Source organism: Pinus tabuliformis, chromosome X (genome assembly GCF_031772625.1).
Source record: "Pinus tabuliformis cultivar Carrire ecotype Pingquan chromosome X, CPIR1, whole genome shotgun sequence".
Taxonomy (NCBI): Eukaryota; Viridiplantae; Streptophyta; class Pinopsida; order Pinales; family Pinaceae; genus Pinus; species Pinus tabuliformis.
This window is the reverse complement of record NC_142308.1, coordinates 331081138-331225316: the sequence shown is the minus strand read 5'-3', so window position 1 is coordinate 331225316 and position 144179 is coordinate 331081138. Positions and strand designations below refer to the sequence as shown.

The following is a 144179-nucleotide window of genomic DNA, read 5'->3' as shown; positions in this document are numbered from 1 at the left end:
GCCATGTATTCAGTCTCTGCTGAGCTGAGTGCAACTGACTTCTCTTTCCTGTTGTACCAAGAAACTGCAGCTGACCCAAGGTTGAAAATTCCTCCTGATGTGCTCTTCCGATCTTATGGACTCCCTACCCAATCTACATCTTTGAAGCCCTGTAGCTTCACTCCCTCCATCCGTCTATACCATAATTCATATTGAGATGTGCCTCTGAGGTATCTCAAAACATGCTTAGTTGTCTTCCAAAACATCTTGGTAGGTTGAACCATAGCTTGACTCAGCTGGTTCATCGCAAAGCACAAATATGGTCGTGTGTTCACTAAGTACATTAGTGAACCCACAAGTTTCCGATACACAGTAGCTTCTACTACTTCTCCTGAAGTAGCATCCTCCTTCCTCAAGTTATCTGCTAGAGGAGCCTACATGGGCTTGCACTTCTCCATGTGGAATCTCCTGAGTATCTCATTGGCATACTTGCCCTGAGATACAAACAAATCCCCATCCTTCTGCCACACTTCCATGCCAAGGAAGTAGTGCATGAGACCCATGTCTTTCATCTCGAATTCTCTTGCAAGGTCCTCCTTGCAAGACATGATCAACTGATCATCACCTGTTAATATCAGATCATCAATATAAATAACAATGATCAATTGCTTACATTCTACCATGATGTGGTATAGGTTCGCATCTACTTCACTCTTTGTGAAGCCCAACCCGGTGAAATAGTTGTCGATCCTGGTGTACCAAGCACAAGGTGCTTGCTTTAGCCCATACAAAGCTCTCTTGAGTCGGCACACATGCGACTCACGATCGAAGGTCTCAAAACCTTCTGGCTACTCTATGTACACCTCTTCTTCAATCTTGCCATTGAGGAATACAATCTTCACATCCATCTGATGGATCTTCCAACCCATTTTTGCTAATAGTGCCAACATCGATCTGATAGATGAGTACCATGCTATAGGAGCAAAAGTCTCATCATAGTCGATCCCCTCGACCTGTGAGAAACCACAGGAAACAAATATTGCCTTATGTTTCTCCACACTACCATCAGCAGCTTGCTTTACCTTGTAAAGCCAATGGGAACTCACAACTGACTTGTTCTCCAGTTTTGGAACCACATCCCAAACACTATTCTGAACTATGGAGTCATACTCCTCCACCATAGCATCAACCCAAATCGGTTGTTGCACTACTTCCTCAAAGGAAGATGGCTCGGTCTCAACACATTCCCCAACAAGGGCCATGTATCCAGTGTACCTATCAGGTGACCTCCTCTATCTGCGCTGAGAAGATGGTTCTCCCACATTCTCTCTCGCATCCAACAACAATCTATCAGCTTCTCTTGTGAGCTTCCGTCCCTCTCTAGAAGACTCTGCTTGAGTGGATGTCTCCACTCCCAGAACATTTGCATGCGGCTACCCCGCATCAATCTGAGGCTCCTCCTCCTTAGGAACCAAAAGTTCCTCCACAACTTGTAGTTGGATCTCCCTCTCAAGGGAAACTCACATGGCCTTCTACTCATCAAACTTGAGATCTCTGCGAACCACTATCATCTGATTGGTAGGCAAGTACACCTAACAGTTTTGGGGTGTATCAATGTACCCCACAAGTATCCCAACTCAGTGGTCGGCTGAAGTTTCTTCTGGGCATACTTGGTCACACGTCAATATACCAATGAGCCAAAGATCCTGAAGTGACCCACATCTGGTCTCTTCCTGGAGAAAGTTTCCTTTGGTGTCTTCATCCCAAGAATGCGATGCGGGCTTCTATTCTGTAAATAGACTGTTGTGTTGCATGCCTCCACCCACAAATGAAGTGGTAGGCCTTGGTCATGCAGCATCGCCCGAGCTGCCCCCATAATTGATCTGTTCTTCCTCTCGGCCACGCCATTATGTTGTGGGTTATGAGGTGTCGTCAATTCCTGTTTAATTCCTTCCGCTGCACAGAAGTCCTTAAATTCTTGAGAGATGTACTCTCCACCATTGTCGCTTCAAGGCCTTGATCTTCTTCCCTGATTCTTTCTCAACCAAGGCTTTGAACTCACAAAACTTTGAGAAGGTTTGATCCTTCTTCTGCATGAAATAGATCCAGCATTTACGAGAAAAAGCATCAATTAAAATCACATAATACCTTTATTTCGTGATGGAGGCTATCAAGAATGGTCCACACACATCAGTATGAACTCGCTCCATGATTGCTTCAGCTCGACTGTCTTGATCATGAAAGGAAGACTTGGTGTACTTTCCCAAGGTGCAACATTTGCATGTGTCCACTTGCTCAAGTTTACCTTTGGGAAGTCCGATAGAAATCTGTTGCATTATCTTCAAATCCCCATGATGCAAGTGGCCCAACCGTCTATGCCATAACTCGCCAATGTCTTGGCTTTGCAACAACTATGCTTTCGAACCCAATGCAACACAGTCATCTACCTCCAGCTTGTAGAGATTCCTAACTCAAATCCCAATCCTTTTGGTCTGACCTGTGGCTATGTGTCTCATGAACGCCTTCCCTTTACTAAAGACAACATCGCAGCCTTTATCTGTCAACATCGCGACCGATACCAAGTTCTTCTTTAGTCCAAGCACATACTTTACATCAGTCAGGGTGAGAGGATCTCCATGCTCCCTCTGAAAAACAACCGTGCCTTCACCTGAAACACGGTACTTTCCATCATCGCCCATTTCTATGCGCATCTTGAGGTCTTTCTCCTCCAAGGTAGTGAATAAACTCTTATCTCCGATCATGTGGAATGAGGCTCCATTTTCCAGATACCAAACACAACCCACCATTGATGAAACCATACATGCAATGAGGGTAAAATCCAATTCGAACTGAGAGGCCAGTGCCTCACCTTCAGATCCTTTCGAGGATCCCTTCTTGGATTTTTCAATGGACAATTAGTTGCATAATGGCCCACCTCATGACAATTAAAACATCTCACTTTAGATTTGTCAATATTCTTCCCTCCATGAGAAGAACTCGATTTGGAATGGGAATTGTTCCCTTTCCTTGCCTTACTTGCTAAGGTTATATTTTCTTCATCATCATGCTTAGATGAAGAACCATCTCTGGTGCTCCGCCTGATCTCCTCTTGCATCAGATCTGACCACAGTCGTTCTCAATCCGGCAGTTTATCTCTTCCATTCACAGAGTCCTGGTAGCTATGCCAGCTCTTTGGAAGTCCAAGGAGAGCAAGGCTCACCATATCATCATCGGTTGTCGTTATTTGCACACTACCAAGCTCATCTCTTCAGGTGGTGAGCTTGTTCAGATATGTAGAAATAGTGTCTCCCTTTTCACACTTGATTTTCTGAAGCTTATCCTTGAGCGCCAGTTTCCTCTGGTCGCTACTGTTCTAATATAGGTCCTTCAATGTCTTCCACATTGAAAACAGAGTCTCCTTCCCATGGAAACTCGAGACAATATGGTCTCGAACTCCTTCTAGAGGAATCTACCTCACCTTCGCCACACACTTCTTCCATTCATCCAATTCTTGTGCATTAGCTGGAGCTGGATTGGGGATTTCTTGATCAATGAAATCTTTCAAACCATTTTCTTCTAATACCGCTTCCATTCGATCCTTCCATGTTGTGTAATTCGAGTTTCCATCCAGTGCATACTCGAGTCTTAATCCATTGAATGCCATTGATGAACTTTGAGGTGTGATAAGAAATCAATTTTGTACCTACAATCAAGAACTTCAAACTTCGAATCTTCTCCCTTCTAAGTATGTTGTTCACAGCTCTGATCACCTTTCCTCTGATACCATGTAGAAATTCTCACTCTAGATTAACCTAATTATGCAATAGGCTAAAGCACAATACTTAATCTACTTCTACAATCAAACTTGCGAAAGCTTAATCGATTTTGAGTAAGATAAAACAGAACACATATAACAGAGAAGAATAATCAATACACATGAAACACAAAAGAATACTCTGGGGAAAGCCTCAGCTAAAAGCCCCGCTATATATATTATCATACAAGTGGAAATATCTCAAGATTACACAAAGCTTTATCTCTCACAACTATCCAGCTCTCAGTACAATCCCTCTCACTGCTCATAGACAGACTAGACAACTCATATGCCTTTCCCTTTGCCCTCCAAGCCTCCTATTTCTTTGCGCTATTTTCCCTGGGTGCCCTAGCTATAACCTTGTGTGACACTGATCTCACACACTGCTCCAACACACTGTAAAACTGCGCAAATCTCAAGGAATGAATTCCTTCTGCATGCAAGAGATTTTATTATAGGAAAATTCTTGCAACTGATAGTACACGGTCCCTGCCTTTAATCTCAATTGGGCCTTTGTCTGAACTGACATGCATAAGTTATTTATGAGAGAATATTCAGTTATCTGGAGTACACTAGTTTCATGCATGCATGCATTAACTAACTGAAATCACAATTAGTTCCTCAAACTGTTTGGAACTAATTTAACTGGACTTAACTCAGTTAACTGAGGTAGCTAATTACAACTCATCCTTATCTCCTTAATTAAGGGATAAATTCCTCAAACAAAGGGATAACTATTGCATGACTTCACAAAGAGTTCATGTTTGAATTTCTCCAACTAAATAACTCAAGATGAATTAATTAATTATTTTTCAAACAGCTGATGAGACTAAATTTGAATTTTAATTCACGAACAAATTAAAATTGGAATATTCTTGTTGCCACATTTCAACACAATTAATTGCATAATGGCCCGCCTCATGAAAACGAAAGCATCTCACTTTAGATTTGTCAGTCTTCTTCCCTCCATGAGATGAACTCAAGTTGGAATGGGAAGCCTTCCCTTTCCCTTTCCTCGCCTTACTTTCTAAGGCTATATTTTCTTCATCATCATGCTTAGATGAAGAACCATCTCTTGTGCTCCTCCTGATCTCCTCCTGCATTAGATCTGATCACAGTCATTCCCAATCCAGCAACTTGTCTCTTCCATTCACAGAGTCCTGGTAACTATGCTAGCCCTTTGGAAGACCGAGGAGAGCAAGACTCCCATATCATCATCAGTTGTCGTTATTCCCACACTACCAAGCTCATCTCTGCAGGTGGTGAGCTTGTGCAAATATGTAGAAATAGTGTCACCCTTTTCACACTTGATTTTTCGAAGCTTATCCTTGAGCGCTAGTTTCCTCTAGTCACTACTATTTTGATATAGGTCCTTCAATGTCTTCCACATTGAAAATGGAGTCTCCTTCCCATGGAGACTTGAGACAATATGGTCTTGAACTCCCTCCAGAAGAATCCTTCTCGCCTTCGCCATACACTTCTTCCATTTAGCCAATTCTTGTGCATTAGCTGCAGTTGGCTTGGGGATTTCTTGATCAATGAAATCCTTCAAACCATTTTCTTCTAATACCGCTTCCATGCGATCCTTCCATGCTATGTAATTCGAGCTGCCATCCAGTGCATACTCGAGTCTCAAGCCATTGAACGCGATTGCTGAACTTTGAGGCGTGATAAGAATGTGATTTTGTACCTAAACTCAAGAACTTCAAACTTCAGATTTCCCTTATTCAATATGTTGTTCACAACTCTGATCACCTTTTCTCTGATACCATGTAGAAATTCTCACTGTAGATTAACCTGATTATGCAATATAACTAAAGCAAAATACTTAATCTACTTCTACAATCAAAATTGTGGAAGCTGAATCAATTTGAGCAAGATCAAGCAGAACACATATAGCAGAGAAGAAGAATCAATACACATGAAACATAGAAGAATACTCTGGGGAAAGCCTCAACTAAAAACCCTGCTATCTGTATTATCATACAAGTGGAAATATCTCAGGATTACACAAAGCTTTAGCTCTCACAGCTATCCAACTCTCAATACAATCCCTCTCACTGCTTATAGACAGAATAGACAACTCATATGCCTTTCTGCCCTCCAAGCCTCCTATTTCCTTGCGCTATTTTCCCTGGGTGTTCCAACTGTAACCTTGTGTGACATTGATCTCACACATTGCTCCAACACACTGTAAAAATGTACAAATATCAAGGAATGAATTCCTTCTGCATGCAAGAGAATTTCTTATAGGAAAATTCTTGCAACTGATAGTACATTGTCCTTGCCTTTAATCTCAACTGGGTCTTTGTCTGAACTGACATGCATGAGTTATTTATGAGAGAATATTTAGTTATCTGGAGTACACTAGTTGCATGCATGCATGCATTAACTGACTAAACTCACAATTAGTTCCTCAAACTGTTTGGAACTAATTTAACTGGACTTAACTTAGTTAACTGAGCTAACTAATTACAACTCAAATACAACGCATCCTTATCTCCTTAATTAAGGGATAATCTCCTCAATCAAAGGGATAATTGTTGCATGACTTCACAAAAACTTCTAGCTTGAATTTCTCCAACTAGTTAACTCAAGATGAATTAATTAATTATTTTTCAAGCAAGTGGTGAGACTAAATTCGAATTTTAATTCAAGGACAAATTAAAATTGAAATATTCTTGTTGCCACATTTCAACAGTATCTTTGTGGTCTCGTGGACTTTGGATTGAGATATGTTAGAGTTGGTATATTACAGTTGTAGGGCTATACAAATTCAAACTGGTTCGCAAGTGCAATGAATAGGAAGAGTACATCTAGATGGTGTTTTAGCTTGGGGTCAATAGTGATCTCATAGTTTAGCAGGAAACAACAATCAACAGCACTTAGCTCAGTAGAGGCCAAATACATGGCGGCGAGCCTGGAGAGATGTGAGGCCATATGGATTCACAAGATGCTCTCGGGGTGGTTTGGTCTTGATATGGGACCTATGGTAATCCACTATGATAACCAACGTTGCATTAATATTTATCTGGTGTTTCATGATAGGTCCAAACACATTGAGATCAGATACCACTTCATTGGATACAAGGTCTAGAGAGGAGCTATGAAATTGTAGTACATTTCCACAGGGAGCGAGTAGCAAATATTCTCACCAAGCAACTAGTGAAAGGGAAGTTCATTTTCTATAAAGACAAACTTGAGGTGGTGGAGAACCCCTTCCGGATAGGAAGAAGTGTTGATTTTGTAGCTTCATAAGGTTTTCTACATAGGCTAGTGTCTTGCATGCAAAATAAGAAGTCCTCTCTAGGTGGTTATTTGAGAGGAGAAACTAATATGATTTCATTCTTAATTATTAACTTAGGAAAAAGTACATTGATTAATTATTTAATTAATATTGACTTTGGGCTAATGTTTTTCTAATGATAAATAATTAATTATTTAAGTGAATTAGATCTAATCTTCATCGTTGATCAAAGAATGTTAGGATTTAATCATAGCCCTCAATCACTTTGGAGATTAGTGATTTTTCCTATGGAGAATTATAATAATGGCCTAAGGGAGAAGATGAAGACACAACATGAGAAAGAGAAATTTCAAAAATATATATTTTAAATCATTTGCAAGAGTAAATTGCATATTTTTTACGGGAGATTCATAAGGGTCCGAGCAGAAGGAAAAAGGCAGTAAGAGAATTTTCTATAGTTGAATAAATTAGCAGGAACCCACACAAGTGAGACAGCCAACAATTTTTTGTGGATACGCATGGGTTTGAGGAGGTCGAGTGGGTTACTAATTTTGTTGGAAGAATTTATCTCGAGTTTTGTTGTAATTTCCTTGCAAATTATGAGGGCCATTTTCCCTGGTTAAGGAGCCCATGGTTTGTGAGAAATTAAATGATGAGAAGTTGGAGAATTAATTTATGTTGTTCTCTTGTCTCATTTTTGGAGGTTATTTAAAAAATATTTTTCGCTACTATTTGCTAAAAATGCCAGAGAATTTTCAGTTTGTAGTTTTCGGATTCTATTTACTGCAAAAAAAAATGATTTATTGGGTATGTTATAACCTAAATCTATCTTAGGCTGAGAAAGGCAGGTCTAGGGTAACATCAAACCACGCTTAACCTGGTAGCTAGCCCTACTAGGTTGGGAGAGGGCTCTCTCCTTGTCAATCTCAATGAAAATATATCAAGGAAGGCTTGAGATGACTGATATGAATACTAATTTTAGGCTAGGTATGTTTGCTCAAAGGAATTTGATTGATTTTAATGATTGGTTGATGGATCAGATGGGGAAGGCAGCTTTAGGTCCGGGAAATCAACACAGATTTGCAGAGGTTTATGTGGGGCGAGGTAGGCAAGTGTTTAGCACTTTGAAATGAGTGTAATGGTGAGTTTAAATAATAGTGAGGAGCTAGAGAGGACATGCAAGTGTCATGAGTCCTCTTCAAATAGTAGAAAACATTTAAAACTAAATAAACCCCAAGGTAGAGCACTGAAACACCAATGAATTCCACCTTTTACACTTGATTCATTTAGTTATGCAAAATAAGAGAGATGATGGCACATATAAACATAAGATCAACTGAAATAACAGAGGAAAACAATGCTAATTCACATTACCACAAGAATCCCACAAAATGCTGCAAAACCCTGGTTTATTTCCTTGCCAAACTGCAAAAGTGATGTACAAAGTAGCTCAATGCATCCACAAGAGTTCCAACCTTGACAAATGACTAAGAAAGTACAAGATATAGGCATCAAACCACCTATGCTAGCCATCATGGGTCGAATCTATGATTCAAGGAGCTATTTCAACAAGATCTAAACTAGGAACTGAAAAATAGGCAGTGGAACAGCTTGCCTCTAAAACTATGGAAACTGATTCATTCAGTTCAAAACCACCTAAAACTGATATATCTACCTCCTTAAGTCATTTTTCATCATTTTTACATCATAGTACATCAATTTACATCATATTACATCATGAATTTGACCATGAGAGAAGAAAAATTCAAACTGGTAGAAAAATAGGCGAAAATCTGAGTTTTTGAGCAAAATGCGCAAAATTTTGCCTGATGCGCAGTGCCATGAGCCTGATGCACAGCGCCACTTCAAGGCTGAGTTTGAAGGCCTTCCCCTTCACCAAATTAACTCCAAGATGGCTTGTTGGAAATCTCTGTATGTCTACCTTCTAAGACAACTAGAATTTTTTGATTTGGAGTCCATTTGCCCCTTCAAAAATCACTTCTCCTAAGACTGCTTCCTATGGGTCCAAAAGTGGTAGAGAGGGCATTTTTTGGGTGTTTTTTTCCCTCTAGGTGACCCAGATCTCCTCCAAATCTTATGAAACTTTCTGAGTTTCATTGCTTTTCCATGAGGAATCCAAAAATTCAATCCATTTTGCAAAATACTGAGCCAACTCAATCAGCTGAAAATCCCTGTGTTTTTAATTACAAAATTGTAAAATGACAAAGTTTCCCAAAATTTCTCCAAATTTGGCACATGGGTCCCTCATTGATTTCTTTGTTGGGCTAGTGAAGCCTCAGCCGAGATCTTTAGCTTATCATGCTCCTTTTTTCTCCTTAAGTCTCTCCGTGGAACTGTCACTAAGTGTTTCTTCTTCATAACTTGTTTCACTGCTTCTTGTCATGGTGCTTGGTGCTTGTCTTAGGGAAGTGATGTGATGATAATATGGTGGAAAATGATAATGAGAGAGGACAAGGGAGATGAGTATGAGGAGATTTTACTAATGGGAAAAGGAGTTGGGGAATGAAGGGATAGGTTTTGGGAAACTAGTGTTTTGTGAGGGATTTATGGTTTGATGAAGGGAATGAGTTGTCTTACGGGAGTGGGATATGGAAAATGGGATTAATGGATTGATTTAGGGCAATATAAGATAGAAAAGGGGAAAATCGTGTTGGTTTTGGGTTATGGAGTGAAAGTTGTACAATGAAATGGAAAATGATGAAGACAAGCTAGGGTTTGATTTTCAAAATGCAAAACTCATGAAGAACACAAGTAGAAGATCAAATTCAGCTCAAATGCAATAAGAACTTACTTGTAGAAGAGAAATGCAATGTTTTTGAAGGTTATTGAGTGATTTGGAACGTTTGGGCAACTTCTAGACTGATGCGCAGCGCACTAGGCCCAATGCGCAGCACCCTCCTAATGCGCAGCGCCTGTGTAATTTAATACTAGCAAAAACTGTCTGATGCACAACGCCAACCCTCTGATGCGCAGTGCCTCTCTGATGCGCAACACCTTTTTACAGATGACTTTTGAAAGCCTTCCTAGTGTCCAAATTGGGCGTGTGATAGCTCGTTGGAAAGCTTATTGAGTCTAATTTCCAACAAAACTTGAATTTTTCAATTTGGATTTCATTTGCACTATCAAAAGTCAAATCTCCCAAGAATGGTCAAAATGTGCAAAATGAGGCTGCCTAAATGTAGAGCGTTGTTGCAGTCAACTTTTGAAGGTCTTCCTCAACTCCAAATTGAGCTCATGGTAGCTCATTGGAAAGATCTCTTTGTCTAGATATCATTTGACTCATCAGGAAAGTCATTTGAACATCCCAGCTAGGTGAAATCGTTATTTTCCCAAGCTCACTCTAGAAGTGCATCAATCCTCCTGAGGCTAATGATGTTTTCGACATTTTTCCCAATCCATGAAACCTATATAAAAACTGAAAGATTTTTTTCTTCTTGAGTCAATGATGGACAAAAACCTCTCTCACTTTTGTCATATTCATCTTTTCTTGCTCAGAAACATAGTTTTAAGAAAACCTATCCTGATGTGTGGAACAGGGGATTTGTCGAAATGAAGTGAAATAAAAGGGATAAGGGGCTTCTAAATTCTTGAGGAAATTTCGGGAAGTAGGGAGGAATGTTAGGAAATAGGGGAAAGTGGAATTTCAAAGAATGAGTGAGGGGAAGGGGTCCAAAAGGGCTAAACACAGGCCTAGCCTAGAAAATTGTCAAATTGTAGCAAGAAGCTAGGGTTTGTGGGAAAATGATGAATTTGAGGGATATTAGTGATGGGAAGTGTTTAATAAGATACATTAAGGATAGGGGAAGGTGTATGAACATCAGGATACAAGTTTTGTTGATGATTTGACCATCCAAGAGAAATTACCTTCAAAACCCTAGGAGAGGGAAATGAGCCTTACCTAAGTACAACTGAAGCACAAACAAAGTGTAAAATGACCCATGGGAACCTGAAATGATGATGACAACTCTTTTAATGATGGTACACTCAGTCGAATGGTGACATGGACCGAAATTTGGAAAACTTTGGAAGGAGTGAAAACAAACCTTATACCCAACACCTAGTGACCAAATTTTACTTGAAGACTCACTGAGAGGACAAAATTTTCCTTTGACATCCTAAAACCACTTTGTAAGAGCATATTTGATCACTAGTGGAAGTGTGAAGACACTAACACTAATAGGGTAAAATCATTTCTAAGAGAAAAATAACTGCATGAGGCATTAAATTTGAAACATACACTTGGAAAATTAACAAAATATTCCAGTGTAGTGATGTATCACTTAACAATTTTTATTTGAGCGTGGGATGGATTTCACTAGGCGCATTTTGAGGTCTAAAATGGGCCTCCTAAGGAAAATAATAAAATAAGATTTGTGAATTTTTAAATAAAAAGAAAGGAAATTACTCTGTTTATTGTATTTTCAGTTTATCTCCTTATATATTTACTCAGATGTCAAGTGTAAACACCCGTTGGATGCGGAATTCAATTCCACATCTAACGAGTATCCACTTTGCATACTTCTGAGTAGACCCACATCGAAAAAATTGAAAATACATGAAAAAAGCATTTTCATACACTTTTTTTCATGTATTTTCAATTTTTTCGATGTGGGTCTACTCAGAAGTATGCAAAATGGGTATTCATTGGATGTTGAATTGAAGTTTGCATCCAATGGGAATCTGCACTTGACATGTGAGTAAACGTACAATGAGATAAGCTAAAAATACAATTAAAAAGGCAGTTTTCTTCTTTCCCTCCAAAATATTTTCCCCTAGGGAAAATATCATCATCTTGAATCCTATTGGTTCTTTTTAAAGTTAATTTTATTAGTGCATTTTCTGTTTTGAGGCCCATTTTTTACCTCAAAATTCCCCTAATGGGACTAGCACCGTATCGCTTAACAATTGTGACTTGGGGATGATGTTGTGTCTTGGACATAAATGTGTACAACCCAATGATACAAGTTTTGGTAATCTTATCTTGGATGCAAATTTCGCTAATATAAGCAATATATCACTTTCTAGTTGTGATTTATTTGCAATAACATACCTAACCCTCTAAATCGTCTTTCAAGAAGTGGGGTTATAAAATAATTCCTTCTTTCACTCATAAAAAAACCCCAATTCACTTTTGCTCATTGAGAGCTTTCCAACGATATAAATTTCATTTAAATATGAGTTTTGGATTCAAATTTGTGGCCTCTTAAGTTTTTTTCCTTCCAAGCACCATGTCATCATTCATACATTATCACATCAATGTTACATGGCGAACAAATGGAATTCCTCTTTGCACCTGTCACCACTATGCAGAACTAGGTCATCGCTAGACACGTTAGTGCCCCCCTTACATGTAGATCCATGATTTCCCTAAATCCTTGTTATAATATTTTTATAATATTTTAGTCTTTCGGATCTCTATAGATATAAAATAGCCATTCTTGTCACTCGATAGATCCTGAATACCTATCAACTCACATGTCTACTAATCTAGCCACTAGGAAGCCTCGGAAATATTCCTTACACCTTTGTCCAGATAGGTTGACAAGCATCAATCAATAGACACATTTTTGTCAAATGATGGAGATATGTATCCATTCCAATCGGGATAAACCCACAAAAATCATATTGACAAATCTTTGGATTTCCATATTTTCACTTCGCTTGCCACAACACATGGCACGTTGGCCGCCACATCAAGTTTTCCATACCAAATTTGTTAGTGACATGTTAGCATGCCATGTCATCCAAAAATGGATTAAGTGCCATGTAGTCCATGCTTACCCATAGGTATTGATAGTGCTCACATGGACTACATGTAGTATCGACGTGGCTTGTTGCACTAGCATATGGATCCAAGTTTTTCATTAAAGTTTGTTTATAAGAAAATAGATATATATATATATATATATATATATATATATCTCGAAGACACCAGATCTTTGGTCTCGATCAATTGTCACTAGCACTCCTCTACGACTCTTACTAGAACTTGGTTCTAGTCCCTCTCCTTGGTTCGGTTATCAAACCACCAGAGATCCTTCACCACGCTTTCCTTTACATAGACTAGTGTGGTTGTTGAACCATCAAATAATAGAGATTCATCTCTCTGATAGTTCACATCTCTATTCACTGGGCCACCAAAATTTCTCCATTTCATCCTTCTTGATTTGGGTTGGTTTGGTTAATGGGTTGTCAAGATCTGGCTCCCTGCTAGTTGACATATTTTTCAACTGGGCCATTGGAAAAACTAAAAGAAATCAACTACATCTCTCACACAGTCCAATTGATAGACATAAATTGACAAACATATCTTTGTTATAGATTCGCTAATAAAGCTCTAGGCCACCAAGAAATCTAAAGAATGTCCCGAAGAACAAACATCAATCCAGTGCCATCCATCTTTGATCCCTCTTGCAATTAGCTCTTTCTCACAACCTCCCACCGACATGTGTGACCAGGGGTTGGGGCTAAAAACTCCAATCCTCAAATTTTGAGTACAATCCCCATATTTTTTCAAGGAAAAGTAGGCTTATAGAGAAAATTTATTAGCCTGTCCTAAGGACTGTAAGGAAATTAGATATGGAATTGAATTATCCAAGGGACTTCAAGTGCTACAAAGATCTTCACTAACCTATAGAGGCATCTAAAATCCTTCATTCCACAGCTATTTTCCAAGCCTTTCTTCAAGGAGTCAAAGATTTACAGTTTTCCCCCATTTGAGGCCTTCAAATCTTCTCATCTCAAATAGGGAAACCTTATAATTCGTTAGCAGTCAAGTAGGGATACAACATGGCTATTCAATCCCTAAGCTACCATAGTAAAGGCACACATTGATTTAAAGGCCAAACAAGTGCACATCAAGCCCTTCAATAAGGTTCTAACTAGTTCAAGATTTCTTCAATGAACTGTTTAACACTTTACATCAAATGTTCTATGATGAATATTTTCTTTGACTCCTCCCTTTTCAATAAAGTCTTTGACTCTTACATATTGGTCCATGACCTCAATAGGACCCTTTGATGATAAACAAAAAATTCAAAGTTTCCCCATTTTATGTAAAGCAAATTAATCCCCCTAGGTTGAGATACACTAAGAGCCTTAATCAAAAATCAAGGCTATCGAAGAGGTTGAAGGGTTGAAATCCCTCACCTTCTCAATCATAACATCTTTCTTGCTAAAGGCATGTATAATCATAAACATTAACAACCACTGTGACAAAAAATCCATCAATCTCATGTTTTGACTATGAATAACACATTGTAAGAGCACATTAAGATCTAGAGGCAAACATCATCACAACTAGATTTACCACTTCATGACATGATTAGTTATCACAGAGACCATAATTTGTATTAAACGGGAAAATCCATAGATATACACATTTGATCAACATCATTTCTATATCATTTAATATGATTTGCATCACGTATTCAAAGTCCACAAAGGAACCTATTTGATCAAAATAAAATGATGCCTGCAATTGATAAAAGGTGAGTTGTGTTCAACAGAACCATAGGCTCAATATCTGCTTTATCCTTTGTAGTTGGCCACCCCCTAGCTAGACGAAGGAGCCATGAGGAAAGTTCTCACTCAGCATTACAAGGTGGAATCATGAAGACCATTATCCATATTCAAATCAAACTCATCAACTTCTTTTGAAATCCCTCTAAGCCTAGAGTTTATCCAACTATGGGTTTCTCAATTGTTCAACACAACAAGCACTCGATGGGGAATCCTCTGTTAGGCTATCAATGGTGTGAGTATGAAGGCCATTCTCCTTTATCTACACATAAAACAATATGAGGCATTTCAACCTATTGAGCTAGGGCCTATTCAGTGTGCCATTTTGGGCTTGCATAACATAAAGAGTGTCCTTCATTGATCTCGATAATCCCTTGATATGTCCCCCTTGTGAGTGCTTTCATGTCTATATTAGACAAGTTCATCAGCAATTCCTTGCCCTCTAGCTTGGGTTAAATTTTAACACTAATCTCTCTCACCATATCAAGCGAACTAAAATCACACCCAAGTTACTACGTCCCAAAACCCTCGTGCGTTTTGTTTTCTATACTCATGAGAGCTTCCACTACTCACACTCAAGGATGCACACGCTCTTCTCTGTCTCTTTCCCAAACAATGCATCTTTCTCTCCCCTTCCTTTAAGGATTTCTCCTTTGACATGTATTTGTGTCATATTAGAAGATCTAGTTAGAGCCCAAAAGTCTATGAATAGGTACTCTACCCATACCTTGGATGAGACAATTGGTATATAGCCCAACTACTTCCATAAATATGAAAGGTACTACAACACCTTCCTATTATATATATTTCTTGGGGAAATTTGGCAATCTTAAACTTTATGAATATTTTGCTCAGCCATACAATTTATTGGCAAGGGTTAATTCCATAAAATTTCCTTTTGTTGGTTTCCCTCCCCACTCGTAACTTCGCATGGTCCATATTAAGGGCTCCATCTTTTCATCAGTTGTCATTAGAATATAATTACAATTATTTTGAGTCTTTCAACCCATTTACATTTACAGTCCCATATAGACATCATTAACATACTTAACTACAATTACAATATCTGTGGCATAATAAAGGTTGGGGGTGTTACAATTCTTCCCCCTTCCCCCCCCTAAAGGAACACCATCCTTGGTGTTCACACTGTTTCAGGTGTCATTCTCAACAACATTACACAACCCCAGGGATATTTCCAACACACCATTTTAAGTGTCTTTTTGTCATGTTAGTAGTATGCAAATTGTTTCCTTTCAATTGCACCAACATCATAGCTCTTGCATATCAACATCATTTTTCATGTCCTTTTTCTTTCCCATGACTTCAACAGTAGCATTTGTCCTCACAATATGGCCACTTCCAGACATGGTATTTTTTCTAAAACCTACATTTGAAAACCAACAAAACATGTGTTATGACCATTTTCATATACAACTTTCTTTTTTTCCTTATTTTTTCATAGGAGATCTTAATTTCCACAAAGCAATGTGCAATTTAACAAACATAATTTTCAACTCAATACTTATCTATATGGTTGTCCTTTACTTCACAAGGCTCCCACAAGAAACAAATTCAACTCATTGTTTGCATCAGATGCACCCATCCATGCACACTCATGATCCCAATGAGTGTGACATAAAAAACTTGTAGTAATTCCATTCAAACCTCCTTACAATCACTCATCACTTTTGTTGAAAAGTGTGTAACTAAAGTTACATATGCATGGAAGAAGTCAAACAATTTCAAGTAAAGGTTTCCACGTGTTTTTATGTTGACTTAAACCTCTGTATTAAGGTTGTAAACAATGAACTTGTAATCATTCTTTTATATGTAGATGATCTTCTCTTAACACGTGTAGAAGGTCGAATTGAAGAATGTAAGAAGCAATTGGTAGCAGAATTTGACATGAAGGATCTGGGGTTGATGCATTACTATCTAGGACTAGAAGTACGGCAGAAACCTAATGAAGTCTATTTAGGTCAAAGAAAGTACGTGATCGAGATTCTGAAGAAGTTCAACATGATGGATTGTAAAGAGATGACCACTACAATGATCGCAAACTTGAAAAGACTAAGGAGTTCTGAATCAAGCCCTGTGGATCCTTCTAGATATACACAATTGATTGGCTCATTAATGTACTTGGTAAATACTCGTTCGGACATATGTTTTGCAGTAAATATACTTAGTCAATTCCAAGTGGAGCCGAAGCATGATTATTGGAGAGCAACAAAACATATCCTAAGATATTTGCGGGGAACCATCAATTACTATCTGAAATATGATACAAGGAATAATGTTCAATTTATTGGTTATACAGATTCAAACTGGAGAGGCAGTGAACAAGATGGAAGAATCACTATAGGAGGATGTTTTAGTTTGGGATCATCTGTGGTCTCATGGATGAGCAGAAAACAAAATATCTTTGTCTTATGCAGTATTGACGCAGAATATGTTGCAGCATGTGAAGTCAGTCGGGAAGAAGTTGGGTTAAGGAAGTTGTTTTCTGACTTATTTGAAGGATCGATGGACCCTACAGTGATACGTTGTGATAACACAAGTTGTATCCGTTTGTCTAAGGACCCAATGTTTCATGGGAAGAAAAAGCATAGCAATAACAAGTATCACTATATACGAGAACTAGTGCAAAATGGTGTGGTGCAGCTGCAGTACATCGCCACTGATGAGCAAGTTGATGAAATGTTGAAAAAATCACTTCCAAACAAGAAGCTTGTACACTTAAGGGACAAGCTAGGTTTGGTGGATTTGTCCTCTTAGATTGAGAGAGAGGGATAGACACAAGAATTATTTTCTTCATTTAGGAAGAAAGAATGCAGAATTAGGTAGCCATCTGGGATTCGATACTCCTTGAGAATGTGGTAGGGAATTCAAGGCAAGAGTAGTCATGGACCGATATTCTTTGAGGATTAACTACCCAAGATAAGAATAGTCCAACGAGCGGTCATACTCTAGGAACACCTAGGTGGGGTATGTACCTTGGAGAGACAATGATGTTGGTGTCTACACATCATTGGTCTCCCAGTGTTGTGTTCTGATCTTGTGGAGAGATAGAGTTGTTAGTCAAGGCCTTGCTATATAACAATGTTGGTCATTATGATTCTAGACAGATGGGTTACCAATCTGACTCTTCTTATGAGATCTCTTCAGATTGAGAATGACCATGTAACTTCTATGAATACCTCCCTAGTTAAGAGGGAGTGATGAAAAATGTGTAACTAGGTTCGGTCTTCATTAGTATGAAATGCATTCTTGTATATATAAAATGAAAAAAAGAATTATTATTATTGGAGCATGGGTTTCATGCTCAAGTTCTTTTATTTTATAGGTTAAGCACCCATTGAGTGCTTCTAGGGTTTAAGAGTCATTGTCATATATGGAAGACCCTATGGGCACATTGTAAATTGTAAAAGAAAATTTATTTTGTCTTGAAAATGCCAAAATACCTCCAAGATCAAGTCAGCCTATGTGAGTTGTCAAGTCGGCCTAAGTGAAGAAACATGTCCACCCTTGAAGGAAGCTTATATATAAGAGGAACTCATCCTCCATTTGGATCATTCACTCACTCATCTCCCATATGAAGAATGAAGCAGCAGAAGGACGAAGAAGGAAGTACGAAAAGAAGTCGAAGTGTTTTTGGGTCCCTCTACTTTCTTCTGGGAATGTGAAGTTAGGGTTTCTCCATCGGGAAGTCTAGAAGTTCGATTTTGGAAGCAAGAAGAGCAAGAAGGCAAGTGAAGGTCTCTTGGGGTTTCCTATTAGCCCTAAGACTCAAATCAAGGCAAGTGAGGTCAAGGTAAGAGCAGCAAGAGGAAGATTGAAGTCACCTAGTGAAGAAGCAGCAGTTGCAGCAGTGGTTGGGGTAGAATTTCGGATTTACTGGGGAGGTCGAGGAAGATTTGATCTTGGAGGGTTCTTGTCTAAGTCTAGGTCATGGTATTTGTCAATTGAAAGATCTAAGAGATAAGAAGAGATTTTATTGGTTTTCCCCTCAAGAGGAGGGGTTTTGGCCCTGGCTTGGAGCCTACATGTTGTGTCATTATTCTTAACATTTTGGTAGTTGTTTGATGTATTGGATATTGAACTCACAAAGATCAAAGCTAATAAGTAAAAAGCTAACACAAGCAGTTATCAAGTCAAAAAGAATTAACATATGCATTTTGCCACTGAATTCTCAACACCTTTGAGGTTGAGTTCACTACTCAACAATCCCTTGGGTGATCCAACTGATCAAGGTTTTCTTGCATAGGAAGACCACAGAGACTCGTAGATTCTTATAGCGAAAGCATCCCCCGACTTGCTCTAACATAGTTTACATGTCATTACTTATGATGACCAAGGCATGTCATAGGACTCCAGTGTCACTACAATGGCCTTGTTCCTTGGATTTTTTTCTCAATCTCCTTTATTTGTCGTTCCTGGATAGATTCATCATCTACTCTATATCACAACATACAATTCTCATGAGATGTATCCTAAAATTTTCAATATGATTTTTTTTTGTTTTTATGAACTTGCTTCATACAAAAGACCAGTGTCACAAACATGAAACTCTTCCCATAAGGTTGAGTTCCCTGTAATGGTAGAAATTTCATTCTTCAACAAGATTTTACATTACATGCCACACCCAAGGCATTCTACCTACAATTATGCATTTTTACTAAACAACATTAGTTTCTTATGCATATAATCCTTTCAACATAACATTACAACAAGCACTGAATTGATTTCAAAACCATTCAGTAGTCAATTGTTCAATCATTTTAGTTGCGTACCATACAACTGAAAGGAACCATTGTTGCATTACAAATTGATGCAATATCATCACAATCATTCAAAGAATTTATATGGCAAGCAGATTTGTCATGCCAACGAATCAAATTAATGTCGAGAGTTTCATTTTCACTTTCTCCACTAAGATATCCATCTCAAAATATATTATCAAATTCAATTATTTTTTCACTTTACTTCTATGGGAGTGAGTGATTCACGCCACTCCTTCAACAATCAACTAACTTTCAAAAATACTAAAAATCATTGTTTTCCATGATATATTGTCTCATTATCATTTGTTCTGCTCACACATGAATTCATTCAATGCATCAATCATATGCATTACCAAAAAAAATTAACCTCTCACATTGAGGGCTTCACACCTCTATCATACTCTACTGAGCATTTTATGTCAAACATGCATTCACACATCAACCATTCCATGGCCATTCATACCCCCTAAGAATAGTCACAATTCATATTCATGTGCCTTACTATCATCATTCATCTTGTTTATTCACATCAGCCAAAAAAACCCATACATTTAGGTATATGGTACCATATTTAACACTCATCACTACATGATGAAACCATTGGCTTCAAACCTAGAAGCTCTTGGGTCAATTACTTATGGCCTCAAGCCTACAATACAAATCTTACATTCACTTCATGTCTCATACATACCCATGCATTACCAAACAGAAAAAATTCTTTGATATGTGAAGCATTACTCACTCATCCAACTATTGTCCATCGTGACAAAGCACACCTGCATAGATTTCAATTTACCAAATTTTATGTGCTGGCAACTTCTTTCCTTGACCATACCCTTCAAGTGGGGTATCCATGTAATATGTGCACTCGTGAAAATATATCAGAAAATACAAAATCATCCTGAAGGAGTCCTTACCCAGTTCTTTCAATTTACCAATTGTTGTAGCAAGGTCGATTTCATACTTACAAGGTTAACATTGTCCTTTATTACCAATTCATGGTTTCTAAAAGAGTCCACTTGGCTTCTTCCTTGGCCTTCCTTGACATGTATTCTCGTCATTTTCCTCAAGGTTCTTTTGGTGAGTGAAGGCATTTTATTTTCTCAATCCTATTTCGAATAAGAGATCTTTTCATATGAAATTCCTGAGAACAATTTGCGTGTTTTCCCATACACAACTTCATCACACGTCAGTGGTTAGTCAATCAATTAAAACATGTACTACAACATTCTAAATCAACAACCCAAACTCATTTTACCTATTTACTCATTTTCAATATCTTTTAGGCATCAACAATCAATTAAGCATCATAAAGCTCAAGCTATTTCATAATTTATTTATAGTATAATCAAGTCCACCTTGACTGATTCTTAAATATCCAAATCCGTCCTCTTACATAACTTTTCATTTACTCAAGAAGGGCACTTGGCTATTTCATTTAGAACTTAGCACATCAAGCGTATGCGACATCATTTAATTAAGGTTTCCTTAAAGTCTCTAACAGGCTTAGAACCCAAATATTTCTGAATAGTCCAGGGGAACCCTCCCCCTAGCACTCGTGCATACAAGTTGTCTCAATGTACAATATATCAATACCATTAAATTATAAATAAATTCCAAATCCCTACCACGGGCTTTCCTTAAAAATTTAATCATCTTAAATAGCTTTGCCATTGCTCCCTCATCTTTCTATGCCTCACCAGTAAAGGTATGTGACTTTAACTTTTTGAATCCCTTGAATTATTTGAAGGTCTTTTCTTCCTTTCCTTAAGCAAGCCCAACTTGGTTGAATCACTAGACAATCTGTCTCAACTATCTATCTCCTCGCCAGAGGTATTTTCTGAGGTATCATCATTAGATGTGTCATTCTTGACACTCTCGCACCTCTTCCTTGAAGAGCTTCATTTATGTACCTCGTAGCTAGCCCATATTATTGAATTTTCATTGGCTTAGCATCCTCTTTGATTGATGCTTATCTACATTGCTAGCAGTCAGTCCATTTTGTCTCAGCCTTTGTAAATCTGATGTGGTTTGTAGTAACACTGCATTTATCTCATTCAGCTCCTCTTGAGCTATAAGGATCCTCTTATGATTAGCCTTGTAACTCTCAAGTTCAACTTTCAAGCTTCTCAACTCCACCAAATCTAGAGGGATTTCAATAGCTTTTCTCCAATCGGATTTTACCACTCATGATGTGTGAAGTTCCCTCCATGTCGTAGTGTTCCATTCCGCTAGAATAACCTTCCTTCTCTTACTATTGTAGGAGTCTGTTTTTGTGTCGAAAACAACCCACCATCATTAGTTTTTTTGAAAGAATTAATTCCAATATAATTGGTTTCCTTGGCAATATATGCATCAACCTATAATGGCTTGAAGTTGAAGTTCTGTTCCAACTGCAAGTCACATTTTTGTTAGTATTCCAATTAGTAAAAATAAGTTCTCAAAACTAGATTAATCTAATTGAATAAATTGTTAAAACAACCACACAAACACATTCACCATTAACTTCTCCTCTTCCAGGAGGAAAACTGATACACACATCAACCTCAGTCACTCTACAAGCAAGTACTTACAATAATTAATTGAAGGAGATCAACATCTTCCTTAGGCATAAAGTCTTCAACAAGACCAATATTCGACAACTTGACCATACTAGTAGCAGGCTGACCTCCTGTCACTTGCATCAACATTCATATTATTGCAAGGCATCTATGCCCTCCATCATACAAGTTACTTAAGATACCTTCAGGTATGCCTTGCATACACTTCCATGCACATACAAACCCATGTGCATCATCTTATACCGGATCTGTGACTTAAAACTTCAACATCTTATACATGATCTGTGACTTAAAACTTCAAGAAAAATCTGATTTGTGGGGATCCACCTTCCTACTTATTCAACAATCCTCGAGGATATATTTCCAACATTATGACTCTCTCTACCACTAGAGCTTTCCCTTGCACACTTTCTCTTATGAGCACTATGTGCCACATGGCTTCCCCCTGAAGCAATCCAGGTAGTACCACCTCTACCCAAAGCATAACAACACCTCATGCTTGCTCCTCAGTTCGATCGATCCATGATTCTATCCTCGTATAATTCAGTCAACATGAACAAGAACATTTCTTTCTAGGCATAAACTTCCTCGTCAGCTTATTTCAAGGCAAAATGCCTTGCCATCCCAACCAGGTGTCCAACATACACATATCTACATATATACAATTTCATTCACTGCATTTTTCCTATTTACCTATACCTTGCTGGTTACCAGAACAGCTTTCACAGAGGTCCATACTTCTTAAAACAACCCTCCTCAAAGCACAATTTTTCCATGCATGACTCTCTTTTCTCAAGAGAGCATTTTTTCATTTACACAACAGGTCCAATCCAAGCAACATGACACTTGGACCCAAGCTGAATCCAGGCAATGCTACTGCTACGAAACATAACCAGTAAGCTCTCTATCTCACTCCAAATGCATCTCTGTGGTGTATCTTTGGGGCTCCAAGCCTAGTGTTTGAACCACAACTCTGATATCACTTTGTAACATACCCAATCCCCTAAGTCATATTTAAGAAGGTGCGTGTTGGATATGTGTTATATCTTTACACAATTATCCCCACGCATTGCATAATGAACGATGTGAAAGAGGGGAGTCACATGGGGAGGGCAGTAGCCCTTCCTGTTCAAGGGATTCAGGGGCAGCGTCCCCAAAAAAAATTAGGGTGGTTTTTCTAGTGTTTGTTGATGCAAACTGTGCTGGAGACATGGATCGCAAAAGATTTACAAGTGATTATGTATTTAACATATTTGGAGGAAGAATCAATAGGATGAGCAAAAGACAATCCCTAGTGGTACTCTCAACTACAAAAGTTGAATACATGGCAATAATTCGTGCAAACAAGGAAGCAGTATGTTTATAGAGATTGTGTTTAGGTATTGGGTTGGTACAAGAAGCTGTAAGGATAAATTGTGATAGTCAGAGTGCAATCTTTCTGGGAAAGAACCCAACTTATCATTTGAAGCCAAAGCATATTGATGTTCAATATCACTTCGTGAGAAATATGATTGAAATCAAAAAGGTATTGAAGGAAATTGGAAATCAGTTCTGATCATTGGAAATCACCTAGCATGGAATGTCAATGCTATAATAGGATGTCATAATACAATTTTTCTTCCTCATGATCTGATACAGCACTTACAGAGACAGGGGCTTTTCACTTCCAATCAACCCGCTGATTAAGAGCATAAAGACATCTGGCAGCAGGATTGGTTGACTGCAGAAAAACTAGATTTAGATGATGAACCTGTTTTAGTATGGACTAATATCACCTCAGAACTAAGGAACGGGCACATCAGATTGAAAGAGGAACAGGATGAGATCATATGGAGTAGGAACCAGAGCAGGCACCTTATCAGCTAAATTATGCTATGAAGCATTACTATCTAATGAAGAGCAGGAGAAAATCTGGAGGTGGTCCAAGATTTGGAAGGTACAGTCCCCAAAGAAGACACAAGTGTTTATGTGGTTTTAACTAACGAATAGACTCTCTAGTTGGGAAATGCTTCACAAAAAGAACAAGCCTTGCCCTCATATATGTATTTTATGCAGGAAAGAGGAGGAAATTGTATCTCATTTCTGTGTCCTTTTGCTCTACAAGTTTTGAAAGATGTAAGTCGGTGGATTGGGGCAAATGATGTTTGGCAATGAAGAACAGTTGAGGAAGGTCTTAAGTTATGGTTTCGAAGGCAGGACTTGAATAATTTCAGAGTTATCCCTTGTGTTACTGTGCGGGGCATCTAGTTGGTGTGCAATGGATGCATGTCTGAAGATAGGAGTATTCAAACGTTCCAGGTTTTGCCAGAGATATGTGCCATCTCTCAGTTTTTCAGATCAAAGTAAAAGGCTTCAAGTCTAGAGTGGTTGGGGAACTAGTAGTTCACCAGATCCTCCCTTGGGCCTTCTTCAGTGGAGCCTGTCAGGAGGCTGACAATGACTCAGTATTGGAGGAGTTTTATTCTTGCAGGACCAAAATTATATTCAGTTCAAAGCAACCATGGGCAGAGTCACAAACAATAATACTGAGCTTTTGGCTCTTCATGTGCTCATGAAACTAGCATTATCAAAGGGCATTTCAAAATTACAGCTCTATGGGGAATGGAGATTCTACATTGGCCATTAAATGGATGTTAAGTGAGCAGTCTATGACTCTATTCTGTGCAGATCACTTTCAGACACTAGCAAATCAACTCAAGCAAGTCTCCTCTCAACAATTTACTAAAACCTCCATCATTCACATTTTCAGGGAATTGAACACTGGTGAATTCACTTTGTAAGGAGGGATTTTCCAATGGCTCCATGTTTAATACCTCTAAAAGACCCCATGGATCCCCGTGGATTGACCACAAGACATATAATGTAATGTCCCTGTCCCCATAGGAAGCTTATGACGGAGTCCGCTAGCCTAAAATGGTTCCCATAGGCTAAAGCGGTGAAATAATTAATAAGGGGACTTAAATTTGCCTAAGGAGACTTTATTAAAGAAGGAGAAAGGATGATATTTCCTAGGCAAGTTGGATGTCACTTTAACTTTATAAAGTGGAGTATCATAAAGTAACTTTATAAAAGTGAATTTAATAAGAAGAAGAAGAAAAAATAATGAAGAGAGAAAAGGGAAGGTGAAGATGAAAAGACAAAAGGGAAGGCGAAGATGAAAAGACAATCCTAAACTCATTAAAGAAGGGAATTGAGGAGACTCTAATTCATTCGTGCATTGTGTGAGTTTGAAGAGAGAGCTCTTGGAGAGAGTGGGAAGAGGAAGTTGAGGGCTTTGGAGCCCTAACTTCCATAGCAGACTTCGGTGTTGCAATGAGACCCCCTAATCTGGATATGAGAATGAAGTCATTCAGATTTCACCATTGAGCTTCAATGGAGAATGAGATTTATGAAAAATGTTGAGATATTCATGTGTTATCAGTTGATATTTAAAGAAACTATTGCATATTCTCTATATCACTGCAGGTTGAGGAGTCATTAAAGTCTGAGGGAACAAGCAATGTCTGAGCCCTGGAAATCAAACTTCAGAAACAAACACAAGCTGAATCTAAATCTGGAGAGCACTATTCTCATTGTGGTAATTGAACTGTGAAAGGAAATTGTTCGATTTTCCTCTTGGAAAGAGCAGCTCGAGCACCTGGTGACAGCTATGGGTTATTCCAACTGCTGAACGGTTTCTGTGTTATCTGTGGACTGCGTGTGAGAGAATGAGTTGAACGTACATCTGTGGGGCCTATCTTCTATTGTTCCCAGGCTGTATATTTTCTGCTGGACGTGGGGCCTACTCTTGTGCGTGGAAGCTAGATAACCAAACTTGGTGCAGCCCGTGAGTATCAATTGGAACGTGGGTCAAATGCACCACCTCTGCTGGACGTAGCTGTGATACCCTTCTGCATGGAGTTTATTCTGACATTGTGGGGGCCACGAAACACTGTACTGTTGACTAATATAAGCCAGAGGACCAGCACTGTACAGTTTGCTAAGTATTTGGACATGTAAGGAGGTCTATCACTGTTGTTTCAGCGTGCTGGAGACTCATTCCAATGCCTGTGACCTGAGCAAGTGTTGGAGTAGCATTCTGGGTCTGAAAGTCCTTGCTGGAGACTCATTCCGATGCCTGTGACCTGAGCAAGTGTTGGAGTAGCATTCTGGGTCTGAAAGTCCTTGCTGGAATTTACTCTCATTGCTAATCTTCATTGCCAGGTTTAATTTCTCAAGTCTGCCCTCTGTACATTCAAACTGTTGAATGAAAAAAATGCCTTTCCTGTAGCTACTATTGTCTATTCCCAGCTGGATTGTACTTCTGAATATATAATTAAATTTACAAATTTATTTGGAAACAAGTTAAGGAAAAAAGAACAATGTACAGCGAGGCCAATTTATGAAAACATTACCTACAGCAAAGTGTAACCGGACTGTTAGAAGAATATCTCATTGAAACTCCAACTAAAAACTCAGAAATTTCTAAAGAAAATCAGAAGTTTGTCAAAGTGGAATTTTACATATAAGTAATTTAAGGTGCAATAGTTAAAGTTTACATCAACTCATTTAACTACTAGAGGTTCCCAGAAGCTGTGTTTTGATGTAGTGGCTAACAAACCACATCTGGAAACCATCAGTCAAAATTTCAATCTGTAAAGAATATGTAAAACTGAATCCCAATAAGTTGAAACTAGAATTCACAAAAAATAGGCTTCAATCACCTGCAGAGATAAGCTCAACATGTTTGTTGATCCACAACATATATCAAGATTCAAGAATTAAACATCACTGTCACACTGTTAATTTATCTCAAAAAATCATCAACAGGTTTACAGCATTTTCAAATTCTTATGTAATTTGAAATATGGTCTTTATTCAATTTCATATGACAACTCATTTCTTCATACTTGTCAAAAGTCTGTTTTAGAACTATGAAATCAATCATATTTCCTAGCAGAATTGTGAAACCATCCCATGAAAACTTCTTGTGGATGCTGTCCAATTTTTAAGTAGGAAAATTACATATCCAAATGAAAAATAAATCTATGATAACTGATTCCAGAAAAAATATCCACCACACTAAATGTGGACAGGCTTGTCATATGTTGCCATGGCAGCTTCTTTAACAGCTTCACTGAGTGTTGGGTGTCCATGACAGGTTCTAGCAATATCTTCACTAGATGCTCCATATTGTAAAGCAATAACAGCTTCATGAATCATCTCGCCAGCGTTTGGACCCATAATGTGCACACCAAGGATCTTGTCAGTTTCTTTCTCTGCAATTATTTTCACTAAACCATCTGCATCATCAATAGTTCTAGCCCTACTGTTTGCCATAAAGGGGAACTTTCCAACTTTGTATGGAATATTCAGAGCCTTGACCTGCTCCTCTGTCTTTCCTACTGAAGCTACCTCTGGATGTGTATAAACAATTCCAGGTACAGTGTCATAGTCCACGTGCCCAGGTTTTCCTGCAATAAGCTCTGCACAGGCAAAGCCATCTTCTTCAGCCTTGTGTGCAAGCATGGGACCAGGAATCACATCACCAATAGCATAAATTCCAGGAATATTTGTCCTGAAATGATCATCAACTTCCACACGTCCCATTCTATCCAGTTTTACTCCAAGCTCTTCCAGTCCAAGACCTTTGGTATAAGGTGATCTGCCAGCAGAAACAAGAACTACATCAGCCTCAAGAGTGGTCTGTTCACCTCCTGCAGCCGGTTCCAATGTCAGTTTTACCCCTGTTCCTGATGCATCAACGCCAATCACCTTAGTTTTCAACATGAACTTCATTTTCTGTTTTTCTAATGTTCTTTGGAAAGTTTTCCGTACCTCTGCATCCATGGTAGGAACTATCTCAGGAGCAAATTCAACAACAGTGACTTCTGAACCCAGCCTTCCCCATACTGAACCCATTTCTAAGCCAATGTAACCTGCACCAATAACTATAAGCTTCTTCGGAACCTCAGTCAATGATAGTGCTCCTGTGGATGAAACAATCTTCTTTTCATCAATAGTGATTCCAGGAAGGGGCTTCACATTTGAACCAGTTGCTATGATGATATGTTTTCCTTTAACTATACTGCTACTACCATCTGGAAGATCCACTGACACCTCATTTCCAGAAATAATCTTACCAGCACCTTTAACATAAGTGACTTTATTCTTCTTAAAAAGTCCTTCAATTCCTTTTGTCAGACCAGTAACAGACTTTTCTTTCTGAGCCATCATTGCAGGGATATCAATTTCCACTTGTCCCACTTTCACACCATGGCCAGCAAATGCATGCTTAGCTTCATGAAACATGTGCGAGGAATGAAGCAATGCCTGCAAAAGCAAGAAATTAGATACCTCTTATTAAAATTTATGATGTGACATGGTTGTTGTTAATCAGGTCAAATGATTACAGTAGATCACAAAGGCTCTGTATGGATACAGAAACAAGAAAAATGGCTATAGCAGTGTTTCAGTTATTCATATTAACAGTTTCTCTACCCCTCTTGTAGCCTACTATATGGCCTACTGTAACAATAAGAATGGTATCAAACTCTGAAAATCCAATATTTCATGACCACTCCATGACAACAAATACTGTTTTATCAGGGATAAGGTCCAAATGAGAGCAGTGGCTCTAGAGTATATTCTGATAGATCAAGGTTCAACAGGTTGCAGATAGTTTGGGGAAGTCCCTGGAAAAGGGGAAGTTCAATATGTTCAGGGAGAGACTTGAATTGGTGGAGAATACTTTCCTCGGTAAGAGGGAGTGTTAGGGTATACCTCGGATAGTCTTCTACAGCACTATGCACACGTGGCTGATCTAGGTGCTCTTCTGTTACAGAAGCATCAAACAGTCAACGGATCTATACAGCATTGACTTCTGTTCTGTATGGTGGTTTTGTAGATAAGTATGCAGCATTAAATAAGGTTAGAGGGTACATCACTATATCTAGGCTTCAATCAATGAAGGTGCGTGCATGCACAGTAATCGATAGGATAGTAATAATAAGGTTAACCTTAGATTCCAATTCTAGGAAATTGCAGGTTGTTTCTCAGTTACGCATGTAGTTGCATGTGGTAGTTTCAGTTTATTGAGCTGCTTTCTAATTATAGCTAAAGCATAAGTTCAATTAGGCATACGCATGCAGATAAGGGCGCAGATCTCCAGGGTGATGCATGCTTGCCTGCCTCTGATCATCTCCAGTTGAGGAACTATTATGCATCTCTTCAGATTCTCTATACCTATTCTTCTTTGTAGTCTATAAATAGGAAAGGGGAGTATAGGTTTATTGATTCAGTTCAGCAGCAAGCAGTGAATTAGCTTGCTGTATGTTTCCTTTAGCAGATTTCAGTTCAGAATTAATGAGAAAGCAGTAACAGGTTTTGATAGTCCATCTACTGCATTTCTATTTTGCTTTTAACAGTGATTTAGCAAGTACGCTGTAATTCTGTTTCCTGCTTAATAATAGTGATGTGATTTTAGGACAGACTTGTGAATTTTAGTTATATGTTTTCTACTGTATGCCTTAGCAGATTTTGGCATAAATAGAAGTTAGAACAGAAGTTTTGTGTGGCTTTTAACGTTCAACTATTTAGTAGGTTAGGGTATCTAAGTGCAAAGCCTACTTACCATGGTCTAAGAAAATCTAACATGGTAATTGACTTCAAAATAAAAACTCTCATTCCATGCATTACGCATAGAAACAACTTTGGTGTAGATTATCAAATCAATACTTTCAGGAAAGAATGGTCTGAAGTTCAAATCTTTCCCTCTCCCGCAGTAATGACTGTATCCTCGAGTAAAACCTTAGTTTCTTTTGAGATTGTACCCTAGAAATCATTTGGAGACCAAAAGATAGGTTTCACTATCAAATTTTGGCACATTGATGTTTTTTTCAAGTTGGGTGACATGCTTCCACACTGTTTGAGCTATATACTTTATGTTCTAAACATATCCTGTGGCACAAATACATCTTTTCAATCATTTCACATATGCATCTTTTCAAACGCGGGGAACTATTGTTTTTTCCTTTCAGCTTTGCGAAGAAAGTTTTCTAAGGGAGAGAACATGTTTCAGACTTAACCACAACATCTTTATTATAGAATTAGACTCAATGTACACAAGTTATTTTGTACATAAGACCATAATTTTGTAACACTGTTTGGGTCTTTAAAGTCTTCACATGGCATCATATTTCAACTGTAAAATGGCATTTTGATGTAATAGGAGCGTAATGACTATTATTAGTAACTTAGGCTAAGTTATGGTTTCCCTATTATCTTATAAATAGGGGTTTCCCCACTCTTTTTAACTTTTCATACCTCAGAAATATAATCAACAAAGTTTTGGTGGAGAGAACTTCCTCCACAGCACATACAATTCGAATTTGAAGATGCAATCCATCATATTTCCTAATGTTTTTTTCTAATTATTTTTGTGGTTTCAGTGGTAGTGCCATTTTAGGTAAGGATCCTGTTTACAAAGTATTGAAGGCAACCTTCTCCCAATTTACTGAATCAACATCTACTGCATCTGTGTAAGTCTATTATAGTACTTTTGTAAATAGCCGAGCATCATTTTATGTAACAGCACTTGTAATTTTCATTTCTGGTCATATAAGTATCGGTTACAATTATTTGATTGATTGTGCTTTGAAAAGTAGTTTTCAGACAATGGTGCACAACAGATTTGCTTAACTTGTGCACCCTATTAGAAAATAGGATTAAAAAAGCATGCCCATCAGAGTACAAGTTTGGTCCACTGGCTCACTAAGAGGTGATGTCTATGTTGAGACAAAAGAGGCATCATGAAATCCACATGCTAAACAAGATAACAAATTAGTTCAAAAAGTTCATTTGCGTATACATAGCCAAAATACCATGAAACCTGGTTGAGTAAGTCAATGTCAAGGAATCATTATCCTTGTAATTTTCAAATAGTGGCAACTACATAACCATGGTTGTTATTTGGGTGACAAAGAACTTGGGAATACATAGGTAATACCAGTGTTATCAAAACTGGTCAGTTCTGTTTAAGACAGGTAGATTCAGATCATTTTGGCGGTAAAAGGGGCTGGTTCAGACTGTTTTGGGGAAGAATGGTTTGAATCTGCAAAAGAACAGACCAGGAGTCCAGGACCAGTTCCTGTCCAAACCTGCAGCCCCACCAAACCAAAAAAAACACAAAAAAGAGGAAAATACACAAAAGGGTGGCCTCCAAACCTTTAATCCTGGCTTATTAGGAGTCATGACACCCCACCTATTTCTCTCAAACTCTTCTCATTGATCATTTGTGAACATTGGGAAATTTCAGAGTTGTTACAAAAAGAGTTGATTCAGAGCAAGATTTGGAGCAATTTATGGGCAGTTAGTGAGATGACTGCATTGATAAACATGCGAAGTCGGGGAGTGTCGATGAGGATCCTGATCTAGGGGATGATTTTGAAAACATGTTGTAGTATGATTTTTGGACTCTGGAGGCTGTTTAAAGCCTCACCGTTTATGTATTTACCTTCAGATGTTTTTGATCTGCATGATAAATTTCCCAGGGAAACCAACTTGGTAATTCCCCTCATTCTGAGAATGATACCTATGGTAAACCAGAATCTTCAGGACTCAAGGCCAAGTAAACAGTCAACAATTGGATCATGAAGAGAGGAAGCATGTCACAAAGTGGGATTTCAACCCAGGGAGGGCAGGAGAACAACTTTTCTCTAAACCAATGCCCTATTTGCCCCCTTCGCCCTCAGCCATCAAAATTAGGAGATCCAATCTCTCTCTCATGAGTCATGACAGGCTCTTGAGTTGTTCAAACTCACTTAGTGTTTTGTATTACCATACCTTTGTCATGGTTTTATACATGGTTCTGATGTTATACTTATGTAGGTCTCTTTCCTTATTGTAATATCCTAATGCAATATTTTTTGCCCTTAGGGTTTCTCACGTAACCAGGGTTTCTAACAAAACTCTTTTGTGCATTCAACAGTGGCCATTCCTTATTCAAAATAAACAATTCATCTAACAGCAACAATGATCATACATGAACCATCAATATGCAATAATTGGAAATGCTCATCAAAGTAAGAAACACAATATCTACAGTGTATAGCACGATAACCAATCAATCTTGATTTGATAAACAATTTTAGTATTCACCGAGTTCTGACTGAGTTTTAAACTATGCAATTTACCCTAACTTCTAACAAAGACCTGGTTATTTTGTGCTAAGTTGTTCAGCTGTATCCTGAGATGCCTGCGGCCAGAGTTATCCGGAGAAAAATCAACTCGCAGTGAACCAGATATCTCCCGTGGAAGTTCGGAGGGTTTTGTAACCAACTTTAATACTGCAGTAATAGATCGATCCAATTGTCCTCTACTTTTGTTCTTCCCTGACACTAATGGTGAGGTCTGTGAGCTATTTGTTGTACTTGCTGATCTGCCACGCCTTCTTCAACTGTCAATCCAGGTTCCCCGAGGTATTCCTGTAAGGCCTGTCGTACAAAAAGGATGCCTGTGATTCAATACTTAGAGCTTGATCCTTAGCTGCTATAAGGCACCCTTTTTTTACCAACAGAAACAATGCTTAGACCCTATGACTCTCAACCTTATGGCTGTGATTGCGGGTCTCACCGCCCAAAATCCTCAAATCAGATCCATATTTATAAGTTGCAAACAGAACAACCGTTGCTGGCCAAAACGATGTCAAATCCATCCTCAATAAACTGCCAGACTACTCCAAGAAATATGTTGTGTCAGAACAAGGTCAAATCTTCAGTTCTTAACTACTTCAATGACCTGTGCCAAAACAAGGAAAAGGGTGATTAGGTAGGGTGGGATCACCTTCACCAAAACTAGTCAAGGAAGATAAAGGGGTCTTAAAACCCTCAGAGCCTCAAGCTCAAAGAAAAATAGAGACAAATTGATCCAATCCAACATTGCTCAAAATGACTCTACTCTCTTGTATTTATAGATTTTCTTGTGGGAGTTTTCCCTACCTAATTAAATGATAGGGGTTCATGGCAACCCCAACTTTGGGCCTTTTTGCTCCAGCTGCCCCAAAACTTACCGCATGCTGTCCAAACATCGGGTAATTGGGGTTTTCCCCTTTATCAAAGACTATAGCTTACGGGGATTGATAGGCTAATTTGTCCCTTGGGCAATTAATTTGTAGGGGACATTACAATCCCCCCTTCCCAACATTGCTTGTCCTCAAGCAATTGTATGTCTGGGTACCGCATAATTTTCTCCTCAACCTTCAAGAATGAAAAAATTGCCTTCAAACATCACAACTACCATTCCAACAATGAGATGCTGTTTCTTCCATTAGAGGTTGCATTCTACTGCCTTTGCCCATACCTTCATTAGTTACACGAAGACAGTGACCTTCAAGAACTTCAAAAATATCATATGTTTCAAATTCTGCACTTCCATGAGGCACAATCTTCTCAGATTCCAATCTATGGACTTTATGTTGCCAATAAGTTTCACTTAGAACTTGAATCTATGGACTTTACATTGCCAATAAGTTTCACTTAGAACTTGAATCTATGGACTTTATGTTGCCAATAAGTTTCACTTAGAACTTGAACCGGCGAACAGACTTCATTATCACTATCGTGCAGCACTTCAATGTAGTGAATCTTCCTCTTTCCCAAACATTGGTGATCAGGTTCCCATGGCTCTTTGCAAGTGAAACAAAGCTTCTTTCTTCTAAGCTCGTTTCAAGTTTCTTCATCCAACCAATCCTTCTTAGTTTTGTTGTCCACGGATATCTTCTTGCCCTCATATTTCGGATGGACTTCCCATATCTTGAGTCTTGGTGATGGCCTCCTATAATGTGGTAGGATTGAAGGCTTTGACCTATCCATGTAATGGTTCAGGTAGACCCATAGTTTTAAAATTCGGTCGGCGTGAGCCGGAAATCAGTCAAATCTACCGGCTGATTAGGCAATTGGGTTGAACTGGTCAAAAAACTCGTTTGAAGGGCCGGCTTCTCCAAAAAACCACATAACTTGGACCAAACTAGCCAATTCATTACCAAGGCCACGACAGACCCACACATCGTCTTTTTGGAAGCTTCCTGGGCATTTTGGAGGGAAAGTAGGGGTTGTTTCCCTCCAAATCCACCCGTCCAAGCTTTTAAAGGAGCTCACCCCCCTCATTTGCCTCACACATCTCATTTGGAGTTTTTGTGAGTTTGATTGGGAGCTTGGAGAGTGTTGAGTTTTTGTTGGAGTAGTCATCTTGGAGGCTTGGAGCTGGAGTTGGAGCTATTTTGGAGATAGTTTGGAGTTGTTAGTAGAGTTTGCATCTTCAAGAGGAGGCTAAGGAAGCTAGTTTGCATTTTCAGATAAGGATTTTCACTTGAAAAATTCCTCATTTCACTATTATCCATGTATTTAATTTTTTATGTGTTCTATGTTATTAAATCTCTAGTTCTATGCTATCAAATTTGGTAGGCTACATATGCGTTTTTTTCCTAAATTTATCTTAGCTTTTCCATTTTTCTTAGCTGCAATATTTTTTTAAATGGCAGATTTCATTGCAAATTTTAATTATTTCAAGCCAACATGGCTCCCAAAGCCAAGAACGCTGCATGGGCTCATTGTGATGTGATTGATGGAAAAATGATATGCAAATTTTGCAATAAATCTATTGTATGTGGGGGTATTCTCAAATGGAAAAAACACTTGGCTGGGATAAGAGGCCACGTAAAGCCATGTGAAGCACCAAAGGAAGTGTTAGGTCCTATTAGGGCAGAATACCTTGGCAAGTTTGAAAAGTATGAGGAGAATAAGGCAAGGGTTCCCATCCAAGAAGAAATTGCAAGGAAGAGGGAATTATTACAAGCCATGAAAGAGAGTGGGTATGATGATTATGAGATTCAAGACTCCTCTTCTATCCCTTCCACCAATGACCCCTTTCACTATGTTCCTCCTGCTTTTGGCCAACAATCTAAAGGAACAAAGCGAACAAACATCCAAAGTTATTTCTCATCCTTTGCCACCACTGCCTTTGGTAATCCCACTTCCTCCCAGCCAGGTTGTCAACCCACTTTGGATGAACATTGGAAAAAACAATGCAAAGAAACTTCTTATCAACACATTGTTAGATGGTGGTATGATGTAGATATCCCATTTAATGTTGCTCACTCACCTTATTACCAAGCTATGTGGGACTCTGTTATAGCTACAAGAAAGGGCTTCAAAGGCCCTACTATGCATGACTTGAGGGGAGCACTTTTGCAAAAAGAGATTTCTTCCATTTATGAGTATTTGGCTGAGTATAGAGAGTCATGGCTCAAAACAGATTGTTTCATCATGTCAGATGGATGGACCAATGGAAAGAACCGCACTATCATTAATTTCCTTATTTCTTGCCCTCAAGGAACCATGTTTTTAAGATCAGTCGATGCATTTAATAAGGTGAAGGATGCAACCCTTCTATTTGAGCTTTTGGATGAGATTATTCAAGAAGTGGGGGAGCAGAATGTTGTGCAGGTCATCACAGATAATGCCACAAACTATATTCTTGTTGGAAAGATGCTTGAGTCCAAATATAAGACCATAGTTTGGACTACATGTCCTGCACATTGCATAGACCTCATGCTTGAGGACATAGGCAAAGTGGAGTGGGTAAAAAACATTGTAGAGCATGCCAAGTGCATTACAAAATACATCTACAACTATGTTGCAGGAAACGTGGGAGGGGGGCCCGTTTCCGGCTGGAAACTGGGACGAAACGCGGAAACGCGTTTGGTACGGCCAGGAAACGCGTCCGGCGGTACTACCACGTTTCCCGAAACGGAAACGTGGCAGTACGGCCGAAAACGCCTTTCCCGGCCGTACAGCCCGCGTTTCCCAATTGAATTGTGTTTTTTTTTATTTTATTATTTTTTCAAATTTGTTTTTTAATTTTCTAGATGTGTGTCTAAAGTTATAAAAGTGAATTTGTGCCCTAGTGTATTCTCCTTTATTTTTCATTTTCATCCTTTTACTTAAATTTTTAACATTACCATGAAATGACTCAGGATGTTTGAGAGTGGTTTCGCCCTCATTGGATTTCATATGGAGAAAGTAGAATTTTAGATCTCACTCAAAATCCAGCAAACTTATTTGTTTTTCAAGATTTCAGGTTTGGGGGGATTGCAATGTTTCCATTGGATTTTATCATGTACTAGGGTATGGAACTTGTATTTAATCAAGAGAACCAAGCCCTCTATGTAGGGGAAACTCCCAATAATCAAGATCATGTAGGGTACTAGGGTATGAAACATGTATTTAATCAAGAGCACTAAGGTCATTCGACTATGTAGGAGGAGACTCCCAATACAACAGTGGTCCTTCTAAAGAATGGGATGTGGATGCAAAAAATCCTGATTTGGATCTCTCTCTTGCAGCCTTATAGTCTTTATTGTACTTGCAGCCTCATATGTTAATATAAATAAAGGCTGATTTTGAGATTTGGATATCTAATAAAGGTTGCTTTTGGATATTCCGATATTTTTATTTTCATTATGTGATCATTCATGAGTAAATGTGATGTAAATTAAATCTTAATGTTTAAGTGTAATAAATTATAATGTATCATTTATGCTTTATAATTGCACACGCACACACACACACACACATATATATATATATATATTCGCGTTTCCCCGTTTCCAAAATTTGGGAGGGTCGCGTTTCGTATCGCTTCCCGTTTCGGAAACTCGTACTCGTTTCCCCGTTTCGTGCAACTTAGATCTACAACCACTCAAGGGTATTGAACCTAGTGAGGAAAAACATTGGGGGTAAAGAACTTGTTAGGCCTACAATTACGAGATTTGCAACTAACTTCCTCATGTTGCAATGTCTCAATTCTCAACAAAAAAACCTGCAGAAAATGTTGTCTTTTGATCTATGGACTGAATCTCGGTGGACTCATAGACAATGTTGTCTTTTGATCTATGGACTGAATCTCGGTGGACTTGTAGACAAGATGGCAAAGACACCAAAAAGAAAGTTTTTGACAATTATTTTTGGAAAAGTTCTGCAGAGCTTGTGAAAATTACTGAGCCCCTTGTTAAGGTGCTAAAGATGGTGGATGCGGAAAAATTGGCCATGGGCTACATTTATGAGGCTATGGATCAGGCAAAGGAGCAGATACGGGTAGCTTACAAGGATAGGTTAGCTAAATATGGTCGTATATGGGAGATAATTGATAACAGATGGAACAATCAACTCCATTGTCCTATACATGCAACTGGGTATTTTTTGAACCCAAAGTATCATTATAAAGCTTAGTTAGGAGCTCTGCAGGTTGGGGAGGTCAGAGATGGATTGATTGATTGCTTGGAGTGCATGGTCCCTAACCATGCAAACCAGTTGCAAATACATAAACAACTTACTCTTTTCAGTATGGCAACTGGTACATTTGGCAAAAACAAGGCAAAGATGGCAAGAGATGTGGATCAACCATAAGCAATTCCGATTTGTTTTTCTTTTCAAGTTATAAATTGTTTAAAAATTTATAATTCAAATTATCTATCAATACTTGTAATTTGTAAATAAGTAATGAAATGAACTCAGTTAATAATTAATGTCTTTTTCTTTGCAGCACAATGGTGGGAGTCATTTGGCGGCCAATGTCCTCAATTGCAAAAGCTTGCAATTAGAGTCCTGTGCCAAACTTGCAGTGCTTCAGGTTGGGAGCGCAATTGGTCTATTTTTGAGCGCATACACACAAAGAAAAGAAATCGTTTGGAACAAAAACGGTTAAAAGATCTTGTCATCATGCAATACAACCTTTGACTAAGGCGCAACCAAATGATGAATAGAAAACCTGATCTAGATCCCATTGTGTTGGAGGCTATTGATCCAACATCAGAATGGGTGGAGGAGACTAGAGATCCTGAGTTTGATATTGACATGGTGTTAGGGGGGGCTGAAGCAGATTTGGTAGTGCCATCAAAACCAGGATTAGTAGTCGCATCAAGCAAAGGCAAACAACCAATGGAAGGCACTAGTCGTGTAGCTCGACCAACTCGTGCTTCCATTAGGTCCGCTTTTATTATTATTGGTGGCAGTGTTACTACTGAGGTTGCAAATGAGGTTGAGGCATCCTCAAACTCTGATCCAGATTATGTCTCTGTAGCTCCTGTTGATGATCCTATGTCTAGTAGTGGTGATGAATTTAATGATTGATCATGTGTAGACATGTAGTCTTGTAGTAGGCCAATGTCCTCATAGCTTGTAGCATTGTTTTTGGACTTTATAGGCCATTTAGAGCCTCATTGCTTATGTATTTTGTCGATGATATGTACTGTACTCAGTGCCATTTTGGTATATTCACCTTTACATGGTATATAGATGAGCAAACTTTGCATATTTTGTCTCTATTGGCTTGGAATCATGGTTTTAAATCTTAAAAATTCTTCATTAAAAATTAATTATTTAATGTATTTTTTTTAAAATCGGTTCATTGAGATCTAACTAGTCCCGGTTTGACCGGTTCCGATTTGAAACCTGGTTTATTAGATGGATCGGTCCGGTCACCGGTTTCGGTTTTTAAAACTAATGGCTAGACCTTCTATGAAGAGCATGACTCGCCCCTACTCCGAGAGGTTTTTTACCATGATTGTTGTTCGTTCGAATTCTGCAATGTACTCATCTGGTGTCCCTATCTATTTGATTTCTGCCACTTCTCTGCAATGTATGTCAAGGTCCCTTCGATCAAGATGCTCTATCAATTGTTGGGTGAAGTCCATATAAGATGTTATGTTGGAGTGTCCCAAGGTGATTAGTCCATGGTACCACCATTCGTGCACTTCCCCTTCCAAATGCAAAGTGGCAAATTGGATAGAGACTACTTCCTACATGGGATTAAGTCAAAAATTATTAGAATATATTAGAATATCCCTATTTAGCATTTAATGCTCATTCCTTTTAGTTGTTGCTATTTGTATTCTTTTAGCAGTTTCTTAGATGAAACTGAGTGTTTCTATATTCTACATAGAAACCTGATGTTTCTATTATTGTAAATATCTCTGTATTATGATTGAGCTGTTTGCTCATTTGAAATTAATTTCATTCAACATTCTTTTATGGTATCAGAGCAAGGTTAAGAGATTTCTTGAACAGTAATTCTCTCTGCATCGTAATCTCTTGAGTCCTTTCTAAGGTCGAGCCCTCTGTAAGCCAGGCAGCCTTCACTGAGTCTTAGCCTCGGCTTTGCTCGCTGTGATAAAAGCTTACAGTCGTCCATCTCGATACAGAAATGGATTCTTCCCTTGCATGATCATTTTTTTAAGGAAATAACTTTGTGGCGGTGACTGTTTTCGTGGGAGCGGAATTTTTTTGGCTGGCCAGTTTGCTTGGAATCGTGAATCCGGCTATCTTATTCTTCGCCTGGCGGCTACTCGAACTCAACGTGGAATTCTTCTATTGTGAATTGAATCCAGCTATTTTCTTCGACCACAACGTGGAACTCCTCAGCAAACGTGATCCAGGTGTTTTCTCTCGTTCAAAACTCATTTGTTTTTTTTTTTGAAAATCGGAGTCGTGGTCTGAAATTTCGATCTGCGGGCAACTGTCTATTTTTTATTTTCAAACGCTGTCTGTGGATATCTGTGGATACGCGTGTGATTTCAAACCCGTGGATATATATTTGAAACCCGTGGATATATATTTCAAACCCGTGGATATATATTTGAAACCCTGTTAAACCAAACCCGTGGATATCTGTGGATACGCGTGTGTTGGTTCATTATATTTCAAACGTGTATATATATAAAGCAAGCGTATACACCTGTGGAACTATACCACGTAGCTGAGACGTGACGTGAAGCTTTGACAGCTCACGTGGGCCAGTTTTTAGATCTTCGTATTTGCTTTATCAGCGTTCCCAATCAGCGGTGTTTGCCGGCAGTGTGTTCCCAATCAGCAGTGTTTGCCGGCAGTGTGTTCCCAATCAGCGTTTTTTATCTGTTGCCGCTCAGTGTGTTCCCAATCAGCGTTTTTTTATCTGTTCCAAATCAGCAGTGTGTTCCCATTACAAACTCAGACCTGAAATTATCTGTTACCGCTCGGATTATGGTGCTAGCTGTGGGGTCGGATTATGGTGGAGCTCCACGGACCTGAAGCAAACCTGTGGGAAACTGTATTCTCAGACCTGTGCTTATCTTAGGACAAAACTCAGATCTGGACAGAGAAAGGAACCTCAAACTTTATTTTATGATTTGGACCTGTCACATTTATTAAAGAAGGGGACTTTTGCAGCAGGATTAAAGGGGACAGTTTCAGCAGTATTACTATTGTTTTTAGACTGGAGAGATATTTTTGCTGACTTCTGTATTTTCTTTGGGAAAATGGCCACGCTCACCAATCTGATGTTAGAAGAAAATCAACGTTTTAATGGCAGCAACTATAACATTTGGAAACAAAGAATGTTGACCATTTTTGAGTACAGGCGTCTTGGTCAACTCATTTTGGGCAAAGAGCTTCGTCCCGGTACAGCTGGGACCGATCAAGATAAATTTGATGATCGAAATCGAGAGGCTGTTATGCTTCTCAAGCTCTCTGTCGCTGATGATCAGTTACCACAAATCCCTTCTGGCAAGACAGCTGCTGAAATCTGGCAACAGTTGAAAGAACTGCATGAGACATCTGACAAAAGCAGAGCTTTTTTTCTCAAAAATCAGTTGTTCTCCATCATGATGGACGAACATATGTCTTTACAGGAACATCTCAACAAAATTAAAGACATTCGAGATCAGCTCGAAGCCATTGGTCGGACCATGGAGGAGGAAGATATGGTAGTTATTACTTTGAAAAGTCTACCGAAATCCTATGAACACTTCATAGAAACTCTCAACATTACCACCACAAATGTTGATCTGAAGTTTCCAGATTTATGTACCAAACTTCTGCAGTAGGATCGGTGGAAACAACAGTTTGGTAGTAGTGCTTCATCAGTGTCCTCGCAAAATGCATTTTCTGCAAAATATCAGTCCTCTCAGTCCTTTCAGCAGAAAGGCTCCTCTCAGCTTTTTGATCCTGCTCGGAAGAAAAGTGTGCAGTGTAATTACTGTCACAGGTTCGGTCACATGAAGAAAGATTGTCGACAGAGGATTGCTTCTGAACAGAGGAAACAGGGAGGGCCACATCAGACAGCAAATGTTGCAGAACATTCCGAGCAGACAGAGTCTGCCTTTTACGCCTTTATGGCTAAAAGAGCTTCAGATCCTGTTCCTTCCTCTGCATGGTACATTGATTCTGGCGCATCACGTCATTTTTCTCACAGGCGTGACTGGTTTATTGACTTCTCACCTTTCAGTGATTCCGTGGTATTTGGCGGAGGTGAAAAGTACACAGTAGTTGGCAGAGGGACAATGCAAATTCAGTCTGGTGGGCGCACACTTATATTTCTAAATGTATACTTTGTTCCTGGTATCGAAATTAATCTGCTATCTGTCAGCCAGATTATGAGGAATTCTCCTCAACTTGATGTAGTGTTCAGTACCCACAAGTGCTCCATTATTGACAGGGAGACTAGTTTAACAGTTGCTGTTGGCCTAGAGGATCATGGTCTATACAGGTTACTTGACACCAGTGACTCTCCAGAAGTGGCTCTAGCAGCACGTATCTCTCCTATCAGCACTCTATGGCATCAGCGATATGGGCATCTCAATATGCAGTATCTCTCTCAGCTCTCTCGGGAGGGACTTGTGTCTGGATTACCTGATATTCAGACTCAGCAGTTGGGGGTATGCAGCGCCTGTCAAGCGGGAAAGCAACATCGGTCTTCATTCAAAAATGGAGAATCTTGGCGCGCATCTAAGGTACTTCAGTTACTTCATGCTGATATTTGCGGTCCTATGAATACAACTTCTATCACTGCTTGCAAATATTTTTTACTTATTGTAGATGATTTCAGTAGAAAGATGTGGGTATATTTTTTAAAAAATAAATCTGATGCTCTTAGTACCTTTCAGAAGTTTAAAACCTTAGTGGAAAAAGAATCTGGTTGTAACATCATGACCCTTAGGACCAACAATGGGGGGGAATTTTGTTCTTCAGCGTTTGCCAACTTCTGTGATATTCATGGCATCAAACGTCAATTAACCACTCCTTACACTCCTTAGCAAAATAGTGTTGTCGAGCGTCGCAATCGCACGGTTGTTGAAATGGCTCGTTCCATGCTACAACACAGGAGTGTTCCAAACAAATTCTGGGCTGAAGCAGTATTTACTGCTGTTTATCTTCTTAACAGATCACCCACTCAGGCTGTTACAGGGAAGACTCCTGAAGAGGTTTGGTCTGGCCGTAAGCCTAAGATCAGTCATCTCAAAGTATTTGGCTCAGTTGCATATGTTTGGATTCCAGCTGCTAAGCGATCTAAGTTGGATTCCAAAAGCCAGAAACTCATGATGACAGGATACAGTGATCATCACAAGGCCTATAGGCTGATAGATATAGCCACTGGTCGTCTTAGCTTCAGTCGGGATGTAGTATTTGATGAAGACAGAGGATTCTTTCAGTCTTCTTCTTCTAAGCAGTGTTCTGAGGATCAGCCTCACAGTGTTCTTCTTCCGGTCGGTCCACCTGTTGGGAGGGATGATGTCGCATCAGTATTTGATAATACTCTATCTGAGCTTCCTCCAGAAAATAACCCTCCTCTTGCGGCCCCTATTGCTCTCAAGTCTTCTCCACCTCCTCCTGATATTGGTTCCTCTACTCCTGCTATTGCTTCTTCTACTCTTCGGCCAAAATGGTGGGCTAAAACCATTGGTGATCTCCGGGATGATGAGCTCCTTGAAGGCAGAACTTCTAGACATAAGAACAGACAACAGTCTACAGTCAATTTTGCTCTTATGGCTAACCTGCACAGTATTTTTGAGCCTCAAACCTATTCAGAGGCTAAGGGTACATCTGAGTGGGAACAGGCTATGGAAGCCGAATTCCAGAGTCTTCAGAAGAATCACACATGGACACTTTCTGATCTTCTTGCAGACAAAAAGCCCATAGGCTGCAAATGGGTGTATAAAGTGAAATACAAAGCTGATGGAACCATAGACAAGTATAAAGCTCGGCTTGTGGCTCGAGGATTCTCACAGAAGGAAGGCATCGACTATGAGGAGACTTTTGCTCCTACAGCCAAGATGAGTACCATAAGGCTTGTTCTTGCCCTAGCAGCTCAGTTCAATTGGAAAGTTCATCAGATGGATGTAAAAAGTGCTTTCCTAAATGGTGATCTCCAAGAAGAAGTCTACATGACACAGCCTCCAGGATTCAAGGTTGCTGGTCAAGAACAGAAAGTGTGTCGGTTAGCTAAAGCAATCTATGGATTGAAACAAGCTCCTCGGGCTTGGTACATGAAAATTGATCAGTACCTGACAGATCAGGGTTTTCAGCGGAGCCCTTCTGATGCAAACCTGTACATCAAGCATACTGGTGATGATATCTTGTTTGTGGTTGTCTATGTGGATGATCTTATCATTACTGGCAGCTCTGCACATTTGATCCATGGGATCAAACAAGATTTATGCAGAACTTTTGAGATGACAGACTTGGGGCTTCTTCATTATTGTCTGGGGGTTGAAGTTTGGCAGACTGAAAATCAGATCTTTCTCTCTCAGTCCAAGTATGCCAAAAATCTTGTGGACAGATTCAGAATGCAGGATTGCAAACCGGCCACGACTCCTATGGAACCAGGGCTCAAACTTTCAGCTCAGTCATCCTCTCCACTTGTGGATGAAACTTTATTCAGGCAATTAGTGGACAGTCTCATCTATCTTACTGCTACCAGACCTGACATCAGTTTTGCAGTAAGCTACATTTCTCGCTTCATGTCCGCTCCTAAAGCTGATCATTGGCAAGCAGCAAAGCGGGTGCTACGATATGTGCGTGGCACTTCTGATTATGGCCTCCTATACACTCGAAGTTCCAATCCTATTCTCAGTGGTTACACTGATTCTGACTGGGCCGGTTCGGTTGATGACCGTAAATCTACAGTTGGGTATGTGTTTAATCTAGGATCCGGTGCTGTTACTTGGACTAGTAAGAAGCAACAGGCAGTGGCTCTCTCCTCAACAGAAGCCGAGTATCGGGGAGCAGTTAAGGCATCCTGTGAGGCAGTTTGGCTTCGACGTATGCTGGCAGATATGCATGTTTCCCAGACAGGGCCTACTTCTTTGTTTTGTGATAATCAGGGAGTGCTCAAACTTGCCAAGAATCCTGTCTTTCATGAACGAACAAAGCATGTGGAAACTCATTGCCACTACATTCGCCAGCTTGTTGAAGACGACTCAGTTCAGTTGCAATATGTTCCCACAACAGAGCAGCCCGCCGACATCTTCACCAAGTCTCTTGGTCCTGATAAATTTGTAAAATTCAGAGGGTCTATTGGTGTTGTAAATAGATTGAGCATTAAGGGAGGGTATTAGAATATATTAGAATATCCCTATTTAGCATTTAATGCTCATTCCTTTTAGCTGTTGCTATTTGTATTCTTTTAGCAGTTTCTTAGATGAAACTGAGTGTTTCTATATTCTACATAGAAACCTGATGTTTCTATTATTGTAAATATCTCTGTATTATGATTGAGCTGTTTGCTCATTTGAAATTAATTTCATTCAACATTCTTTTAAAAATAAGTGTCCAACTTTTGTAACCAAGCCCTTGTTGAGCATTTTTATGACCCATCAAAAGAGGGGATGGGCAACTTTCCTACCCTGCGCATCAAATCTGGATTTCGTTGTTCCCTGGGTCTATTCTAGTATTTAATATTGCTATATCCTCAATCAAATAGGGTTGCTCGTGTATTTTCTTCTAGTGTTGCATACTACTGAAAGTACTCATTAAAGAGTCCATCTTGTTCTTCTGCTCCTTGGGTTGCAGCCAGTTGATTGTCCAAAACCTAGAAGTAAGGGACTATGGTTACTTCCATTGGTTTCCGTAGCGTTAGGCTGTGCAAAAGCATCGATGGGGCCCAATATTCAATCTGTTAACATTGTTACCAGCAACGTTTAAATTTCCTGTAAGTTGGGTAATTAGTTGTGTTAATTGTTGTTGTCCTTGAGCTAACACCTGGGCTATTTATTGTTGCCCCTGAATTAACTATTGTCCCTGTTGTTGCCCTTGTAATAACAAGTTTGTCATTTATGTTTGCCCATGAATTAGTACATGTAAAAGGTCCTTGGAATGAGGAACTTCCTGCTCTTCCCTATCCCCCATTGTTGTATTGTGATTACTCCTTTTCTTCCTGACTGTAGCTTTACTTGTATCCCCCGGAAGCATACAAGGTTCATACACTCACAAGCTGGCAGGATGCCCATTTCTGATACCACTGTAATATCCTAATGCAATTTTTTTTGCCCATAGGATTTCTCAGGTAACTGGGGTTTCTAACAAAACTCTTTTTCTCATTCAACAGTGGACATTCCTTCTTCAAAATAAACAATTCATCTAAAAGTAACAGTGATCATACATGAACCATCAATATGCATTAATTGGAAATGCTCATCAACATAGGAAACATAACATCCACAAAAAGTAGCACAATAACCAATCAATGTTGATTCGAAAAACAAATCCAAAATTCACTGAATTCTGACTTAGTTTTAAACTCTGCAATTTACCCTAACTTCTAACAAAGACCTGGTTATTCTATGCTAAGTCATTCAGCTATATCCTAAGATGCCTATGGATGGAGTTATCCTGAGAAGAATCAACTCACAGTGGACCAGATATCTCTTGTGGAAGTTCGGGGGTTCTGTAACCAACTTTAATACTATTGTAATAGACAAATCCAGCTATCCTCCACTTTTGTTCCGACCTAACACTAATGGTGAGGTCTGTGAGTTGTTCGTTGGACTTGCTAGTTTGCCACACCTTCTTCAGTTGTCAATCCAAGTTCCCCAAGGTATTCCTGTTAGTTCTGTTGTACAACAAGGATGCCTGTGATTCTATACTTCAGAGCTCCATCCTCAGCCGATCTAAGGTTCCCCTTTTTTTTGCTGACAGAAACGATGCTTTGGCCCTCGGTTCTTGGCCCTATGGCCCTCATCCGTGTGGCTGTGACCCTGCGGTTGTGGGTCTCGCTGCCTAGAATCAAAACAAATCTGTCTTTATAAGCTGCAGACATAACTACCTCTGCTAGCCAAAACGATGCCAAATTCGTCCTCAATAAATTGCCAAACTATTCCAAGAAATATATTGTGCCAGAACAGAGTAAAATCTTCAATTCATAACTACTTTAGTGACCTGTGCCAAAACAAGGAAAAGGGTGACTAGGTAGGGTAGGATCACCTCCACCGAAACTAGTCAAAGAAGAGAAAGAGGTCTCAAAAACCTCAGAGCCATGGGCTCAAAGAAAAAGAGAGACAGATTGATCCAACCCAATCATGCTCAAAATTATTCTACTCTCTTGTATTTATAGATTTTCTTGTGGGGGTTTTCCCTCCTTGATTAAATGAGAAGGGTCCATGGGAACCCCAACTTTGGGCTATTTTGCCACAATTGCCCCAAAACTTACCCCATGTTGCGGCTTGCCCAGACATTGGGTAATTGGGGTTTTCCCCTTTATCAGAGACTATAGCCTACGTGGATTGATAGGCTACTTTGTCCCTTGGGCAATTAATTCATAGGGGACATTACAGACCCCCTTTCCAACATTGCTGTCCTCAAGCAATTGTATGTCTGGGTGCTGCATAATTTTCTCCTCAACCTTCAAGAATGAAAAAATTGCCTTCAAACTTCACAACTACCATTCCAAACAAACGAACACTGTGAGATACCATTTCGTCAATTAGAGGTTGCATTCTACTGCCTTCGCCCATATCTTCATTAGTTAGTTGAAGATGACCTTCAGGAACTTCAAAAATATCATATGTTTCAAATTCTACACTTCCATGAGGCACAATCTTCTCAGATTCCAATCTATGGACTTTATGCTGCCAATATATAATTCTTGAGCAATTCCAGTCAATTTTTTTGTTAAAGATCTTAGCAATGTGCAAGTTGCACCTTTCACACTGTTGTTCATAATGAAAATTTACTTCTCTCTGTTTTGTAGCATTCAGAGAACCCACTACGTTTTCAGATAAAACAGTTAGACTTCCATCTTGCTCCACAATCTTCCAAGAAAATCCTCCAATTGCTACTTGTATTTCAGAGCTTTTGCAACAAAAGCTCCATGAAACTTCTACCTAGCCATCTCCCAAATTGGTTCAAGAGCTGGATGCAAAAAATAAGGAAAAGTGTTCCAGAATATAAATAGCAGCTATTATCTTAAGCCTCATGCATTTGGACAATACAAGATATGAGATCATATTTGTTCCTTATAACATCAAGAAGTGATCCATCTGGAGTCTGATGCAAAGACCCTTTTGCAGGTGAGGTTACTTTGCGCTTTTCATTGTACATTATATTAGAATGACACCTATGAAGGAAACTTGTCAATAGTGAATCAACCACATTTTGCATTGTATACTCAAGTTTGCTAGCATATAAACTATGCTTCACACCAAGATAGGAGGCCTCATAGATAATAGGCTTCCTCAGGTTCGTAATCATGCCTGGTAAAGATGCCACAGTCTTTTTTGACCCAACCAGTTCAACAGCAGGCCATTCAACATAAAGAATATTTCAATATTGTTGTTGGTTGGACATTGTGCATACATGCTTTTGTTATGCTTTTTATGGTGCTTCTTACAAACAATATGTCTTGTGTTCCTTCCTTCTTTTGTTACTGCAATTAAGTTTCAATTGTCTATGCAATCCCTATCTAGAGAGCGAGACTTCATTGTGACTTCAGTTGGCCTACTGGGTGTGGTCCTAAGGAGCTTTTCCCTAAGCATAGATTTGGGGACAAAATATATCTCATCCTCATAGAAGATGATCTTGTCTTCCACCTTGTACCTGTCATCATGAATGAGTCCGTCCAATGATTCACAAGCAAACATATTCTTTGAGTACTTTATTAAGATGTGAACTCTCCAATCTCTCAAGAGTGTGTCATGCTCAGCATTCTCTTCATATCCCAATTCATTAGATTGTCAGTTGTTATTTGAATTTTGTACTTCTACAAGCTGCCTTGCAAAGTACTTCACCTTGTTTGGGAGTGACCTCCATTTGTTTGGTTGTTACAACTTGGGGACACACATTGGTCATGCCTCCTAGTACTACCTTGTTGCCATTTGGATCTCGGAATTCCATTTCCATCGCTTGGTAGTTCATTACGAACCTTCCTATCGTGTAGAACCATTGTACTCCCAACCCCACATTAGTATCTACCAATTCTATGACAAAAAATCATCAATAAGTGTATGCTTACCTAATGTGACGCTCAAACGTGGAACTACCTATGTACATGTCATATGATACCCATCGGTTGCCCTTACTTCGAATCCCTCAAATACTTGGGCAGGGATGCCTCTCCTTACCGCCACTATTGCATCAATAAAGTTGTATGTTGCTCCACCATCTATCAATGTTATGATGCATTGCCCTTGTATAGCACCCTTGATTTTGAATGTGTGATACTTAGGGGCTCCTGAGAGTGGCGATAGTACCTCCTTTAATTCTTGGAAGTGGCCTCGTAGCTACTTTCAGGGATGGTGTTTCTTCAAAAATGCTAGGCTCCTTGCTTGGTGGCTGTGTTGTCTCACCCTCATTGTCGCTATCGGGTAGCACTTCAATGTAGTCTATCCTACCCTTTCCCAAACATCGGTGACTGGGTCCCCATGGCTCTTTGCAAGTGAAACAAAGCAACTTTCTTCTAAAGCTCATTTCGAGTTTCTTCATCCAATCAATCCTTCTTAGTTTCGTTGTCCAGATATATCTTCTTGTCCTTGTCTTTTAGAGGAACTTGTGGCATGGGTGGAGTCTTCACATTTAGTGTTGCACCTCCCCATATCTCGAGTCGTGATGATGGCCTCCTGTAATGTGGTAGGATTGAAGGCTTTGACCCATCCGTGTAGTGGTTCAGCTAGACCTTCTATGAAGAGCATGACTCGCCTCTACTCCAAGAGGTCTGTTACCATGACTGTTGTCCGTTTGAATTTTACAATGTACTCATTTGGTGTGTTTGTCTGTTTGATTTGTGCCAATTCTCTGAAATGTATGTCAGGATCCCTTCGATCAAAATGCTCTATCAATCATTGGGTGAAGTCCATATAAGATGTTATGCTAGAGTGTCCCAAGGTGACCAGTCCATGGTACCACCATTCATGCACTTCCCCTTCCAAATGCAAAGTGGCAAATTTGATAGCGTCTGCTTCCTGCATGGGATTAAGTCAGAAATAGGTGTCCAACTTTTGTACTCATGCCCTTGCTGATCATTTTTATGACCCTTCAAAAGAGGGGATGGGCAGCTTTCCTACATTGCACATCAAATCTAGATTCCGTTGTTCCCTGCGTCTATTATGGTTTTTGATGTTGCTATATTCTCAGAAATATAGGGTTGCTCATGTATTTTCTTCTAGTGTTGCATACTCCCAAATGTACTCGTTAAAGAGTCCATCTTGTTCTGCTGCTCCTTGGGTTGCAGCTAGTTGATTGTCCAAAAACCTCGGAAGTAAAGGTCCATGGTTACTTCCATTGGTTGCCCTGCCGTTAGGTTGTGCAAAAGTATTGATGGGGCCCAGATTACAGTTGTTGCTTCCTTTAGCACTAGCCATGTTACCAAAATTCAATATGTTAAAATCATTACCAGCAACGTTTGAATTTCCAGTGAGCTGGGCAATTAGTTGTGTTAATTGTTGTTATCCTTGAGCTAATACCCAAGCTATTTCCCGTTGTCCCTGAATTAACTATTGTCCCTGTTGTTGCCCTTGTAATAACAAGTTTGTCATTTCTGTTTGCCCATGAATTAGTACACTTAAAAGGTCCATGGAATCCGATCCTCCCTACTCTTCCCTATCCCCCATGGTTGTAGTGCGCTTACTCCTTTTCTTCCTGACTGTAACATTACTTGTATCCCCCGGAAGCATACAAGGCTCATATACTCACAAGCTGGCAGGATGCACATCTCTGATACCACTGTAATATCCAAAGGCAATTTTTTTCCTCATAGGGTTTCTAACAAAACTCTTTTGCTCATTCAACAATGGCCATTCCTTCTTCAAAATAAACAATTCATCTAACAGTAACAGTGATCATACATGAACCATCAATATGCAATAATTGGAAACGTTCATCAACATAGGGAACACAATATCTGTCATGATAACCAATCAATCTTGACTCGAAAATCAATTCCAATATTCACCGAGTTCTGACTAAGTTTTAAACTTTGCAATTTACCCTAACTTCTAACAAAGACCTGGTTATTCTGTGCTAAATCGCTCAGCTGTATCCTAAGATGCCTGTGGAAGTTCGAGGGGTTCTGTAACCAACTTTAATACGGTTGTAATAGACAAATCCAGCTATCCCCTACTTCTGTTATGAGTCATGACCTGACACTGATGGTGAGGTCTATGAGCTGTTTGTTGGACATGTTGGTCTGCCACACCTTCAGTTGTCAATCCAGGTTCCCCAAGGTATTCCTGTTAGTTCTGTTGTACAACAAGGATGCCTGTGATTCCATACTTCAGAGCTCCATCCTTAGCCGGTCTAAGGCTCCCTTTTTTTTGCTGTCAGAAACGATGCTTCGGCCCTGAGACTGTGGGTCTCGCTACCTACAATCCTCAAATCAAATCCATCTTTATAAGCTGCAGACATAACTCCCTCTGCTAGCCAAAACGATGCCAAATCTATCCTCGATAAACTGCCAAACTACTCCAAGAAATATATTGTGCCAGAACAGAGTAAAATCTTCAATTCTTAACTGCTTCAATGACCTGTGCCAAAACAAGGAAAAGGGTGCCTAGGTAGGGTGGGAGCACCTCCACCGAAACTAGTCAAAGAAGAGAAAGGGGTCTTAAAACCCTCAGGCTGAAAGAAAAATAGAGACAAATTGATCCAATCCAATCATGCTCAAAATGATTCTAATCTCTTGTATTTATAGATTTTCTTGTGGGAGTTAGGTGTTCATGGCAACGGCAACTTTGGGCTTTTTGCCCCAACTGCCCCAAAACATTGGGTAATTGGGGTTTTCCCCTTTATCAAAGACTATGGCCTACGGGGATTGATAGGCAACTTTGTCCCTTGGGCAATTAGTTCATAGGGGACCTTACACTTATATGGTTTTCAGCATTTCTAGGAGTTGTGCTTGTACTCTTACATTGTATTCATATTGGTTGTACTCTTCAGTCCCATTGACCTACTTTTGTAGTCATTTGTTGGGTGTTAATATAAGTATCTTATCTTATCTAAGCAACTCAAGCTACACCCAATGGACTATTTGGTTTCAGATATGCATCACACTTTCTTTCAATTTAAAATATTCACCTTCACTTGTCATATACATCACAAGCCCTTGTATATTTGGCACCTAATGGTTTGGAATCTGGATATAATGTACATGAATATATAATTTTTTAATTAAAATCTGAATATTTATCATACAGACCAATATTTCAGTTTTTTCCTAGTTCCTGTTCATATCTATATTTTGACAAATACGATTTTGATCTGGTTCTGCTTCTAATAACATTGGATAGTACTAAGAATATGTGACTTACAGTGCAGTAGTGTGTACTTCAATATCTCATGAAAGAATAAACTGATATTTTTGTTATACTGTGCCCTTTAGTTGATATATGGATGAGCCCACAAGTCTCACTTATGTGATCAAATTAAAGGAACCCTGATTCTAACTCAGATTGGGACTCAGAAGATCTGATTCAAATATGGCCAATTTTTCATTACACTGACCTAGTTTGATTCAGTTGATTGTGTCTAACTTGCAAGTTTGAATCAGTTTGGCAAGTAAAAATCACAAGTTAAACCTTTGTGGACCTAATTTGTGTATAAAGGTGATTTTATGGGTTATTGTCATTTTCTGCTGTCTATTTGAACTAGTTTCTCCTCTGCCAAATGAGGAACAGTGGCTAACAATGTTACATGAGGACAAACTGTTAAAATTGGCAACTAGGGCCAAACTCCATGTGGGTCATCTTATTAATGGCAGCTAATATTTTTCTTGGAGAGGTGTAGGATTGATCTAAAGATCATCCGATTCCGAGAGGTATTCATGGAGTTATGAATTTATTTGTGTTATAAGACAATTCATCAAAGTCGACCAGCAACCAAATAAACCCCACTTGTGCTCAACGTTTTAGTATAAAAAGAGGTGGCTTGCAAGTCATTTGTACACACACTTCTTGTGATCTCTTCCTCTCCACTTGTCTTTGGGTTTTGGTGGGAGGAGAGATCCTAAGAGACAACGCTGCCCTAATGGAGAAAGCCCTAACGCTGCCCTATGGAGAAGCCCTAACGTTGCCCTATGGAGAAGCCCTAACATTACCTATGAAAAGGTATACACAGTAAAGAAGGGCAGCGATGTAAGCCCTCAACACACCCTAGAAAAGGGTCTCTACCCTACAAGGATGCCCTAGAACCTTAACGCAGTCTATGGATTGCCCTAACCGCAGCAAGAGAGGGAGGCTCTAAGACAGCATGGATGAAGCCTGAGTTCCTCAATGGAGGTCGAGTTAATTGCTGGAGCAGTAGCTTGTTTGTGGGACAACAATGATATAGTGCTGCAATATTCAAGGGACAGTTGTAAGATGATGGGACAGCAATGATATAATGCTGCAATATTCAACAGACAGCTGTAAGATGATGGGACAGCAATGATATAATGCTGCAATGATCAAATGGACAGCTGTAAGATGTTGGGACAGCAATGATATAGTGCTGCAATATTCAAGGTACAGCTGTAAGATGATTGGACAGCAATGATATAGCGCCGCAATATTCAAGGGACAGCTACAAGATGATGGAGCAGCAATGATATAATGCTGCAATGATCAAAATGACAACTGTAAGATGTTGGGACAACCATATGATGAGACAAAACAATAATGGGACAGCAGTATGGTACTTGGTGCAGCAAGTACACGAAGCAAGCAATAGTACAGCAAGCATGCAAGGGACAGCAAGCATGCAAGGTACAACAAGCATGCACATAGGACAGTATGGCAACATGGTGCAGCAATGGCACATGATGTAGTACAGTGATGGGTACAATCATGAGCCATTGATATAGTACAGTGATGGGTACAATCATGATTGATAAAGTATGATGAGATGCAGCATAGTGATGATGGGTGCAACATGGTGCAGCACAGTGAGGTGCAGCATGATGATGAGATGCAGCACAATGATAGGTGAAGGAGTCATCTTGGAGAATCAGTTGAAACAACATGTCTTCAACTGATCTAATGTATCATCTTCTTAGAGATGATCTATGCTCTTATCTAGATAAGTCAAAGTGTTGACTTCTGTTGTAAATGTACTATCTATCTATCTATCTCTCTCTCTCTGCTGAACTATTGAAGATCATATAAGAAGAATTGACGAAGGGTGTCCCCACATTGGGGTTTGTCCCTGGCTAGCGCCACATCTTGTGTCCTCTTGTCTTGGCTTGTCTTCTGCGATTTATATTTATGTTCTATCTGCAGTTTACTTTAATGCTGATGTGATTTCTAATCTGGAAAATATATTGAGCTAACTGTGAAAATTGAAATAAATTGCTCTAGCATAGAACATACCTAAAAATAACACAAACTCATCCATCTAACCCTAAGGCTATCTACCCATGCTGCTAGACAACTTGGGCATCAAAAGCAGTAGTGTTTTACTCAGTGAGTGAATTTACAGCCCTATTTTGGTGTCCTTTTCACCTTTGGAGGTAACCCATACAGGCTGTTTCCATAATTTCTTGACTGTTGGTTATTATTAGGAATTTTTAAGGGGTATCTTGGATATTTTTAATTATTTAGGTTTTGTTCTGTTTTGTTATTTTATTTTTCGCAGGGGTTTGAAGTTTATAAACAGGCTGTGGCCTAGCTTTCATTGAAAGCCTTCATTCACATTGCAGCCTAAGCCCTAAACAGCAACCTAAATGCCACCTTTAAAACCCCAGGGCCTAAATAGCAGCCCCTAGGCCCTAGCACCAAACAGTGAAAATGCCAAGGGAGGACTTTGCTTGGGCTTACTGTAAAAAGATTCTGGGTCCAGTTAAGCTTTTATCACTTGTGTAAATTTTGCAAAGATCCCTGTACTGGTGGCATTTTCAGATTCAAATACCACCCTGCCCAGATTCCTGGCCGTGGCATTGGCCCTCGCAAAAGCATTCCCCAAATTTCCAAAATGTTAAACACCAAGCCAGCTTTGGCATTGATTGCATGAATGAGCTTAAAACTAAGAAAGCATGAACAAATGCAGAAATGGCACATATTGTAGGTGGCCAAACTTCTAAATTTCTAATACCCCTTGTCAACTTGCTCTATTGAATCCTCAATGTCTGGCCCAATTTTTCAAAGTGAAAGCCAAAAGCCACAACGACCTCCTCTTCCTACAAATTTGAACACTGGAGGTGGAAATGTACACACAACTTTTTTTGGCTACCAGCACACAAACCAGTGCCCAACCTAGCATGGATGGCACAGGTTGGAAAAAGAATGTCCATACATCAAGCAAAGAAGGCTATTGCTAATTTCTGGTACTATTTTAACATCCCTTTCAACTCTGCCAGAAGCACTTATTGCCAATCTATGATTGATGCAATTGCTATTGCAGGTCTGGGTTCAAAGCCCTTACATCTGAGAGAGCCTTGGGACAGATTTGTTGTTTGAAAGCATGGATGATATCAACGCCATACTTGCTGAGTTTTGTTCCTCATGTGCATAAATATGGTGCACCATCATGAGTAATGGAACAATAGATTAGAGGAAGAGAACTTTGATGAATTTCTTCATATCGTTTCCAAAGGGAACAATGTTTCTCAAATCATAAGAAGCTTTGTGTTGAAAAGTAGTGAGTGAAGGTCTTCTTGACTTGTGCCATAGTCAAGATGACCACAAACAGTCTTCCTTTAGCATGCACTGTGCACGAGTTCGTAGGAATTAGGACAAGCCATGAAGCAGTTTAACTCATGCAGTTAGTGGAACGCTCAGTTTGTTGTCTCCTAGTACGAGTTAGTTTTGGAAACTGACATTCGAAGAGACTCAGCAGTTCTAAATTGAGACTAGAGGAGTTACAAGAGTCAGTTTGACTCAGTTAACTCATCAATCACTAGTTCAACTTCCAAAAATAAAACTTGTAAGATTTAGACTATTTGAAAAGCTTACGAGGACAAAGTCACATAATTGATTCGTTCAAGACAATCGAGAGCACGAGTTTTGTGTGTGAGGCTTGAGCTAGCAGAGCTTGGAAGGGCGTGCAAGAGAGGAAGTGTTTGGCAAAGAAAATCCTTGCTAGTACGTGCTAGGAAATGGGAGGAATTTCCAGGGCCAGCGCAAGGATTTAGGAGCTAAGGACAGGATTGTCGCAAGCAGGATTCAGCTAAGTGTCCACAGAGAGAACAGACTTGTTCTCTAGGTGAAACAATTTGCCTTGTAATTAATTCTATTTGTTAAACTTTGTCAATAAAATATCTACAGCTAGCAGAGGGTTTTCCCAGTTGGGTTCCCTAGAAATTTTGTGTGTTTTTGCTATCATGTGACTGTTTATTTCTGTTCTGATTTGGTTGCAAATTAAGTAGAGAAAATCCGTGTCTTCCTATTGTAGAGAACTCTCCAACACCTGCCCACTAACAGCCTTGTAGGAAAACCTGCCCACTTGTGTGTTCTATTATTATTCTCAGCAAAAGTCTCAGAAATTGATTACATATACTGGGTAAATTTCCCCTTCAATTCGCTGATCCACAACACAGTCATCTGTGCTCCTCTAACCAACTCGGCCTCCTTGCATGCGCAGTTGTTACAGGCTAGTGCATAACTGTTACAAGTTGAATCAGCCCCTCCACGCAACCTAACTCAGCCCTGAAAGAGAAACACACTAGCTGTATAAAATCTGAGGCACTTTGACCTCTCTTCTCTGCCCTAATGCGCTTGAACTGGAAAATCTCCTTTGGTGAGCTGAACACACAAATCTCTAATGCATAATCTGATTAGCTAAGTCTGTGCCCTTCCCTTTTCATAAAATCGAACTGACCCATTAACTCAAGTTGACCTGGCCCATCAACTCAATCAAACTGGCCCATCAACTCCACAAATAGCTGAGATCAATTTACTTTATTTTTAACTACAGGAAAATTAGAATTTTCCTAAGTCAAAATTAAGTGAAAGTATAACTGCGCCTTAGCTTCATTTGTGGGTCCATCTACCAAATTTAGCGCACTTCTAAATTTAGCAAAAACCTTCCAACTCTAACTTCAATTAAAACTACCTCTTAAAGAGGAAGGTGTTTTGTACTACAACCAGTTTATCTCTAAGTAGACAAATCTACCTCTTGCCAATGCCTTGGTCAAGATATAAGTTGTCTGCTCCTTTGTAGGTACGTACTGAAGTCTTACTTTACCCCTCTGAACACAATCTCTGATATGGTAGTACCTGATCTTGATGTGCTTGGAGCGTCATGAAACACTGGATTTTCATAGAGCTTGATGCAGCTCTGATTACCATAGTTTATGATCGTGGACTTCAACCTCTGATTGAACAACCTGACATGTAGCTTCCTCAACCAAATAGCCTCGCAAGCTACCAAGCTAGCAACCTGGAACCATTGTAAGATTCCTTCTTCAAAAATTTCTGATTTTCCACTTAAAAAATTTCTGAGTTTAGTTCGAGTTTCAGTGGACTGTCTCTTCAAATAGATTGTTTATAAATATCACCTTCCAGAGGTTCAGACAGTTTCATTCTACACTCAGAAATTTAGTTGCAGCTAATACATGGAATAGAAACAATTGGAACAGCTTTCTTCCTTTATTTATTTTTATGCTCAGAATACAATACACACAAAGGAGGGAACAGTTGAACCTGGGAGTGAGTCCACCTCAGAATACCAGTCAAAGAGGAAAGTCCGAATCTGCTGCTTGGTTCAGAATTATCAGCTCCAATAAATGTCACAATATGACTGCTAACAGAGAGAAAATAACACCATGCTGACTTGAGATAATGTGTGTGACTCAGCCACTCGTTCCAGCACAAATATTTCATTCAGTCAGAATTGAGTCCACGGCCAGCTCCCAAGCTAGTGGTTCCTCTAACAGGGACAAGAGTTACCATGCAGATGTATATTTGCTCCAGAAACCGACTGTGGTATTAGACCAGCTCCCACACAGTGAGTAGAGTGATGTTTGTTGTCAATACAGAGGGAACTCGACCTTGAGTCTCCCATAACCACAACGCACAACCTAGAAGTGTAATACGCAGCCCAGAAAATGGTATTCAGCATGGTCATGTCACCGAGTATGCCATACAGCCCTCATCCTCTGCTCTGTTACCAATACGCAAGCCCAAGTAACCAATAAGTTCGGCCAGCATGGAGGTAAAGAGTGGCTCTAACTGTGTACTCGAGCTGCTTAAACAAACTGAATTGAACCACTGTTTCTTTCAAGCAGCCACCACATTAAGAACAACTAGAAGCTCAACCTCTATACTGACTGTATACTTCAGCCTCCAAGAGGCAGTTTCTCCATCTGCAAAGTGAGATAGAAAATACTCAATAAGTTTCTAAAATCAACTGATAACACAAGAATACCTCAATATTTGTCTGTAATTTTGTTCTCCATTGAACGCAGTGGTGAAATTTGAGTGATTTCACTCTCTAATCCCAAAATAGGGTGCCTAGTTTCAACACCAAACCCTAAACTTTCTCCTTCAACTCTCTCTACAAGTTCTTTCTCCAAACACACAAATGCACGAATGAATGAGAGTCTCCTCATTTTCCTTCTTTTATGAGTTTAGGGTTGCCTTTTCACCTTCCCCTTTTTTTATTTATTAAATCACTTACCTTTTCCTTCCAATTAAATATTTAAAAACACTTTTTCTTTCTCTATTTAATAAAGTGACTTTTATAAACTAATTAAAGTCACGTTTAGTGCCGAAAATGCTTAAGTCGCCTCTATGGTCACACTGCCCACCCAAAGCCCCTTTTTATCATTCTACCCTGTAGATTTTTTCACCCCGATTCCAACGAGCTATTACACTAAGGTGTTTCTCCAAGTAATCAGCCCGAAACAACACCTTACACATAATTAATCAAAATACGCCTATTAATAACGCGATTTTACAGAAATCGTCAAAATGCAACGGAACTAAGAGCAAACCGTGCGGAATTGTTCCGGATGATGAAATATGGTAAGTGATCCCAGTGAAACCCATAAAACTCCTCTAAAACCCTCCGGACCCACCAATGGAGTAATCCTGCTCCTATGACCAGGCTAACACAAGCTCTGGAAAACCCTCCTAACCACCTTGCCAGGTAATCCAAAATTTGGGGACATTACAGTCTCCCCTCCCCAAAATTGTTTGCCCTCAAGCAATGCCATCGCATGTTGTCGCTCCACAAGTTGATCCAAGTGAATACCAGGGTCCCAAACCATCCTAATCATCGTGAAGCATCTCTCGCTCCACTCACTCCCCAACAAGGAATAGACACTAGAGGCCCTTTGCATACTGCCAATAAGTAGAGCGTCTCGAAAATGTGAAATTTTGACCAACTCCTCAAGAAGTTGCTCTACTAGAAAACCAATCCCATGCACCTCACGAGTGAACTCCTAAAAGTACGATCCAACTCCTGCTGAGAAGGGTCCTCGTCCACATGAACTAACCCCTGTCTCCTCCTCTAATACCATCAACGAATCGTTGAGAAGTGAAACACTCTCGCCAAACTAAAGTCCAATGGATATCTGAGTGGTCTTCCATTGTAAAGACCATCTCACCCATAATGGTGGTTGAGATGTCAAGCCATGTAATGCCAGGGTCCCATGCTAATCCTAAAAGGAAACCGCCATGTTGCCGCTACACCACTCTAATCATAACTAATTGTTGCAGCGACGTACTACTAACTATTGGTGCCCATCCATGCCTCATCACTAATCCCTGTATGCAACCAATGAACAAACACCATGTATCATGAATCAATCTAGTGTATGCTAAACTACCCTGCTCCTGCCTAATCACACAACAGACTATGCTATCCCATATCCTGGTGATGTACCTAATTACTGCCTTAAGCCCACACACCTTAATGTAAAAGAGGCCTACCATCCATTGTGTCCCATGCTCGTGCAATGCCTCGAAATGTCCTACCGAAGGTGTCCCATGCAACTCTCTCTTGATCATCTCCCCAAGTGTGTACTCAGGGGTGAAACATACGTTGCCTCTGCAGTGGGTCATGCCATCCCTAATCCTATATCTGTCAATTCGCGCTCCGACCATCTGCCTCAACTGTGAAGTCAATCTCCTATCCACAATGGATTGTGTCTCACCCAATTGTCCCAGGTGACCCCCATGTGTGTTGCTATATGTGCTGAGCATCAAAGGACAACAACAAAAGCCTCTACAACAGTATGCATAACTGGAAAGTGACAAATGGATGGGTCAATCCCAAAGGCATGTTCAAGAACACATATGGATACCCAAGGGTAGTCCTGCAAGTATCTTGCTCTCTGACTCTGATCAAGTGATGTTCCAATCAAAGATCAGACTTCGAGGAATGCAATGCTCCCTGACACTCATCCATTCCCTCATCGATCCTAGGGAAGCCAGACCCACTAGTATGCCCAATGTCCCACTCAATCGACCTCCCCAAAGGCAATGCTCCAAGATCCCGTTGTGCAGCCCCATACACCATTGCATAAAACCATGCATGATCGTACTCCTCCGCATACCTCTGCACACCATAGCATTGTTGGACACAAATTTTCATTGATGTCAATATGGCAATATTTGAGGAGCAAAAGGAGCCAAGAGGAGCAGAACTTAGATATATATATATGTGTGTGTGTGTGTGTGTGTGTGCATGCATCTAATAGCGTTCGGGGACCATATATGCCAGAATAGAGCTATCAGAGCTACAAAGGAGCCATATCTATACCATACATATATGCCAAAGTACAGGAGCAAACAGAGCTAACAGAGGACGCAGACAACCATCACAGCGACAGAGGAACAAGCAGAGCTATAAGGAAGCAGACAGAGCCATCACAGGAGCAATGGGTGCATTTATATTATCGGGAGGTATCGGGCCACAAAAGAATTATATGCATGAAGATACAGGCAGAAGACTTGGCTCTAGCGCAAATACACTATCGAAGGCAGATTGCGGACTTGAAACTCTATACATTGGAGTGTTGAGTTGTATCGGGTCCAGCGCATCGCATCGCTATGAGTGGTCTACGTTAACATCGAGCCCTGACCCTGTGCGACTTTCGATCACCGATAGCGAGTATCGCATCGGCACTTTGTAAGTGGGAGCTACAATATGTCAAGTGTCCATTGCGATCGCCGATAGCGATATCGCATCGGACCTCTGCCAAGGGTAACTCCCTACTGCGATGCATATCCACGCGGACCCACCACACATTACAAATATGACTTAATCTATGGTCGCATCCGTCGCATATTGCAAGCCGTAAAGCCTTGCCACAATGGAAGCGGCGATTGCAATAGGTTGTGGACCTGACAAGCATATTAACTATGGTTTAATACCATATCGCATCCGGTCCATCGAAGCAGTGGAGGATCGGTCGTCGGCCATCGACAAAGTGATGGATCCGGGATATAAAGGACCCCTGAGAGTCACGAATCGTCAATTGCGATTTAAGCGCAGACCCGATACAGGAATAGGTGCAATTGTAATATTTCTTGAAGTCTGCCTTTTAGTTTGTTTCACTGTTTTTTCTCATATTCTCTGTGTAATGGAATTTCTGGCTTGCGCGGGGTGTTTTAAGCCGAAAGGCTTACGATGGCTGTTCCGACGGTTCAGAAGGCTGAACTTCAGTGAAAAGGGGTAAATCATGGCAATTATGATTGCGATCGGGACAAATCATCTTTGTTTAATTGAAAGAACTTTGTGGATGCCTGCAATCATTGCCAAAAGGAGCACTGTTACGATAAACTGGGAAGATGTGTTCTCCATGGATTGTTTGGACCTGTCAAATGAATCTACGTGTCCCTAGAGAGTCAGTGAACTCGCACAGCGCAGAGGAAGTCGCATCAACGAGGAGGAAGCCTAAGAAGCGGTGTAAGCAGAAACAAATGGACAGAGGCACCAGGAATGAATAAAACAGGAAAACAAAAAGTTGTGGTAGTGAATAACCAGAGTGAGAAACAGCAAAAGCAGCAGAGGCAGCAAAGGCGGGAGAATAGGAGTGAAGGAGAACCTCAGCAGAACAGAGATCAGGAGCATACCTATTTATACCAGGTTGGGGTTGGAGCCCAAGAGGTTGGAGCCTCAAAACTGAACAGGACTGACATCCTTAGGGGTTGGTGCTCCTAAGTGCAGAACCATTGCAAAACAGAGTTGGTGCTCTGGAGGTTGGAGCCTCACTAAAGTCCAAGTTGGAGCTTGGCAACTAATCACAACCAGATATATACTTATATTGTATTTACTTCATTGCACTATTTTGTGTTAATAAAAGCATTAATTCCAGCTGTCGATTTCTGTGTTCTATATATATATATACATATATATATGTTTTTGGTACTAACTAGAACAATTAAAAAGAAACATTGATTCACCCCCCCAGTATTTCCAACAATTAGTATCAGAGCAGGCTTCTTCATACTAGCCTACCACAGCTTGAAGAAGGATCCGTAGCCATGATGAGAAATCACGAAGCATCAAGAAGACCTCCTCTGTTCGATGGCACTAACTTTAGTTTCTGGAAAAAGAGAATGACCTACTACTTAATGTCCCTTGGACCTGAAGTCTGGCATTTTGTTCAAAATGAGTATCATATGCCTACCACTCTTCCAAAGGATCAAAACGAGAGGAAAGCCTACATTGCAAATGCAAAGGCCTTAAACTCCATCACTAGTGGAATCACTGATTCCGAGTTCACAAAAGTCATGAACTGTGACTCTGCCAAAGAAATGTGGGACAAGCTAGTTGGCTTATACGATGGAGACTCAAAAGTCAAGAAGGCAAAGCTTCAAACTCACAGAAGACAATTTGAAAGCTTGAGGATGGAAGATGAAGAAGATATTGCACCATACCTCCTCCGAGTAGCTGAAGTGGTCAACTCCCTTAAAGGATTGGACGAAAAAATTGAAGAAAGTACCATTGTTCAAAAAGTATTAAGATCTCTTCTAGACAGATTTGACTCCAAAATAAGCGCCATAGAAGAAGCAAAGGATCTAGATACCCTCAAGATGGATGAACTCCATGGAATCCTCACTGCCTATGAGATGAGGAAAGGTGGCCCAAGCCCCAAAGATGCAGCATTCAAGGCTTCAAAGTTAAAGAAGGGGAAAGAAAGGAATGACTGTAGTGATGAGTCCGATGTGGAATCTGAATTGGCTCAATTTGTATGAAAGCTGAAGAAAGGATCTAAGCTTAAAGGCAAGTACCCTCTTATCTGTTTTAAGTGTGGAAAAATAGGTCATTATGCAGCAAAATGTCCTCATAAACATGATAGTGATGATGAAGGAAATTCTAAAAGAATGGCACACAAAAAGAAAGGGTTCAATAAGAAGAACTTCTCTAAGCAAGATGAGTCTGATAAGGATGAGCTTATGGTCATCAAAAAGAAATCAGATGAGGAAAGTGACCATGATGAAAGCCAAGAAACATTATTCATGGCATTCACAAATGATGATGACTCAGGGCTGGAAGGAAATGTAGATGAACTGTTAATTAGTGCCATTGAAGAAAATGAAAAACTACGGAATAAAATCATCTCTCTCAAGGTGGAAAATGAGGAAACAAGAAGGAGAGAAGATCTCCTGGAAGCAAAGCTAAAAGAAAAAGAAGAGACTTGTGAAGAACATGAGGCCGAAATAGTGTCTTGAGGAAGGAGTTGGAGCAAATTAAAAAGGGCTGTAAAAGCTCTCAAATACTTGAGACTAATCTAAAAAGTCAAAAACCCCAACATGACAAATCTGGAATAGGTTTCAAAGGAGAATCCTCGAGCACTAAGAATAGTGCAAAAAGCTATGCCGATGCATTTTCCTGCAATCCAAAAGAAGAAAAAGTATGTTATCAAAATCCCATCCTAGATCCGAAGAATGAAGAGAGAATTACTCCAAAGAAGAATGTGGAGTCGAATCATGGATACTACAGCAAATACAAACCTGTACTCCACCAAGGGCCCATCTCAAATCCAGAGAATGAGGCAAGAGTAATTCCTAGGAAGAAAATCGACTCAAACCGTGGCTACTTCAACAGGTACAAAACCATCTTTCTTGGACACTGTTTTCACTGTAAAAACTTTGGCCATCAAGCCAGACATTGCATGGCCCGCAAAAGTGAAACGCCTAAGCTAAAGGACCGAATAATGAATTCATATGCCCCCAAAAGGCAGGGACAAATCAAAACCTTCAATTCATTTGATCCCTTTACCAAATTCGATCTGATTTGCTCATTCTGCTACAATAATGGACACTATGAACAAAACTGCCCACTCAAAGGAAGAAAGACGAGTAATAAGAATTCCAACATGGATAAATGCGGCCTGGCTCTATATGCTCAAAATAATGGAAATCATTGATTTGTGGACAGTGGGTGTTCCAGAAACATGACAGGAGCCAGAATTGCGGGAAAATGAATTGTTACTCTGATCAACGAAAAAGGAAAAGCTCAAGATGCTCTGCTAGTAGATGGGCTCAAACACAATCTCCTAAGTGTCAACCAAATCTGTGATCAAGGACATAAGGTTGTCCTCAGCACCAAAGACTGTGAAATAAGGAACTCTTCCTCAAGGGAACTTGTGGCGAAAGGGGTTAGAACACAAGACAACATTTACATTCTGAACAAGATTCAAGAAAATAAATGCTACCTGAGTCAAATAGATGAAAGTTGGCTATGGCACAAGCGACTTGGACATACAAGCTTCGAAGATCTAGTCAATATCAGCGAGATTAGAGTTGTACAAGACATCCCAAGGCTATTCAAACCAAATCAAGGAGTATGTGGTCCATGTCAACATGGAAAGCAAACCAGAACCAATCACAAGACAAAGGAGCTCTCTACATCAAAGCCCTTGGAGATCATCCATGTTGATCTGTGTGGACCAACTAGAAATCAGGCACTCCAAGGAGAAAAGTACTTTGTGTTATTTGTTGATGACTATACTAGAATGATGCAGATATATTTTATAAAGTATAAATCTGAAACTTTTGAATGTTTTAAGAATTTAAAAGCCCTTGTAGAAAATGAAAAAGATTAAAAAATTAAGTGCCTCAGAACAAACAGGAGGAGAATTAACATCAAACGAGTTTAGTAAGTTCTGTAATATTCATGGAATTAAAAGGGAATTCTCTACTGCCAGAACATCTCAGCAAAATGGGGTAGTTAAAAGAAGAAACCGAACAGTCCAAGAAATGGCAAGAACAATGTTACTAGCAGCAGACTTGCAGCCAAAATTCTGGAGAGAAGCAGTAGGGACAGCTGTCTATACATTAAATCGAACTCAATTGAGACCAAACTGTGAAAAAACACCTTATGAGTTATGGAAAGGAAGACCAACTTCAGTAAAGTACTTCAAGATCTTTGGAAGCAAGTGCTTCATAAAAATCAATGATGGCTCACCAGGAAAGTTTGATTCTCGGGTTGATGAAGGGATATTTCTTGGATACTCTACACGGAGCAAGGCTTACAAGTGCTACAATTTTCGACTGAAGAAAATAGTGGAAAGCATTGATGTAAAGGTTGATGAACGACTTCCAAAAAAAGAAATTGAAGAATGTGAAGATATATTTTCATTGAAGAAGGACCTAAAGAAGAAGAAATCGATGAGGAAATAGAAGAGGAGAAAGAACCACCTCATACCCCTTCAAAGATGAAGTTTATCCAGAAATATCATCCAGAAGAGCAGATTATTGGCAATAGAGATGAAGGGATGCAAACCCGAAGAAGGGTGACCATTACACCAAAGAGAAATGTTATTGCTCTTCTATCTATGACAGAACCAGAAACATTTGCAGAAGCAAGGATCCTCATTGGGTAAAAGCCATGGAAGAAGAAATGTCCCAAATTGAGAAGAACAAGACATGGGAGCTGGTACCTCGTCCAAAGGACAAAAACATAATAGGAACCAAATGGGTGTTCAAAAATAAAATGAATGAGGAAGGACAGGTTATCAGAAACAAGGCAAGGCTTGTCTGCAAAGGCTATTCACAAATTGAAGGAATTGACTTTGAAGAGACATTTGCACCAATAGCCCGTATGGAAGCTATCAGGATGTTCTTGGCTTTTGCTTGCTCAAAAGGATTCAAAATCTATCAAATGGACGTGAAATCAGCATTTCTAAATGGGGAACTCAAAGAAGAAGTCTACATGGAGCAGCTAGAAGGTTTTGATCTATAACAGCAAGAAAGGACTTAGTCTGTAAATTGAAAAAGGCTTTATAAGGGTTGAAACAAGCTCCTAGAACTTGGTAGGCAAGATTGGATCACTACCTACAACAACAAGGCTTCAAAAAGGGAGTGGCTAGAAGTAATCTATACATAAAGACAAATGAAAGTAAGTTACTAGTTGCTCTTGTTTATGTCGATGATCTGATTTTTGCTAGTAATAATGATGAAATGAGCCAAAAATTTTCTCAAAGCATCTCAAATGTCAAAAGAGTTTGAGATGTCAATGATAGGAGAGTTGTCCCACTTCCTTGGACTTCAAGTATCTCAAACCAGAGCAAGATTGTGTATATCTCAAACCAAATATCTAAAAGACATGCTCAAAAAATATAGAATGTAGGACTGTGCACCCATGAGCACACCTATGACCACAAATTGCAAACTGAGCAAAGATGATGACTCCCCTCTAGTAGATGCAACTCATTACAGGTCAATGATTGGAGTCCTTCTATATTTAAAAACTACAAGACCAGACATAATGCAGGCAGTAGGAATGGTGGGAAGATTTCAATCCGCTCCCAAACAATCCCACTTATTAGCTGTAAAAAGAATTCTCAGATACCTGAAAGGAACTTTTGATTTCGGTCTTTGGTACCCAAAGAGCTCAACACTGACTGCAACTGCATACACTGATGTTGATTGGGCCGGAAGTATAGATGATCGGAAAAGTACTAGTGGAAATGCGTTCTTCCTAGGAGATTGTTTAGTATCCTGGTTCAGCAAAAAACAGTTATCCATATCATTATCCACAGTCGAAGCCAAGTATATTGCTGCAGCAGACTGTTGTACTCAGATACTATGGATGAAGGAAGCTCTAAAAGATGTCGACATATGTACAGATCAACCGATTACCATCTATTGTGACAACATAAGTGCTATTAGTCTCAGCAAAAATCCAGTGATGCACTCAAGAACCAAACACATACCAATCAAGTATCATTTCCTCCGTGAGCAAGTAGCTGACCAAAACATTGTCCTGGAATATATCAATACTAAGGAGCAGATAGCTGATCTTTTCACAAAACCTCTTCCTCGAGAAGCATTCGAACATCTGCGTCAAAAGATGGGGGTTATTTCTTTATCATCACTCAAGTTCATTCATAAAGATGTAGCAGGACAAGGGGAGCAGTTTGACAGGGGGGTCCATACGCATTCCTTTGCCATTTATGTCAAAGGGGGAGAGCAGAAGAATATTGCCATCAATAACAAAGGGGGAGATTGTTGGACACAGATTGTCATTGATGTCAATATGGCAATATTTGAGGAGCAAAAGGAGCCAAGAGGAGCAGAACTCAGATATATATATATGTGTGTGTGTGTGTGTGTGTGCATGCATCTAAATAACGTTCGGGGACCATATATGCCAGAATAGAGCTATCAGAGCTACAGAGGAGCCATATATATCTACCATACATATATGCCAAAGTACAGGAGCAAACAGAGCTAATAGAGGACGCAGACAACCATCGCAGCAACAGAGGAACAAGCAGAGCTATAAGGAAGCAGACAGAGCCATCAGAGGAGCAATGGGTGCATTTATATTATTAGGAGCTATCGGGCCACAAAAGAATTATATGCATGAAGATACAGGCGAAAGACTTGGGCTCTAGGGCAAATACACTATCGGAGGCGGATTGTGGACTTGAAACTCTATACATGGGAGTGTTGAGTTGTATTGGGTCCAGCACATCGCATCGCTATGAGGGGTCTACGTTAACGTCGAACCCTGACCCTATGCGACTTTTAATCACCGATGGCGAGTATTGCATCGGCACTTCGGAAGTGGGAGCTATAATATGTCAAGCGTCCATTGCGATCGTCGATAGAGATATCGCATCGGACCTCCGTCAAGGGTAACTCCCGACTGCGATGCATATCCACGTGGACCCGCCACACATTACAAATATGACTTAATCTATGATCACATTCGTCGCATATCACAAGCCATAAAGCCTTGCCACATTGGCAGCGCCGATTGCGATAGGCTGTGGACCCGACGGGCATATTAACTATGGTTTAATACCACATTGCATCCGATCCATCGGAGCAGTGGAGGATCGGTCGTCGACCATTGGCGGAGTGATGGGTCCAATATATAAAGGACCCCCGAGAGTCACGAATTGCCGATTGCAATTTAAGCGCGGACCCAATACAGGAATAGGTGTGATTGTAATATTTCGTGAAGTCTGCCTTTTAGTCTGTTTGACTGTTTTTTTCTCATATTCTCTGTGTAATGGAATTTCTAGCTTGCGCGGGGTGTTTTAAGCCGAAAGGCTTGCAATGGCTGTTCCGACAGTTCAGAAGGTTGAACGTCAGCGAAAAGGGGTGAATCATGGCAATTATGATTGCGATCGAGACAAAACATCTTCGTTTAATTGAAAGAACTCTGTGGATGCTTGCAATCATTGCCAAAAGGAGCACTTTTACGGTAAACTAGGAAGATGTGTTCTTCATGGATTGTTTGGACCTGTCAAATGAATGGTGGATCTTCCACCCCCTTTGTGCTGCAATTGCAAAATAGTCCTAATGGACGAATATTGGGCCACTGGTGTGAACGTCTCATCATAGTCTATCCCTTCGACCTAAGAGAAACCTTTGGCCACAAATATAGCTTTACACTTCTCCACACTCCCATCAATTGCATGCTTAATCTTGTAAACCCAACGTGAACCAACCACTGACTTGCCAACTGGTCTTGGCACAATCTCCCATACCTCATTCTGCATGATAAAGGAATATTCCTCCACCATGGCATCTCACCATAGCATAGTTTTAAAAACCGTTTGGCTTTAACCAAAAACCGGTCAAACCGAACAGTTCATTGGGCGATCGGGTCAAAACGGCCAAAAAACCCGGTTGAAAGGTCCATTTCATCCAAATTTCACAAAAATCGGACCAAACCGACCGGTTTATGATCAAACCAACCTGTTCCATCATAAACCAGTCGGTTTATTGCCATGGCAACTATATACCGCACAAAATGCAGTTTTGTGAGTTTTGAGGTTGTTTGAGGGAAATTTGGGGTTGTTTTCCTCCAAAAATAATCTCTCCAAGAAAAGCATGCCTACCCTCTCATTTTCCTAACACATCTCAACCCTAGAAATGTTGGCAATTAATGGTAATGTTAAATTCTTAAATTAAAAGTGACATTTCCTTTATTTTTCATTTTCATCCTTTGACTTAAATTTTTAACATTACCATGAAATGACTCGGGATGTTTGAGAGTAGTTTCAACCTCATTGGATTTCATATGGAGAAACTAGAATTTTAGATTTCACTCAAAATTCAGCGGATTTAATGGTTTTAAGGATTTCATGGTTTGGGGATTTGCAATGTTTCCATTTGATTCTATCATGGATGAGGGTATGAGATTGCCATTTGATCAAGAGCATGAAGCCCTCTAAGAACCTTGATGTTGGTGGCATTGATTGTTGAACTTTGTTAATGTTGGTGGTATTGATTGTTGAACTCCTCTACCATGGCCTTAACAAGAATGTACCCTTCACTCAAAGGAAAACAACTGGTTAGGCATGCTAATTTTTTCTACCACATTACAAGGTTGAGGAGATGAAACCTTCACTCAAACCAAAATCATTGGTTAGGCATGTTAAACCTTTTCAATTTCTATCATGTTACAAGGTTGAGCAATCCAAGTCTGAGGACTTTGAGCTAGATGATGTTTATGTATCTCTTGTTGATGATCCCATTTCTAGTAGTGCTGAATCAATGATGAGTTTCATGAGTGACCATGTTGATCAATGATTTGTAGTTTTGATGTCTATATTTGCTACTACTACTATTACTACTAAAGTTGTAGAGGAGTTTTAGGAGTCCTCAAACTCTGAGCCATATTATTTATGTAGCTCATGTTGATGATCTCTTGTTTTGATCATGATGAGGAGTAATCATGTTGTTGATCACTCTGATATGTAGACTTGTAGTAGGTCAGTGGCCCCATAGCTTAGAGCATTGTTTTTAGACTCTAGAGGCCATTTAGAGCCTCATTGATTATGTATTTTGTTGTTGATATGTATTGCACTCGGTGCCATTTTGATATATTCACCTTTACATGCTATATAGATGAGCAAACCATGCATATTTTGTCTCTATTGGTTTGGAATCATGGTTTTAAATCTTAAAAATAGTTTTTTTTATTAAAAACTACTTATTTCATGTATTTTTTTAAAGACCGGTTCATTGAGATTTGACCAGTCCTGGTTTGACCGGTTCTGATTTGAAACCCGCTTTATTAGGTGGATCGGTCCGATCACCAGTTCCTGTTTTTAAAACTATGCACCATACCTACTGAGAAGTTGCCTCCTTATAGCAAGAAGGTTCTAATTCTATCACCTCAGTCATAAGTGCCATGTACCCGGTATATCTTTATGGTTGTTTACTCTGTCTAAATGTGGAACTGGGAGCTCTAACTCTCTCCTGAGCCTCCCTAATCAACTAATCTGCCCACCCGACTCAACATCTCCCTGCATTAGGAGTCACTAGATGAGTGAGCCCCTTTAACTCTACTCTCTCCTCCTGTTCTTATGGTCTCTCCTCAACTGCGTGTTGGTCGGCCTACCCAACAACTGGTTGTGATGAAGCTTGAAAAACTGGTTGAGCCTATTGCTCCTCCTCTTGTGTTGCACCATGCTCACACTCTAAGGACTTCCTGAGAGCCCTCTCTTCCTTGAACTTCATATCATGTCTGATCATTATCTTCTTAAGTGCTAGAATATATACCTTGTATGCCTTAGATGTCTCGTTGTAGCCCACGAAAATGTCTCGTTGTGGGCTCCAGCTTCTTCCGACTATCTAAAGACACATTGCAGTAAACAAGACTACCAAAAATCCGGAAGTGAAACACTTTAGGGTTCTTGCCTATGAAAGCCTCCTTTGGTGTGACTCTGCCTAGTACCGTGTGTGGACTCTTGTTCTGCAAAAAGACTACAGTGTTGCATTCCTCTACCCAAAGAGACATAGGTAGCCCTCGGTCATGCAACATAGCCCTGGCCGCTCCAACAATGCTTTGGTTCTTGCGCTCAGCCACCCGATTCTGCTCAGGATTATGAGGTGCAATGAGCTCTCTCCTGATGCCCCTCCTTGGCACACAACTCCCTGAAGGCATTAGAGATGTACTCCCCACCATTGTCTAACCTCAACACCTTGATCCTTCCACCAGTCTGGTTCTCCACCAAGGCTTTGAATTACACGAACTTCGAGAAGACTTGATATTTCTTCTTCATGAAGAACATCCAGGTCTTTCTCGAGTGGTCATCAACGAAGGTGACATAATATCTGTATTTCATCAAGGATGGAGAGGAAAATGGTTGGCATACATCTGAATGTACCCACTCTACTGGAAAAGGATGTCTTGGCATACTTCCCAAGTGTGTAGAATTTGCACACGTCATGCTGATCTACACCATATTATGGTAATCTTGTAGCAATCTCCCTCAAAATCTTTAGCGCTCCATGGTGTAAGTGACCCATACACCAATTCCAAAGCTCCCCAAGGTCACCTCTATGTGCACTGATCCCTCTGCTGCTCAAGGTCGCTTTTGTCTCAAACTGTAACCTGTAGAGGTTCTTCACCCTATCTCCAATCTGCTTCATGGCTCCAAAATTTAAGGGCTTAAGGAAAGTCTTTCCTCTGCTGAAGATAAACACATAGCCTTTGTTTTCCAAGTTTGAGACTGAAACAAGGTTTTTCTTCAACCTTGGGACATAGATGACATCTCCAAGGTGGAGGAGGATTCCTAGACTCCCCCTCAAACTTGACAGTACCCATGCCCTTGTTGAAAATTGGGGCAGCTATAGGACGAATTTCCCCATAGGAAACCCAACTACCCAAAGGAAAATTCAATTGGATAAAAGAAATTATTATTAATAAGTTTGGCTCTTGGGCAAGCAATCTTCAAATTATGTGAAAATATATTTAAATGATAAATTTGAATTTATATTTCACTCTAAAAATACAAGTTGGCCATCCAAAAGTGACAAGTCGACTAGCCCCAAAAGATGTGACCCTTCACACATGGAAACAACTATAAATGTGTCTATCTTCCTTCATTTTGGCTCATGGAATTCGATCTTGTTTTGGCATCCTTCTGTAGCTCATATAAGGTATTCTTTGTGGCCTACTAACCCTCTGTTCTGCGGTGGCTCTTATCTACGGTGAAATTGGAGCAATTTCTGCGACCTATCTTGGCACCTTTTGCAACCTAGTCTTGACACTTTTGCGGCCTAACCTGAGCACTCTCTACGGCCTTCTTTATGCGGCCTGGTCACACTTCTCTATGGCCCTAATTGTGGCAAGTTTGCGACCTGATGGAGGCTTCTATTGCAACCTAACAGTGGTAATGTATGTGCCTTCTTCCTTTGTAACGTTTGCTCTCTATCCCTATGATTATATGCGGCTTTGTCTCAGGAACTCCTATAATGATTGGGCAATGAACCTTATGATGTTTGGGCAGTGTTTTGATAGTAATAACTCTGATATATGAAGAGTGAATTGTGATGGATGACCATGATACTTGGCAGTAGTATTTATTCTCTTGACAATATTATATGGCTATCTTGTATGCCTATGACATTTGCACTTAGTATGACAGTGATGAAGGACAAGTTCTATAGCAGTGATCCTCATCCTTATGACAATAACATATGCTAACAGTGTGGGTGTTATAATAATATATGACAGAGTGACTTTGATATGGCAGTGACCTTGTATAGCAATGATCCTTGATATGGTAGTAACATTGACATGACACTAACCTTATTCTATAATATTGTGACCTAATGATGTATGACTATGATCTATATGACAATATCCCTATGCCAATGATATGTGGAAAGAGATATTGTGATAGTGATGTTTGGGCAGAGATCCTTGTACTTGTGAGAATGATGATTGGGATAGTGTTAGACAAGCTTATGACTTTGATGTATGACATGGCAGTGACCCTATGACAGTTAATGTATGACAATAATTGTAATGTATGGAAATGATCTTTGTATGACAGTGTCCTTGACATGGTAGTGATGTGATAGTTGTAACAATGCCTCCATGACAAATGTGACAGTGACGTGATGCCTATGACCATGATGTATATGACAGTGATATTTACGACAGTGTTGAGGGTGATGTCTGTTGTTGATCCGGGATTGGCCCTAGGTGGCCTATTGTGATTATTATTGTAAGAACTATGTCTCATTGTACTTTGTATCTCAGTTGAACATTTAATGAATATCTAATAGAAGAATAATATGGTTGGGTTTTCCCTGTTGTGGGGTTTTGCCCTGGTCTCTGAGCTAAATCCTGGTGTCTCTATTGTGAGTGCGTTTCTTCTACTGTTTTTTTACTGTTTCGCTACATTGTTGATGTTATTGTTCTCTCTACATAATTGCTAATGATGAAATGTTGTTATGGGGTGAATGTAATATGAAAATGTTGAAAAAGTTTGAAAATGCAATTATCTACAACAGAGAAAAATCTAGCCCTAAAAATTAACAACCATGTGCTAGGTACTTGCCATCATCTCCCATGGGCCATCTCTATATAAAATTGCATATCCTTCTCTATCAACTGGCTGAAATATCTCTTGTTCCAGGTAAAATGTCAGGATGCTCCGCTATCAATATACCAAACGTTGTTGGCCACTAAGCTTGCCATGCAAGCTGTGAGAGAAAACTCCTCAAACTGAGAAGTGAACTCCTCCACCTTTGTTGATATTGCCACGTGATCATTTCTTCCTATTTGGACCCTTGGTGGAATAGTACCCAAACTGATGACAAGAGAAGCACTTCACTTTGCTGAGATCTTTCTTCTTCTTGCCTCTTGAACTGGACTCGGCCCCTCCTGGATTTTTCTTGCCCTTGGCCTTGCCCCCTTTGCCAGTTAGGGCAAAGTTTTCTTCTTCCTCAGTCTTCGCATGAGACCCAGATTTAGCCTACTTCTGAATCTCCTCTTACACACAATCACTCCACAATTGCTCACAATCTGCATGCTTTTCTCTGCCACTCATTGCATCAGTGAAGTTTTCCCATGACCTGGGAAAGACCAATAGTGAAAAACTGACAAGGTCTTTGTCTGAGAGTATCTCCTCAACCCCGGCTAACTCATCCTTCACTTGGGTGAATTTGGTAAGATAAGAAATCACAAACTCAGACTTAGTCATCTTGATATTTTATAGTTTATCTCTCAGAACCAGCTTCCTGGCCTCACTCATGCCCTGGTACAACCCTAACATAACTATCCACATGGCCTGAGTTGTCTTCTTTCAAAAAAGGTGAGGTATTATATGATCATTAACTCCTTCAAGGAATATTCTTCTGGCCTTTGTGTCCTCCTTATTATGTTGGGCTAGTTGCTGAGGGGATTTGCTAGTGCAGCTGATGGACTCTCCACAAATTCCCAAACTCCCTGCTCTTCTAATACTATACTAATCCTCTCCTTCCAAAAACAGAAATCTGAGGTCCCATCAAGGCGGTCCTCAAATCTCAGCCCCAAATACACCATCCTACTTGTTCGATCTACTCAGAAATCATTGCACAAAGCCAACTAGGAGAAAACCCTAGGGCAGCTTGCATCCAAAAACCTGGTGCAACGTTGCAATGAACTATGTCCCCTTTCTTGTGTTTTCACCTGCTCCTGAGGAAAATAACATGCCTTTTGGTCTTCAATCAAAGACTCGCTCTGATACCATGTTAGATTTCTAATACCCAGTAGCTAATTTAATAAAAAGTATGTGATGAAAAAACTGAAAAAGAACTCCAAACACTTTTACTAAATATGTTGAGTATTCTAACAATAATAGCAGCGAAAAATAAATTCACAAAGACACAAGCACACAATAAACAATACGCCGTAATTTTCCCTAGAGACCCCAACTGGAGAAAACCAGCCAGCTTTTGTGTTCTATTATTATTCTCAACAAAAGTCTTAGAAATTGATTACATATATTGGGAAAAAATTCCCTTCAACTCGTTAATCCACAACACAGTGATATGTTCTCCTCTAACTAACTCGGCCCCCTTACATGCGTTGTTGTTACACACTAGTGTGTGGCTGTTACAAGTTGGACCGGCCCCTCTGCACAACCTAACTCAACCCTAAAAGAGAAACATATTGGCTATATAAAATTTGAAGCAATTCGACCTCTCTTCTTTGCCCTAATGCGCTAATCTAGAAAATCTCCTTTGCTGAGCTGAACACACAAATCTCTAATGCATAATCTGATTAGCCAAGTTTACGCCCTTCCCTTTTTATAAAATCGAATTGACCCATCAGCTCAAGTCGAACCAAGCCATCAACTCAAGTCAAAATGGCCCATCAACTCCACGAATTGCTGAGATCAATTTACTTTATTTTTGACAAAACATATATTATATAAAATTCACTCTCGATTCCCTGCTATTGCTTCCAAGCAGCCTTGAGTTATACTTTCACTTATTTCAACTATCGGAAAATTAGAATTTTCCTAAGTCAAAATTAAGTGAAAGTATAACTCAAGGTTGCTTGGAAGCAAAAGCAGGAGCGAGCGCAACGATTTTCTTAAAATTATGGATTTAGAGAGAATCAGGAGCAAATTTTATATAATATATGTTTTTATATTTTGATGCATATGTGTCAACAAAAGCATGTAGAATGATGAATTAGTTATAAAAAAGCATAAAAACCTGGATTAAACCATACAACATCAATCATCTAGTCGACATGGGATCATAAACATGAGCTACATAAACATCATCTGCCTCGGACTCTAAGGACTCCTCAGACTCCTTTGCAACCTCAGTAGTAGTAGTAGTAGCAACAAAACTAGACATCAAAACTACAAACATGATCACTCATGAAACTCATCACTAATTCAGCAATACTAGAAATGGGATCATCAACAAGATCTACATAAACATCATCTAACTCCAAGTCTTCAGACTTGGATTGCCTAACCTTATAATATGGTAGAAATTGAAAAATTTTAACATGCCTAACCAATAATTTTGGTTTGAGTGAAGGGTTCATCTCCTCAACCTTATAATATGGTAGAAAAAGATTAGCATGCCTAACCAATTCTTTTCCTTTGAGTGAAGGGTACATTTTAGTTAAGGCCATGGTAGAGAAGTTCAACAAGCAATACCACCAACATCAACGAACTTCAACAATCAATGATACCAACATCAAGGCACTTAAAGGCCTTCATGCTCTTGATCAAATGCCAATCCCATACCCTCAAGCATGACAAAATCAATTGGAAACATTGTAATCCCCTAAATCATGAAACCATTAAGTCTGTTGGATTTTGAGTGATATCTAAAAATCTAGTTTCTCCATATGAAATCCAATGAGGTCAAAACCACTCTCAAAAATCCTGAGTCATTTCATGGTAATGTTAAAAATTTAAGTAAAAGGATGAAAATGAAAGATAAAGGAAATGTCACTTTTAGTTTAAGAATTTAACATTACCATTGACTGCCAACATTACTAGGGTTGAGAATCTTAACCACTTGTGAAAGCACTAGGGGGAGAGCAATTTTTTTTTGGCAAGAACAACTAAGGAGCGAATTTTTTTTGTCAGAGCGAGCTCACAAAAATCGCTCCCAAACTGGAGCGATTTGGGACCGTGCTCCCCGGGTCGCTCCCTAAGAGCTTTTGTTTGGAGCGCACTTCGAGAGCAGGTGCAGGGGGGCTCCCCCACAACCTTCGTATAATTGTGCCTTAGCTTCACTTGTGGATCCCTCTGCCAAATTTAGCACACTTCTAAATTTAGCAGAACCCTTCCATCTCTAACTTCAATTAACAACCATTACAATCTTAAATCAGATTAGTGGTGCTTCAAGTTGTGAGTGTTGAATTTTCCTTAAGCCCTAGATATGGTCTATGGCTTACCAAGCACACAAACACACTAAGAACCCCCAACTTACAATAACTTTGCACAACGGAAATCTACAGCAGTGAAATCAATAAAGTACACGGATATCTTGAGCCCAAAGCTCAATTTTTTATTAGTCCACCAATTAAAGAATCATGAGGTTCTCGTACCAAGGATCATGGCCCTTCATATCTCTAGTACAGCTAGTATACATAGTATACATGGCTTGAGATAAGATCCCTTTTGACCTTCAAAATACCCAAAACAACAAGAACAAAATACATGACTTACTTGTTGAAGTAACCAGCCCTTTCAGTCCTTATTGCCCTCGATGTAACTAGTTGTCCTTTGCCTCCTTTACATAGTGATTTGGCTCCTTTCAGATCGTTGTCATACACAACTGCTCACAATGAATTTGTCCCTCAAAGTCATTGCATAATCAACTCCAACACCAATAGCTGCTAACAAAGGTCAAGTCCTTCAAACCATTTGCATTCCAGCCTTTAAACATTGTTGTCCATGCCTCCTTTGATGGACAGACTTCAAGAAACATGCTCAATAACCTTTTCCTTCTTAGAACAACATTACCATTATGCCTTGTTGGCCTCTACACAAACCTGAGGCAACTCAATGTACTCTTGCAAGCCACCTAAGCCCTTCGGCCCCCCTTCCATTGTTTAAGGCCTCCTTAAACAAGCCTCAACCTAGCTTGCCAAAGATCCTAAGGCCTTTCAGCCCTTCTCCTAGACACCATTAGCTTTTCAACCCCGCAACTAGGACTTCAACCTACCTTGGACAGTGAACAGAGCTCGGCCTTCTTCACTTTTCTCTAGCAATAACCTTACGTCAGCCCTCCCTTTGGTCAACCAGCAGGCAAATACTAACTCGACAGCCTTCTTTCTATCCTCTAGCACATAGACAAGAAATTCGACCTCTTTTCTCTAGCTCGAAAATCTCAAACCAGATTTAACTAGTCCCTAATTGAAGGTATACAACTCTCCTTTCTTGGCTTGATGTTCTTCTAAGGATGGTTGTTATGATTAGGCTCTATTCTTACTTATGGAAACCCTTCTATCTTGCCCTCGGCCCTCCTTCAGAACTTTTTTTCACACTGGTTGAGGCACTCGGCCTCCTTCAAAGGCTTCAACAGCATGGACAGATCTTCTTCATTAGCCTTGATCAAGCCCTAAACCAAGCTTAGCTTGATCTCCAACCCTCCAAAACCTCGGATCTCTTGCTCCTCAATTGATCTTTGACTTGGCCTTATACAACAAATGATAACCTTGTTGTGGCCTTCTTACAAGAACAAATCTCGACCTACACTCGGCCCTCCACTCGGGCACTCCTTGCACAAGAGAAGTCACATCTCTCTTGTGTACAATGAGTCTCTCCTTTGGCTCCTTTTCTATTTTTCTCTTGGGTTATTTAGGAAACCTCTAGATCTTTAGGGTTTTAGGCTTTTAGCATATCAACCCATTATAATAAACAATTCATTTCTTTTATGGCCCAAACCCACTACTTTGGGTCGAAAACCCCCATTTTGGGTAAATTGCATAACCAACTTCTTTTGGTGGGTTTCCTTCTCCCGGAAATACCTTCCGAGCTATCTAAAATTCTAATAGTGAACGCAACTCAAGCTTGTTTGAAAATATGCATTCCAAAAGAAGCAACCAATTAACACAAAAGTGCTTAAATGACCTTGTGTTTTTTTCCATTACAATCTTCGGCTTTGCAACATGCAATTACTTGGTGACACACTATGAAGTACAAGACTTAGCTCAGTTTAACTACTAAGGTTTAACGAATTGAATTTGAAGAATCAATTTAAAGTCTAAATTCACATTTCAATGCATCACCATGATGACATGTTTGGATCATTCAACTATTGCCCTGAACATCTATGATGAAGGCAAAGCTAAAAGTACAACGGGATTCAATTGGCAGAAGCTCTTCTTTTTAGCCTTCAGGACTTGAAGAATCTTAAGGATCAAGCATTAATTTTTTTTACCATTTAGTATCAAGCTTCAGTGTTTCACATCTAGTTAACTTTTATAAGCAGACATTTCCAGCACTCAGTTTGGAGTTTAGTCTCATATTATGGATGATATACCTATTCATCAGTGAAATTTTCGATATCTATTGATATTTTGCATTGTATGAACATGGCTTTATTGAATATCAATGAGATTTTTTTTTAATTCAAAATATGTGTATGTTTTTGCTTTTTTGTATTTGCTGACTTTTTTCCAACCTGATCCAAACACTTCACTCTTTTGCCTCGCCGATTTTTTGCTGATTTCAATGTTAGTGTCTTTGGATCAAATACATTTGAATCCTATGCATTAATCGATGTTTGTAACTGATGAAAGTGTTTGGGGAGTATTCTCAACTATTGAATATGGATTCATGTCCACTGTGTGTAAGAATCTAGCTGAATAGATCAGTTCCACTTCCTAAGACAAGTAAACTTAAGGGTCAGATAGAAAGAACATCTTAAGTCACCCGGTTCATGTTTACTTCGAACTCAACAAAAACTTTGCCAAAAAATAGTTTGCATGACAGCATATAATAAAATTCACCATTGAATTCGAATTGTGTATATACTGTTATAAATATGAAAATTCAGATTAGAAATAAGCTTATAGAATTTAATATTAATATTATCCAATATAATAAAGTTACTATATATGATACAAAATATGATTTATAACTTTATATATAACTCAATTATAATATGGATTAATGTATGCACAACTTTATGTTAATAATAAATATAGAAAAGAAAGCCATGTGAAATTTGTTTCATGAAGCTGTTGAATACATATTACTTCATGTTTAATATAGAAATGCGAGCTATATGACATTCATTTCATGGAGCCATCAAACACTTGGAGCACAGCAAAGACATAGAATGACTGTCAGTGTCAAGCAAGGCCACAGGGATTTCCGCAAACAGTATGGCATCTATTTCCACAGATGGAGATATTTCTTATCCAATATATCTCTTTCTCCAGCAAAAGCATACACACATTCAGTTATCTGTTTAGGGCACTCCTGAAGTTGACAGTGTTCCAATGAAAATGGTGCTCAAGTCTCTCACATGCCAAGCATAAGTAATAGAATTATTTCCTTCCATATTCATGAACCTGGCTAAACCTGGCTTCAGTTTGATATTCAACGAAAATTGAATTTAATGCTTAAAATCTGCCAAATTTGGTGACTTGGGGGACAAAGGCATGTTAATGAAGAAAGGCAACAGCATGCTAGCAACAAGTAAAAACAATGTTTGGAAAGATAAGTACTAAAATACAGAGAGGAAGAAGATAGAACCAAAACAAAAATTCACGCATATGTTGGCCAAAAATAACTTTACCTCAGATAGTGAATCAATAGGGCGCATATGTTGTGAGTTTGCTCTACTGGAAGAATTTATTTAAAGTTTAAACCCAGAATTTTTCAGGCATTTTATCTTCTTTTTTAAATTTCATTTGGGAGTTTTCAAGTTTTTGAATAATTTTTTGGGCCATCCCCTACCGCCCTTTCCCCAGAAATTTGGGAGTACCTTCCAGCTGTCCCTGGAACCCATGCCCTCATTCCACGGTAACCCCATTGGACATGGCTTTTAAGCGAGACATAAATATAATCTATCACTGAGCCCCATCAGTAATGTAATAATGCAAAGAATGATAAAGCCATAACTTCCATTGAAGCAGTGAAATATTATAGCCTGAAGTCATTTCTTCCTAAACTTTATGGCATATTTGATATTCTTTTAGTTTAGAAGCGATTCCTTCCAATTAGAAAGAGCTCCACTCCACCTGTTATGTATTGATATTTTAATGGCATGTGTGAGAAAGGATCGGATATGATTATCTAAAATAGTATTTTATCTTTTGGTTGCTTGGGGCCAACTGTCGCATAGTCTATTATGTGATACTGCTCATCAGTTTTAAGTGTTAACAAAAGTTAGCAATTTTAAGTGTTAACAGAAGTTAAGAATGGCCTTAGTGTCGTACTGTGTTATCTATTTTTGCATGGTGCACTATGAATGAGATTTCATTACTGCCTTACTGTACTGAAATATTACTAGAATAGAGAATATGTACCACGAACAGGAACAGAAAATCAAAACATGCTGAACCTGTCATCCTCAGACAGGAAAATCTAGAACACAGGCTGTTGGGAAAAACTGATATATGTCTATGGAGAAAGGTTCAATGGCAGTATTAACAGAAATTGGCTGAGAAACTCCATCACATACTTTAATCTCCAAAAGGATTCCTTCCTTTATTGAGTAATGATGTGAACTGTCACGTTCAAATTTGTGTTCTGAGTTTCATCATAGAATTTGCCATACACATTCTTGTTAAATTGCACGGCTTGCTCAGAAGACCTAGAGCATCTGCTAGAAAACATGCCATTTTTGTTTCTTGATGGTATACGTCTCTGTTGATATGATTTGTTCTCTAGTTTCCTTGCATGGTTACCATGCTTCGAGTAAAACTCCCAGGTACCTGCAAGTATGTGGAGAGTGGCATCTAGCCAAATGCTTGGCTCTAGATTTTTCATGCTTATGATGACTGAATTACGAGTATTACCATGGTGGGTGTGCCAGATAGCAGGAGTCACCTGACATGGCAAGAAAGAGTCGAGTATAACTATGTTAACTATTATTCCTTGGACTATATTTGCAGTGTACATGAATTCAATCTTTCATTTTTAGGGTTGGGAAATAAGAGGTCAAACTCAAAGCAATCGCAGGATAACTTGAAAATATTTGAGGAGCTGTAGAAACGACTGATTCTAGGGCAAACAATACCAAGCAAAAGAAAGTAAAATTAGCTCAAAACCCCTTCCACTATACCTCATATAATATTCGGGCCTCAGACCATCATAGAAGCAAATATTGGATTAAAACCCTGGAAGTCATTAACTTAAATTATGCAAAGATGAGATCTCTCAAATACAACAGCAGACTTGTCTGCCTTTACAGAGGAATATCTGCCTGTGTGCCAGGTAGCAGGAGTCAACTGTCATGGCAAGAAAGAGTCAAGTATAACTATGTTAACTATTATTCCTTGGAATATATTTGCGGTGTACATGAATTCAATCTTTCACTTTTAGGGTTTGGAAATAAGAGGTCAAAGCAATTGCAGGATTACTTGAAAATTTGAGAAGATGTAGAAACCACAGCTTCTAGTGGCAAAGAATATCAAGCAAAAGAAAGTAAAATCAGTTCAAGAAAAATAGCTCAAAACCCCTCCCACTCTACCTCATATAATGTTCGGGCCTCAGACCATCATAGAAGCAAATATTGAATTAAAACCCTGGAGGTCATTAACTTAAATTATGCAAAGATGAGATCTAGCAAATACGACAGCAGACCTGTCTGCCTATACGGTGCAATTCCATGGCCCTAAACCCTCCTGTAAAAAAAAATTACACAGGGCCGATGAGGATCTTGTAAAAAGTTTTTGATGACGCTTCCAATCTACAATGCATGTTACCTATTATGGAAATATTGCAAATAACTCTAGTCAGATTACACCAGGAATGTCCAACATTCCCGACGCTCGAAAGCATTTCAGCTAAGACATAGCAGTTGGAATATTCCGCCAGATTACAACTGACCTCATCCGCAAGGAACAGCCTGCTTACGCAAGCGAGACAACACGCTTGAAGCGAGCGATGCATCCCACGAGAAGAGAACATGCGTATGGGAAGTTTGAAACTTGGCGAGTAGTATGTAACACTCCACTTTACCATTGAACAAAGACCCGTTGAGAAATAGAGTGAACCCAAAAAAGAAAAAAATCATTATATGCATTTTTTATCCGATCGGATCCTCCACCATAAGAGTATTTCAAGGGGCAGCGATCAACGGATCTATGTATGTTTAACATTTAATTAGGAGGTTTTAATTTCGAGTCCCGCCTTGGCTAAATTTCATTAGGGCTTCTGTGAAAAACATAAAGTAATGGATTACAAAATGGTAAAAAAGCACTAGTACCTTAGAGGGGATGCATCCCACGTTGAGACAGGTACCTCCCAGAGTGCCGCGTTTCTCTATGCAGGCCGTCTTGAGACCGAGCTGAGCTGCTTTAATGGCGGCAACGTACCCTCCCGGGCCTCCTCCGACCACCACAACATCATTCTCTTCGGCTGATGATGATGAATATGTTCGCAGAGCTCCCACACATCTTCCCAAACCCTCGGAAGAAGAAGTGGGTCTCAAGGCTTTGTGGATCAGAGCCAATTGGCCTCTCCATCTCCCTGCCATTGCTGCCATGGATAGATGGATGAATGGATCTCAGAATACACACTCAGGATATTGTTGTTGTTTTAATTTAGAATGGCGAATAAATAATCAAAGATTATGGCAGTTTGGAGGGTAGCTATGGCCTGTTATCTTCTGAGTGGAAGTTTTGTGGCCCAGTGTTTGTTCCTACGAAATACATATTTTTTTAATTTCGACCTTTTTCCAATGGCCGCCGCTAGAGGGTGAGGTCACAATGGGGAGTCCTCGCCCTAGAATGACAATTTTGACCATCTGCTTGTTGGGTTTACAATGGGGTTTGGTGTCGTGGGACTGTAATGCTATCTATGGCCGAGTCAAAGTTGGGATATACAACGCACGGTCCTTTATTTACTCGGATGTATAAAATGCTTATTATACTAGTGACCAGGACAAAAGCGAATTGGGAGATGGACATGTCACCATAATGGGATTGATGAAGAATAAAGTGAATAAGGAAATGGAAATGTAACCAGAGTGAGAAAGAATAAAGTGAATAGTGGGATGGAAATGTAAGATGGATGAAAGTAAAAGTAAATATATGAAATGAAATGATATTTTAATGTTTATGTAGTTTATAGGATAATTAGTTTTTTGTTTTTTGGTTTTTTGGTAAGTTAATTACTTTTTTATTTAAATTGATGATGAGTTGGTCTAATTTTCCAACAATCCATGTCAAAAAACCGATGCTAACATATTCCCATAACTTTCTATGATTTCTTTTAACGCATCACATTCCAAAATGAAATGTTTTTTTGATTCCACCACCCCAAACGTGCAAAATGTACACACCTATTTTCCCAAGTTTCTTTAGGCCTTTTCCACCGTCCTGTTACACTCTGAAGTTATGCGAGTTGGTTCTAATTGAGCAATAAGAACCTTTACCCTCCACGAAATGCTAGCTTCAATGTACTGTTTTTGTTGGAGATCATACATAGGGTTGAATTCCTCAATGTAGTATTTTATCTTTCTACCCAACTCTTTTTGCCATACCGTTTACGAAATTTCTCCATAACAAAATTCTTTAGCTCCTTGTTATCTCTTTAGCTCCTTGTTATTTGTGAGACAGACATTGAGGATATTCCATTTTTGTATCCATATGTAGTTTTGTCTCATTCGTGCTTTATTTCTTTCACTCATGTCTTCATTGAAGATAACATTAAACCATCTACTTACTCTCATTAAGATAACATTAAGCCATCTACATATTAAGATTGATGAAGGGAAATGTAATAGTGAATTTACTCTAAGCATGAGTTCATTGTCTTAAGAAGGGGTTTTTCAATTTATTATCAAGGAAATGTATTAAATAAATGCAAACATTTAAGTATTAGTTTAATATGAAGAAAAAAAGTAATATCTAATAATAATAATACCTCAATTACATTTAATTAAAAAAATAATAATAATATATTGATTTTCAATCCATTATATTGTATTATTAATAGTAAAAATAATAAAACTTAAAACAAGTTAAATTAAAAAAAAAAAAAAAAACAATAAAAAAATAAAAAAAAAAATAATATATCATTGTGTAATTTTGTTTTTATTAATATAATTTAAAAAAATAAATCATAAAAATTATAAAACATGTCAAAGAAAAATGCCACATGTATATGTAACTATATGTATTATTCAAGTTTATTAAAATTAAAAATTAAAAATAACAATGTGCATGTGTGAAATTTATATAAATATAATAATATTATTAAGAATCAACATAGATCCATTTTAACTTCAAATCTACCAAGTTTAAAGATGAATCAAATCTCTAGAGGTGCAAACCCTTCTTCAAGTTTTGCACTCAAAAAGTTGTTTGCATCTTAAGGAATTTGATCCCTTTAGCCACTTGGTAGATCAAGAATTATGATGGATTTATGATGGTTATCAAATTATTGAAGTAATGGTAACTAAAGATTTCATCCTCAATTACTTATATTTTAAATTTGAACCATATTGGAAACAAATTGATTTGACTTTGATTTGCAAGTTGGTTTTGCCTTTGTGGTTTAATATAGAATGGTTTTGGTTATGGATGTTGAGTGGTTTTTTTTTGTTTACTCATAAGGTAAGGAGTTTTATGGCAAAGATGCTCAGATTTACCAGTTGGTTTTTCTTTTTGGTTTGACACACGTCAATTTTGGTTTTAGAGGTAGATTGGATTTTTTGTTTACTGGTGAGGAAGGGAGTTCCCTAGTTTTATTTATTTCTTAGTAAGGAAGGGAATTTCTTAAGAAGGGGGATTGCATTTGCATATCAATGTCTCTTTATAGTTTATTGCATAGTGGATTTTTTTTAAATGCACACTAGTTTTTTTTGTTCATTGACAAGGAAGGGAGTTTCATGATAAGGACAGGTAATATTTTGACAAAGGATCATTGATAAAATATAATATGTGTACCAAGAATGAGTACAGTGTTGAAGCATTGAAACACTTCCGTGAAATGTAGTTAGCAGGCGTAAAGTCGAACACCTTCACCATTACAAGTGCTCTTCCAGCATGTGCCCACTTAGCGGTATTGCACCATGGTAAAGAGATTCATGGTTACATAATCAGACGAGCATTTGGGATAAATGATATTGTAGGGAGTGCACTGATAAGCATGTATACAAAATGCGGGAGTGTAGAAGATGCGCGTAGAGTGTTTGACATTATAAATCGAAGAGACGTGGTCATATGGACTGTTATGATTGCAGGGTATGCAATGCACGGGCATGGTGAGGAAGCCCTCAATCTCTTTATACTAATGCAACAGGAGGGTGTGAAACCATATCATATTACCTTTGTTGGGGTGCTATCCGCATGTAGCCATGCAGGCTTGGTGAATGAAGGCTGGCAACACTTCAATCTCATGAGTCAAGAGTATCATATCACACTGAGAGTGGAGCATTATGCCTGTATGGTTGATCTCCTTGGTCATGCTGGATGACTGGATGAAGCTTGGGACTTCATCAACAAGATGCCATTGGAACCTAGTGCATCTGTGTGGGGGGCTTTGCTTGCTACCTACAAAATTCATTGCGCTGAAAATTATGTGCTTTTGGAAAATGTCTATGTTGTAGGTGGCAAGTGGGATGGATTTGCAAAGGTGAGAAAAATGATGAATGACAGAGGGTTGAAGAAGCCCCCTGGTTGCAGTTGGATTGATGTTAGAAATAAGGTATATATGTTTTTTGTAGGAGACAGATCCCACCCACAAACAAACAAAATCTATGCAAAGTTGGCTGATTTGACCATGCAAATGCAGAGTGCAGGTAAATTAGTAGACAAGCTAATTATGGTAGACCCACATTAATCTACAGCTAAACAAAGGCCCAACCTAAATAAAATGACAAGAATTTACAAAAAATGATGTTGTTAAAGAAAGGAAGAAAAGCAAATTGGAATTTGGTGATGCATTAACCTTAGGATTCCTTACCTATCATCATCTTGGCATGCACATAAATCATAAAATGCCTATATTCTTGAGCTCTCTTGTAGTCAGAATCTTCCTCTGGATGCTCCTGTGGTATATACTCACCACTTTTCTCGACCTCTCTATTTGCCAAACAGAAAAAAGGTCAGATAATCCTTGGGATCTGCATCGTAGATTTGTTTGGCATGCAGAGCTTACGCAATATTTGTATACATCATCTCCATTGTCCTCCTCTGCCAATCCAAGATTGCCTGCACAGAGCCACTCTCTGGTAACCCCTCTAGCCACATTGGCACAACAATATAGACTTTGAATTGTTCTCTTGCTTCTATCTTGGTAACTATTTTTAAAGACAATTCCTTGGTAATAATAAAATGGCAGGAACCAAATAAACAAACCTCTACTTTAGTTAGGTAAGGGAATATACGAAAAAATTTATAATTATAACCAACTGAAGGAAATTGTTATCGAGTATGAATGTAGTTTGCTCATTTTTTAGACAACATTAGCATACTTACACTGTATACAAGAAATTTCAATGACAACAACAACTCTATAACCCTCAAGTAATTATATCCCTCCCTACTTAACACACAAATCGCCCATGTCATAAAACGCAAAACTAAGATGATTGTCACAATGCAAGACCACATGAGTCATGCATGTTGATACATATACTCCCCCCGGAAAACACCCAACCAAGCAAGAAGGCAGCTCGGGAAATATAGCCAATGACAAAAAATATGGTTTCTTAACTTACAATCCTTGTTATTGATAACCATTTACAATGGTTTTGAATTTAAGATGACAAAACACAGAGTTCAAATATAACTCCATGTTTATCAAAGATCTTTGCTCTCATTGTGACTAGGGATGTTCACCACATAAGCCACTTCCTAATTTCAACCAACACAATTTATCATATTTCCATAAAGGTCACAAGAAAGCCTTGTCATGTTTTTAGTATATCAAATTACATAAAGCAGATATGCAAATCTTCACTCTTTTTTCTTGGAACATAACAATGAAAAATAAATAACGATGCCAATTCTTGGAACATAACAATGAAAAATAAATAACGATGTCTGTGTAATTGGCAGGGATACAAACACAACGAATACATGCCATAAAGAAACATATCAACTACAAAAATCATAATATTAGAGCTTCACATACCACTTGAATGCCAAATATTGAACATTGTGTTATTAAAAAACTGCAAATACATAAATAACATAGCTCTATAGGTATCAAATGTAGATGTTATTGACCAAAAGGTCAATGCCTAACAATCCCTGTTAGGTTATTGCACAAGATGTTACCATGCATATTGATATCAGTTTTCTAGTTTGCCTATTAATCTGCTTGACTAAAGAGAAAATTAAGAGAAAAAGGAAAAAGTTTTCACCGGATTAGATATTTCCACAAGCTTTGTGTGAGATCTAAAGACGACTGTCTGTATTTTAGTGCAAATACCAACAACAGAAGAAAGGGAAAGAGCTCTAAATATAGTATGGGTTACGAAAGACCAAACAACTATTGGAGTACTACCGCTCCAACTCTCTATGTGGTCAGAATGGGTGGCAGGTAGTTTGATTTGGTGCCCAATTCCCGAGCCTTTGTATCTGGAAAGAATTATGTGCCAGGTAACTCTGTCACTTCACCAGCATTTGTGACACCCACAGGATACATCAACAAATGGCCTGACAGATTACTTTCCAAACTTTCACTACTATATAAATCCCAGTATCGTTCTGCTATTTTGTTCACTTTCTTGATACATTCTAGGCTTTCGGGCTGAAGGAACAAGTTATCTAGCAATCCAGTGTGTTTGTACCACAGAGACATCCTGAAACCATGGATTTTCCCTCTGGCTGGCCCATTAACTGCCAGATGATATGGTTGGTAAGCCCCCATTACTATCTCAGAGTCTCTTGCACCATCCATGGAACGTTGGTTGATATTTTCTGATCCAATAATAATGTACTCATCATCAACTTCATAAAAGAAACAAGCAAGGTGTCAGAAGAGAGAATATCATCTTGAGAAAAATCCACACGAGACTAAAATTCAAGCCTATCAAATCAGATTCATGCCACCAGTACATTGAAAAGTTTATAAGTTGCAGAACAAAAATTATAGAGCAAGAGGTATGCAAGGACAATATAATAAAATGAAGACAAAAAGATTACAATGGGTTCCACCAAAATTTTGGGATGTGCGAATGCTGCTCCACATCTCTAAATTTTAAGGATTGTCAAACGAGATATGGAGATGCATACTGGGGCATATGAAGGCAACAAGATTTTAAAAATTATCAATGACACCAAATCCATCCTAAAGTGTATGGAGGTACATCCAAACTTAAAAGATTGTCAATGAGGACAAGGGATCCCACATTAAGAACCTTTCTTAATTATTAAAATTCCAAAATTTAAATATATACAGAACATTAATGATACATAATGTTCAACATCAAAGGAACTTAGTACAAGTCGTACTTAGCACAAGTGGTATGGTTCTTGACTTGATAAAATCAATAACAAGGCTAAGTTTGGATGGGGTGTGTATAGAGGTTTATATAAAGTGGAATTAGAATTTAAGGATAGATGCTTTAAGATAATTTGTTTTTCTGCATCTTTTTAAGTTAATACAGGGTACTTCCGAACGCTACCAAAATGTTGTGATTTGGTTCCTACCCATGTTCCCTGGCATCCTCAATGTACCCAGAAACACAGCGAATGTTCCTAGAGCCCCCACACTCTAGTGTATTGCATGGTGTATAACAAACAAGTTAGAACTATGCAAACTCAAACACAGGTTTAAACATGTTTTTCCAAGACATTCTCTTTCCCATTTTTATGTAGTAACCTTATCCTTACTAACCTTTACATGATATTTGGGGCTTTCAAGGATCTCCAAGCATTAACGGTCAGAAAACCAAACCAAACCTAGAGTAGTCATCGTAAAATAGTAGACATGCTAATTATGGTGGACCCACATTAATCTACAGCTAAACCAAGGCCCAACCCAAATAAAATGACAAGCATTTACAAAAAATGATGTTGTTGAAGAAAGGAAATAAAGCAAATTGGAATTTGGTGATGCATTAACCTCAGGAGCTCTTACCATCATCTTGGCATGCACATAAATCATAAAACACATATTTTATTGAACTCTCTTGTAGTCAAAATATTCCTCTAGATGCTCCTTTGGTATATACTCACCACTTTTCTTGACCTCCCTATTTTCCAAGTAGAAAAAGGTCATATAATCCTTGGGATCTGCATCATAGATTTGTTTGGCACGCAGAGCTTGTGCAATATTTGTGTACATCATCTCCATTGTCGTCCTCTGCCAATCGAAGATTGCCTGCACTAATAATGAGAGGCACCTAGCCTTCTATGTAGAAAAAGAAGATATCCATAAGTATACACGACATAACAAAAAATATAATAGACGAACCACATGAGGCCCAACATATCTCAGAGTGTATGCAAGTTGGCTCTAAGCTACAACACCATGGGGGACATTAGGGAACCAGGGAGAATCTTCCCCTCTGTTGGATAGGCTAGTGATAAAGTATATATCCTCCTAAGTGGGTCTATACCACAACTTAGGACTGAATCATAAAGCCTGATGTTGGACATTCCATGGGCGGATCAGATGTGCCAATGTTAGGAAACCAGCTCACAAAAAAATAGAAAAGATAGATCAACGCCCTAGACTTCAGCCTCTTCGAGGGGGCAACCTCCTTTACATCACACAAATGAACAATTCTTGGATGATACAAATGACTAAACCTCCCTTCTATATATAGGAGTCTAAGGGGTCACAATATAATCAAGCCGACATAACAGTAATAACATAAGGGCACAAAAATAACAATAAGGGATACAATGACAATAGTAATGGGGGAATCACTAGTATTATAGGGAATCACTAACATTCCCCTCTCCTTCCGAAAAGTGTAGTTCTCAACGCTTGAGTAGTTCTGGATGCTTCTATATAAAATTCTCATCCTCCCATGTGGAATCTTCAGTGGATAAGTTCTTCCACTTGATGAGAGACTCCAAAATTGATCGATTTCGTAGCCGTTGAGTTCTTGTTTCTGTGACTGCTTCTGGTTCCAATATGGTTTTTCCTTCCTCTTCAAGTTCTGGAAATATTGTTTGAACTAGGAGCTTGTCACTAATAACCTTCTTTAAACATGAAACATGGAAAACTGGGTGCACTCGAGAAGCTGCAGGAAGCTCCAATTTGTATGCCATAGTACAAATCTTTTGCAACACCTTGTACAAACCATAATACTTTGGTGATAATTTATTATCCTCTTAGCTTGCTTGAGGGACATTTTTTTATGTGGTTGTAGCCGTAGGAATACCCAGTCACCTACATCAAAACTTCTTTTGCTGTGATGTTGATATGCTTGTTGTTTCATTCTATTATGCGCCAACGTGAGGTTAGTCTTTAAGAGTTGGAGAACTTGTTGTTGATGCTCAATGTGATGTTCCACTACTTGAACCTTAGAATTTTCTCTTAAATATGATGTGATGGATGGTGGATGATATCCATAAAGTGCCATAAATGGGGTCATTTTTGCTGTAGTATGGAAGGAATTGTTATACCACCATTCAGCCAGAGGCAACCATTTGACCCATTGTGTCTGTTTATCAGATACAAAGCAACGAAGATATCCTTCCAAACATTTGTTTACTATCTCAGTTTGCCCATCATATTGAGGATGATAAGATGAGCTATAAGCTAAATGAGTACCAAGACAAGAAAATAAACAAGAAAATAATTTTGTCCAAAAAATTCCAGTGAAAATGAGATCTTTGTCGCTTACAATAATCTTTGGGTTTCCATGTAGCTTTTGAATTGTTTCCATAAATGCAGTAGAAAATGTACTAGCTTTAAATGGATGTGATAATGCACAAAAGTGTGCATACTTGGTAAGTCTATCAACTACCACCATGATGACACTCTTTCCTTCAGACTTGGGTAAACCTATGACAAAATCCATTTAAACCTCCTCCCAACGTTGGCTTGGAATGGATAAAGGTTGTAATAGACCTGGGGTCTTAATTGTTTCAACTTTATTTTGTTGGCAAACCAAACATTCCGCCACAAACTTTTGAATATCCGATTTAAGGCCATCCCAAAAAAATTCCTTCTTAACCCTGTGGTAAGTTTTTAAAAATCCCGAGTGCCCTCCTAAGGGAGAAGTGTGCAATTCCATAAGAATCTTTTGTTTGAGTTGGGAATTCTTACATAGGTATAAGCGATATTTGTACCATAACAAATCATTTTTCCAGCTAAATGTATCAGATGTACTGGGATCTTGTTGTAACTTTCGAATGAGTGCCCACACTTCTTCGTCATTCTTCCATTCCTCCCTTGCTTCGTTTATCCAATCTGGTTGGATAATAGAAATGGCGCACAACAATGCTTCCACATCCTCATCCTTTCTTGAGAGTGCATCTGCCACAACATTTTGCTTCCCTTTCTTGTAGATAATTTCAAAGTCATAACCCAATATCTTTGTGACCCATTTTTGTTGCTCTTCAGAGGATAATCTTTGTTCTAAAAAGTATTTAAGACTATCATGATCCGTTTTTACCTTGAAGTGTCTTCCCATTAGGTAGGGTCACAATTTCTTAAGTGCATGTAATATTGTCAACATTTCCTTCTCATAAATAGCTTTGTGTAAATACTTTCCCTTGATTGGACGACTTTCGAAAGCAATGGGTCTTTCATCTTGCATTAAAACAACACCAATTCCATTTCCTGAAGCATCACATTCCACAATAAAGGTTTTTGTGAAGTCCGGCGTAGCCAAGACCGGTGCTTGGCACATTGCCTCTTTAAGATGTTCAAAGGCCTTTGTTGCTTCTGGAGTCCATGAAAATGCATATTTCTTCAGTAATGTTGTTAGAGGTGCTGCTATTCTCCTATAATTCTTAAGAAACTTGCTATAATACCCTGTCAACCCGAGAAATCCTCGCAGATGCTTTATGGATTGGGGATTTTCCATTCCTTAATGGCTTTAATTTTGCTAGGGTCTACCTTAACACCTTCATGAGATACAATATTGATCTAGGTGGATATTGGTGGCCACCCGCCAAGTCCACTCGGACCCCCACCATTGTTTCTTTAAGCTTTTCAGTTTCCTTAATTGTAGCACAGTTTACTATTTTTAGTAGTTTTTCGGGTCCTGAACTTTCAGAGCCGTTTTGAGTCCCTAAACAACATTTTTTGGGAAAACTAGGAGCAACATGGGTCCATGGATCAATGTTGCTCTTCCCAAAGTTATAGTTCTCGGATAGACCTTTCTAACGAGATATTGTGCGTGTCAAACAGAGATCGTATGCCAAAGTTATGACCCCGGGAAGTTGGATGTTTAGGGTTTTACATTGTTTCTCAACAATAAATAGGCCTTCGAGCCTCATTGTAACACAATTCAGAGGCATGTAGCCGCCACATCTCTTCTCAGAGATAAGCTACCATCACCCTAGCTGGTTTATTTCTATTTCTGTTTGTAAGCATAGTTCAATATTTTACAGTAATGAAATGAAGTATTATTTCCGCTGCATCTCTATATTTATGGTTATCTCTGTAATTTGTTGCGTTCCTATTTAAATCTGGATCAATGGTATCAGAACGGTCTGCTTTTTCTCTGTTTTTCTTTGCATGTCCCTAACAAGGTCGGGATATAAGGAGTTAGGGCTTGAACTGGTCGAACCTTTGTAAGACCAGCCTCACAAATCCCGACGGCCTTCCATGGCGGATGAAAATAAATACGAGGGGAAAAGATATCCTATCAAAATATTGCTCGAAGAAGCCCTCGAGCGGTAAAGGAATGCGATGATGGACATCTTTACCCACATCCTTCAGCGGCTACCAAGAGGTGACGCATCGGTTTCCAACAGCTGCTCTGTAAATGCCACACCGTTTAAGGTACAATTTAATTTTGAAATCCTCATCTTCGATGGTCAAATAGATGCAGATGCCGTAGATAAATGGTTAAATCTGCTAGAAGGGTATTTTTCTGTTCATGATTTTTCGAGTCTGGAAAATATTATTTTCGCTCTTCTCAAAGTAGCCCCCCACGTCAAGGACTGGTGGGAAACCCACTGCAAGCATAAGGATGAAAGTACAGGCTCACTATTTTCAGCCGTACCCACTTGGAATTTATTTCGGACTACCATCAAGGAGCAATACTACCCTGTCAGAAACTATGAGGATCAATACATGAAGTGGACCACGGTGCGGCAGGGAAGGGACCAAGACGTGCCAGAGTTTACCAATATTTTCCATACCCTTCGCACAAAATTGGGTATCAAGGATTTAGAGCAGCATTTGGTACTCAAATACCGCGACTGCCTACACAAGTACATCCAGGAAGAAATAGAATTCCTGAACATCTACTCACTCGACATGGCATACCAATATGTCGTCAAGGTCAAGCAAAAGTTTAAACAGAAGAAGTGAGACTTTGGATCTGCGTATTCGAAACAAGGGAAAGGTGCCCCCAAACCGCAGAACAAAGGATAAAGCAAGGCAGGGCGGCCCAAGAGAACCCGCCAATGCTGCAAGCAAAGAACAACACCGCGAAGCCAAAAAAGGACACGGGAAAGTGGTGTGAGTTCCATAAGAGCTCCACTCACAACACAAGTGAGTGTCAGGCCAAGAAGTCACTGGTGGCCGAGCTAAGGGTTTTAAAATCAGATGCATGTTCCGACTCTGAGTCAAAACCTGACAATTGGAATGACAAAGGGAAGCATATTATCGATGCGAAGCCCAACGCCACCATTGCCACCACGAAGATCCAGAAGGAGGAATCCGAAGACCCAGAGGAGGATAAGCGTCTCTTCCATTCCTAGATGTCGGTAAAGGGCTCCTCGCTACAGTTCATTGTCGATAGTGGGAGCCAAAAGAACCTCATTTCGGCAAATGTCGTGAAGCGGCTGGGCTTACTAACCACAGCACATTCATAAACGTACACCATGTGGCTTCACCAAGGATGGGATCTTCATGTAAGTCAGCAGTGTCACCTTCCATACAACATCAAGCCCTTCATGGATGAGGTATTGTGTGACATTGCTCCCAATGATGTTTGTGATGTATTATTAGGACAACCATACTTGTGGAAGCAACATGTTGTGTATGAATCAAGGCCCTGTGCTGTTATTATTACTTTGGGAAATAAGTTGTACAGGATACCAAAGGTAGCACTGCCTACCACCATCTCTTTAGTTATTGCAAAACAATACAGTAAGCTCATTTCCAAAATCGGTAAATTTGTTTCCCTGATGATACGCCCTCAGGGAAAGAAGAATACAGTGGCCACGACCTCCAGACAGGGCCCCTCCACACGACAACTACAGATGGACAAAGTCGTGGAGGAGTACGAGGACATCTTCACCTCGCCCGCAGGGGTTCCTCTGCACTGTTAGGTCAAGCACTCCATCGATCTGACCCGAGGTGCGCCGTTGCCCAATGGACCAATCTATCGACGCTCCATTCTGGAGAACGATGAAATCAAGAGGCAGATTCAGGAGCTGTTGTAGAAAGGTCACATCCATCTGAGTTCATCGCCTTGTGGGAGCTCGATTGTGTTGGTACAGAAGAAGGATGGAACTTGGAGACTCTGTATTGACTATCAGACGCTGAACAAGATCATTGTCCGTAATAGGTACCCGATCCCATGGATTAATGACCTCCTGGACCAACTAAAGGGGGCAAAATATTTCAGAAAGACTGATTTGAAGTCAGGATATCACCAGGTACCAATTGAACCCTCCGATGTGTGGAAGACTGCCTTCAAAGCCAAGGAGGGCCTTTTCGAATGGTTGGTTATGCCTTTCAAATTGACGAATGCTCCTGCAACCTTCATGAGGCTAATAGATGACATGTTGAGGCCATTCACCAACTCATTTGTAGTGGTATACTTGGATGACATTCTGATCTTCAGTCAAAATTGGGAAGAGCACCTCCACCACATCCGACAAGTTCTCCAAACACTGCGACAACACAAGTTATGTGCCAATTTGGAGAAATGCACTTTTGGTATGACCCAGGTTCAGTATCTGGGATACATTATTGGTGAATGGGGGGTGCATGTGGATCTAGCCAAGATCCAAGTCATTCAGGATCGCCCATCTCCAACCACTCTAACAGAGCTCCACAACTTTCTAGGTCTTGCCAACTTCTACCGCAGGTTCGTGTTGGGATTTTCTCATATCAGTTGGCCCTTGAGTCAAGCCACCAAGGGAGGGGCGAAAGCAAAATTCTTTTGGTCTGAGTCTCAACAAAAGGTATTCACATATTTGAAAGATCGCCTCTACTCGGCAGCAGTGCTCGCATTACCAGACTTGCAACAACCATTTGAGGTCGAGATAGATGCCTCTGACTATGCTATTGGGGCAGTCCTTACTCAACACCGACATCTAGTGGCATATCACAGTGAGACACTTTCAGACACAGTCTGAAAGTATCCCACTTATGACAAAGAGATGTATTCCATTGTGTAGGCCTGTCGACAATGGAAGCATTACATTTTGGGGAAGGAAACAGTCATCCACACAGACCATCGACCCTTGTAGTTCATACAGACCCAAGGGAAATTGCAAAATTATCACCATCAGAAGTGGTCCACATACCTGCAACAGTTCCATTTAAATATAAAGTATAAGAAGGGCAACACCAATAATGTTGCAGATTGCCTAAGTCAACCACTGATCATGGCGTTAACCACCGTGCTTAACTCTTGTGGGCACGGACTTCTGATTGGCCATTTCTCTACAAAAGTGACACAGAATTTGGCCACACATACCAGACACTCTTGGAGGGTCAGCATGTTCTAGATTTTCACCTCCAGGATGCCCTGTTATGCCACCTGGGTCACCTTTATGTTCCTTCAAGCGAGCGTGCCAAGATGATTTGGGAAGCACACTACAATCGGGCTGTTGGAAATTTCGGGGTTGAGAAAACGGTGGCCGAATCTCCGATAGGATGTCGGGAAGTACATCAGATCATGCATTGCCTGTGCCATTACCAAACCCGACCATCAAGAAGCAAGGCCTCTATACCCCGCTGCCTACCCCTAGTCGACCTTGGGAATCCATCTCCATGGATTACATGTCGGGCCTTCCTTCTACTAAGCATGGAAACAACTATGTTTTCATGGTCATCTACAGGTTCTTGACGATGGCCATTATGGCAGCCTGCAAGAAGAATATCACAGCATAAGCCACTAATAAACTCTTCTTTGAACGAGTGTGGGTACACTTTGAGATCCCACAGTCTATGATCTCAGATCGAGACAACAGTTTCCTCAGTACATTTTGGTCCAACCTCTAGTTGATGCTAGACACCAAACTCACTAAGTCCACAGCCTTCCATCCTCAAACTAATGGCCAAACAGAGGTTGTGAACAGGATGATCGTACACATTCTGCGCATGTGCAACTCAAAGCATCCACACACATGGGATGAGAGCCTCCCCTATGTTCAGCACAGCTACAACCGGGCTCTCCACAACTCGACTGGACACAACCCCCTTCAAGTGGGCTTGGGATTCCAGCCACTATGTCCCATTGATATGGCCATGCCATTTGTAGCTACTCACACAGATTCGACTCATGTCCAGTCTGGAACAGATAAGACAAACAAATTCATTGAGCACATCCAACATATTCGCTAGCAGGTCCATGACATTATGGAGAAATCAAATGCCAAGTACAAGCAGGGACATGATCAACATCGGGTGCCACACAAGTTTCAGGTGGGCGACAAAGTCTGGTTACATTTGCGAAAGGAACGCCTTACTGGAACCTATCGGAAACTCAGACCACTCCGATATGGTCCTTACACCATTACCAAGGCTGTGGGAGACAATGCATTTGAGCTCAGCATTCCCCCATTCCTTGGTCTACACCCAGTGTTCAATGTGGACCGCCTTCGGCCATACTTTCCACCATTACTAGACACATCCGACATTGCAGAACAGCTCACACCCACAAATTTAAATCCAGATTGCATGGAACAAGCTGCAACTGATCGGATCATGGACACACAGATCAAGCACACTCGCCAGCAAAATATCCAATTGTATCGAATTGTCAAAGCAGGCCAACTCCTTCACCAGGGCAAGTGGCTCACCAGGGACCAAGTTCAGTAGAAGTTTCCTCATCTCATGGAGGAACTCAACGCAATGGGGACCATTGCTTCCTAGGGGGGAGGAATGATCTAGGTGGATATTGGTGGCCACCCACCAAGTCCACTTGGACCCCCACAATTATTTCTTTCAGCTTTTCAATTTCCTTAATTGTAGCACAGTTTACTATTTTTAGCAGTTTTTCGGGTCCTAAACTTCCAGAGCCATTTTGAGGCCCTAAACGACGTTTTTTTGGGAAAATTAGGAGCAACATGGTCCATTGACTAATATTTCTCTTCCTAAAGTTGTAGCTCTCGGATAGATCTTTCTAATGAGATATTGTGCGCGTCAAACGAAGATCGTATGCCAAAGTTACAACCCCTGGAAGTTGATGTACCAATTTACCCAAACGGGGCCCACAGTTTGGCGTTTCATCTTCTAGGGTTAGGTTTTTGGATGTTTAGGGTTTTCCATTGTTTATCAACAATCAATAGGCCTTCAAGCCTCATTATAACACAGTTCCTAGGCATGTAGCCGCCACATCTCTTCTCAAAGATAAGCTACCATCGCCCTAGTTGGTTTATTTCCATTTCTGTTTGTAAGCATAGTTCAATATTTTACAGTAATAAAATGAAGTATTATTTCCGCTACATCTCTGTATTTATGGTTATCTCTGTAATTTGTTGCGTTCTTATTTAAATCCGGATCAAATATGACCCAAATATTCCACCTCTTGTACTCCAAAGAAACATGTGGAGCTTTTTGCATATAATTGTTTCTCCTCCAACAGTTTGAGCACCCTGTCAACATGTTCAACATGATCCTTTCAAGACTTGCTGTAGATTAGTATATCATCAAAAAACTAACACAAATTTTCTAAGCAATGGTTTGAAAATGGAATTCATCAAACCTTGAAATGTAGAAGGTGCATTGGTAAGGCCAAAAGGCATGACCAAAAATTCATAATGACCCTCATGAGTTCTAAATGTTGTTTTCAGAATGTCTTCAGTCTTTATTCTGATTTGATGAAGATCCAACTTGGTGAAGTAAATTGATCCATGCAATTCATCCAATAATTCATCAATGATAGGAATGAGAAATTTATCTTTAATGGTGAGCTTGTTGAGCTCCCTATAATCCGGACACATGCGCCATGATCCATCATTGTTGTGCACCAATATTACTGGAGCAAAGAAAGAACTTTGACTAGATTAAATTATACCGGCCTCTAGCATTTATGCAACCATACGTTCAATTTCACTCTTTTGGGCATAAGGATATTTGTACGGCCTGATGTTTGGAGGAACATTTCTTGGAATCAAATGAATAGCATGATCATGATTACGAATAGGTGGGAGACCTTTGGGAGTCTCAAATACCTTGGAATGATTGTCCAAGGCTTTTTGGAGATCTGGAGAAATAGATGGTTTCGATGTGGGAACCTCTAGCGAACATAATTGTGCAATTACACCTCATTGTTCCTTCTTTAGAAGCTTTGTCATACCGTTAGAGCTTATTATCTTTCCTGGTTTCCCTGCAATACCCCTTAATTCAACTTCCTTTCTTTCCGCACAAAATTTCATGAAAAGTTCTTGAAAATTAAAAGCTATTGTACCCAAGGATTATAGCCATTGGACTCCTAGTACAACATCAGCACCACCCATTGGAATGGAAAGCATTGGGATATTCAATACATATTCTCCCATGGATACCTTGATATTATAGCACTTTCCAGAGAAATTAATGGTTCCTCCACTTGCAACCATCACTTGACACTCTGGTGCTGGAAATAAGAAGCAATTCAATTCCTTTGCTATCTTACAATGAATAAAATTATGGGTACTTACCGAATCAATCAACACTATTACCTTTTTCTTCTTGATATGTCCTTCTATATTGATAGTTTGAGGAGTGGTAATTCCAACCAATGCATTACAAGATATGGTTGGATTCATTTCTTCTTTATCTAGGGTTTGTTCCTAGAGTATATCCTCTTCTTTTGACATTTCTTGTTCCTTTTCTTCCTCCTCTTCACAATCTATGTAGAATAATTTCTTCTTAGCACACTTGTGACCTTTAGTGTATTTGCTATCACAACTGTAACAAAGCCCTTTTGCTCTTTTTTCTTCCAATTGTTGTGGTGTCAACCTTGTAGGTTGTGAAAGGCTAGGGGCAACAACACTTCCATCTTTATAGTTGTGAGTGGTAGGCTTCCTGGTTGCCATAATTTTTCTTTCCATTTTTCTTGCTAACTTGAATGCCTTCTGCAATGAATCAAGTTCCCAAAGGCGAACCTCATGTTGGATATTATCCTTTAAAGTCCCTATGAACACATCAATCCTATGCTCCTCTGGAATATCTTTTACCCTTATGTTCAATTTTTGGAAGTCCTCAATGTGCTCCATCATTGAACCCTTTTGTTTGAGATTTATCAATTGGCTAAAAAAAGTGTTGCTTTTTGTATCCTCATAATGTGCTATCATTTCTTCTGTAAAAATTGCTCAAGTGGCAATTTGTTTATGAGAGCAAAGCCATTGATACCATACAAATTGATTTCGTTCCAAATATAAAGTTGCAATACGTACCTTTTGTGTGTTTTGCACATTATGGAGATCGAAAAATTGCTCGATCTGTAGTATCCATGTTCCAGGATCCTTGCCATCAAACTTCCTCATATCGATTTTTGGAACATGGTGGGTATTCAATCAAACATTAGAGTCTATGAAATCATGATTAACATTTCTTTTGTTCTCATCATGAGTTTCCTTTACTACCCTTTCACCATTAGTGACCATTTCCTGTAGCAACTTATTCAAATTTATCTTCAATTCTTCCATCCTATCATCCATGCCATTCATCTTAGCTTCCACACCATCCATCTTAGCTTCCACACCATCCATATTAACTTGCATTCCATTCATCTTAGCTTCCATGCTATCCATCTTAGCTTCCATGCCATCCATCTTAACTTGCATTCCATTCATATTAGCTTCCACGCCATTCGTCTTGGTTTCATTTACCTTTAGTGAGAGTGAAATTTGTTATACTTGGTCTTGTAATTTTGATATATCATGTTGCATTTATTCATCTACTTCACGAGTCATGCTAGAGCTTTTGTAGGTTTTAACACCATATAGAAATTACCTGCATACAAATTCTAAAACACAAAAAATAAATAATGCGAGAACATAACACATAAAACACATATACATAGAGATTTTCCCCTGGATCTCAAAACCAGGACTACCATCTTGATTTTTCATTATGTTCCTTTCAATGTTACAATACATATTTATACATGTCGAAGCATCCAATACCATGGATCAAAAACCATCGCGTCCAAAACCATGGACCAAAAAACCATTGCGTCTAAAAAACATGTGCGAAAATCATGCACAAAACCATAGGTGGGTCTGCCCAACTTAACATAGGGTCCAAAACCAAAATTTTCTGGGGCGCTGCCCTGGACCTCATAGAGTGGGGTTATGGGTACCCCTCAAACCCCCTGTGACCTCCCCCCCTCTAACCCCCGGGTAACTATGTGGGCTAGTCGTGGAAAGAATATAACACAACCCAACATTCTCCCACTTGTTGTTTTCTTTCCACAGGGGGCCACAAGAGATCTTAGTCATTTTTCCAGCCCTAAAACGCCCATTGTTTCTCTACACCGAGAGAACTTCTCAGAGCTCACAGATTTTTTCAATGCATTTGCAGTATTCTTCAAAGTGTCCACCTTTACCAGCAACACCTTTTTGTCTTCTATCATATCCCTCACAAAGTGATACTGAACATCAATGTGCTTTGTCTTTGAATGATATGCAGGGTTCTTTGCCAAGAAAATTGCACTTTGGCTGTCGCAGTCTATCCTTATAACTTCCTGTACTAGCCCCATACTTGAACACAATCTCTGCAACCAAACTGCTTCCTTGCTTGCATGAGTGGCTGCCATGTATTCTGCCTCTGTAGTTGATAGTGCCACTACAAACTGTTTCTTACTCATCCAACTGACTGCACCTCCAAATAGGTTAAACACATACCCACTTGTAGATCTTCTCTGATCCAGATCTCCGGCCCAATCTGCATCAACAAAGCCACGAATATCCAACATTTTGTCTAATCCTGATCTTCCTTGGTAGCACAAACCATAATCACTAGTGCCACACAAATACCTGAAAACCCGCTTCACTGTTGTCCAGTGCTCCTTCCCTGGTTTTGACATAAACCTGCTCAATACTCCCACTACATGTGCAATGTCTGGTCTAGTACAGACCATTGCATACATCAGGCTACCGACTGCACTTGCATATGGAACATGGAACATGTCCTCTTCCTCTTCTTGTGTCTTGAGACATTGTTCAGTAGATAACCTCACACCTACAGGAATAGGAACCTTCACCGGTTTACTATCCTGCATATTAAACCTCTACAGTATTGTCTCGACATACTTCCTTTGGTTTAATCAGAGCTTCCTCTTTGTCCGATCTCTTTTAATTTCCATGCCCAAAATATAGTTTGTAGCACCAAGATCTTTCATGTCGAATTTGGAGGACAATTGGGTCTTCAAATCCTAGATAATTTCCTTTTCATTTTCAACCAACAACATATCATCCACATACAAGACCAAATAAATAACACGGTCACCAATTAATTTGAAATACACACAGTGATCTGCTTTGCTTCTGGTGAAGCCAAGTCCCCATATAAACGTATCAAATTTATGATATGACATCCTTGGTGACTGTTTTAACCCATACATAGACTTCTTTAACTTGCATAGGTTCTTTCTTACCCTTCACCGCAAAGCCTTTAGGTTGCTTCATGTAGATTTCCTCTTCCGGATCCCCGTGAAGAAATGTTGTCTTCACACCCATCTGTTCTACCTCAAAATCAAAAGTAGCAGCAACAGATAAAAGTAATCTAATAGAAGTCACCTTGGCAACAGGAGAAAAAAAATCACCAAAATCAATTCCCGGCATGTGGGAATAACCTTTTGCTACCAACCGAGCTTTGTATTTCTCCACATTTCCTTCTGCATTTGTCTTCTACTTGAACACCTATTTGCTGCTAATGGGTTTCCTTCCAGTAGGCAACTCCACCAGATCCCAAGCCTCATTTTTGTGCAAAGATGCCATTTCGTCAACCATGCCCTCTTCCCAGAGTTTGCCATCCTCTAAATCTACTACTTCCTTCATAGTTTTGGGATCATCGTCAATAATAGATAAAGCAAAATTTGAACAGAAAGCAGATGGACTATACCTTTATGGCCGCCTTCTTTCTCAAACTGATCTTCTCACACCCGGAGTTTGTGGCTCTTCATCTTCTGATTCCTCCTCTACTGTAGAGTCTGATTCTTCCTCCTTGTCATGCGGAAAGAGTCAAATTTGCGGACAAAACCGATCTCCCTAGAAGCTAAGGCTTTCTAGTGACAAACAAGACAATTAAGCACTATCTTTCCCTAAACATGCATTTAAAATACAAGTAACCAGGTGTTTAAAACATACCTTTAGTCCAACGCTGTTTGTAGCAGTCCAGCCTCTCCGATCCAGCTGAGCTCCTCCTTCTCTTCGAAACCTGCATTCACTAACAAGAAAACGATTACATAACACCTGAATAACTCATAAAATAAAACATATTCATCATAAAGACCAAGGAGTATATGAAACAAATTATGTATAACAACTTGTTGAGAAAAATGAACTTAATTGTATTAAGTGGAAACAAAAGAAACCATTACAACCAGTGCCTTGGTGTTGTGCAGGTCCCTCCCAGGGTCCAGCAAGAGTTCTCCTTTACTTTGATCAGCTCACCCACTTCCAAATGAAGCTAAGAAAGGATGGGAATCTCTCCTCTCAAGCTCTATAAGGGAGTCCTAATTTCAGCAGCATCTACCCTTAGGAATGTTCAACTTTCAACCTCTCCTCCCTCTGGCCCAATGCCTGTATTTATAATGCTTTGGATGAAGTTAATTAGGTCCACCATCAATGGGATAAGCCCCTATTTCAATGGGATAGCTCCCCTCTTGATGGGATAAGTTCCTCTTTCTTTGGGATGCATGAACCATCTGGAGGCGCTCAATCCACGTCAAACCATCTTCTAGGAAGCTCTAGAATCGACCACAAGTAACTTTTTTGAAGTAAAACTCGCGCCTTTTGACCTTTACAGGAGTACACACCCACCCCTTTACAGACAGAGCGTACAAGTACGCAGGTATTGTGAACTTGAGGTGCGTACACGCAGGTAAGGTTAAGAGAAACTGCGTAACCAGAGTTAATTGACTTTTTAAGGACCTTCTCTCTTTCTTGGAGTTTGACATGAGGAGCAGAGGTATAAGACTTGCCAAGGAGGACAGTATGACAGTTGATGGAGCCATACTGACTGCAAATAGTCATGGTGACAAATTTTAGTGTAACACTCCTTAACCTCAAACTCTATCTTCTCAGGTTCCTTTGGTTGGACTTCATGTTTAATAACATCTTTTACCTCTTTGAACACCACATCTCGGTTGTACACAACCTTCCGTGTGATTGGGTTCCAAAGCTTATACCCCTTTAAACCATCCTTATATCGAATAAAGATGCATTTTTCAGATTTACTATCCAACTTGGTTCGTTTCTCCTTTGGAACATGTACATATGCATCACATCCAAATACCCTCAGATGTGAAAGAGAGGGTTTCTTACTAGTCCATACCTCTTGTGGAGTCTTATCCTCCAACGTTGATGAAGGTGACATGTTGACCAGGTAACATGCAGTATCCACCGCCTCTGCCCAGAATTCTTGTCCTAACCCAGCACCACTAAGCATGCTTCTCGCCCTTTCCATCAACGTCTTATTCATTATTTCTGCAACTCCATTTTGCTGAGGTGTATATGGAGTAGTCTTCTGTTGTGCTATACCACACTTCTTACAGAATTCTTCAAATTCCTTGCTGCAAAACTCTCCACCATTATCTGTCCTCAACACCTTTATCTTCTTCTCTGTTTAATTTTCCATGAGAGCCTTAAATTCTTTAAACCTGTCAAAGGCTTCAAATTTCTTCTTAAGGAAATATATCCATGTATTCCTTGAGAAGTCATCTAAAAATGATACATAGTATACAGACTTACCCAGTGATGGAACCTTCATAGGTCCAAACATATCATTGTGCATAAGTTCTAATATTTGTTTCGCCCTCTTACTACTAGAGGGGAAACTCACCCAATTCTGCTTCCCATATACACAATTTTCACAGAAATCAAAATCCAGAGAGTTATTACTCATACCTTCTACCATACTTTTACCATGAAGTATTCAAAGGCTCTTCTCTTCAGTATGTCCAAACATTTGATGCCACAGCATGGTCTTTTCTCCAGAGACCACTAGATTTTTTGCTCCACTTTCAGGAACCACAGAACTGTTGCACCCATCAATAACAGTGCTACCTTGCAGCTTGTACGGAGTTCCAATCTGAACTCCCCGCATCAATACCAGTGCTCCCCAAACCATTTTGCAAGTATCCTTCTCAAGCACTATTTTTACACCTGCATAATCCATCTTGCTTACAGAAATTAGATTTATGGCTAATGCAGGAATATGTAGAACACCTGGAAGCATTCTAACCCTTCCACCTTGCAACTTCAACTTTACTTTTCCACGACCAATGATTCTAGCCTTCCTGTCATCCCCCAAGAAGACATCACCACCATCATATTTCTCATACTCGCAAAACCACTCTCTATGGGGAGTGAAGTGAAAGGATGCAGTTGAGTCAATCGACCATGCCTCATGATCTACATGTATACTTGAAGAAGTCAAGTACACATCCCCACCTTCATCTGAGGTGGTTTTTGCCTCTACAGAAGGAGCATCATCAGATCCCTTTCCTTTATCAGGAGCTTTAGATTTATAGTCCCTTTTTTAGTGCCCTTCCTTTCTGCATTTCGAGCACACCACCTTTACAAGTTTTCCTGGAGATTTAAATCTTCCTCTAGATTTAGATCTCCCACTCGATGACTTATTTTTGTTTCTGTTCTAGGACCGCCCTCATACAGACAAGGCATCACCATTTTGGCTCTCCATATTTTTCCATCTCATCTCCTCCATCAGCAAGGATGAGACTATTTCATCAAAATTCAAGGCAGTTGCATTGCTACCTATTGCAATAACCAGACTATCCCACGAATCTGGTAGAGAACACAACAAACTGATGCACTTATCTTCATCTGAAATTTTAATATCAACAGATGCTAACTGACTTACCACAGTATTAAATGCGTTCAGATGCTCTGTCACCAAGTCTCCATCTTTCATCCTCAGGTTATACAGCTTTTTCCACAGGAACAGTTTATTCACCAAAGACTTAGATTGGTACAAAGTCCCTAACTTGTCCCACAAAGCCTTCGCCATAGCTTCCCCTGATACATTCAACAATACTGAATCTGAGACACACAATCGTATTGTGCTCTTTGCCTTCCGATCCAACTTCTTCCATTCTTCATTGGACACTCTCGTTGGTTTAGTACCCGGATCTACCGCGATCCACTGATCTTTATCTACCAACAGATCCTCCATCTTGAGTTTCCACAACTCAAAACTCTGACCATTAAATTTCTCGATCTCTATCTTTCCATTGCTCACCATCTTCTTTCACCAACAGAATCGATCTCGCAGATCTCCCATTGAACAGGGTTTACCACAGGCCCGAGCGAAACCCCTCAGCAACAAAGGCGTCCCCTTGAAGCCAAAATAGCTCTGATACCAAATGTAAGTTTTAACCCTGTACATAAATTACTTGCATATGAATTCTAAAACACAGAAAATAAACAATGCGATAGCATAACACATAAAACACATACACACAGAGATTTTCCCCTGGATCCCAAAATCGGGACTACCAACTTGATTTTTCATTATGTTCCTTTCAATGTTACAATACATATTTATACATGCCGAATCATCCAATACCATGGACTGAAAACCATCGCGTCCAAAACCATGGACCAAAAAACCATCACGTCCAAAAAACATGTGCGAAAATCATGCACAAAACCATAGGTGGGTCCGCCCAACCTAACATAGGGTCCCGGACCCCATAGAGTGGGGTTACGGGTACCCCTCAAACCCCCCGTGACCTCCCCCCCTCTAAACCCCGGGTAACTACGTGGGTTAGTCGTGGAAAGAATATAACACAACCCAATAGCTTTCAGGTTGCTTACTAGGTGTTTCCATTTTCTTTCTTCGGGGCATTAATTAATGCTAATAATTCTTCACTATTCCCTTTGAATTCCTTCAAACCATTTTTTCAAACCAATCTTATGCAAAATTTAAAACAAACTACACAACTTTTTTTCACTTTGTAAGAGCTTGATATTGAATCTGTTGTATCTCTGTAACTGTGGAAATATCTGAAATCTTGTCCTACAGTAGCCTGATCAAGATTGGATTCTCCAAGGAAGAGTTATGCCAAATCTCCCACGGTGACTTGATTATAAACTATTTCAGTAGAGCGAACTTGTACGATGTGCCACGTGTCAGTGTTTCGACCTTAGCATCTGAAACTGATACACCAAAAACTAAAGGCTATCCTCTTTCTGAAACTTCTTACGAAATATCAATCTGATGCTCAAAACAAAAGTTATGACGATTTTCCCCAGGTCACCTGTTTGGAATGTAATTCAAGAGTCTGCAAAAACCCTAATTTCCTCAGGTCATATCTTCGCAACTATAGCGGGACAAACTTTGAAATTCAGATCCGAAGTTTAGAACAATTTCAGCTCAAATGGGTTTTTTTTGTAGCTTCTGAAACTGTAGAAATTTTGCATAATTTAACACATATTCAATGGATATTATCCTGATCATGTACTATTGCGGAAAACATACACAATACATAAGCTCCTCTACGTTGATCATCAATATAGCAGCATCAATAACAATAAAACATCAAGAGCATTCACACATTAACACAGTATGTATCCAGGGGAAAGCATCTCGCTAAAAACCCCAACTATCTGTATATTAATGATTGAGTCATGTAACATTACCCAACATAATACTCCTCACAAGTATCTCCACCTCTGTTACACACAATACAGCTCAGATCTGATCTCCAAATCTCTTCCACTGCTTGCCTGCCTCCACTGCTCAATACCTGCTCAAGAACTGATGAGAATGGCTCACCAAACTCGTTTTTCACCTGCAAAATAGTCACTCACACTTTGTTGGACGTGAGAACAAGCTATAATGTGGGCAAATACGTGAGCAAACTCATTGGCATACTCAATCCCTTGATTGTGCAAGATCTGGTGCACAACTATAGTCACAACTGATAGCAATCTGATTCTCTACCACCTGTCCCTGTTGAACTGAACATGCACTGACATGCAACTGAGTTAACTGATGTATTCATTAGTTGTATTATGAGTTAATAACTTGTGAATTAATTAATAACTAATTCATCCAACTCATCTCTAGTCTATTTGCCAGTTAGACTAAATACAACCAGTTTAACAAAGCTAAACTGAACACAACTCCCTCAACTCCACAATCAACTCCACCAAACTCAATTGATTGAGTTCTAATTGAAGTCATGCATGCAACAACTCAACTGACTCATAAGAAAAGCGTATTTCCTTCTGACAGCTGCATGTGCCACCTCTGTAGCTCAAACTGAAGTGCTCCAAGAGAATAAGATTAAGTTTATAGTCCAAATATTATTGTGAGATAATAATATTTGACTTTTCTATTTTTGACAGCCAGTCTAAAAATAGACTTTGATCACTCACACTGTGATCACTCACACTTTCATCAAAAATAGAAGTCCATCTATTTTTTCCCAACTTGATCAATCATCCATAAACAACAACCTGCAATCCATAGACATGATCCATATGTCTAAAAATAGACATAGTCTAAAAATAGACTTGCGCCAAAAATAGCCTGCGGGCCCACTTAGTGAAGGCGACTCTTTTCACTAAGCTCCATCATCTTGTTGCAATCTCAACAGGAACATCGCAAAAAAAAAAATTATAGCGAAAATGCCACGATGCCCTGTTTGGAGCAATGAAACCCTAGAATCCAAAGCTCTGATACCAAATGTTAGGAAACCAACTCACAAAAAGATAGAAACTATAAATAAACGCCTTATACTTCAGCCTCTTCGAGGGGGCAACCTCCTTTACATTACACAAATGAACAATTCTTGGATGATACAAATGACTAAACCTCCCTTCTATATATAGGAGTCTACGGGTCACAATATAATCAAGCCGACATAACAATAATAACACAAGGACAGAAAAATAACAATAGCGAGCTTCTATGGGGCATACTAATAACAATATGGGGACAATAGGGGCACAAAAATAACAATAAGGGATACAATGACAATAGTAATGGGGGAATCACTAGTATTATAGCGGCCTAACAGCCAATAAGACCAAGTGTGCCTTCTAGGATGTACCCTAATCATAGTACTTGAGTAGGTCTACATTACTCAAGAGAACTCTGGTCACTGCAGTAATAGGGCAAGGGTATAAATCCCTCTCCCTCTCTCTTACCTGCCATGGTCAGAACAAATTGTATGGGTCTGCCTACTACTGTTGTTGCCCCCTTTGTTGACGTCTCCGCTACATGATTAACATATAAAATACATTAGCCTCATACATCAAATACATTTTTTATTTATTAAATGAAACATGTATTTATAACTATGGAAACATAAATTTCAATCCAAAAGAAAAAAGAAAAAATTTGTTGTTGCGCATAAAACACAGTAATGCACTAGCTCCGGTGTGCTTTAAACTTTAACCGCACCGGTAACGGTGTGCACATAAGTATGAGGCACCGTGGGGATTTCAAAAATTTAGCTTTTCAGAGTAGTGTGACATACTTGTGCACCGATGCTCATGTCACATTTTTCTCGACGTGTTTATATTTACAAAATGCACCACCACAAAAATGGTGCGTTATGTTCACACACCAAAACGCGGTGCACCTTGTAAATTTACAGGGCACACCACTGTCGGTGCGAGATGAACAAATCGAGTACACCACGCGTCGATTTTTTTTGTTTTTGTTTTGCAAAAACAATGACGAATTCAACCTAATTTGCAATTCTAATCCACTAAAAATTTAAATTATAAAGAAACATAGATATTACCTGGAGATTTGGTCGTCGGGGAGGCATTGTGGACACTTAATAGAGAAAAAAAAAAATCACACCGTTTGAAAAAAATGGAAAATCAAACAGTGAGCACAATACTGAAAGGTGGTGAGCAAGAGAAGCATCGATGTTAGACACTTGCACGTGGCAAGAGTGGCACCGGTGCTTCAGAGCTCTCTTGTGATTGTAGATGTTAAAAATGAAAATTACGGCCGAGAGGGTTCGTTTTTTATTTAACCCTCTTCAAGTGCGAATCTCAAAGCACATCAGGGTGGGATTGGTGTTGTGGTTTTACAATAACATCGATCCTTTTTTAGAAATTAGAAATCGTTTATCATTACGCTTTATATGATGCCTCGGGGCGTTGTTATACATTTATTGCACTAGGAAGTCATTTTTGAATAGCATCGATACGTTTTACTATATGAAGGAGTCTGGTGTTAGCGAATATTCAAGCACCGATGCATTAGGGTATTTAGCGCACAGTGGTTTTTTTTTATTATTCAAAAAAAAAAATCTACAGTGCACCATGTTATATACAACTTTGGTGTGTGTATTGATAAGAAGGCACCGATGCACTTTGGTAATTTAGACACACCTTTAAAAAAACATCCGTCCGCCCACCTCCACTAGTGACCTGCGGTACAAACAAATTTTTGGCCTTTTTTTATAGGGGTCTTCGCAAAAACCTCCACTAGAAGGTCTTTTCCTTGTAATGTTTGTCAATATCCTACAACTTTGTAACCACATAATCCAACAATTAGAATTTCATTCTCGTTGTTGTTCCTATACAATAAGACTCGACCCAAGAGTGTCTTCATTCTCCAATAAAGTTACATTGTGTTCAGGTATTGACTTTTCCATCTGTGTGTATAGCCCATGTTAAGAACCCAAGCTACTATGGATGTTGTTATCTCAAAGTCTGAAAGGTTTGCCATTCCATTTCAATATACTCTTCCACATCCTCGATATATTATTTAATTTCGTCAGGGGTCTACTTGTGGAAGGAACACAATGATTCTGCACCCCACATTTGAGCTTATGAAACACCTATGGTACCTTGACCCCCTCCACCTCCGACAACTCCACCTCTACAACAACAAGCTCTTTGGAACACCATGATAACAAAGCACAAAGCCTAGATGACTAGCCTACTATCCTCGAATAACCTTGGCTGCAATGGTGTCAGGCGGAAAGAGTCGATAGTGCGGACACAACCAACCTCCCTAGGAGCCTAAGACTCTCTAGTGACAAACAAGACAAATAAGAGCAATCCTTCTCTAAACATGCATTTACTATATAAGAAATCAAGTGTTTAGATCCTACCTGTAGTCCAACGCTGTTGTAGCAGTCTAGCCTCGCTGATCCAGATGAGCTCCTCCTTCACTTCGAAACCTGCATTCACTAACAATCAAACGATTAAATAGCACTTGATAATCTCATAAAATAAAACATATTTAACACATAGACCAAGGAGTACATGAAATAACTCATAAATAACAAGTTATTGAGAAGAATGGACTCATTTGCATTAATAGGAAACAAAAGGAACAATTACAACCTGAGCCTTAGTGTTGTGCAAGTCCCTCCCAGGGTCCATCAAGAGTTCTCCTTTACTTTGACAAAGCTCACCCACTTCCAAATAGAACAAGCAAAAATGGCAATCTCTCCTCACAAGCTTCTAAATGGGAGTCCTAATTCCAGCAGCATCTACCCTTAGAAATGTTTAGCTTCCAACCTCCCCTCCTTCAGGCCTAATGCCTGTATTTATAGTGGTCTAGAGGAAGTTATTCAGGTCCACCATCAATGGGATAATCCCCTCTTTGGATGGGATAGCTCCCTTATTGATGGGATAAGTTCCTCTTTGGTAGGGGTACATGAACAATCTGGAGGCGCTCAATACACGTCGAACAACCTTCTAGAATGCTCTAGAAATGACCACAAGTAACTTTTTAAAGATGAAACTTGCGCATTTTGACCTTTACAGGGGTACGCACCTGCCCCTTTACATACAGAGCGTACAAGTACGCAGCTTTTGTGAACATTAGGTGCGTATTCGCAGGTAAGGTTGAGAGAACCTGCGTACCCAGAGATAAATACATTTACAAAAACTTTCTCTCTTTTTGGAGTTTGACATGGAGAGCAGAGGCATAAGACTTGCCTAGGAGGCTAGCATGACTGTTGATAGAGCCATACTAACTGTAAATAGTCATGGTGACATTTTTTAGTGTAACAGATTGCCCCCTAAAGTGCGAAGCCTGTAGTAGATTAGGGTTTTGTATTATTTAGGAAGGGTTAAGCGCTTTATCATTTCAAGGATTATCTCGTGGAGAGCCTGGTCAGAACCTGCAATTTTCAACACAAAATACATGTATAAGATTATATCATCACTGAGGTAGGCATTCCCATACTCAGATCAAAACTTTAACTAACAAACTAACTACTTTGATACAGGAATGATCTTGTAGTACATCATAATCATAGACTTTTGTAGACACAGTATGGGCGCAGCCATCTGTTTATGATTAGTCTACTTAGATAATGAATACAAAACTCCTCGCAGCCTGGATGGTGGAAACTAGATCCAGGGTCTTCATTTCTACTTCTCGAATTGGTACGATTCTAGCCATGCGATTAAATGGGTTGATGTCGAACATGGTAGAAACCACTTGATTACCAGTCGATGATGTAAACTGTTAACAAGTGTGAGAGAGACCACCAGTAATGTCAATGGTTCTCAAAGTACCCAGTACAATCCATGAGATGTGAATGAATGAGTTGATGTCGAACATTTCACGGAATCCTTCGATCGAAAGTCAATGATGTAAACTGACGTCAAAGGCGAGAAACCTGCCATTGATGCATGCAGACTTCAAGGCACTGACGATTTCTAAGTCATCTCTCTAGATAATGTGCTGATGTCGATAGAAAGTGACCCGTTGCAGGCAAGCCCACAACACGAAATCATTGTTCAAGTTGAAGAAATGTTGCTGTAAGGACTGACTCAGGGATGGTCAAATGGATGACAAGTATTTTGCAGATGAAAGTTTTGCTTGCAGACCTCTTGAACACATAACGACACAACAGATGGCTTGGTGATAAACGACTCAAAGTTAATCCCCGGAACCCGGCTGAAGACTTTCAATGTGGTTTGATCAACTGTGAGGTAAAGGATTTCCCAACCCAGGTGAATGAAAAGTGTCGTGTCCAAGAGTGGTAATAAAGTTTCTTCTGAGACAAAAGATAACAAATAGGCTCATTCTTCTCTCTTTTCCCCCACCATTTCTGGCAAGTACCTCTTTATTTTTAACAAGCTTGAGGAGGATAACATATGCTTGATTATAAGCTCATCCTTCGGATGAGTCCAACCTAGTTTTGATTCGAACCCTAGGAAGGAGTGGTTCGTTCCTGTTTGTAATTGAACAGGTCCTTTACTGTGAAATTTTAACGAGACCAGTATAGGAGAAACTTGACGTTTTTCAATTTTAGAGAGTCTGAAAAACTTAAGAAGACTCCAGGTTGAACTTTTTCGTAAATTTGTGTCCCCCAAGCCCGAAAAAGTATAAAATAATACCTGGGAGAACCGCTTGATCTTGCGACCAAGGAGTACTTTCATGATTAGTGTCTCTGACCTGAAAAGTAAAAAGTGATCAAGGACACGTCGTTTTATTTCCGTATCGAGTTTGAAACGACAAAAACCCGGCAATCTTTTCCTGATTTTACGGTCAGAAAAGAGCTATAAGGGGACCGTCTTTTAATTCCGTTTTAACGAGTGTAAAAGAAACGCTCGGCGATCTTTTCATGTTTTAGGAGTCAGAAAAGAGCTTAAAAGATGACTCTGACGTGAAAAATGATAATTTACCCTAAAGTCCCTTTGTCCTGCACAGAAACAACACATTACTCATACCTGTTTAAGATGGGCAAAAAATACATCGAAAATGTCCTTTCATGGTGAAAAATAAACAAATCTAGCATTTATTTATCCAAAAAACCTGTAAAAAGACTTCTTACCATTTTACTGTTGAGGTTGAGAAAAGGGCTTTAACAAAAAACTTCCCGTGGAGATTGCGGAGAATCCGACCGTCAGAATCGAACATCGTTTCACCAGGTATTCTACAACACCCCTCTCTTGTTTTCCATCCGTTTAGAATTCATTTTTAAGTTTTTATTTGATTTTTTGGGGGCATTGGGGTTTCAAAATGCGCCCTTCAGGGTACGCAGGTCATGCACTGCTGACCTGCGTACCCCGATATTTTCCCAATGGGAAAATTACGGGGTGTACGCACCCGGCCTTAAGGGAACCTGCGTCCGGGCGCTCTGTCCCTAAAGGCCGGGGTGCGTACCCCGCAAAACGCAAATTGAAACCCTTGGACCTCCAAAATAGACCAAAATTTTTAAATTTTATGGATTCTCACTGATGTTTTATAATGTGCAGGGAGCACACCATGCTTGATTGGCGTGAAAGAGAGCACGAGGATGTTGATTTGGCCGCGATAGGTCATCAACCTTCCATTGATGCATTAAAAGCATGCGGATTGTACAAATACTGGGCCATACCTGGCATGAGGGGCCAAGTGCCTTTTCTTGAGTGGCTGGTCGAAAGGTGGAACATTCAGGAGCAATGTTTCTACATCGGAGAGCACCAGCTCGAGATAGAGCCCTCCGATATATATTTTCTCACTGGCTTGCCTAACAGGGGCGAGCAACTTTCTCTATTCGGGACTAGGCCGGGTGGCCAATCCCTTGCTAGTCTCCGACTAGAGTGGTGCAACAACCAAAACCATGAGAAGGGGATAGAAATCAAGTACATATCCCGACCTGAACTTATGGTGATAGCCTTTACTGTTACCAGACTTTGCGGCGCGGCCGCTTTGCACCAAGCCACCGGGTCCCAAATGCGGATGGCTATAGACTGTTTCCATGGCACCATTTTCAACTGGTGTGATGTTGTGTTGGCTAATTTGAAGGGCCAACTAACCAGGGCAAAGAGAGGACAACTAAAGACCTTTGGATATGGGCCTATAGTTGTGAGCTTTGCCCTAGAGAGAGTTCCAATGCTGGTTCCCCAGCATCTTACAGTTCCAGTCGGGGCGCCTCGGGAGCCTAAGTTGACGAGATGGGTTGCGGTAATGGCCTGGCATCCTGATGAGGGCGCAACAGTTGTTCGATTTCCTGATGGTTACTTTCACTGGCTAGAGAGCCAGGTCTTTGCTATTCAGGACTTTCCTTACGCCGGAATGGATTTTCGGAATGATCCGGACATGGTTCTTCCACAGGGAGAACAATGGGATGACAAAGGTATTTCATTTTTCACAAGTTTTCAAATTATGTATTTTTTTTGTTTTTATATATCGCCTCAAACTGACAGCACAAATTTTCAAAATGCAGATGTAGGTCCACGGCGTCCAGCCAACCTCCGGGCTTTTGAGAGGAGAGTACCAGCTGTACCAGCTCCAGCCCCACAGGATGCGGCCGCAGAGACCTTAGCCGAGCTGGAACAGGATCTAGAGCGTCTGACGGCGGATATACCAGAGACCACCATAGATGACATTCCCATTCGACTTCAGCGCTATGTGGTTACAGTCCCAGGACCTTTTAGGAGGTTCTTGTGTAGGGTAGCGCGGGCAGTGGTCTCGTATAGAGAGCACCACCAGTGATTGGCTAGTCACTTTTGTAGACACATATGACATTTTTGGTTTTTTGTACTTATCATTTTTGCCGATCATAAGGTGTTTTTCAACCTATGATCGAAGACGATGTATATTTTTTGACACACTCCTATCTATATATATATATCATTATTATCGGCTCATTTTGTTTAACATATATGATGAAATGTTTTTTAAATTTACTTGCATGATTATCGTAAATGTCTGTCCAACATTCGAGAAGCAATTGCATCTGCTAATGTATTTAAAGACCTTGGAATATGCTGATATTCAATGTAATCAAATTCACGTTCCAAGAGACGCACTCTCAAAAACAACCTTAATAACACAGGATTTCTAATGGCATATACTCTATTAAGCTGTAATACAACAAGTTCAGAATCTAACCTCACTATCAAACGTCGAATTCCAAATGAAATAGATTCAAATAATAATTCAACCACTGCACTGTATTCTGCAATGTTGTTCGTCGTTTGACCGAGGCTTACCCCATGCATAGAAACTAACTCGTCAGAGGGCGAATAGATAACCCAAGCTGCGGAAGAGATATTCCATGTACTACGACAAGCACCATCAGCAAATCCAATGTACGTTTGGAGAGGCGTCGACATCTGCAATATCAAGAGTAAAACCAAGATAAGCCAGAATAACGACGAGAAACACACTTTCTAAGCTAAGCACCCTATCTAAACTAACAACATACTAACTAGAAAGAAAACCTAACCTAACTAAAAATTCTCCATACCCACCATTTAAGCATAATACCTCTCTAGGTAAAGTCCATTTCTGGGTTTACCCAAAGAGTCCCCATCAAAATCTACCAGCTCATAGGCCCCTTTTGCTAGCTTTCGCTTTACAATGTAGGGTCCATGCCACATAGGAACGAACTTTCCAGCACCTAGCTTATCGTTAGCTTGATCATATAACAGCACTAGGTCTCCCTCCGAAAAACTCCGAGGGGTCACATTTCTATCATACTGAGCTTTCATTCGCTTCGCGTGAGTCTCGATTGCCAATGCAGCGTCACGTCGAGTCTCATCTAATTGAGCTAAGTATAATAAACGTTTCTCCTCTTCGGAAGTGGCTGGGAGTAATTCGACAGCCATTTGAAGTGATGGGATTTCGCATTCAATGGGTAACACGGCTTCCAAGCCGTAAACTAGCTGGAAAGGAGTGAACCCTGTTGAAGTTTTCACTGAAGTTCGGTATGCCCATAGCGCTGAAAATAACATGTTGTGCCAATTCGACCGATGAATACCAATGATTCGCCGGATCATGATAACCAGAACTTTGTTGATAGACTCAACCAAACCGTTGGCTTGTGGATAATAAGGAGTAGAGCTATCGTGGCGCAAACCAAGCTGGCTTGTAAGCTCAGTCATCATGATGTTTCGAAAATGGCTCCCATGGTCAGTGATGATTGCTTGTGGGACACCAAACCTAGTTATAATATGATTGAATACGAAAACTGTAGCTGTTTTGCCGCTTGCGTCGAATGTAGGCATCGCCTCGGCCCATTTAGTAAAATAATCAACCGCGAGGATGATATACGCATGCCCCCCGGCCGAGTGAGGGTTACAAGTAATAAAATCGATACCCCATTTGGCGAAAGGACCAACGGAAATTATAGGATGGAGAGGAGCAGGTGGTGCGCGCATCTTGCGATCAAACACTTGACAGTTGTGGCACTTCCGGACCGCAATGATACAATCTTTAAACATGGACGGCCAGAAATAGCCAGCGCGCAACACCTTCTGAGCTGTGGCATACCCAGACATATGACCGCCACATGCTCCGGAGTGACAATCATTCAAAACCCTCTCAGCCTCTTCGTGAGTTAAACAACGTCGAAAAACTAAGTCTGCCCCCCGGCGATAAAGTGTATCTCCAATAATCTTGTATTGCTGGGATTGAAACCGAATTTTTCGACGTTCCTTCTTTGAAAGCTTCAGGCCGAAAGGTTTGGGTTTGGAGATAGATGATTATATCCCCATACCACGGATCTAAAGTACTGATAAGAAACAAAGATTCGTCCGCAATGGACTCCTCTACCACAGTTTCTGTGTCAGCATGCGGGAAATCACACATCAATTCCGCAAAAACTAAGGATTTCTTAGACTTGGACTTCTCAAACTCCAAGTCGAACTCTTGCAGGATAACGATCCATTTAGAGTACTTGCCCCCTAGCAGTTGTTTTGTCAAAATATAAATCATAGGGTTGCAATCCGAAATAACTGTAGTTTTACGGAGAAGAATGTAGTGACGGAAACGCTGGACAACTTGAACGGCTGCCAAGGCCAATTTCTCCACATGCGAATATTTTAGCTCAGTGGGGTTTAATGTCCTACTAAGATAATATATCACATGTTCCGCTCCGAATTCATCTTCTTGAACTAACACCATTCCAATAGTGGAATGCGAAGCTGTGAGGTATAAGAAGTAGTCCTAGTTGTAGTTGGGAGGATGCAACAACGGTGCATGGGTCAACGCGTGTTTAAGTGCATCAAAAGATTGTTGGGCAATCTCATCCCAAAAGAATTGAGCGTTCTGTTTCAACAACCGTGTAAAACCTTTAGTGACCTTGGCGTAGTTTGGAATGAATCGGCGTAAAAAGTTTGCTTTCCCTTACAAACTTTGGAGTTGGCGCAAACTCGAAGGAGGAGGCAATTTGATGATAGCTTCGACCTTCGAGGGATCGACGCGAATGCCGGCTTTTGAAACAACAAATCCCAGCAATCGACCCGTCTCTATACAGAAAACACACTTGTGGGGATTCAACCGAATTCGATAATGCCTACACCTCATAAAGATTGCTCGTAAATGGACAAGGTGGTCAGCTCGATGTAAAGAATGAGCAGGCAAGTCATCGAGGTACGATTGCACAATGTGCTTGATGTCATGAAATGCGTAAGACATCACCCGTTGAAAAGTGGCCCCGGCATTATTAAGCCCAAAAGGTAATTTGCAATAAGCAAATGTCCCCCATGGACAAATGAATGTCATTTTTGGTTGGTCGGCAGGTAGAATATTGATTTGATTATATCCCGAAAAACCATCCATGAAGGAAAACATTTCACTTCTGGCACAATCATCAATAATTTGATCGATATAAGGCGTAGGATAGTTTTCTTTTGGACAAGCTCGATTTATATCCCTATAGTCGATACAGATTCTTATTGTTCCTTGTTTCTTGTTGACTGGAACAATATTCGATACCCAATCCGTTAACGGGATTGGATAAATGAAACCTGCTTTCAACAGCTTCTCGACTTCTGCTTTAATCGCAGCCGCTTTCCGAGGGTGAATCTGACGCAACCGTTGTCGGACGGGTTTAGCGTCCGGGTAGGTCTTTATTTCATGAACAACAATGGCAGGATCGATTCCCGGCATTTCCTCGTAAGACCAGGCAAACACATCGCAGAATTCTTGGAATAGGGCCTTGTAAGTTTGGATTTCATGTTCTGTACATGAGGCACCTATATGAATGTTTTCCTCAATTCCGAGCTTCACTGAAATATCTATGGGAATAGTGCGAGAAATATTCCCTAAATTTAGCTCTGAATTAGAATGGTTCGTTGGATTCTGAGCGTCTTTGACATATTCAACGGTAAAGATAGATGAAAAATCATTTTCAAAAACATCATCCTTAGGTAAAAACGAAGATCTGTGATGGAGATCTTCCCATGGTAGATCGTCTACACTTAGGATTTCGCGAAGTTGCTCGTCAGATGACACGACTTCGGGAAACGCTATCCGTTCTAAGGTTGATGTGAAAAGTGATTCTTCACTGACCATATTCATTTGGTTGATTTCGGTTGAACGCGAGTCGGTAAAAGACATGACAGCTTCATAAGCAATTTCATATGGACTCAAAGGCATAGCATCACCGAATGAGTCTATCTCAGATTCAAATGGGACAATCCAAGGATCGTCATAAATAATGTTTTCTGATGTAATCATATGAATTGATGCAAATGAAGGGTCAGCGTTGATTGGAGGGAAAGGAAAAGTTCCCAGTAAACCGGAATCTTTAACTAAGCCTACGCCAACGTCCCTATAAGGGATTGTCGTCTTACCGACATGCTGGATACTCTCTGAAGAGGCTGGGTCGGATGAAAAGTATGTCAGCTGATCAATGGTCACGATCTTACCGTTATATGGAAACTTTATTACTCTGAAGACCGATGAAACGACCGCTGTCATAGCATATGACCAACTTCGACCCAAAAGAAGGTTGTAGTCTAGAGGGGCATCAACCACCTCCACATCCAGACTAACGGTTTTACCTTCTACCCCTATAGGCAATTCCTGTAGAATACCAAACGGACGGAACCCACGGCCATCAAAGGCCTTAAGGATGGTCGGGGATTGGTTCAACGAAGGAGAACCAAGCGATCTCCAACATTGAATCGACATAATACACGTAGAAGCTCCCTCATCAATCACAATCCGATGAATAGGCATGTTTTTGACTATCACTGGAATTTGGAAAGCCATTTGATGGGGTAGACGCGGTGTACTATTTTCTAGATCGAAGATTATCAGATTCGGGTCCTGAACATCAACAGCTCCGATAGCCGACAAAAGTAATTTTCGTTGTGCTGGGCATGATTGCAGCACTTCTAAAGCCGACATTGCTGAGGGTGAAACAGCTAAGTCCTCAACAATGTTGTAATTCTGGGCTGCTCTCGCATGTGGATTGAAAGCAGACCTTCGAAGTACACCCTTGGCGGGCGGTTTGATTACTAAGTCCGGGTTAGGTTTTTCGATCTGTAGTGGATCAGAACCAGGAGCTGAGGTTGATGGATTAGAATGAGAAGATTCTGCTTCCTTACCATCAACAGGATTCTTACTACCATAATCTTGCGATCGAGTTGCAATCCTCACATGAGACATCATCAAAATGGGTTCTTCACTGGCAGTCGAGGAAGAACCTATCATCTTACTCTCCTGCTTTGGAAATGGATCTTTTAACACAGCAGGAGTGGGAGAACCTTTGACTATTTTCACAACCTCGGCCGTATGAGGGCAATCTCTTGTAAAATGATCCTCTTCACAAATAAGACAAGGATATCGAGGTTTGCGCTTTTCGTCATTGGTTTCCGACTTTTCCGTTTTCTCCTTCGGAGCCTTGTCTGCTTTAGCCTTCTTCTTGCCTTTCTTCTTTCCACCGTTTTTTGATTTGGCCGTAGATGACTCTACAGCGTGAATATCGGCGGAAAGTTCAGGAGAAGACTCTCCTGTCGGGGAATCAGGCAAAGTGATTATAGGAGTAGTAGAAGTCTTGGAAGATTTCTTCTTGCTCTTTGTATTCACGATGCCAATCATACCATCAGCGGCATGAGATCCCGAAGGAGCAGCAGCGATTTGATTCGATTTTGGAAGATCTGGAATCTTCTCGTGTAACGTACCCGACTGAGTATAAACTAAGTCAAGGTACTGCGCCTGAGCAATGACTTGCTCCTCAGTAACTACTCCGGCCTTAGCTACATCTTCAGTAATCTTCGGTAATAATGATTTAACAAACCATTCAGCTAAGATTTGGTCCGGAATGAAAACTTTCACTAACCTTCTTCGACGTCTCCACTCATGAATGTGATCAGAAATATACGTGGACGTCGATTGTTTTAGTGAAGTTAATAACTCCGTGCCGTTATCGTATCTGACCGGCAACTGAAAGTGAGTTAAGAACGAGGTAGCTAACTGGCTAAAATTGTAAAAAGAGGCCCGTGGTAACTCAATGTACCACTTGGCCACGAGACCAATGAGTGTACGCTGGAAAAGACGTAAGTGGATCGAATCATCCGAGATAGAATTTGAAGCACACCAGAGGTGGTAAGTCATCACATGATTGGACGGATCCTCTCCAGACTTACCCTCGAACTTGGGTATATCACTGGACAACTTATTTGGCAATGGCGGCCAGAACGGAAGATATTGAATTGGATCATTCGTTAGGCGCGTCAAGTCTGGTAAATCCAAAGTTGCGATAAACGGTAACTGCCGGTTAGGATCTCTAAAACTCTGGGTCACAAGACCAGTCCCAGGAGGAGGATATCCAGGATAACTAGGAACAGGAGTCGCATTAGGGATATTATATCCTCCTGGAAAACCAGGATTAACCGGACCGTACTGGGGTTGTTGAGGTTGTTGATAAGTGTACCCAGGATACGGTTGATACTGGTAAACCGGCTGTTGGACAGCTTGCCCATGTTGGTACTGTCCCTGGTACGGTTGTTGAACAAATTGAGGTTGAGTAGTGACAACCGTACTTATACCAGGCTGACCTGTAGGCATCTGGACCGTGGTTTGAATCGTAGATCCAGACAACGGTAAAGATGTCTGAGGAGTGGTTGCAGAGACAGTAGAAACCAGAGCTGTTGATACTCTAGAAGTAAGTGCGGCAGATGTAGCGGTAGTTGCAGCAACCGTTTGAGATGGAGTACTAGGTGCAATTGGCGGCTGAGTAACTACCGAAGTTACAGAAGTTTGAACATTTGACTGGACAGGTTGCGGTTGCTGGGGTGGACCAAAAACTACGGGTTGTCCAGCTTGAGGTACCAACTGTATACTTGGCTGCAACACTTGTTGACCCTGTGATGGATCCCACACTATCATTCCGGGGTATTGACCCGTAACAGGTTGAGGATACTGAGATCCATAACCGGATTGAGGATAGGATTGATAATTGAAAGGTGCAGTTCCCATACCTTGAACATATGACTGACCTTGAGGTGGTTGATAACCTTGACTTGAGTATTGACCTTGAGGTTGATAACCTTGAGGTAAATACGGATACTGGGGTTGACCTTGACCTTGAGATTGATACCCTTGAGGTTGATACCCTTGGGGTTGATACCCTTGGGGTTGATACCCTTGAGGTAAATATTGATATTGAGGTTGACCCTGGGGTACATATTGAGGCTGGGGTTGACCTTGAGGCATGTATTGCACCATAGGTACATACTGACCTTGAGGTTGCCCCCGAGGCGTTAATTGAGGCTGCCCCCCAGGCGGTAATTGGCCGCCTTGAGGTTGGGAAACGGGAACTGAACCTGACATCATGTAAATGTCTCCTACACCCAATGGTACATTACCATTGTTTCCAGCTAATAACCCATGATCAACGGGTTGAGGAGATGCCCCCGCAAAGGTACCAGAAAGTGATTGATACCCGGTAATACATCTAATAACCCATCTCAGCTAATAACCCATTTACTAAGAAAGTTGTTTTCTATAAAATTTGCATTTCTAAACTCTCTTAGTTAGGAATTTCATTGAAAGAGAAAAGTAGCGTAAATCATCTTAGGTGCATCTTTGTAGTGGTTTGAGTCGAGTCTACACACCATTGGTTTCATTTCCGCTACCTTTTGTCTTTAAGAAAAATCATAAAATTAACGCTTAAAGTAAAATCAACTTAGTAACTTTTATTTACTAGGGCTCTGAAACACCAATTTAGATCAGGCTAGTGTCTTGGAGTAGGAGAGTAATTAACTCTCCAAGACAACAAAACCAAACAAGTAGCTTATCTTGTGATAGAATAAATCCAATTGTTTCATTTGTACTATGGGAAAGCTCCTCTTAAAGGAGAAGCACGAGCTCGTGTCCGAACCAGTGAGGGGATCAATCCTCCCTCGTTGGGAACGACGCCAGACACGCACGTATTACAAACGGTAAACCTCGGATTAACCATTGTCGAGGAGCCAGGGGTCACTTGTCGGTAAACCTTGGATTATTGTCAAGGAACCGGCAAGGGGATTGAGCTTGATACTCTGCCCTTGCGTGCTGTCGGAGTGTAGACTGTTCCCCCAGGTGCATTTGTTGCGGTTGGTAACCTTAGTGACCATTATCTTTAGGATTCTACCGAGGTGACGATGGAGGGAAGATCCCACTGTACTTGGAGCAGACGTCGGCTAGACTCACTTGGATTTTCCGGGGGGTTCACTTCACTCGAGACGGTTAAAGTGGAGGAACTTGTGCCGGTCTATTCATTAAGCAGGTTGCCGGGGTCCCCAGTGGAGTCGCCAATTTGTCAGGCGGAAAGAGTCGATAGTGCGGACACAACCAACCTCCCTAGGAGCCTAAGACTCTCTAGTGACAAACAAGACAAATAAGAGCAATCCTTTTCTAAACATGCATTTACTATATAAGAAATCAAGTGTTTAGATCCTACCTGTAGTCCAACGCTGTTGTAGCAGTCCAACCTCGCTGATCCAGATGAGCTCCTCCTTCACTTCGAAACCTGCATTCACTAACAATCAAACGATTAAATAGCACTTGATAATCTCATAAAATAAAACATATTTAACACATAGACCAAGGAGTACATGAAATAACTCATAAATAACAAGTTATTGAGAAGAATGGACTCATTTGCATTAATAGGAAACAAAAGGAACAATTACAACCTGAGCCTTGGTGTTGTGCAAGTCCCTCCCAGGGTCCATCAAGAGTTCTCCTTTACTTTGACAAAGCTCACCCACTTCCAAATAGAACAAGCAAAGATGACAATCTCTCCTCACAAGCTTCTAAATGGGAGTCCTAATTCCAGCAGCATCTACCCTTAGAAATGTTTAGCTTCCAACCTCCCCTCCTTCAGGCCCAATGCCTGTATTTATAGTGGTCTAGAGGAAGTTATTCAGGTCCACCATCAATGGGATAATCCCCTCTTTGGATGGGATAGCTCCCTTATTGATGGGATAAGTTCCTCTTTGGTAGGGGTACATGAACCATCTGGAGGCGCTCAATACACGTCGAACAACCTTCTAGAATGCTCTAGAAATGACCACAAGTAACTTTTTAAAGATGAAACTTGCGCATTTTGACCTTTACAGGGGTACGCACCTGCCCCTTTACATACAAAGCGTACAAGTACGCAGCTTTTGTGAACATTAGGTGCGTATCCGCAGGTAAGGTTGAGAGAACCTGCGTACCCAGAGATAAATACATTTACAAAAACTTTCTCTCTTTTTGGAGTTTGACATGGAGAGCAGAGGCATAAGACTTGCCCAGGAGGCTAGCATGACTGTTGATAGAGCCATACTAATTGTAAATAGTCATGGTGACATTTTTTAGTGTAACAAATGGGGTTGCAAACAAACTTCATCCAAAAAATAAAAGCTGACCAGACTATAAGTAGAACACAAAGCATGCTAAATAGCTACTCAAGATGGAGGAAATGTACCCAATTAAAAGTTTTATAAGATGTTAAATCACACTAGTGTATTTTCATGATTCCCATTAGATTACTCCATTACTTAAGGGAAGCCTTCGATAATACAAACTAAACTAGAAACCATCTGAAAATCAAGCTAGTCCCTGCTACAATCCAACCTCGCATATGAACCATCACCGAAGAGGTTAAGTAGACGAGATGCATAATTATGGCAATGCCTCGAGACTAAACATAGAACCACATTTATCACATGTAGTTAGGTGTGGTGGCATATCCCCTTTACTCATTAAGTGATGTGGGGCATTCCCACCTTCCTTACTCATGCTCCCTTCACTGATCACCCCATGTCGAGTGGGGGAGGGAGGGCTCCATTTTTATTAAATTGATATGTAAATTTGAATAAAATTAACATCTTTGACATGTTTTTTGGGACCTCTTATATCTTAGTGGCTTGCACTGAAAAGGTAGGCATCTACCTTACTTACTTGCATATGGTAGCAATGTGCAAATTTTAGATGCAATTGATTAAGAGAGCTAAGGCAATGCATGACCTTTCTATACTCTGTCACCCATCAAAGGAATGAACTTGTTGTTACTTCTCTTCTTGGCTAGGGCTGAAACTTGCTTGCATGGAAACATATCGTGTTGTCCTTTTCATATATGTTATGCAGAAAACAAATGAAATGAGAATCTCAATGGTGATATTGAGATCCATTACTTGGAAAAGAGTATCAATATCAAATTACTTTTTGCTATACTCTATATATTCTACAATGAATTTGTGTAGAAGTGTGATGATTTTAGACAAGTGGTTATTACAATACATTTATGACAAATCAAGCATAGAAGTTTTGTAGTTATTACATAATGTAGATGCTCTGTCGTGAATTTGTGTAGAAATATGACAATTTTAGACAAGATAAGAGGTTAGTACAATAAATGAAACATATAAAATTTGTATAATAAAAAGATTATGCAAGCTTAACGATGGAAACATACTGCTAATGACCCTAGATTTTTTAATGCAATTGAAGTTCCACGTAAACTCATCATCTTCTTTTTTTTTGCTAAAGCAAGAGTGTTTTTCATTTCTCATTCAAAGGTTTAAAAATTACAAAACTATGATACAAGTCTCGGACATAGTCAACGGGCACAGTCGGGGACTGCCAAACCCTAAATAACGGGCTACAATCCTTATAACAAATAACCCACTAAAGAACAAACTCCCGTACACAAAGGGAGAAAAGACTCAAAGCACAAAATAAAACAGGTTCGCCCTGGGGGTTAAAACTCGTGCAGCTAAGAGATCCGCCAATCAGGAGCCAACACTTAGAACTCGAAAAGCACGAAGGATAACTCCTCGAACTAGCTCGACGTACTAGAGCCGTTGATCTTCCCTCCCCTAATCTGACGACTGAGGAGAATATCGAACAGAGAAGAAGCACGAGGATAACCCGCGCGATATGGGTGGTATTCTCTCTCCGCCCACTGCCACGTGTTGATTGATGAATGGCATCGGAGGCAAACCTTGTAAAACCACTTCAGGGCTCGGATGCGCGCGATAAACCATAAAACCACTTAACATCTAATTCCTTTGTTAACGAAAACCACTTGTACTTCGCTGCCTGCCATCGAAATGAGAGCCTTTAGGACAACGCAAACAGGAGCGAAGGCTAGATGAACCCTGGTCCGCCATCCTCTTCCCTACCCGACTTGAGAAAAAGCTCATTGTCAGCGCGAGCTAGACTGTAGCATTCTTCTCTCAAATTCCCTGCAGGCATCATTTCCCATTTGTAAAAACTGTATTCATTCTTGCAGAGCACCCCTTCATTTGCTAGCTGGTCTGCTACTCTGTTGGCATTTCTGCGCACATGAGCAAAACTTAGGGTTCTCAGGATTCTCAGATGTGATTGAATGCACCGATAAACCTACAACAGTCTCCACTGGTGCGAGATTTTCTCAAGGTCTGAGCCATTAGCTATTCTTTTTATAGAATTGATTGTTAATTCAGAATCAACTTCTATTATGGAGTTCTTCATGTTGAGATTTCTTAGAATCTCTAAGCCCTGTTCTATGGCCATTAGTTCCGCCATGTTGTTGGTAGCATTCCCTAAGTAGCTGTGGAAGATGACTATTAAATTCCCCTTGTCATCTCTGATGACACCTCCATACCCTGCTTCCCCTGGGTTACCTTTCGAGGCTCCATCTGTATTTAATTTTAAATACCCAGGGGGGGGGATGCTAGAAGTCCTGCCTCATAGTAGCGTGAGAAGGAATCTGGATAGAGCCTTGAGGGACCATCTTTTGTAGGCCCAAAAGAAGAAGAATTCGAGACGTAAACTCATCATCTTCAATCTACCTTCTTTCCCTCTATTTGATTTTTCTTATTAGACCACCTGAATTCGTATTCCTATAACTTTGACAAAATCTTCTTTTTACATTTCTTATGTTTTTGTCCATCCTAATCAATTTCCACAAGGTAACATTGATACAAATTCAAGGAAAGTGTGGGAGATCATCTATTAAATTAAATTGAGTATTCGTATTTATGTTGACATCTTCATTTTTTGTTATCAATATGGAGAATGTGTCAGATGATGGAAAAAGTTGATGAAGAGATTCACCAGGCTTCACAATGATGAAGGCGAAGATAAAGATGACGAGTGGAAGCCTTGACATGGGTCGCTCTAGCTTGACAAGAATACGATCACAGATTAAACAAAGTCAAATTATCACTTAATTTTATGGCCTTATCCAACCAAGCCAAACAACAACTTGGTGTATGGGATTCCTTTATATGGATTCAAATGTTGAAAATGCAACAAGAAAATCCTGATTTAATTTTGTCCTTGAATTAAATTAGGAATAAAATTGTAATTCCACATCATAAGACAACTTAGTTGGCTCAGTTAATTTGAGTTGACTTAGTTGGCTTAGTTAATTCGAGTTGAGAGTCTAACTTGAGTCGTGTAGAGTGTCTCTTACTTTATAGGAGCCCTGGTTGAGTTTATTTTGAGTTGTAATCAATTAATTTAGTTTAAGTGAGTTAAGGTCAGCTAAACTAGTTCCAACTGATGGGGTGTTGCTTCATGTGTTCAACTAGTTAACTGATGATTCACTCATAAATAACTCATGCATATCAGATCTGAGAGTTGCCTAGTTGAGATTGGAGTTCAAGGGCAGTGTACTATTAGTTGTATAATCACCTGAATTGTACAGGTAGTGCATGCAGTCAGAGGAATTCCTATGAGGATTGTGTAATTCATATTGAGGAATTTCCCTAATTAAAAGGGGGGCTAATTCCCAAGGAAACAACACAATGAAATAGGGACTTGGGAAAGAAGAAAATTAGTTAATTATTGGCCTAGGCTTGTATAGGAAGCTATGAGATAGATAGAGATAGTGCAGAGGTTGTTTGGTCTTGAACAAAGCCTTGTAATCTGCTAGTATTTTCTAACTAATGCAATATACAAATAACAGGGGGTTTTAGCTATGGCTTTCCCTAGGAAATCATTGTGTAATGTGTTGATTAATTCTTTCTCTTGTATGCTTCATGGTTTCTTGATCAATTAGTTGTTTCCACTGATGAGTAGAGTAGATTAAAATCTATTGTTTTAGCAAATTACAATTAGCAGTTTGAATCTACAAGGAGTTTCTACATTGAATACTAAAGTTTACAAACGTATACATACTCTACCCCACTTTGGATTTGAACTTGTGATTTCTTAAGAGGAAAGACATGTTCTTAACCATTGGACCCACTCAAGCTATATTTAATATCAAAACATCCACATTATACTATATATGAGTTCCACTTGTTATGCATGCACATGATCCGGATTTAAATAGGAACGCAATAGATTACAGAGATAACCATAAATACAGAGATGCGATAACCATAAATACAGAGATGCAGCGGAAATAATACTTCATTTCATTAATGGAAAATATCGAAACATGCTTACAACCAGAAATGGAAATAAACCAGCTAGGGCGATGGTAGCTTATCTCTGAGAAGAGATGTGCGGCTACATGCCTCTGAACTGTTCCGAACTCTGTTACAATGAGGCTCGAAGGCCTATTTATTATTGAGAAACAATGTAAAACCCTTAACATTCCGAAATCTAACCCTAGAAGATGAAACGCCAAATTGTGGGCCCCGTTTGGGTAAATTGGTACATCAATTTCTCGGGGTTGTAACTTTGGCATACGATCTCCGTTTGACGCGTACGATAGCCCGTTAGAAAGATCTATCCGAGTACTACCACTTTGGGAGGCAACATCGGTCCATGGACCCATGTTGCCCCAGATTCCCAAAAAAACGTCGTTTAGGGCCTCAAAACGGCTCCGGAAGTTCAGGACCCGAAAAACTGCTAAACATAGTAAACTGTGCTACAATTTAGGAAACTGAAAAAGCTGAAAGAGACAGTTGTGGGGGTCCAAATGGGATAGGTGGGTGGCCACCAACATCCACCTGGATCAGCACAGAAGCTTAAGACGAGATTATTATATTTTTAAACTTAATTATGTTTAAGCTTGAGTAGATTTTTTAGAAGCTGAATTCAGATATTTCACAGTTTTCATCTTTAATTTGTCGACGTTTCGAGTCTAGACCAAGACTCATCATCAGGACTGATTTACAAAGAAGAGAGATAGCAACAATAAACATGGTTAAGGTTGTGTGAGATGTCAAGTTTTGTAAGCCGACCATCTATATGATTTGAATTTAAATTGTTTTATTTTATTTTATTTTTATTTTTTTATTTTTTATTTTTATTTTTTATTTTTTATTTTTATTTTTTATTTGTAAGCTTGGTAGGACTCTCCTATTTTCATGTCCATTATACACCCCGCTACAAGAGAAGGGTAGTCCAAGATTTGAACCCAAGACTTCCGGTTCGGTGAGACTTCATTTCTACAGCCACTGCCACTTGAGCTACCCCACGCAGACAAATTGATTTTTATTATTTAATTTTGTATTAATATTCTTATAATTTTTAATGATATATTACAAAGTTCTTTTAATTTTATTTATTTTACATGAATATAATTAATTTTAGTTTCTAATTAATTTCTTAAATTAATTGCTATAATTAAGTTATAAATTACATGATCAATTTATTTTGTGATTGTCTCGTGGCAAACCTTTACATGGAGAGGGTTTAAAAATGTTTAGAACCATGGCTATGTTGAATTAAACTGCAATTACTCTTCATAGATTAGATTTTTCTTTCATTTTGAATTTCAATATATTAAGTTAGAACCCTAACCCTGCATATATTGTGCATTACACTTCACAAGTTTTCCGACTTGGATTGATGATTTACATGTAATGGAATTCTCAAGGAATAGAATTAACCAACAACTAGTATAATATTGTATCTGAAAGTTATGCCACTTAGAAGTTGACCATCCCGTTTTAGCCACCATAATTCGAGAGGTTGCCACGTCAGCCCCCATTATCCATGGAAAATGGGCTAGCCATGTGATTATGATGAAGAAGACTCTTGAAGAGTCTATATTGTAACTATGGTTAAGAGTTGAGGCAGTCAAAGTTAACCACTAGTAGGCTATATGGTTGTTTTATAACCAGACCACTAGGAGGAAAAGGTGTTCCATTCTTTCTAGTGCATTTGTTCCATAACTGAGAAAAAATAACCGAGAGGGATAGGAGACATAGCACACAAAGATGAATCATGCATTGTAGTATCCCACAAGCCATAGGCCATACTTCTTTGTACTCATAGACATTTTCCTTTTAGAGAAAGAGAGCGGAGCGACCTCACCTTCTAGCTGGATTTTTCTCCCAAAAGGTTTTCCAAGGTCATATCTTGTGTCAAATGTGTGTGTGCGCTTTGATTTCACCTTTCTCTATTTTATGCATAATTTTTTAATTCCCATGCATGCACTATTAACAATACTCTATAGATCCAGAAGTCTAAAAGGAAATCAAAAGGGTAGTTTACATATCATATTGGTATCATAGCAAGTTTCTTTCGGTGTATTGTGGAGATTTTCAGGGGATCTAGATCGATTAGGCCAAAGGTCATGAAACCCTAATCATGGTTGACGAATTTGTGAATAACCGAAATGATCTTGTAGAGGAGAGGTTTTCACAGTTGGAACAACAAGTCGCTGATATAAATCGTAATGCAAATCTCCTAATGGAGGCCCTAAGTAATAAGCTTGGGATATTTGGAGAATATGGGGGTTCAAATGCAAAGGAAATATCAGAAGGGAGATCCAGAGATCAAGAAGAAATGAAGAAACAACCAAAGAAGAACCCGAAAAATATCAAACTAGTTAAAGTGTCATGAATCAATCACAACCCATGTTTAAAATAGAAGCAAAGTTTGATATCAAGCCATACCACGACGAGATCAATGCTCTGAAACTCAATCACCAGTTGCAGCAACTGGAAGTGTATTTCAATGTCCATCAAATTAATGAAGAACAAAGTATTTCATTTGCACGACTAAAATGAAAGGGCCATACCCTGACTTGGTGGGAAAGCCACACGAAAACCTCGAGGTTGGAGGGAAAATGTCCAATGAGTAAGTGGGAAGACTTTAAAGCCTTCATAAAGTCACAATTTTATCCTATTGGGTATGTAGAGGACAAATGGATCTAATGGCACTGCTTCAGGTGAAATTTGAGGCAAAGCCTACAAGAGTATACCACATAGTCCAAAAAGATGGTCGTAATGCTAGGTATCTCTCCAAAGAACCCAGATGTACTCCTAAAGTATTTGGGGTGTCTACACCACCATTTGTAGGAGAAAGTGATGTTGTTCAAGCCCAAATCAGTGGACGAGGATTGTGTACAGGTGCAGTACCTAGAGAACATAGGCTTTAAGAATGCGCAATCAAGTGGATCGAAGTAAAAGGAGCAACAAGATGCTTCTAAGGAGGGGAAGAAGAAGCAGAAAGGGGGAAAGATAAAAAGATAAAATCATAACAAACTAGTGCAAAGATCCCAACAACCACTGCAACATTGACGATCATACAAAGGAGAAGTGCCGAAAGTTGCATCCAAAGCTTAACTCGAAGAACAAATAGAAAAATGATAAGAAGAAGAATCTCATGGCCACTAAGTTGAGCAACCAAGTTGAAAGTAGCTTGGATGTGGATGAGAAGATCGTTTGTACATCATTGCAAAAGGAGGTGAATCTAAGTGGCCTTCAACAACATGAAGAGAAAGAAATGACCAAACTCTTCCATATAAATATACATGTCAAGCATACTAAGATTGATGCTTTGTTTGACTCAGGATTGCAGGTGAATCTCATTGCGACAAAGATGATCAAGAAGTTGGGGTTGGAAGTTTGTGATCATTCGAGCCCATATCCATTGGGATGAGTAAATAAGGATGCAAAGTTGAAGGTAACAAAAGAGTGCAAAACTAGATTTGTTATCAATGTTGATTTTATTGATGAAGTAGAACTAGATGCGGTTCCCCTTGATGTATGTGGAGTCATGTTTAGGAGTCCCTACATGTACACGCGAGATGCAATATTCATGCAGAGAACCAACCAGTATCATCTGGTCAAGGATGGAAAATTGTTCACCATCAATAAACATAAAGGTAAGTCAAAAAATTCGCTGGTAAGTTCCAACTAAGCCAAGAAATTGATTAGTTCCGACAAGAAGTACGATTTATTGTTTTTAAGAGAAAATCAGGCTGTATAAGAGTTAATAAGAGGAAAGGCATCCTTAGAGGGGTGTGCCAAGAAACAAAAACAACAACTAGAAGAGTTTCTACAGGAATTGATGGACGTGTTATGGGAATGGTCTTGATGCAGGGAGGAAGGTTTGTATGTTATCATTATGAAGTATTTAATGGGGCAGTTCTTAACTACCCTACCTACGACAAGGAGCTCTATGCCCTGGTGTAAGCCACATCTGATGGGAAAGGAGACAATAATCTAAGAAGATCAAGATCACCAACCACTACCGTACTTGCAGGCCCAGAGCAAGTTACAACAAACCAAGCATTACAAATGGATGGGGTCTGTACAATAGTTTCATTTGGTTATCAAGTACAAGAAGGGAAACACAAACAAGTTGACTATGATGCTCTCAAGGCCACCTACATCAAAGATCACAACTTTGGGCACTCTTATGCACATGGATCCATTCACCCATGATGCATATAGAGATGCATATTTAGAGGATGAGGACTTCAAAGAGGTGTTTCATTAGTCACAGAGTAAGAGTCATGTGCACAATGGCGACAACATCGTTGAATACCATCTACAGGATGGGTTACTCTATAGGTTGGATAAGCTATGTGTTCCTAAAGGTGAGAGATTGTGGCTGATTAGAGAGGCTCACACCTCAAAGGTTGCAAGGCACTTTGGTGTAGGGGAGACCATGGCCAACTTGTTGAGGTATGTGTATTGGCCGAAGATGTAAGATAAAGTAGTTAGGTTCATAAGAGGATGCATGCTTTGTTGTACCAACAAGCTAAGGAATAGGAAACAAGATCTATATCATCCCTTACCTATACCCACTCGACCTTAGAAGAGCATTTCCATGGAATTTGTGGGAGGTTTTCCCAACAACCAGGAATGGACATGACTACCTGTTCGTGGTAGTTGATAGGTTTACCAATATGTGTGTTCTAATGCCTTGTAAGAAGACCATCAGTGGGCACAAATCATCAAATTTATTCTTTGGATAGGTCTGGGTGCACTTTGGGATACCAAGGAGCATCATTTCAGATAGGGACACAAGATTTCTTAGTGCATTATAATCTACCTTGTGGGAGAATATGGACATGAAGTTGAAGATATCTACAACATTCCATCCACAAATAGATAGGAAGCCATAAGTAGTCAATAGTAATTTGGTGCAGCTTCTAAGGGGACATAACGAGAAGCATTCGAGGACTTGGGACGAAAATCTGGTATATATACAACATTCTTACAATAGAGTAGTCCACACTTCTACAGGAAATGTCCCCATTCGAAACTTGTTCTGGATATTTGTCACCTTCACCTTTGGGCATTGCACATGGACAATGAGGAGGAGTGAGGGAAGATCTTACAGGAGATGCCTTGAGGGCTGAAAATTTTGTAGAGAAGATCAGACATACCCATATACATGTACAAGGGACACTGCAAAATCCATACGAGAAATATAAGGCTAGGCATGATCAATGTAGGACAAAAAAATCATTCAAGGTGGGAGATAAAGTATTGTTACAACTGAACAAGGATAGGTTACACTAGCATGGTAAGAAAATCAATGCTCTGAGGTATGGCCCCTTTGAGATACTATAAAATGTGGGTGATAATGCCGATCAACTCAATTTACCACCATATATGCGAATTTACTCAATTGTGAATGTAGAGAATCTGAAACTCTATGAGCCTTCCATGTTAGACCAAGAAGAGGAATGGTGTTAGGTGGAACAATTGTTCTTTTAATTCAGAGCAACAGATTTGACTCTCACCTTAATTCTTAATCCGGGTAGGCCTTTTTATTTCAAGGCTATTACACAAAGTATATGCAAGGAAAAATGGTGACTAGTACTAATGAATCTCAAATCCAATCGTTGTAATAACAATCTCAACAATCCAACACTATGGTTGTTACACTCTCAAACCTCACTCACACATTTAGGAAATAAACACACATTGCAGAATAAACCCCTCTGTCACATAGTCACTCTTATTAAAAAAGAAACAACACTCATGGAAACCAATCACTCAAGTAAATGTTGAAAGACACATTCAAATAAAATAAACACACCACCAAACTATCATAGGGATTAAATAATTGTCACATAACAAAGGGACTGGTCCAGGACCTATGTTGTTACATAATATAGAGGTTATAATTTTTCAATCATTAAAGCATGAAAAAGATTAACAGTAGCAATAACAAAAATCATAACTAAGAGAAAATAAATCAAATTACTTCAACACCTTTCTAACCATTGATCCCTACTAAGAAGGAGGGGCCTTCTTTCCTAGCAGGGGATAATACACTGCACAACACACAAGCTAGTCAACATAAAGGTATGTTGCCACAAATTATTGAGATTTGCATTAATGAAACATATGTGATTACAATGCTAGTGCTTTCCCTCTCTCCCCTCTATTCTTTCTATGTATATCTATATGTATGATCATGGGCAAAGAGAAAACCTTTTTATAATTTCAAACTACAAAGATAAGATCATCATGAGAATCTCTCGATTCTCATGTGATCTAAATCAAGAATACATATTAACAATTTAATAACAATTTCCATGGTTGGGACAAAGCTGTAACAACTTTTCCAGATTACAATAATTTATCTATGGAAAATCCTATGTGCTTAAGCTATGTTGTCCATGAATATCTCCTTTGATGGCTGAATTGACTTTGACCAAATACTTTTCCATATCAGTCTTCATTATTGATTAAAGGAGATCAACACATCCAAAATAAGTCTCGTGTGTATCAACAACATTCAACGAGTCCTTGTCCCATCCTTGGCGAGGAAAAATTGGAAAGTGTAATTCTGTAACAACATCTCAACATACCACATACCCTAAAAAAATCCATTTGTAACTTTTGTGATAAAAATAGCCTAAATTAGTAATTCTCATGCCAAATTACAAGCAGAATAAGATCATAAGGATGACACATAAAAAGAGACATACTTAGGTTGATAGTGGTTGTTACAGTGATAAAGTATGGTCTTGAGAGTAAAAAAAGTTAAAGAAATGATATGAAAATGGGTGAGAAAAAATGTCAATTCCACATCCCAACGTCTCCCCCCAACTTACACATTTGCATGTCCTCGTGCAGACCCTTATAATTGGTTTCTGATGTGCCAAGAATGGAATTATGAAAAATTGTAAGCTCTTACAATATCCATTGAATACGCTCTGTAGCCTTTGGAAAGAACCGATTCCATTTCCCATAATTTATCAACAAGATGATATGGGTGCTAATACTAATAGGTAGGGAGCCAAATAAGAGGAAATTTGAACCAAATTCCAAGCCAACTTGTCCCACTTATTTTGATGCATTCTACATACTGAGAAACACTGGAGAGTGCCTATGTGGATTTTTGAAAGCAATAAGGGTCCTCATCCTTCAATTTATTCATACAAGCATCCCATCTAAGCCTACTCCCTTCTATTGCACTTTGTTTCATCCTTTTGATATTTCTAAGACAACGTTCCAAAAATCTGTTCTTGAATTCCATTAACATCTAAATTTTGGTGTTCGGATATCACCATATTCTATTATACATTGAAAAGACTCTTTTAATAGGTCTAGTTTTATCTCTAATAAATGATTTCACCTTTCCTTCATTAGTTGTTACAGTATCGTAGACATCCTTTCAACTAACTTGATTTTGCACAAAGAAACCAAGGGCTTTTAGTTGAACATCCCCAATGTATGGTGTAATTTTAGTAATTCTTTCTCCAAAACAGGAAGAATCATGCAAGTATAATTCACACAGTAAATGTTATTTCGAAAAAGTGGCCTTCTAGAAAGTTTCTAGAAAGTCTTGAGCCTCCTTAATCTCATACAATAATTTCTCCATGAGGGTTGTTAATTGAAAAAGGAAGATTTTTTCTTGCAGATATAGGGGATAGGAGGGAGAAGGAGGTCTGCAACTCAATATGTTGTCAACAAGTTCGTACATTGACTCCTTTTCCAATTGTAACAACTATACTCCCCCTTGCAATTCTTCTACTTGTAACAGTTCTTGCTTCCTTTCTTTCTGCATTTTTACCACATCCTGAACCTTGAGGTTTTCAACCCATGTCCTCTTAGGGTCATCAACAATTTCCTTATGTTGTTTCAGAAGAATAAGTTTGTCCTTTACCAAGATTTCTATCTTCTTCCGTTTCTATAATTCTTTAAGCAAAAATGCTGACTTCAACGACTTTTCAAATTTTAACTGAGTTTCTATGTTACTATCACATAAACAGATTCAACAAATTCTTGGAACACCTCTTCATTCCCCTTCTCCTCTTGTTGCATTATCTCAGTTGTTGGTTCTTATGTAACAACAACATCATCAATAGGTTATTAGGGAGCAACGACCAATTTTATTTTAGTTTGATCTGTTTCAGCTACTGGTTCTTATGTAATAGTAGCATCTTAAACCAGTTCTGCTTGAATAACATATTATTTTTCTCCATCCCACTATGCTTCAACTGTTGATTCTTCTATAATAACAACATCTTCAATAGGTTCTTGTGGAATAACAATTTGGAACTCTTCATCTTGCTCTTTAACTTAGATTCTAACTGAAACAGTGGTTAGCACTTCACAACTTGCTTCCTTAAGAACTTGCTTACACCCTTCACATGATCATACTGTTGTACCATCAAGTGACATTATTTCTGCCACCTTTGCTAGGGTTTCCAGTCCATTTTGTTTCCTTTGTGAACTCTTCCTTTTTTCTACTATTCCTTGAATTCCTTTGATTCTGGTGAAGCAACATGGACCTCTGGTGTTGGGGTACGTTCTTTTACAAAATTTTCTTCTCTCTCTTCATTTTGTCCCTCATACCCCTTTGGTTCTATTGTAATAGTACATTCCCTAGGTATTGCAGTAGCTATTGTTGTAATAGCTACCCATACTCTCTTATTAGGATTCTTTCCACCCAAATGATTCTTCAATGACCTCTTTTTCAAACCTATTTGCAAAGGAGTTGATTTTTCAGATGCTTCCTTGAATTTCCCAAGTGTTTTTGTTTCAGGAACCCTTGCTTCAACTGATGCTTTTCTAGGTGTCCCTATTTCAACAGTCTTTGCTTTAGGCCCTTCTTCTTAAATAGGGCATCCCTAATTGTTGATCTTAGACTGTCCACTGGATACCTACACAAGTTCTTCAATGCATTCCATTTTTCCTTCAGTAGATGTACCGATAAACATTCTTATGGAACTCCATCTTTTCGGGTTTTTGTGATGAGGTCTAGGAGGTGTAGCCATTTTGCTTTGTCTAGGAGGTGTAACTACTCTGTTTTTTGGTGATGTCTGAACACTTTCCTCTCGTTCTTCATCTCCACTTTCCTTTGTCTCAGAAGCTGGTAAATGTGACCTTGCTAGTAAACTAGTGCATCTACCTCCCTACTAATTCAATTAATGAATTATGATCAACTTAATTAGTTTATGATTGGTTAAACGTGTCTTTGGATATTTTTCCACACGCACTGCCTCTGTCATATGCTGTAAGGGCTTCAATATATAGTAAGGAAAATTTATTAATTGTCTATTACGAAGATGTTCCAATAACTGAAAAATGATAATGAAATACCATCACAAAGCATCCCTCGCAGGTGATAAACCTATAGATGAAGAAATCCACATCATCCCAAGGATGAGGAAGGGATGTACCTCTTCCCTTGTTCCTTACTTCCTCTCCTGGTTGCAAAAATGTCACTTTGGCTTTTGGGATTGCTATTTTCCTAGAAAACCAGCGGGTACCTATTTGAGGTAAACCCATCACCTTGGAAATTATTGTAACAACCCCGGGTTAAAGTTCATGTAATAAAAGATAATAAAGGAAAAATAAGAGCAAGGTCACGGGACACGTATTCCAAGATGAATGTTGGGCAAGTACTATAGTCGGCATCACTTCTGGTTTAATAATGGCTATGGAAATTGGCAAAGGCATTGAAAAAAGGAAAAGAGGCAATAATTAGCATTTAATTACGAAAATAAAGGAAAATAGGAGAAAAGGAAGGTGAAGAGACACAAATTTTCATGCTAAGGAAATTAGAAGGAAAATGAAGAAAAATGAGACAACAATAATAAAAAGGCATCAGAGAACTAGTTCACAACTCTTGTCACTTTTGGCTTGGATTAGTTGTTTGAGAGAGAGGGAGAGCTCCAAGAGGAGGAATTAAACAAACAAGCAAGACAAGCAATGGAAAGCAAAGGAAGGAAAAAGAAGCAAGGAGAAGGTTGGATCAATAACTTTAGCAGGAAGATTTTGCAGGTAACAAGTTGCATGTGTGATTTCCTAGCTGAGGTGTGAATGCATGGTTCATTTGTTTCCATTGGCATGGGTGTTGCTTGGTTTCACAATGGTTTCAACCTTGCCTTGCCATTTCCTCGATAGGCATGACGTAATGGGATTTGGAACCAAGTGAGGTGATGTCAGGAAAATTCCCAAGGGTTGGGGGTGGAGATGGTTTTCTGCGGGAAGCCCTCGATAGGTGGGTGGAGACATGAAAATTCCTCAAGCTATGGTGAATAAATTCTGAGGTATCAATCACTGGAGGAAGTCATTGGGAAGTTGAAGCATTGTCATAAGTAGTTGAAGCGTAAGTCTGAGCCTAAGCATGATTGAAAAGGGAGTGAGAAGGATAATTAAAAATGGCCTCCGAAGCAGGAAAGACCTCAAGATGCAGGTGAGAAATAAAATGTGGCTCCTTACAAGAAGTTCAGTGCAATTGAGAAGGGACATGGATCTCAGCCTAAAGAGCAACAAAATAAAGGTAGTGGCAGGGAACCGTTGTAGTGATTGATTTGTGGCAAGGATCATTGTAAGAAGGATTTTCCATTGTATTAGGGTGGCAAACCTCAGATCTACATTGCCCATGAGACACAAACAACTAGGGATGTTTCTCATAACATTCCTCATATCTATGCAACACTTGATATAAGGCAGACAAATCATCAGACATCCATTATTGAGATGGAAGGTAAGCTCTGTGATCTAGTTGTTTCCATTTGATTGATCCTGGAGCTAATTATAGTTATGTTAGTCTTGACCTGGTGGATAAGTGTGGCTTGAACAAAGAAGTGCACACAAAGTCTTGGTTGGTGCAGTTGACTACAAGGACCAAGAAAATAGTTCATCATTAAGTGAGATCTTGTGCATTTGATTTGAATGGTATGCCTACATTAGCACATCTAAATGTGCTTCCTTTGGGCTTGTATAGTATGATGTTGGGCATGGACTGGTTGTTTACTCATAGGACCAAGGTAGATAGTTATGAGAAGGTTATTGAGTGCCTAGATGATGACGGAGAAAAGAGAATCTTGCAGGGAAAGAAGAAGCCTACGTTAGTGAGGATGGTCACAGCTATGCAGGCCAAGTGCAGTTGTAGGAAAGGGTGTGTATTATTTGCAGTGCATGTTTCCAGTGACAAAGGGAAGGATGTTGAGGATGATGAAGTCTTGAAGAGGTATCATGTTTTGCAGCAGTTTTAGGATGTGTTTCTAGCAAATATTTCAGAGTTACCACCTCATAGGGAAGTGGATTTCTCTATTGAGTTGGTACCAAGAGCAACACTAGCATCAAAGGCACCTTACAGGATGAGTACTCTAGAGTTGATGGAATTGAAGTTGCAGCTTAAGGAAATGCTTGATAAGGGATACATAAGGCCAAGTGTGTTGCCTTGGGGTGCACCAATGTTGTTTGTGAAGAAGAAGGATGGTAATATCAGGTTGTGCATTGATTACAAGTAGTTGAACAAAGTGTCGATCAAGAATAAGTATCCTTTGCCTTGAATTGCTGACTTGTTTGACTAGTTGAAGGGAGCAACAATGTTCTCAAAGATGGTTTTGAGATCATTATATCATCATGTGTGCATCAAAGAAGACGATATATACAAGATTGATTTATGTACTACGTATGGGCATTATGAGTTTGTGGTGGTTCCTTTTGGTCTTACTAATGCTCCAACTAGTTTCATGTGTTTGTTTAACAATGTGTTGCATCCTTATCTAGACGAGTTTTTGATAATATTCATTGATGATATATTGATATATTCTAAGAATGAGAAAGAGCATGCAAAGCACATGACAATAGTATTAAGATTTTTGAGAGAGCATCAGTTGTATGCCAGGCTTAACAAGTGAAATTTCTTTTAGATTGAAGTTCATTACTTGGGACATGTTGTTCCGAAGGAAGGTATAATAGTGAACCCGAAAAATATTAGAGCTATCATGGAGTGGCCAACTCCTAGGAATGTCGATGAGATCAAATCATTCATGGCACTAACAAGTTATTAAAGGAGGTTCATTAGGAAATTCTCATAGATTTCCTATCCTATTACATATTTACAGTGAAAAGGAAAGAATTTTGAATGGACTGAGGAGTGTGCAGCTAGATTTGAGCAGTTGAAGCACTTTCTTACAAATGCTCCGATCTTAAATATTGTAGATCTTGATAAGGAGTTCATGGTATGTACATGCTTGTAAGAGAGGACTTGGTGGCTTCCTAATGCAGGAAGGACATGTGGTATGCTATGAGTCAAGAAAGTTGTATGAGCATGAGCAGAACTACGTGACTCATGATATTGAGTTAGTAGCTATCATTAGTTCCTTGAATATGTGGAGGAATTGTCTTCTTAGCAAGAGGTTTATTTTAATGAGTGATCACAGTGGACTGAGGTACTTGTTTGAACAACCTAATATGAATGCTAGGAAAGCTAGATAGTTGGATACTCTCAATGAGTTTGACTTCGAGATTAGTTACATCAAGGGCAAGGAGAATCATGTTACAGATTCTCTCAGTAGAAGAGTGCAGGTGAATCATATCGCAATAGTGAATTATTATGGGACAAATTTACAGGATAAGATCTTACAGGTAGGACAACATGATGACAGGTATCAACAGTTGAGGCACAAGTTACATCAACAGGGTGGAGGTGATAGGGATGAGGAGTATCATCTCACAACAAATGGCTTGGTTAGAGTTAGGAACATGATTTATGTTCCAAATAAGAGTGATCTCAAGAAACTTATCTTGAGGGAGTTTCATGTCAAGTTGTATTCAAGTCACTCGTGATATCAGAAGACATTGACAATAGTTAAGAAGTTCTATCATTGGTCGAATTTGAGGAAAGAGGTGGTTGAGTTTGTTGCTAGATGTATGGAATGTCAACAGGTAAAAGTAGAGTGTAAGCGTCCAGCTGGTTTACTATAGTCGATTTTGGTTCTAGAACGGAAATGTTAGGTCATTTCCTTGGACTTCATTACAAGTTTGTTGAAGGCATCGAAGCAACATTTTTCCATCATGGTTGCGGTTGAAAGGTTAAGTAAGGTAGATCAATTCATTACAGTTAAGTCTATGAATTCAACTAGTGAGGTAGATGAGATCTTCATCAGGTAGATATTGAGATTGCATGGTGTTCCCAAGAATATTATATCAGACATAGACGATAAAGTTCACTTCCAAGTTTTGGAAGGAGTTATTTGTAGGATTGGGGACAAATTTGGCTTTCAGTACAACTTATCATCCATAGAAAAATGGAAATATAGAGAAGGTCAACAAGCTTCTTGAGGACATGTTGAGGATGTATGTCATGCATCAACAGAGGAAGTGGGAAGATTATCTTCCACTAGTAGAGATTGCTTATAATAATGGGTATCAATAATCCTTGAGGATGAGTCCATTCGAGACTCTTTATGGGCGGAGTTGTAATACTCCTATTAGATGAAGTGATCTAGTGAACACGTTGTTGATTGGACTAGACATGTTGGTAGAGATGAAACAAGAAATGTAGGTTATCAAAAGCAATTTGAAGGTAGCACACGACAAGCAAAAGAGTTATGAAAATTAGCATAGGGCATTTAAGGAGTTTCAAGTTGAGGAGCATGTGTACTTGTGCATTATGACCAAGAGGATCTCCTTGAGGATTGGATCATGTGCCAAGTTGACACCTCGGTATTGTAGGCCTTTTGAGATCCTTGAGAGGATTGAACCAATGGCCTACGTACTTGCACTGTCGCTGATAGTGAAAGTCCATGATGTTTTCCATGTTTCATTTATTAAGAGATATGTATAGGATGTTGATCATGTGATTGATTAGTCTATATTGTAGGTGGAACCAGAGGGAGAATTGTAGCTAGAACCTCAATGCATATTGTAGTGGAAACAACTCATGCTCCAAAACCGAGCAATCAAGCAAGTTAAAGTGCAGTGGAAGCACTTTGGGCCCAATGAAGCTACATGGGAGATGGCTGATCAGATGCAGGCTTTGTATCCTTCATTGTTTGTTGGTTCAAGCAAATTAGTTTTTGGTATATGTATGTATATGTATGGTTGTAAATACGACCATGAGCTATGTTATAAAGCTCTAGTAAGCAGTATGTTTCATTTTGCTTTCAGCAGGATGCCATTGTAAATACTATATCGAGCTATGTTATAAAGCTCCATAGGCAGTATGATTTTGTTTTTCAGCGGTTTGCTAGTCATAGGTGTCATAGAACACCAAGGATGGTGTTCCCCTAAGGGGGAGGGGTTTGTAACAACCCCAGGTTAAAGGTAATGTAGTAAAGGATAATAAAGGAAAAATAAGACTAAGGTCACAAGATACGTATTCCAAGCTCAATGTTGGGCAAGCACTATAGTGGGAATCACTTTTGGTTTAATAATGGCTATAGAAATTGGTAAAACCATTAGCAAAGATAAAGAGGAAATAATTGGCATTTAATTACGAAAATAAAGGAAAATAGGATAAAAGGATGGTGAAGAGACACAAATTTGCATTCTAAGGAAATTAGAAGGAAAATGAAGAAAAATGAGACATCAATAATAAAAAGGCATCAAAGAAACAATTCACAACTTTTGTCAGTTTGGGCTTGGATTTGTTAAGAGAGAGAGAGAGAGAGAGAGAGAGAGAGAGAGATCTAAGAGGAGGAAGGAAGCAAGAAATCAAGGGCAAGCAAATGAAAGCAAAGGAAGGAAAATGAGAGAAAAGCAAAGAAACGAGAAGGTTGGATCAACAACTTGAACAGGAAGATTTTGTAGGTTGCATGTGTGATTTCCTAGCTAACGTATGAATGCATGGTTCATGCATTTGTTTATTTGGTTCATTTTCTATCATTGGCGTGGGTGTTTCCCAGTTTTACAGTGGTTTCAACCTTGCCTTGCCTTGTCATTTCCTGGATACCCATGGTGTGATGGGATTTATTCTTGGTTGAGCTTTGAATTTCGAAAAGGTTTTGGAACCAGGTGAGGTGGTCTCTGGAAAATTCCCAAGGATTGGGGGTGGATATGGTTTTCTCTCAGAAACCCTTGAAAGGTGGTTGGAGATAGGTAAATTTCTTAAGGTATGGTGGAGAAATTTAGAGGCATCCAAGCTTGGTTTGGTTTTGTGATCTCGGAACTAGTTTAGGTGAGATCATGGTAGTTTGAGGGTGGATCTGGTTTAACCTATGGATTCCCTGGTTTATTATGTCTTGGTTTATCCCATGAGATCCAACATTCATGCTTGGAATATGGCATGGGGGTTATTTGTTAAAATAAATATTTGGTTCAACTCAATTTATGGTCGGGTGGTATGTGGAAATCCATAACTTGGTTGGATTTTGCATATGTTAATAAGAGATATTTTCCTATTGTTACATATGAGCACTTGCACTTATTATTATGTTGATTTGATGGTTTTTTTGTCAAGGTTAATATTCTGGTTATATGCAGGTTATAAGCATGGTTCTATGATGTGCTCTAGCTATGGTTCTTGTTTACGATTGTTAAGTATTTGAATGGTTGATGAATGCATGGGATAGCAAGTGTTGTTGTATCTACTTGAGAGGGCATTACACCTTCTCGGTGATTCTCATATGAAGTTCAGAGATTTAAGATCAAATATGCATTCATGACCTGTAACTCACATGTTTACCATATTATTGACAAAATGTCTAGTGTGTTCTAGGAAGTCTAGGTCAAATTATGATTTCAAGTTTGAATGTTTAACGTTTTTGGAATGTTAAATATGATTCTGGAAAGTTACAGGAAGTTCTGGGTAGTGGTCTAAAGGCTAGTTTGGAAAAGTGCCTGAGATCTTAGGACTACTAGCACAAAACAAGGGCATTTAGGCCATAACTGCATGGAGGCAGGCCTATGCGTACACTTGGAGGCCTATAACCACACTCTTACCTTTTCGTGTGTGTCGTTGGGGTGTTAGGTCAGTGAAAAAGGGTTTCATCTCAAGGATTGACCACTTGGGGTGGTTTGCAGCCTTTTGAGTGGTCTATAAGGGATGCCATTAAAGTTGTCGGTTTTTGGATCCCACTTCCATGACTGGAACTTGGAGGTCGATTCATGTCATATTAGCACTCACCTCATATTTAACTTGGGGAGCTTGTAAAAATGGGTAAATGTGGGAGGGATGGTTACACTTATTTC

General features: G+C 39.6%; 1 protein-coding gene and 1 pseudogene across 1 annotated transcript; both read right to left on the bottom strand.

The window, feature by feature from the left end:
* Positions 1-26676: 26676 nt before the first annotated feature.
* LOC149139797 (dihydrolipoyl dehydrogenase, mitochondrial-like) lies at positions 26677-82782 on the bottom strand. Its single transcript, XM_089448751.1, has 2 exons — positions 82232-82782; positions 26677-28236 (listed from the first exon to the last, which is right to left on the bottom strand). Exons 1-2 carry the CDS (start codon positions 82508-82510, stop codon positions 26986-26988), a joined length of 1530 nt encoding a protein of 509 aa, XP_089304877.1. The 5' UTR covers positions 82511-82782; the 3' UTR covers positions 26677-26985.
* A 4785-nt stretch (positions 82783-87567) lies between these two features.
* LOC149139796 (phospholipase D alpha 1 pseudogene) lies at positions 87568-89277 on the bottom strand (annotated as a pseudogene).
* Between the last annotated feature and the right edge of the window lie 54902 nt (positions 89278-144179).

What these genes read in the sequence shown, in the direction of transcription:
- LOC149139797 (XM_089448751.1), bottom strand. Translation starts at nt 82,510, where the DNA reads ATGGCAGCAATGGCAGGGAGATGGAGAGGCCAATTGGCTCTGATCCAC. An exon ending in TGGGATGCATCCCCTCTAAG is followed by an intron (nt 28,237 to 82,231) that starts GTACTAGTGCTT and finishes TTGCTTTTGCAG; the next exon opens with GCATTGCTTCATTCCTCGCA.